Source organism: Mytilus edulis, chromosome 13 (genome assembly GCF_963676685.1).
Source record: "Mytilus edulis chromosome 13, xbMytEdul2.2, whole genome shotgun sequence".
NCBI lineage: Eukaryota > Metazoa > Mollusca > Bivalvia > Mytilida > Mytilidae > Mytilus > Mytilus edulis.
This window is the reverse complement of record NC_092356.1, coordinates 27,159,844-27,304,022: the sequence shown is the minus strand read 5'-3', so window position 1 is coordinate 27,304,022 and position 144,179 is coordinate 27,159,844. Positions and strand designations below refer to the sequence as shown.

General features: G+C 32.4%; 4 protein-coding genes across 8 annotated transcripts; 1 reads left to right on the top strand and 3 right to left on the bottom strand.

The window, feature by feature from the left end:
• Positions 1–9,071: 9,071 nt before the first annotated feature.
• On the bottom strand, positions 9,072–15,146 carry LOC139502081 (interferon alpha-inducible protein 27, mitochondrial-like). Its single transcript, XM_071291429.1, has 3 exons — positions 15,031–15,146; positions 10,658–10,972; positions 9,072–10,282 (listed from the first exon to the last, which is right to left on the bottom strand). Exons 1-3 carry the CDS (start codon positions 15,095–15,097, stop codon positions 10,224–10,226), a joined length of 441 nt encoding a protein of 146 aa, XP_071147530.1. The 5' UTR covers positions 15,098–15,146; the 3' UTR covers positions 9,072–10,223.
• An 8,214-nt stretch (positions 15,147–23,360) lies between these two features.
• LOC139502080 (uncharacterized) lies at positions 23,361–54,338 on the bottom strand. Its single transcript, XM_071291428.1, has 5 exons — positions 54,278–54,338; positions 40,895–40,991; positions 29,394–29,708; positions 27,832–28,308; positions 23,361–23,625 (listed from the first exon to the last, which is right to left on the bottom strand). Exons 2-5 carry the CDS (start codon positions 40,959–40,961, stop codon positions 23,594–23,596), a joined length of 891 nt encoding a protein of 296 aa, XP_071147529.1. The 5' UTR covers positions 40,962–40,991; positions 54,278–54,338; the 3' UTR covers positions 23,361–23,593.
• A 4,055-nt stretch (positions 54,339–58,393) lies between these two features.
• On the bottom strand, positions 58,394–85,793 carry LOC139502079 (uncharacterized). Of its 4 annotated transcripts, XM_071291427.1 has the most exons (5): positions 69,039–69,145; positions 63,573–63,651; positions 60,577–60,798; positions 59,745–60,224; positions 58,394–58,770 (listed from the first exon to the last, which is right to left on the bottom strand). In XM_071291427.1, the coding sequence occupies exons 2-5, from the start codon at positions 63,637–63,639 to the stop codon at positions 58,739–58,741; spliced, it is 801 nt and encodes a 266-aa protein (XP_071147528.1). In that variant the 5' UTR covers positions 63,640–63,651; positions 69,039–69,145; the 3' UTR covers positions 58,394–58,738. The 4 variants fall into 4 exon arrangements, with proteins under 4 accessions (XP_071147528.1, XP_071147526.1, XP_071147527.1 ...); XM_071291425.1 differs by lacking the exons at positions 59,745–60,224; positions 60,577–60,798; positions 63,573–63,651; positions 69,039–69,145 and adding exons at positions 77,026–77,502; positions 80,815–81,129; positions 82,428–82,522 and having other exon boundaries at positions 58,430–58,770; XM_071291426.1 differs by lacking the exons at positions 58,394–58,770; positions 59,745–60,224; positions 60,577–60,798; positions 63,573–63,651; positions 69,039–69,145 and adding exons at positions 75,296–75,567; positions 77,026–77,502; positions 80,815–81,129; positions 85,714–85,793.
• A 23,829-nt stretch (positions 85,794–109,622) lies between these two features.
• LOC139499972 (globin-like) lies at positions 109,623–123,018 on the top strand. 2 transcript variants are annotated; one of them, XM_071288643.1, is made up of 4 exons: positions 109,623–109,743; positions 118,441–118,580; positions 120,310–120,535; positions 121,730–123,018. In XM_071288643.1, the coding sequence occupies exons 2-4, from the start codon at positions 118,447–118,449 to the stop codon at positions 121,865–121,867; spliced, it is 498 nt and encodes a 165-aa protein (XP_071144744.1). In that variant the 5' UTR covers positions 109,623–109,743; positions 118,441–118,446; the 3' UTR covers positions 121,868–123,018. The 2 variants fall into 2 exon arrangements, with proteins under 2 accessions (XP_071144744.1, XP_071144743.1); XM_071288642.1 differs by lacking the exon at positions 109,623–109,743 and adding an exon at positions 114,902–115,212.
• The last annotated feature ends 21,161 nt before the right edge of the window (positions 123,019–144,179 follow it).

Genomic DNA, 144,179 nt, shown 5'->3' with positions numbered 1-144,179 from the left:
AAAATTTGGAAGGAAAGGATTTTTATCATTCGATTAGCACTTGGATTGTTGTGTAATGCAGCAATCATTATAAGTATATGTGTACTGAAAAAAGATGTTTGCATTGCAGGGAATGTTGCAAAGGGATTATTCATAACTATTGTAATATTTACTGTACTTTCGTTCCTAATTATGGAATATATTGCGTGTGGAATAAATCCCAATGATGAATGTACACTAACAATGTTGATAGGACATAGAATATACGAAATACAATATGACATTGTGTTGTGTGTCTACTGTCTTCTGTTATCAAACTGGGTAATGACAAAACTTGCAATCGTTATATGTGTACTTTCAACAATTGATATAACAATTAGTGCCATTTCACTGATAAAGAATGTTTGTGACTTGAAAAATGAAACAAATGTATTGACAGTTTTATTTCCTATTTCTGTCTTTATATTTATTCCTTTTCCAGTTGTGTTTATCTTAATTATGTTAAGTAGTATGTTAAGTAGTGGTGGATCAACAAGTAGTTCTTCACATGGAGGAACATTTGACCAAGTTATATAGCAATATTATCTTTTACGAAATATTTATAGAATAACTAATCGAAGAATTCAAATAGAGAAAAATAGTCAACGAGTGACCGAACAACACATTAATTCACGAATGCGCATAGCTCATGAGTTAATTATCAGTGTTGTTCGGTAACATGTTGAATATTTTTCAGTATTTAAATTCTATAACTAGTCATTGTTTTTATGACATTGGAAAATGGCTTTTTTTTAAAGAAATTAATGTAAAAGACGTAAGCAACTATATATTTTCCCTACGCATTCACAATTTGTTTTGATCCGCCGTTATCGACGTCTTGACAACGCCTATTGTTGTATGACGTCTGAGTGTGAAATAACCACGTTTATTTCACATGTGAAATTATCGGTTTTTATTTAACTGGCAAATCAATGTAATTCATTGCAACTAATGTAATAATAAAACATATTAAACGCAATTAAAACAAGTGTAACAGAGCATTAAGTATATGTATATAACATGAAATTGAATGCAACAAGGCATCAACGAAAAATAAATCAGTTTTATATAAACATTTAGATTAAGCTGTATGAGAGTATTAACCAATTGCCTATCTTGTTAGAGACCCCTTCCCCTCACCCCAAAGCAGCTGTTCTAATTGTACAGCAAAAAACTACAAAAAGCTTTTTATTAATTGTCAATAAATTATAAATTCTCAACTACAAACACATTTTTGTTGGCGTCTTTCTCAAACTCACACAACTTCAAATGTTTTGTTGGCGTCTTTGTAAGATTTATTTGTATGCATGTTTGTTTGAAAATTGAATTCAGATGTAATTATATTTATATTTACAGCATATTGGCTGCTGGATGAAAATTAATGTTACATTTACATGTTATGTGTGTTTGAGTTGCTCACTTATTATGTTAACACAACAGAACTTTTAACAACAACAGAAGGTCACCAAACATTTGTTTGTGTCCTTTGTTTTTTGCCTCTCATTTTATCTTTGATTCGATATTTTGTTATTCTTTTGAAATCAACAGTTAATCAGCTGTGTTAAAATCGATTTTCAGATGAGGAAAGAGTTAACATTGCTACTCGACGCAACTGTTTCGAGTGAAAAATAGCATAAAACTAAACTACAACCGATAAGCAATTAAAGACAATGTACTGGCTTCTCAACAGTAATGCCTATGTCATGTATGTGAACTGGAAAGATCCCCTTGGTTTTTGATAGTGTAATTTTAATAAAAAAAAAGACATTTCCTAAACTAAACTAAACTAAAATCTTGACATTGACAAAGAGGATCGACCGAAAAGCAAATTTCACCAGTGCCTGAAATATATATCCTCCATTAAATACGATTTAAAGGGGCATTAGTTGTCATGTGTCTGTTCATCGATTTGACCAAAATTCACATATTTGATTTATAACATACTATATATCCAAATGGTAAAACTTCCAAAATTAACAGTTTACAAGGCATGGGCTCGATAAAATGTATTGTGTGTATTTTATGCTAGACGCCTTCTTCGTATTATGAACATCAAAAATATGTATTTTGTACAAATATTTCCTTTCTTCAATTAAACTGTACAGGTAGCTATATAGACATAACAACTAATTGATTTTTATTTATCTGTGTTTTTTATAATTGCAAATGGGAATTTTCGTGCAAGCTTATTTTTTTATTTTTCTGAAATTGTTTCACATTTTACAGCGATATAATACATTTACATTAAATACCCATCCCATATTTTATTGATTGTGTATTTACATTGTATATCATAGATCGAATTTCTTCGTTCAGTGTATGTCCACTTTAAATTGATATGTTAGATTGTGTTTTCTATGATGTGATGTTAAACTTTTGTTTCGGATAAGGGTCAGGTTTGGTACCATTAAAACATTTAAACCCGCTGCAATTGTTTGCATCTGTCCTAATAGTTATCAAAAGTACCAGGATTATAATTTTATACGCCAGACGCGCGTTTCGTCTACATAAGACTCATCAGTGACGCTCAGATCAAAATAGTTAAAAAGCCAAACAAATACAAAGTTGAAGAGCATTGAGGACCCAAAATTCCAAAAAGTTGTGCCAAATACGGCTAAGGTAATCTACTCCTGGGGTAAGAAAATCCTTATTTTTTTGAAAAATACAAAGTTTTTTAAACAGAAAATTTATAAAAATGACCATATAATTGATATTCATGTCAACACCGAAGTCAGGAATCTGATGTTCAGAAGTTTCTTGATGTGGTTTACAATTGTTTCTCGTTTGTTGTTTTTATATAGGTTACAACGTTGGTACCCGTTTGTATGGCTTTACACTTTGTCTAATATTTTTTATGCCTTCTGTGTTAGCCAAGGCTCTGTGTTGAAGACCTTTAATGACCTATAATGGTTTACCTTTATAAATTGTGACTTGGATAGAGAGTTGTCTCATTGGCACTCATACCACATCTTATTATATCTATACACGCCAAATCATTAACTATCGATGTTACCTCAAATGATTTAGCTTTGTTTCACTGTCAATGTTGATATTCCTTTCCTATAAATAAATGAAAACGCCTAAGTCATGCAAATCCATTAGCTATAGGATCAACTGCAGGGTCACACGAATACGGTTTCACAGAGGTTGAAATATTCATTTGCAAGTGAATAATTCATCATCGATATTTCTTAGTTTATTTTGACAAAATTGAACCATGCTGGCTGCTAAAAGCGAATTAGTATTTTACCATTTCACTTTTATTAATGATTGAACAATCATATTTTTCTATGTGTCTCTTCGTATATTATGCCCCTTTTAGAGTTTGTTTTCCAGTTAATGGTTTCATTGATAGAAGTCCTGGCTTTAAGTGGAAAGTTTGTCTTTTGAAAATGTTATGGACGCCATCCCGACTTAGTATACTGTCAAGATTATTTGTATGTCTGGTGACTATTCTTATATTCCCGCTCTCGTAACCAGAACTGTTACTTATTATCTGTGTCCACGAGATGTTCAAATATTTGTTCATTTCGTTTAGTAGTGCAAAAGAAAGGTGTGATTGAAATCAAATACTAATGAAAATTTCGAAGTTTAAGTAACGAGGAATTGTAGCAGATACAAAAAAAGGTAACAGTAGTATACCGCTGTTCAAACTCATAAATCCATGGACAAAAAACAAAATCGGGGTAACAAACTAAAACTGAGGGAAACGCATTAAATATAAGAGGAGAACAACGACACAACTACAGTGTAACACACACAGACACGGACCAAGCATCAGACAAAATCCCACGAGAATAACAAATATAACATCAAAACCAAATACATGAATTTGGGATAGACAAGTACCGTGACACGTCTTAACGCAATGTCAATTTACACTCAAAAATAAGAGAAAACAAACGACGCAACGTTAAATTGTAACACACACAGAAACGAACTATAATATAACAATGGCCATATTCCTGACTTGGTACAGGACATTTTTAAAGGAAAAAATGGTGGGTTGAACCTGGTTTTGTGGCATGCCAAACCACCCCTTTTATAGCCATGTGAAATATAAAATTAAAATGATGACGTGCTTCAGTCAATAATACATTTTAAAACAAAATCATTCAATTTACACTTTTAATACTTTAAAAATTTAATGTTAAAAGTGTTATTATAAATTATAACATACACGATAAAATTATGTTCACAGCAAATTAGAAAATCCTTCACGTATGCTGAACATACATGACATATCAGGTTGGGTTTTTCAATATATGTTGTAAAAAACAAAGCCACACACACACATACAAACACAAAATATGATATCTAAAAATTTTAATGAAACTATTTTTTAACGGGAAAAAAATGTCAATTTAAAAAGGTGCATTTAAATGGATTTCTCAAAACATTAAAGAAACAATAAACATGTAATGAATATAAATGTTGCATGGTGAATGTTCAACAAATACCTGCACTGCCATGGAAAATAACATTAAGGCAGAGGTTATCCGTATAATATTTGTTATTTAGGTCTCGGACAGGGTATATGCTGTGACATTCCCGGCTTAGGGCTTAAATGGTACATGTATAAACTCTAAGCCGGGAATGTCACAGTATATACCTTGTCTGAGACCTGAATAACATATAATGCTTTGCTAGTAACATCTTAATCTCTATCTAAAATTAGAATAAGGCAGCGATTTTACTTAAACATATACATATAATTGTTTAAATGTTTGACACTACCTTTTAATGCCATTGATTTATAAATACTTGCTCGTCAATATTTAAAAAATACAATGTTCAAATAAACCAGCAGCTGTTATAGATCGGAAATATATCCTTAAAGTATTATACATTTGGAAGTGTGAATCTTTAAAAATTAAAAAAAAATATGTAAAGGAAAGCAAAACAGCATTCAAAGAAAAGGTACTGGGTACAACCGTGAAGTTTGAAATTACATCAAACATCATTTATATTGAGAAATCAAAACACATTTACATGATCTGGAAAACTGAGTACTTCTCTGTCGTGTTCAGAACTAACTATAAAAAATATAAATTACTTATCAAAAAACAAATCAAAGCTTAATAGTTAAATGAATCTAATAAAGGTACAATCAATTGATTTAATGAAGAGCAAATTCGTGTCATTACTTCCTTCTTTTATTTAAAACTCACTTATAAAGGGAAACAGGAAATAACACTGGTTTGACGTAAATAATGAGTAAAATTTTACAACGATGTGGGTAAAAGAGCTCATGATGTTATTATGAAGCACATTACATAAGTGTAGTTCTGAATATGTATTTTAACGTTATATGGAGTCACATTTAAAAGCCACATTCAAAACTTCACATGCGAAAAAAGTTATACTTCGCTCTCACCCCATATGGAATATACTGACCCCATATATATCGCATAAGGTCACTACCACACTATGTAACAATAATAGTACATCTTCCTTTTGCAGCTCGTAATAATTGAACTTTACAAACTTGCAGCATTGTCATAACAATATATGTAGAATTTAAAAAACATTTTTTTTTATCGAAAAATGTAAAATTGTTAATACAATATATCAGTGAATCAAACAACGTTCATATTTTGCCTCTATAGGTACAACATTTCAGGTAAAACTGTACCTTTTAAGTTAAAAGTAATCGATACACTAGTAGAAGAAACTGATTCGTCTGTATGCAGATTTATTTATATGTTTTGACCTTATCTCATAAATACCTTTGTTCCTTCTTTTCTGATGTCTGGGGGTGTTGTATATATGTAAATAAGTATTTCGGTCAGTACATTCACCTCATAAGTCATAAATCTAAAATAAACTGATAACGCCATGGCTAAAAATGAAAAAAGACTAACAGACAAACAATAGTACGCATGACACAAATAGAAAACTAAAGAATAAACAACACGTACCCCACCGAAAACTAGGGGTGATTTCAGGTGCTCCGGAAGGGTCAGCAGATCCTGCTCCACATGTGGCATGTTGCTTATGTGATAAAAAAAATCCGGTAAATAGTCTAATTTGGTAGGTCCGTTTCTGTGTGTGTTAGTTACATTGTAGTGTTGTGTCGTTGTTCTCCTCTTATATTTATGCGTTTTCCTCAGTTTTAGTTTGTTACCCCGATTTTGTTTTTTGTCCATGGATTTATGAGTTTGAACAGCGGTATACTACTGTTACCTTTATTTATCATTCATGAAAGGGAAGGGGATTGTAGTTACGACGTAAGGAACATATCCGATATCATTTGTGAAAGTTTCTCGTATCAAATATGCAGTTGCTGCAAGTTTCATATTTTGTATAGAACTTTTGATAATGACACAATTGTTCAATTTTAACGTTTTGAGATAACCAATGTTGAATATATTTTCTTATATAATTGTCGGAGCAATACTTCTAGCAATAATAAATAACTACACGTTGAATTACTACCCGTGTTCAAATATTCTCTAGAACTTCGAATAAACACGATATCATACAAGATATTTTTTCTCTTACTGTGCAGTTCGTTTCACCGAATTAGTTCGTTGTTCTCTTACATAAAATCACTGTATAATTCATTAACGAAAACCGTCACAAATCCCTTCGTTTTCAAGGTATCCGGAGTGGCATCCGCAACCATATATCTGTATCTTATTGTTAATTATCATTTGTAAAACTTTGTTAAAAAAGTAGACCATGAAATGATCAAGCATTCAAAGCCAAAATATAGTATAGATAATTAAACTTAAAAACCTCTTACTTTTCAACGGAGTTTAAAAAAAAGAGAATACATGTAATTTATACCAAAACAATTAAACGAAACACGAATATTACAGACATAACCACTCGTCAATAGGCATTTTAGACAGGCACATAAAGAATGCGGTGAGGTTAAACATGTAAACCCTTGACTCGCTCCCTAACTTTGGGCATTGGTGTATTAGCACAATATAAGAACAAACTGTAAAAATCAGTTGCAATTGGCTGAATTCAAAATAATGATACGAGTAAAAAACCCTTTAAAACAATACATAAAGTATCGAAGTAAGAAGAGTACTAAGAGTTACAAAGCCAATTACAACTAAAAGACAAAACATGTTATTTAAGACTAAAGTCTCAATCAGCTACTCCGGATCAAATCTTGTTATAAGACCAACATTTAGTGTTTGTAATAATAAAGTACTTGCATGAAATATTTGCCAAAGGACGAAAGGAAATGAATAATCAATTATATTGCATGTGCATCAGTCAATCCGTTTAGTCAGTTCTGTCCTAATTTTTAAGTTGAAAAAAGATATGCAGGAATCTGAGCTTGCTATTTGAACACTAACAATCTTGTCGTGCTAACAATTTAAAATATTGCAAAGCTTCGTGTGTTTCTAAATGTTTGTAATTGCTGACTTTGTTAACACTCAAGTATTCACCACTATTTGTAGTTCACTTGGAGTAAACAGTTCCGGCTAATAAAAGTAGCAAAAAACACTTCCAATTTCTTGAAATTCAGCTCATAGAAAACAAAGTCCACAACAATGCTAGGTTTATTCGGAGTTCTTCAGATTGGTGCATAATTGTCTAATTTAATGAAGAACAGAGGGTACAACATATAAGGTATCTGAATAAAATTCGTATCTGTGGTATAGATTTTAAATTTCTTATAATAATCAGAACGAATGACAAATCAATTGAATTTTTCTATCACAGTAGCAAAACTGTAATATTATGGAAAATTCAGCTTAACGTTTATATCTTAAAGATAAAGAAAAAATAAGATGAAGAAAGCAAAATATTTTTATTTTAACTTTTGTTTTTTTTATTTCTTACAACATATATATGACATACATACAATATAATAACTATAATGTTATTATTATGAATACATTTTAATTGGAAATATTTTACATTTTCTAATGAAAAAAGCAAAATAAAAAAATATAAAAATTAATAAATAAAGAAGAAGAAAGAAAAAAAAAACATAAAAAGAAAAAAAAAACATAAAAAGAAAAAAAAAACATAAAAAAGGAAACAAATAAAAAACACAAAACCAAATAGTTAATATTGAGAATTATATCTTCATTTTTGTATATCCACATCAAAGGAACCAAACTATTAATTAACGATGGTAAAAGCCTTAAGGAAAATCAATTGTATTTGTAATGTGACTTCCAACCTCTGAATTTGCATCTGATATTCAGGCCAAGAGACTAAATTTCATTCAAGCCATTAGTTGTCCTTGGTTGCTTTCTACAATGTTTTGATTGTTTTTATCTCTGCTGAAGTGTATATAGATAAGTTCTCTTGCTTTCAACTTTTTAAATAATCGTACGTTGTTTCATCCTGTATGGTTATATACGGTGTGGGATTTGTTCATTGCTAAATGTCGTATGGTAAATATCTGAATTAAGCTATCAAACTCGCAGTCGGACGCGTCTATCCGAATTGTAAGAAATCAAAAATGCAATACAAATCAAGAAACGAAAACAAATGTGATATACACCGAGAAGCGAAAACCACTGAATAAAAGGTTCCTGATGTGTGTCAGGTACATACAGAATATGGCGGGATTGAAAAATGTTTGCAAGCGTCAAACCTTTTCTCTAACATGAGACAGTGATGTAACAGTGCGACACAAGTTTACTCTGTGTTATCAATACATTATTCATATATGATCATTCGTTTTTTGTGTGTGATCATTACTTCATAATCTAAAAGCTAGACAACTTTTATACAATCTGAAGATCTGCTCAACTATTGATTGCAGAAATCAATCTTAATTACAATGCATGATCAAACGTTCCTGAAAATCAATCATGCCGTCAAAACTTTTAAACTTCAAGCCTTAGAAAAATGACTGTTAACCGTTGGGTTTATTTCAAACTGTATATATTAGGCTGCCAAAACACTTGGAATGGTGCATTCTAATACAGTGTATCACTAGACTCATGTACATATTCCTGCCTTAAGACAGGCATTTTCTTATGTAGAATGGTTGATTGAACCTGGTTTTGATAGCTAGATAAAAGCCGCATTAAATTCAATTATATTGACAACGATGCTTGAACAGAACAAACAGAACAAAAAATAGGTTTAATAAAATGTCAAAATGTGGTACAGCAGTCGACATTGTGTAATCACTATAAAAGAAACAAATATGTAATAAAGAAGAATAAAAAGGCATACTTCAATTCAACAAACTTATTAATTGTTTTTTTATTATACAATTTTATTTATCTATGTTAAATTCAACCATAAAGAATTGAACGAGTTTAAGTTTTGGGACTAAATCCTTACCTTGATAGGCACATAGCAGGTTAGCATTAACTCTGACTTAGAATCGCAGCTTTCATTTCATTTCACTACATTATCTGAATACAAATATGTGCTTGTGCATTTCGTTTCACAGTAAAAAGAGAGACTTGATAAATTTTCGTCGAGGTTAAAAACACATATCTGTATAAACAACTATATCATGTTTATGTCAATGACTTAACATGAAAGTGAACATGCGTTCTAGTGTAAAGTATGAGTAAGGGGCAGTAAGAGTACGACCTATCATGATCTCGGATACAAATCAACTCCTTTAAGAAGAAAAAAGTACTAGTTTACATTCATTTACACTGTGTAAAACATATATTATGCAAGCATGTTAATCAGTAAACAATAAAACATATATTTTCAATTACTAGTACTACGATAAGTTTTAATCAAAGTACGTGTATAAGTTTTTATCTTTTATATTATCAAACTTTGATATTATAACAATGTAAAATTCATGACCATGACCAAGCATCTTCATACTCTTTTTCCATTATATTCAATTTAATCCGTAAATTGTTCACAGATCTTTCTCGAAAAATCGATGCCTGTTTTCGTATATGGGTTAATTTGATCGGTAAATTTGAAGCATCTTTCTCCGTCGAAATGGACAGCACCGCAGTCGTCTGATTTGATACAATATTTCACACATATTTTTATAGAGGATTCTTTCGTAATTGATTCAATTTCATCATCACGTCCTTTGGCATTCTTTGTGGTTTTCATGTAGCATAAAACGCAACGTTTCACGTAGAACTCGCTTTCACTTACATCGTCTTCAATATGCTGGTTTGAATTGTAAACAAAACAAACCCTATTTTTAGGCAGATATCGGAAGGCCTTGCAATCTTTTTGATCGTTGCATAGCCTTTCACATTTTGCTTTATTGTCTACTATTTCAGCTTTTATAACATTTCATCTAAGCCTTTCGTTCCATTGATTATATGAGTATTACATTTTAGATCTGAATTAGAAAAAAAAATGTATTATATATATTTAGTTAACTTTAAATATCATGATCAAGTAATATATTTAATAATCTCGATTACATACACGTGTAAATAAATGTATTACTATGTTTATAGTGTCTTCTTTACAGCAATTGTATGAAACGAAAACTGTTTTCTGTAAACTGAATCAAGATGGGTCTACCAAATTGTTGGTCAGGTCAATATTCAAATCCAGAGTGTGACATTATTTTGTTTTGCTTTCTATGTGATATTTTTTTTCAAATATTTTCATCACTGTGTTTGCGTCCTATAAGAAAATTTAATATGTATGTCATTTATTTGTAACCATGCCTTTTCACTGATAAGGTTCATTGCACGCTCTTTTATACCTTGTATTTCCTCTGAACTTCCACATATAGCTGCACACATTGGTGAAACTGTCGAGGCTAATACCATTTTACCCGTAGCCCCGACACCAGTAACGCCAACCGACTGAAAAAAGGCAAACCAGCCTCCGGCCTGCACAACTCCTATCATGGACATTACTTTAGCACCTACAGATCCAGCAGCAACCCCTGCGGCTCCAAATCCTGCTGCTGGTATTGCAAAAGGGGTTCCAACAACTGCTCCTGTACCAACTGCTGCCAGACAAGTGGTGTAGCATGTGACATCTTCCACTTTCCAATTCCATGGCCAATCTAAACCTGGGGCCGGTAACAAGAAATTTTATTAAGAGAGGTCGTAAGTATTGAATTAAGGGGAAGATAAGATCATTCTAAGATTATTCAAAGAGTGTAAATCAAAGCTCCCTCAGGTTGTTCGTAGATCGATCTTATTTCCCCCTTAAGTTGCATCGTAATCGTTTTCAAGTTACGAGGTCTTAATAATTTTCTGGCGTCTCCGTTTTTGGTTCCTCGCAAAGAAATTAGAATCACCTTAAATGAATCATAAAAACGTTTAAATGAACGATAAAATGCGCATAACAATCAACTACCCATTTAACCTAAGGAAAACAATACTGGCCTCAGACCACCATTTTCTTCTCCTTTTTTGATAGTCAAAACTCAAATTGAATTAAAAAATTTGCATAGCTTCAAACATGAAATTAATTAAACTGCTTTATAGACCATTACTATTTTAATAAAATATATGCTTGTCTCAGGACAATCCATCAGTGCTCTTTCTTTTGAGTGCCATATTATACACCAGGCCAATGCCATTATGGTATGATTTGAATCTTGTATAAATGACGTAGGCTTATTTTTCTATCCTACTTTCATTTCGGTCAAATCAATACTATTATGGTTTTATAAACTGTTATTTGTATCGAGAGTTGTCTCATTGGCACTCATACCACATCTTCCTGTATTTTTCCACTTTATACAATATTTGTTTTTCACATTTTGAAAGCCTTACTAATATAAAAGTAAAATAAAAATAAAAATACTGAACTTCGAGGAAAATTCAAAACGGAAAGTCCCTAACCAAATGGCAAAATCAAATGATAAAACACATCAAACGAATGGACGACTCGGATCTGCTTACCCTTCCGGAGCACCTGAGATCACCCCTAGTTTTTGGTGGGGTTCGTGTTGTTTATTCTTTAGTTTTCTATGTTGTGTCATGTGTACTATTGTTTTTCTGTTTGTCTTTTTCATTTTTAGCCATGGCGTTGTCAGTTTGTTTTGGATTTGCGAGTTTGACTGTCCCTTTGGTGTCTTTCGTCCCTCTTTTGTCATATTCCTGACTTGTAACAGGTGTTTTCAAAGTGTAAAAAAATGAAGGATTGCATGAACCTGGTTTAAAGAGCTGAACCTCTCATTTGTATGACAGTCTTATCAAATTCCACTATATTGATAACGATGCGTGAACAAAACAGACAAAATAAGCAAAAATGTCAAAATAGGTGTATAATAGCAACACAAAAACCACTAAAAACTGGGGATGATTTCAGATGATTCGGAACGGTAAGCAGATCCTGCTCCACGTGTGGCGCCCATTGTGTTGTTCATTATATTACGAAGCCGGTAAATAGTCTAATTCATTAGGTCACATTCGTGAAAAAAGGAATGGAACTGTAGTTACGACATAATGAACATATCCGATATCATCTGTATATTCCATAACGGTCAACCAACTCATGGTGGCTTCCGTAAAATTTAAGAAGTGATCATGATTTAAACTTCACCATTTGGAACTCTTTGTTTAAGATTGAAAAAGGTCACAAATGTCTCCTTGCTTTATATTTAACACTTCTCTCAACAAGCCATAATTGTAATGATTTACAATAAAGAGAAACTATCATCCTCCACACACATGGCCAAGAAAACACTGATATACAATTTCCTATTCAGATGAATTAATAATTAGAATAAAAAAGTTCTAAGGTTCATGTATTAACCTTTTTTTTAAGCAACTTGTTCTATTATTAACAAGTGAATGTGCTAAGAGTAGTCGGGACCACTCTTACAAAAATATCAAGTGAAGCTATTGCGTATTGTTCTTGGTACACCCCTGAGTTTCTAAGTTTGTTTTAAGAACACTTAATAACTGACCAAAATTTAAGAATAATTTTGTGTTACCGAAATTAGTAAGATCGCTTTAAGGTAGACGTAAGAATCGTTCTTAAATCATGCACTTTTTCAAAACATTAAGGACTGTCAATCATTCTAAGATAGGTCTGAGGTTGGGTATTGTTACATTATTAAATCTTAAGACACCCTTAGACGTTCGTAAGACATAAGAATGCTTCTTGTTACCAGCCCCTGATCAGTAAATCATTAATTAAATTTGAATCACCTGTGCATTAACAACAAAAAGGCAAAAGGTTCATTCTCTTATGTATTTCTCTTGAAATTATGTCTACATTCACAACAAAAGTATACTCATGTCATTTAGAAATGTTGCGCAATGTTGTATGCTGCATAGTGGCATATAACCGCATATACGGACGTCATTTTTAGCTCAACTTGAGTGTCTTCAGCTTTACAGTTATACGATACATCTTTATGGTGTGCTAAAAGTTTTATTGGTTAACCAATTTTGAATAGAAATAGTCATAAAAGACTGAACAATATAATTTACTTTGAATTTTAGTCTAACAGTCAATTTTTAGACTTATCAACAGCGGTTAATTTAACACTGTAAAAATATTTCGCTTGCAGTAAATTCTTTGATATCAGATTGAACATGACTGTTAACTTTATTTTAAGGACTTGTAGATGATGTTAAAATCAAAATGACAAAATTCATCTTACAGTGTCGGTGGCATCGATACATATGTCTCTTGTATTATTTTATTATTAAATCTCCGTATTTCACAGGGTTATATCATTAAATAATTACATTAGACGTATGTTTCATTATAATACCTTATTCTGATTGGCTAACTGCACATAACATGTTATTCCTTAAGCAATTGCATAACTCAATAAAACTTATCATTCATAATAACACGAGGTCCCACAATAAAGTGCACAGGTGAATTAAATAAAAAAATTATAAAATTGGTGTTTTCATGATCCTAGCTAAAAATGTAATTATAAATATTGAATGCTTCTTTTTATAACTTGATAGGGTTGTAAAAGCGTTGACCATGCGCACATTCTGAGAATGAAGCGCTCCGAAATATTGTTTCTGTTGGCTTATTTTTTTTTTTTACTAAACGCAAATCAAAAACGGAGCTAAACGTAGTGTTTAGGGCAAAACTAAGATAGTCGGTGTTTCATTATTTCAGTATTGTACCAAATAAAAAGCTCGACTTAAAACCCTGTTATATTGTAAAGATACATGTATATTGTTAAAAACTGTATGTTTACCTCTACTTTTTGTGTTTTAGTCGTTGAGTTGCTGTTTTGGTTGCATTTAACCTGCAATTTGGATCATTGCACGTCATGTGCACAAACTATCTTCGCATTTTTTTGCAAACATAATTTGTCAAAATAACAGCCTTTAATCTAATCTAATAATGAAAACTATTCATTTTGTTATAAAAAAAAAACATATGCATCATTTTTTTTAATTTGAGGTTTCATATGAATTTAAACATAATAATTGAATTTTGCTAATTTATTTATGAAATTAATTATTCGTTGGATTTTGAATTTATGTGCAATAACCACTAACTTAAAAAAGTAAAAAAAATCGAATACCCATTGGAAATTTATTATAATTACACAAACATCTATTTATTGATGATTTGGAATAATATCCAGATCACTTGCCTCCAATTCTGAAAACAAGGTAAACAAGAGTTGTCTGCCTTTGTCCTTCTCATAATGAGTATGTCAGTATTAGTTATATTCATACACGCAGAAATGTTTGTTATGTAAGTTATATCAAATTTTAAATCCATTCGTAATGTTTAAATTGAAATAGTATTTGCCACCGACTCTAATTATTTCATTGTAAACGTGTTATACATTTATAACATATCCATCAATAGATAAACATCTTTTAAAAGAAGTCAAAATTTCTGTATTGACACGAATTATCAATGATGTGGTCATAATTGTAAATTAACTGTTGATAAAACTTTTTGTAATACTAAGGCTTTCTTGTCAACCTTAGGGATAGATTACCATAGTTGAATTTGGCAAAACCTTTAGGAATTTATTTTTTTTGCTCTTCAACTTCATACTTTATTTGGCATTGATAACTTGATAAATTTAAATTCTGGTATCACTGATAGGTAATTTAAAAACACTTTCTAACAGTCTTTCTTTATATTTCTCAAAGTTATAAATACATATTTATACCTTACCATACACTCCACTGTTGAATGACACAACACTGAATGATATTATAAACACTGCTTTGTCTAGTAACATCCCAAGCTGTTGATAGTTAAAATTCTGTCAAATAAAATTTCAATCGTTGTGGCAAAGACAATAATGCATTTAAGTGTTCGAAACTAATTATTCATATAAATGATAACATATATGTTGAACCATGTTTGTGCAAATACAATTAATCACTAGTCAATATCTAAACAAAGTACACTTAAGCAAGGACGTTTATTTTCTAGTATGAGTCGTAACAAAGCCAGTTATTTAAATATTATAAAGATTTGAAAGACTTTTGTACTGTTCATAAAAATTCAAAGAAAATTCAAGTGAAACTACCAGAAATATTATCATTGGCATAAAAAAGTGAAACAGTAGTAAACTACTGTCCTAAAGTCATGAATCAATTTAGAGAAAAACATCCAGGTTACAAACTAAAACCGGGGGCAATACATCAGCTATACGACGAAAACATTGGAACTTCAGACACAATGAAGTGCATCAAAAACAAACGCCAACATACATAGAAGAGAACTATTTTAAATAATCCTGATAAGGCATAACACATTCTAAAATAAATGGTGTACTCAACCTGGTTTAATGGTTAGCCAAACATCCCGTTCATATGGCAATGATACAAAATATCGCCAAAAAGACAACACTGCGTTACAGGAATATAGTACAAACAAACACAGCAACACTCAGCACAATGAAACGCATAAACACATTAAATAAAAGTCAATACGTTTAAGATGATGTCGTCCTTGTGTGTCAATATTAAGAAAAAGATAAAGGTATGAAGCTAACCTTTTATAGTCAGTAGTATCCTTAATTTTAAGCTCACTTTGACATACCTGATGCAAGAACTGACTGAAATATGGGATTCAGTGATATAGGACATAATTCAAATATCTGGAAGTAAAAATTTGAACTTCGAAAGATGTTTTTTTTTCTTTTTTGTCTATGAGAAGGTTCTGAATGTACTCTGCTTAAAGAGAGTACAAAATAAATTGCCAGAAGGGGTGCACATATTTGAATACTCAAATGTCTAGCTGAACCAATTCTAGATAAATTGTTAATTAAGAGTATTAAGTTGAAACTTTTACTTTTTAACTGCTTTTGCAGAATTGCCAGAGCGAAAGCAACACTACTCCTAAATGCCTTTGTATAGAAGTTTTAAAACTGATATTAATTTGGAATGGTTTTTTTTTAAATAGTCATATATAATCAATTTGTATTGTGTAAATTTGGATGTAGAAGTCCCCAATTACCTATCGAGACAGAAAGCCGGACTAACATATCTAGAAATGATAGGTTGTGTAATCTCGTGAATGAAGAGACAACGGCGATGAATATCATTATATTATGGCATGTAATGCTCTAAATCAAGTCAGAAAGAGGTTGATACCACATTATTGTACTTTTTGTCCAAATATATCTGAATATCAACAATGTATGACCTCTAGTAAGTATGTTGTTCTTAAAAAACTATGTAAATTTATAAGAATTATAAATGTGATGGTCAATCCTTCTGATTAGTTGTAATTCATTGTTTATGTCTGTATTGTTCGCATGTGCTTTATTAATTAAATTAATTGTTTATACATATGTATTCTCTGAATCTATGTAATGTGTAGTTAAAAATAAATATTCATGCATATGCAACACTATATCTGAATTGTCTGTTATTGAACCGTAATATTGTGCCACATCATGAGGTATATTCGATTGCCTCTCTTAGTATAATTAAAAAACTATACGCTTTCAAAAAAGAGTTGTCGTTCTCTATACCTTGAGATATCTTAGTTGTTGTCCATTCGTTTGATGTGTTTCATCATTTTATTTTGCCATTTGATTAAGGACTTTCCGCTTTTAATTTTCCTCAGAGTTCGGTACTTTTGTGATTTTACTTTTTAGTACGATACAATTTTATTGTTGAAGTTACTTAGTACGTACGTTGTTACTTTGGGAATGCAATAACAAGCAAATTTACCGGACTAGAATTATACTCTTGACTAAAGAAATTTATAATAAAAAACTGATGACGTTGACAATCAATTTGATAAAAAAAACTTCTTTAAGAGGAACTAGGTCCTTTACATCATAAATTGGTGCATTTACAAATTCCTTAATGAAATTCCCAGTATAATCTGAAATATTTATCTAGTAACAAAGTTTTACTATGAAATTAAAACATGTTTTGCAGAAATGTATTCTTATTAATGTAATATGTGGAACTGTGAAAGTGGGGTGCTGATTGTTGTGGTTTCCATGGTTGGCTTTATCTAATAATTTAAGTATCAAATGATTAATAACATCTGTTGTCTAAGTCAAGATATGCTTTTAATAGATAGTTCCACATGTAGATTTGAAAACATATCATATAGATTTTACCTTAAACCTCAGCAAAAATTATGAACTATGTATTCAACTTCAGCCCGGTTTTTGACCAATTGATCGAAAACAAAAACTGCACACTGTACAACCTTTAAACTTTTAAATCTCATGAAAAGTTAGTTATAAATGAATAAAGTCAGACTTCTGGTGAATATATGTGATGGTGAAGAGTTTGTTTTATTTTATTTCCTCATATTTCTCATACTCAAAAAAAATATATAATTAGTATATTAGAATATTGTTAAAGTACTTTAAAGTTTTATTCGTGGGGTACCAATTGTGGTGGTTTACATGTTTGGATTTATCCACGAATTTAAGTATCAAACGAATTCTTACATCTGTTTTTTAAATCAATACATGTAGTATTCCCATATAGGTTTGAAAACACGAAGAAGGGCATATCATCTAGAGTTTTCATTGAAAATCAACAGACGCACTATGAACTGTATATTTAACTTCAAACCGGCTTTTTACCATTTTTCTTTAAAAAACAAAACCCACCAAAAACACTATACGACTTTTAATGTTTTTATTTCTCATAAAAATAAATATAAAGTCAGATTTCCGGTGATGATATGTGTCGGTATAGAGTTTATGTTATTTACTTCAATAATTCTCATACGCAAAAAAATTAGAAATTTCAAAATTGACTTTTTTATTTATTTCAGAACAATAAATTCTTCGATTTAAACATTTTGTATTTTTTCGAACCGTTTTTTTATAGCGACATGTTTATGCCCTAATTACTACATTTGAAGATCAATAATTTATTGATCATTTGATATTTAATTACTGTCATAACTTTTGATAACACGCTTGAAACAATAGAAATGTTTAATTTGCAATTTCCGTCAATCAAGGCAAATATTAACACCGTACTTTCCATTATGTAACAAATCATTATAAAATAACAGTGCTATTTTCAAGATGTTTCGTTTCTGAAGGCTACAAATTCTTCTCGAGATTTACCGAAAACTAAATTCACCGAATATACGAACGTTCGCAGTATTTGACTTTTTTAAATGCCTATGCAACTAGACTTATCACTGGTTAAAATATTTGTATTTTGTTAAATGTGTTAACAGATCTTTAGTTTTACTTTGACGTTAAAGTTTTATAAAACATGTCTTATAATATACTATACTTCTGGTTTTTGGAAAAATTATTTGTCTTCAAAACATATTAAGCAGACTTACGTTTATCTCACCATTGTCATACCTACGACAGTAGCTATCGTCTGTTTTATTTTTTATGTAATAAGAGCCTTAAAAAATCCACTATTTTATGTTCGATTGACATACAAACCGTTCATAATCGATAGTTATTGCAATAATGGTCCTCTGAAGTAAAAACAAAAGATATGTTATGATGATGCAAGCCACAGATGTGACGGTTTATGTTTCAAAAATCGATCATATCAAAAGATACATATTTAAAATTTGCATACACTACAATTATAAGTACCAGTTGCGAATTTAGATAGACATGTTTTTCATTACAATCTGAATCAATAAGCATGTTATGTTATAAGTCGACATTTACAGACATTGTGTCACACAAATGTTTTTACTTAATGCAATAACAAACCAAATAAGTTAACAAACGACGGAATTCTAACGGCAACAACAAATATTCAATAATTGTACTATTTTCTCCGTCAAATAACTGTAATTTCTTATATTTATTGTTATTTGTTTACCTCTTGATATTACTAAATGCAAATAGGGGATTTTAAGTATCCAGTCCTAGCAATCTGGTTTCTGGCTATTTCGTCTCAGTCAAATTTGATCAATTCAATGCTAAACGGATGAATTTCGGGTTTGAGGTTGACCTTGTATCACTTTAAATGAGCATCATAATTCACCTTTTCTAATTGTCCCTGTATTTCATATAAAATAATAAGCGGCAGTAATTCATTCACATAATACATCATATCATAATCAGTTGTAAGATATTGTTTATGACATCTCATAAACAAGTTTAACTCCGCCGCATTTTTGCGCCTATCCCATGTCAGAAGCCTCTGGCCTTTGTTAGTCTTGTTTTATTTTTAATTTTAGTTTCTTGTGTACAATTTAGAGTTTAGAGTATGGCGTTCATGATCACTGAACTAGTAAATTTATTTGTTTAGGGGCCAACTGATAAACGCCTCCGGATGCGGGAATTTCTCGCTGCATTGAAAACCTGTTAGTGACCTTCTCCTGTGGTCTGTTCTATGGTCGGGTTGATGTCCCTTTGACACATTCCCCATTTCCATTCTCAATTTTATTTAGTCTGTTATTCACTGTTTTTGGAATATATTTCAGCTGCCAAGACTATGAGATATAGCTCTAAAAAGGCAATATTTTGTTTTTGCCATTTAGAGTACCATTTGCCTAAGAACCACTATGAACCAAACAATGCGCCATAACGGTATATACCAGAGGCATCTGTAAACAAATGTACCTGATCAGATGTTAACCAATGGTCTGATAAAATCAATGACATCCCATTAAAATTCTTCCAAAATATTTTGCCATGTATTTAGATCTTGCTTAACTGATTTTATAATTCGTTTTCTATGAAAGGATGTTTTACCCCAATTGTTGAGTCCATTAGTCTTCTCATGAATGCTCTTTCTGGTTTGACAACTACACAAGCAAAGTTGAGTGTACATGTACCAATCATAGATTGAAGTTTCCTCACTGTATGTTTTACTTTTGTAACACTACGGTTATAAGATTGTGATATTTTGCCAGCTTATCAATGAGAAATCTAACTACCATGAACCTAGTGTCTGTTTCAGAAACAACAAAATTCATGACCTGGAAAAGTTGGAATGTTTTTCCTTAGAAATTGGAATACCCATATCTTTACAAATTGCAAGAAACGTTTTGAATTTTTTTTACATCCATTTTCAGTTTTGTCAAATATCAAAAAATCATCTATAATATGCACGACGTTTGGAATTAGTACTTTATATTTTTCCGATCCATTCAAGTGCTGTGCTAAAATTCTAAAAAAAAATTGATAACTAGTTCTACAACCTAAAACGTTTCTTCCTACGGTCGTCGTCAGTTCTACTGAATCTTGAATGGAAGCATACTGTACGCTACATTTGTCTTGTCGTATGAAGTCATTGATTGATGATTCTTCAGGGAAAGATAAGTGGTGGATCCTTCTATATGTCCCAGGCAATTCCATTTCTGGTAGTCCCAGAAGCGATAATGTCTGTAAAAGGTTTTGAATCAAAGGGGCCAACAAATCTATATTTTGAGGAATATACCGAAAGATTAGAAGAGAATTTCCTTGCAAATGAAATCGACGATGACGATTAGAGAAAGCAATTTTTCTCACCGTCGGTGGAGAAAACACTTATAGTTTATTACGGAACTTATGTGCTCATGTAAAGCCAAACACAAAGACGGATCATTTAAGACCTAAACCGTTGAGAATTGCAGAACGATACAACCTTCATTAACACAAACAGGAACGGCATGAAAAAGTGAGGGATTATTTAGTAAATCTTAGAATAATAGCTGATACTTGTGTATTAAATGCATTTCTCGAGGAAGCGTTAAGAGACAGACTTGTTTGTGGACTGCATAAAAAAAAATGCTGTTGGTATAGAAGCTGCGGAAAAGGAGACCAATGATTTCGAAGCAAAGTTTCAACAACCAATAAGATCAGTAGAATGGTACCGCTGCGGAAAATCTGGACATAATGCGGACAGTTGTATCTAGTTGTATTCAAGATGTCAAAAGTGCAAAGAAATTGGACATATTTGTAAAAAATGCAGAAATCGTTTCTGTAAAACGAAAATCAAGACAAAGTTAACAAACAATATGAAAGGAACACTAAGATTAAAGCTAAACCGTCAAAAGTTCACGAGATTGAGTAAGATTCGGAATCAGAACAAAGGAAAATTCCGGATGGGAAGTGTTCACTGTGAAAACATGTAGGACATCCGATAATGAGAAATTTAAGCTAGATGTCAACATTGAAGGTGTCGATAAATTTATGGAATTAGATACAGGTGCAGCAGTATCAATTATTGGAGACAAACACTACAAAAAGTACTTTTTGCATATTAAGTTACAAAAGAGCAATTTCAAATTGAACACCTCTCCATGAGATCAAATTACGGTAATTGGTGAAAAAACTGTCAATCTGGTTTAAAACAAACACACAGAAATATTGCCGTTAATCGTTGTGAAAGAGGGACCGTCTATTCAAGACCGAACTGGCTGTCAAAACTAACTGTAGATTGGAAGTGTATCAGGTCAGTGATTACATTTTCTTCAGTTAAAGATCAGGTTAATAAACTAATGCACATGGACAATTTAAAGATGTAGTATGTACATTAAAGGGGATGTAGGCGTCTTTGGAGTTACATATAATGTATTTGTGGAGATTTTAAAGTTTTTATTGGCAAATAAAACGGAAATTAGTTTGTGTGTTATTTGACGTCATTTACTTAAATATGATAGAGAGTTGAAAGATACCGAAGGGACATTCAAACTCATCAGTCGAAAATAAACAACGCCATTGCAAAAAACGAACAAAATATATACACAAATAGTAGTTTGTGAACTCAACATAGAAAACTGCAGACTGAGCAACAATAATCATATCAACAACCGAGGATGATTTTAAGTGCACCGGAATGGTACACAGATCCTGTCCCACTAATGGCACCTGAAGTGTTGCTTATCACGGTGAAAACTAATCTGTTGATAAGTCTAATTCGGTTGGGTCTTATATGATGAAAAGAGGAGAAAATTATGCTTAAACATAATGCCTATAACATCAATAAATACTTTCTCGACCAAAACCTTTAACCTGAAGCGGGACAGACAAACGGACGGACGGATTGACGAAGAGACAGATGAATGATCGCAAAAACCAGATAACAAAATACCCATAAATAGAGCATACAAATTAGAATTCTGTATATTTTAAGTACGAGCTAGTTGACCTTTATACCTTTCTGATATTATTTGTCCCAAAAGTAGTACACTACACTGTAAAATTCTTTTTTTGAGATAGAGCAGGTGAGATTTTTTAATTTGAATAATTGTCCAAAGAAATACACTACGAAATAAATGTGTTGTTGGCCACATCGAAGCTCTATCGGCTTAATCAATAAATCGAGCATCGTCAGTTCTGTATGGTAGCCTGTCTGATTTGATCATACCTGTTAATTTAACATAAAGTCTTTTCTCTGCAAACTTTTTTTTGAAAGCCATAGCCGTAACATCCCGCAAAGAGTACACGTTCAGTCACATGATACTTTTTACTCTTAGATGGTTGTTGTCTTCTTGTGACATTTTAAACCTTTGTTGAAAGGTTACCATTGTCGAAGATATGCAATTCACCAAATGTTATTAACCTATAGCTGATATAGTGTGTTCCTCATTGATCATGAAACACCTTACGTTCTTTCTAGATACAAAATACAGCTGACATTTTCTTAAAGTTTTTAAGAGACGTTAAATTAAGAAAATTTAACCTAAATCAGTGATCAATGAAATGAGGTCAAGGTCAAGGTCTTTGAACTCTGTACTTATACATCCCGTCATTTTGTGATTGTACTATGGTAAATTTGTGTAGTCTTGTCTTTAAATTTTGCTAATATGCTATGTCTATATGCCATTTTGTGCTTCTTTGCCTGTTTTTAAAGAATTTAATATTATAACACAATGTTGACTGCTGCACTTCTATTTTTGACATTGTTATCTATTATGTCTATGTTTTTATTCACATGCCGTTTCTACATGAGAAAAAGCCAGTTACAAGTCAGGAATATGACAATTTATATTTGATATGCATGAGTTTTTGATTTTGCCATTTGATTAGAAATTTTCCTTCATGAATTTTCCTCGGAGTTTCGTTTTTTGGTGATTTGACTTTTTTCATAGATTAACAAAAATATAATTATAATAATTATTCTAATCAAAATTTCTGAATCCTTTGGTTAGCATAGTTTCAAACTGAACATCAATACTACGAAAAAGTTCAAATGGGATATCTTGTTCGATATAAAAAAGAAAAAAAAAAGACAAGCATTCATTGAAATACAAAACATCAAATAAATAAATAATATTTAAGTTTTTTTCTCATAACATTTTTCCACATTTGATAGTAGTCACCAATCGCTAGCACTCAACGGTTTCCTTCTTTCTTGTATTTATTATCTAAATGAGAAAAATCAATCATAAATGGTAGTCTTATATAGATATAGGAAGATGTAGTATGAGTGCCAATGAGACAACTCTCCATTCAAGTAACAATTTATAAAAGTAAACCATTATAGGTCACAGTACGGCCTTCAACACATAGCATTTGCTCACATCGAACAGCAAGCTATATATAAAGGGTCCAAAAAAAATAACTATTTTAAAAGCATACACCAGTTCACTTCAAATGTTGGAAATTTCATCGATTAAATAAAAAATGTACATTTAACTTTAATCGTCCTTTTCTTTTTGTCTGTTCTTGTACATTTTTAGCCTTTATTGTTAAGTCCATTTTTGGTAATATACTTTTGGCGTGACTCTTTTACACGTCGCCATTGTTTCATTGTGCTTTAATTAATTTTGTATTCCTGTCTTTCATTTTTGTTTATGTACTCTGTCAATAGAAAGTCTATATGCCATTTTTTCTTTGTTGAAATATGTCTTTGTTTTTACAGTGTTAAAGATTATATTAAAGTGTTGACTGCTCTACCCTTTTATTTTTTTTAACATATTTACCTACTATGTCTATATTTTTTGTTCAAACATTGTTGTCAATATAATGGAATTATATGCGAGTCATACAGGTGAGAGGTTTCGCTAGCTATAAAACCATGTTTAATTCTTCATTTTCTACTTTATGAAATGACTTTACTTGGTTAGGAATATGACAGTGGATTTTCATTCGTTTTGTGTGTTTGAAATTTTGATTTTCTTATTTTATAACGATACTCTATGCTTAAAATTTCCCTTGAGTTTCGGTATGTTTGTTATCTTACTTTTTACTGATGCTGATATGGTGCATTGGGCATAGCAATAAAAGCGTCTCCATTTCCTCACTGATACATGAACAGCTGGAGCTTTCCGTGCTCTTGAACCCGGCGTCATTTATTTTGAAGCTCATGAAATTTCTATATTTTTTATTTACTTTGATTTGTATCTTCGAAATTGACTTATAGTATTTGAACATCGGTATATTACTGATTGTAATAAGTTATGATATTCATAGATTATCGTTGACCATCTCAACGAGATTGATTTTCTCACTTGAGCGGTTTCGTCGAAAGTGAGACTAACAACCGAGTTGAGATGACCAATGATCTGTTTATCGCTAGTTTACTATGACGACGTTGTAAATTTCATAAACAACGGCACGTGCTCCCTTAGTTTCTAGCGGATAATTTTTCATATCACTCGACTACGCTGAGAAAGAAAATTATCAAACAGTAAGAACAAAGGGCATTTTTGTAAAATAGCGATAAAACTAAATACCATTCATAACCATGTTGTTCAGTGTTATACGCAGACTAGGACTAATACAACAGAAACAGTTTATGCTTCCTACCATTTATGTGTTGGCTTCTATATGTTTTTTGAAGTATTCTGTGTAATGGCGAATACACTGATGATTGTATTTTCGCTCTTTTTGTTTGGCTATTATGCTGTTTAGTTTTTTTAATACCGTTTCAACCTCTCAAATAATAAACATTGCCTTGGTCTTGAAGTATATATATAGTTACTAATGTTGTTTATTATATTAATGACGTGTTATTGTTTTCTATTATTGGTGACTTTGTGAGTTATTACTTTTACTGTTTAAACTATATTCGGTAATATCCATTTGGCGTGACTCGGTACTTATACATCCCGCCATTATGCATAGAGACATAACTTTGGAAATTTACCAGCATATATATATATATATAACTCGTCTAAACATCAACCCAACAATGTTAGACCTGTAAATTTGCTTTCGCAAATTTTTTGTTCTTCCCTCGCCGGGATTCGAACCCATGCTACTGAGATATCGTGACACCAAATCGCCTGGACTGTAGCCGTCCCGCTAGACCACATGACCACCTGGGCTTCATAAAAATGAAGCTTTCGGTGGCCATGTGTTACCTTTCCACGTCAGTTTTAATCTAGAGTCGTACTACTGAAGCCGTCCCGCTAGACCACACGACAACCTGGGCTTCATAAAAATGAAGCTTTCGGTGGCCGGGTGTTACCTTTCCACGTCAGTTTCAATCTAGCGTCGTAAATGCCTTATATATCATGTACTGTAGTACGACGCTAGATTAAAACTGACGCGGAAAGGTAACACCCGGCCACCGAAAGCTTCAATTTTATGAAGCCCAGCTGGTCGTGTGGTTTAGCGGGACGGCTACAGTGCAGGCGATTTGGTGTCACGATATCTCAGTAACATGGGTTCGAATCACGGCGAGGGAAGAACAAAATATTTGCGAAAGCAAATTAACAGATCCAACATTGTTGGATTGATGTTTAGACGAGTGGTATATACATAATGTACACAGCCATGTATCACCATCACTGCTGTTGATCCAATGGATAAATCTATATATAAATGTACAGAATTTATGTATAGGTTTTAATTTCTTAGAAGTTCAGGACATTTTTATATTGAAATATATGCCGCACAGTCCTTGTTTTGACCTTTGAATGATATAGTAGATCATGTCAACTTTCTATTCTAGGATATCATTTTTCACGAAATTTCATAGGAAAAGTGGCAGGGCAAAGGGAGTTTCTATGGCAAATTGCATAGTCTATATTTACATAAATGAAACCCATAGAACCCACCTTGATTGGTGACTATTTCAACAAACGATCATTATCAAAATATTTTAATCGATTGATTTCTTTAATTTAGTTAACTAAAAGCTCGACTATGAATATATATTTTTTTAATTTTTGCTTTAAGAATTAATCAAAATTAAGAAAAAAAATCGGCTTTGAAGATAATTTCCTGATAGTTTTTTTATTCAAATGTCTGATAAAGGCGATTTCTTAAATGGGAAGCAATCTGCCCCATTATGTTTGTTGCATTCTTTCAGCCATAATACCACAAACGAATACAAACACATATGCTCTGTCTTAAGTTTGTACAGAGAGCCGTGGTGTAATGGTTAGCGCATCGGACTACTAACACAAAGGTTCCTGATTCGATCCCCGCTCCGGGGAGAACATTTCAGGGACTGAATTTTCGGCTCTCCCTTAACATCATTTTCGAGTATGGACTTGAGGTAATGAAGAAAGTTCGTCGGACGGGGACAATAAATGGCTGACCCGTGTTAAGAGAAATCCATATCTCTTGCACGTAAAAGACACCCTTGTGGATTTTGAAAAAGAGCAGGATAATGCCGCTACAAGGCAGTACTCGAATCCGCAAATTGGAAAAGGATTATATATGAAGATAATGCAAAGGTTTTGCATTTTAATTTTCAAGGTAATTTTTTTTAAATTTTAATATTGACTAATAAGAATAAGGAAGAATATGTCTAATTGGGTGGCAATGTTATTATACCTTACATATATTTCAAACATTGCAATTGCGTAAAACGATATCACTTGACATGGAATAATTCAGTTAATTTTCATTTTATCGAAAGGAAGGACAAATAACCCTATCAATTAATACCAGCAGTGAATAACCCTATTATTCAACGGTGAAAAACCTTTAGAGTTTCTTGATTTGAACACAGGTTATCTCCCATGAAAATGACGACACAGACGTAAATAAACAAAATGGCAACGTTCACGTTGCAGGAAGCCTATTAAATGACTAATAAACAAGACCAAACAAGCGTTGGAAATTCATCTACTGTCGACGATATCTCTTGTGAACGGCCCTGAAAAGATTTCTGACGTTACTTAGTGTTTTGACAATCTCAGTTTACAATATTTTTCTTTTCACTAAAACTGTTCGTTTCTTATGATAAAACAATTATGGCACATTGAGTCGGTGATTATCCAAAATTATCAATCCGAGTAAGAGTTATTCCCCTCGGACAAAAGCCCACGTAGAATAACCTGTTCTCGGCTTGACAATTTTGAATAATCAACTCCTCAGCGGGTCATAATTGTATATTAATAAATGTCATACATTAAATAAGGTACCTACTTAATCATTTGTCAAAAATAAAATATCAGATTTGTTTTCCCAATTTTACTATGAAAAAAAGTTGCATAGCATTCGAGATAATGAAGATATATGGGTGAAAGTAAAACATTAGTCTTTTCTTTACCAGCAAATAAGTATGTATAACAGACACATCAAAATGTTTTACTACTAACTCGTTCATTTTAATTTGTTTTATTTTTTTTATAATGAAAATACAGGGTAAATAGTCATGATTAAATTCTTACCATCATAATCAAGTGCTATATCGCTGAACTCTACGCAAATCTTTGCTGAAAAATCAGTTCCTGTATTCTCCTTTGGTTCTGTTTTGGCGTTAAATTTGAAACATCTTTTTCCACGAAAATGAACAGCAACGCAGTCGTCAGTTTTAATACATCGAATTTCACATTCATTGAACGAAGATGCCTCCCAAACTGTTTGAATTTCATCATGACGTCCTTTAGCATTTTCCGTTGCATTCATGTAACATAAAATACACCTTTTTACATAAAATAGGCTTTCACTAGTATCGTCTTCAATATATTGTTGTAGTTTGTATAAAAAACAAAAGCTATTTCTCGGAAGATACCGATAGGCCCTGCAAGCTGCATCATCGTTGCATTGTTTTTCACACTGCTCAATATTCTTAACCTTTTCAGCTTCTATCAGATAATCGTCCAAGCCCTTCATTCCATCAATTCTATGAGTGTAACATCTTAAATCTGACAAAAAAAAAGTACGAAAGTTTTTGTTAAACAGAGTTTGAAATTTTACTTTCGAGTACAATTTTTTTTATTATTACTGAACTCCAAGGTTAGTTAAAAAAAAGAGTGGGGCGATTAATAAACACTTACAAATTCAAACATTAAACTTTACCAACAAACGGTACGAATGGAAAACAAATGTCAAATTCCTGACTTCGTACAGCTATTTTTCAAGTAGTGTGATAAATGATCACACTCATATTATACAAACTGTTAGCAGATAAGTCTCATAATGCTCGAGTTAATTTCCAATTTTACAGTGTTATGTATACCTTCTTACTGTATATACTAGGGAAAAAAGCACGAGCGCGGCTTAATGACTACTTAGAATGTTTATGGGTTCGTGTTTCTCAAACATTTTATATGAATTGATGCATTATGTATTTAATTTTCGAAAGATGCAAGTCAAGTTCTGTCTCTGTGTGATATGGATGCTACAAGAACGGAGGAAATAAGTGAGAGAAGTAGAAGACAATCTAGAATTCGCTGAATGATTGAAAACATGTCTTCAGGGGTGCGAGTCCGTAGTATTTTTTTCGAATGATGCGAGTTTTGTCTCTGTGTGACATGGGAGCTCAGAGAAAAGAGTATTTACAAAGGAAAGAAGAAAACAATCGGATGATTAAGCTTATTTCTTCGAGTTTGTTATATTTTGTTTTTACTGGTACGAGTTTGATAAAGTGACGCAAGTTGTTATAATTAGTGAGAGTGTTTGAGTGGTGCATGTTAATCGTTAGCCGAGTTGTCGGGCAGTACGTCGACTGAGCATGCAGGAAAGTGCATATAACACTGATCGATAACGGTCTCCGAATTTGGATATTTTTTTCGAAATTTTGTTTTCAGTGGAGGAAAGATTGTTTCAAATACAAATTTAGGATGAACAAAACACTACATTGATACGTCATATTACAAACATATTGACTTTGTATGTTTTCAGAGGATTTGTGGCTCAATGAAATCGGTCTCTTTCTTTAGTTATACAGACCTTGAAAACCTTCATTCTACACACTCTGATTGTACTTTGCATTATCTATAAGAAATACCTTGTCTTTCCTCTGAACTTCCACATATAGCTGCACACAATGATGAAACAGTCGAAGCTAATATCATTTTACCCGTGGTTCCAACACCATAAACACCAGCCGACTGTAAAAAGGCAAACCAGCTACCAGCCTTCACAACTCCAAGCATGGACATTATCTTAGCAGCAAAAGAACCAGCAACAACACCTGCAGCGCTAAATCCTGCTGCTGATATTACCAAAGGGGTTCCAACAACTGCGCCTGTACCAACTGCTGCCAAACATGTGGTGTAACATGTAACATCTTCTTTTGTCCAGTTCCATGGCCAATCTAAACCTGGTGAAAAATGATAAATAAGTGTTCCTAGATGCACATAGATTATTTTTTTTCAAAACATGGTGGAAGAATTTTCAAATTCATATAAGCATTTCTTTTGTAATGTAGCTTTACAGTAATTTCTTGGTCGCAAAACGGGAATAAATTCATATATGTATGATTTTTTTTTGTAACCAGTCACGGCTTATTTCCCGATTGTCCTGCTTAATCAGCACAATCTGATGCACCATTATCTTTACGTACAGAGAGACAAAGATTAATTATAAAATTGAAATCAACTGGCGGTATAACTTTGCTGTCAGTACCAAGCAAGAATAGATCAGGTTGAGGATGTATCGATAATAGTTTTATCATCAGAAATATAATAGAGCAAATAAACGAGTGGCAAAACAAAATATTTCTTAAATTCATCGTCTTTCGTAGAGCCTTTGACAGTTCTTAAAGAAGTTTCTTGTGGGCCATCCTTGGAGCATATGGTGTACCATTAAAAAATAATCAATTTAATACATTCTACAACAACTATGAATGCTGTGTATTACATTACGGTCAACAGTCAAAATAGTTTTCAAGTAACATCTGGAGTACGACAATGATGTATAATATCTCCGATGTTATTCATCATAGCAATAGATTGGTGTATGAGAATAACATTGATAAATGAAATCATAGGCATCAGATGGACTATGAACTCCCTAATAGAGAATTTAGATTTTACTGATGTCACCTGTCTACTTTCAAGTAACAGGAACAACTTGCAGTACAAAACCACTAGACTGAGTAAACAGCTCTAAATATAGGCCTGACTATAAATGAAAAACAGGCCAAGCTTATGAATATCAACAGTAACACAATACACACAGTGCGCTTGGTAAATATAAGAGGTTGAGAACTTTACATATCTTGGAAGCATGCTAAGTAACACAAATTGAACAGCAAAAGATATAAGAGCTAGAAAAAGCAAAGCCATGTATGCATTCTGCCAATTACAGCCCATATGGAAAAGAAGGTCTATCAGTCTGAAAACGAAGATCAGAATATATATAAACAATGTAGAATCCTTCCTAATGGGGGCAGATAGAATGCTGGAGAATTATCCAATCAGACATGAAAAGGCGTTCCTCATTCAATAACATCTGCATGAGGAAAATCTGTAAAATGCTCTGTCCCAATACTATAAACAACAAAGACCTGTATCACAAAACCAATCATTCTTGTATTGAGACGGATATGAAAAAGGAAGAGTTGGCATTGGATTGGTCATTTATTGAGGAAAGGAAATGAGAAAGGAGTCTCATGTAGACGAAACGTACGTATGATGTATAAAATTATAAGCCTGGTAGCTATTAGCATGTCGAAATGTCCTATTTTAAAAGAGGGACGAAAGATATCAAAGGGACAGTCAATGGTTATGGTGAATTCTCTGTCCTTAATGTTCTTGCATTTAGTTTTACTGTAGTCATGTCATGTAATGTTGTCATTTATATGTTATATTAAACACTGCCATAAAAGCGCGAGATTTGGCTAGCCGCAAAACAAGTTTCAACCCACCCATTTTTATCTTAAAATGTCCTGTACCATGTCAGGTAAATGGCAGTTATTATCTTATAGTTCGTTTCTATGTGCGTTGCATTGTCGTTTCAGTTTTTTGTTGCACTTCAGTGTTTCTGTTGTTTCCTTGTTTTCCTCTTATATTTGATGTGTTTCCCTCAGTTTTAGTTTGTAACTCGGATTTGTTTTCCCTCAATCTATTGATGACTTTCGAACAGCAGTATACTACGGTTGCCTTTATTTACCCTTCCGGAGTAACTGAGATCACCCCAAGTTTTTGTTGGGGTTCGTGTTGCGTAATCTTTAGTTTTCTATGTTGTGTCTTGTATATTATTACTGGTCTGTTTGTCGTTTTTCCTTTTAACCATGGCGTTGTCGGTTTATTTTCGATCTATGAGTTTGACTGTTCATCTTGTATATTTCGCACCTCTTTTGTAATAAATGGTAGAAAATTAGAATAATGTAAGTTAACTAGTATGTGTTATCTTTTATATATTGTTACTTTCAACAACGTATTCTAGCCTCTTTTGGATCAAAGTGTCTGTATTACAACATTAAAACTTCAAAACGCTTTCAAAAACTTACTTTACCCTTTTGAATTGGGAGGGTTAGAAAATATTGTTTTTTAAAAAGACTCAAACATTTGTGTTGGATAAAAGGTTTGTCAAGACATTTTGTCTACAATTGGAACATTGAAACATTATGGCAAAAGGCAGAAACTACAACAAAACTCTTGATGACTGTTTGTTTAAGTGGTCTCTTGTATGGCTTCCTGATTTGGATGTTAGTGTTGTACATATTGAAAAAAAAATATATGTAAAATATCTTCACAAAATGTAAACACTTCAGCCAATTAAAAGCTTCTCACAGCGCTTTCATGAGTTGTTTTGTCTAACTAAAATTGTTGACATATTATTTATATTCACCCAAAATCAATATTTATTGCTATTGAAAGTAGCTCCATCATATAGTCTGTCCTTTCGTATACCACATTATTTCGGTTAAAATGTATTAAACGTTTATAAATTTTACCGTTCAATTTTTATTTATTTTAATTTTCTAGTTAACTAAAAAAAATATTGGAATACTTATTCGATGGTTTTTTTTCTAATCCAAAAATCTATTGGTTGTTTATATGCGGTCATAGTCAGATCAATAATTTCCTATGTATAAACCACTGTTATTATTGTGAAGGAAAAAAAAATTGTAAGCTGTATATATGTATTGCTGTAGCCACATTCAGGTATAAGGTAACAACAACAAAAGAATGACGTTACAATAAAAGTTCCTTACCGACGTCCGCAGGACGTCACGCTAAAGTTCGTGGGTTTCTCAACATTCTCCGGGGCCGCAGAAAGTGGCTCAAAATATACTGAATAAATTAAAAAAATTGTCCTAGAACTGAATGAAACTTTACAAAAAAATGAAATGAAATATTTCTTTTTAAAATTAATGTCTCATATTCATTAAAAATAATTTAAATTTACTGTCACTACACTTGAATATAATTTTAAAATGTCACTTTGAACACTTTCTGATTTTCTCAACTGCATCTGTCTTGGCTCTTCGCTGATATCTTTGCGTCTGGGTTTAGAGTTAGATGTTGGGACCGTCGCAGATCGCACAAGGTTATCGTTGCCTAAGGTAAGTTCTTCAATTACACCGAGTTTCCATGTCGTACTTGGAGAATTATCATCATATATCTGAACTACATCTCCTAGTTTTACACTTTGATTGTTATTTCCAGACACTCGGTGAAATTCTCGTAAAGAAGTCAAATATTCGTGTTTCCATCTTGCTAAGAATTATTCATTAGACGGAATCTCCTTTTCGAATGATCATTCATTGTTTCATGATTGTTTGTTAAATCGGCACTATAACAGTCTGTTTCATCTGTATGTAACGGATACGGGAAAGATTTAATTTGTCTTCCATACAATAGATGCGACGGGGTAAGCGGCTCTGGATCGGCAATGTCCGACGATATATAGGTAAGCGGTCTATTGTTAAGGTTAGCTCCAATTTCCACAACTAATGTCTGTAACAGAGGTAAATCTATACATGTGCGTCCAAGAATCTTTTTAGACAATTTTTAATTAGTCCAACCAGTCTGTCCCAAAATCCGCCGTACCATGGGGCACGTTTTGGTATGAATTTCCATGTGGTTCCAAATTTGCATAATTTGTCATGTAAAGATTTAGAGTCCGTTAACTTACGTATTTCCTCCGCGGCGGCAACAAATGTTGTAGCATTTTCTGATATCATAACTTATGCCATGATTTTCTGCTTATGAATCTACGAAACGCTAGCATGAACGATTTTTCAGTCATATCTGGAACTATTTCAAGATGAATAGCTCCAGTATTGGCACATGTAAACAAACTTATATACACTTTACGAAGTAGTCCTTCGTCTTCTTTGATGTTAAGCGCACCACTGAAATCGACGCCTGATATAGTAAATGGTTCTATGGACGATGATCTATCTGTTGGTAGAGGTGGAGGATATGGTGCTTTGTAGGCAACTCCTGTTACTTTTCGACAACTTACGCATTTTCGCATATCCAAAAGAGGGACGAAAGATACCAAAGGGACAGTCAAACTCATAAATCTAAAACAAACTGACAACGCCATGGCTAAAAATGAAAAAGACAAACAGAAAAACAACAGTACACATGACACAACATAGAAAACCAAAGAATAAACAACACGAACCCCACCAAACACTAGGGTGATCTCAGGTGCTCCGGAAGGGTAAGCAGATCCTGCTCCAGATGCGGCACCCGTCGTGTTGCTTATGTGATAACAAATCCGGTAATCACGTGAATTTCACACTTAAATTGTATATCATAAATGTCCAATATAGGGTTATCAATTAAAGTGAACGGGGTACATATATTAAACGGTCATAACTTTTTTATTACACTGTGTATTTTACCTCCCAACCCCGCGTTTTACCGTATACATATTTTTACGATTACAAATGTTTTAAGTTTCAGTTAAGATATATTATTTCGTGCTTCGAAATAAGTTTGAAAATTGAGGTGACATCACAACACAGCCTCCGTTGACTTCTTCGTTAAAACTCGATAAAATTGCAATTGGACCTTTTTGTATTATCAATTTTCTAAACTTTTTTTTTGTTACTTATATCCTCCCAACCCCTAAAAAGATCGACAACATATTTATATAAATGAAATCGAAAACCAATTCAGTTTAAAATGTAGGTATCGAACTTTTTGCTTCAAAATTTGATTGAAAAGTTTATATTTTGGCATTCGTTGGCAATATTTTCAAAATGGCGGCCCCTGTTGGAAGGTTACAACGACACGATATGCCGGTATTCATTTAAGTATAAATAAAAAAGTTTTATTTCAAATATTTATCGGAGTGTGTCTTTTTGTATTTAAGAAATTTCTTTTTTCACTTGTTCTTAAATATATTAATTTGAAACATTCTCTCACACAAAAAATAAAGATTTATATGCCTGAACCATGTAGATTACATTGATAGCTTGGGCCTGAGACTACCATAAGACATGTGTTATAGTAGTCTCAGCTTGGGCCGACATTTGAATATATTTTTTTAAAGATTTGTACGATGAAAATCGAAAAAATGTTAGATGCATGTCTTTTCAATAATTGTCTTACCTTATAGCAGCATATAATTAAACATTGTTTCGCTCTGTTAAAGTGGATACATGCTATTTGTTTTGATAAAATTTCGAAGTTATATAAAACAAAATGGCGACCAAATAATTTTCAAACGTAGACGATGTTCGACACTTATTTTGCCTATGCAAACAATTCAATATAATTTAACTGTTAATTCTGCAATTAAATATGACACGTTATTGTAACTTGTATGATAATAAAAAAATATAGCTAGATTGTGGAGATACTAATTAATTAGTTATCAACGTGACCAAAGAAAACAAACATGGCAACATGGCCTAATCACGATGTTTTGACAAGACCTATATATATATATTAGTATTTTAAAATTGTACGATAGTTTATGAAATCATTTTATGATAATATTTTATATTAACAAAAGAAAAGCTCGAATGGATGGTAACAAAGATGAAATATCTATAGAAAAAAATTAAATCATCACACGGGTAACCAGTATATTTTACATACTCCTAATTAAACCAGTCATATGCAGAGTTATCGAACGTAATTATGACTGGAATAGTTGCATATGGAATTACGCATCCAACTTCTTGCCGTACTGAAGGTATCCAATATTTCTGCCTCAAATAAGTTACGGTAGCTCCTATGCCGGAATGCAAATTTTCAATGTGAATATCATTTATAAGTAATTTTGTTAATCTATGCTTTGTTGGTATTAAATACGGGAATTTTGCATTCTCTGAATCTGGTGTGTTATTAATGCGCGTCCACCACATCGTATTAATCCGTCTTTGTCCAGTTACAAACGTAATTGACGTATCTAACTATGCGTTGACTTTGAACATAAGCTTTCAAAAATATCACTGTATCTTTGGTGTTATCTTCACTGATTCAATTAACTTCATTGTTGCATTATGTATATCATTTGGTGTTAGATATGTTGTGGTCAGTCTACTAGTATTAGGAGCTGTTTTATGGCAGTTATCTAGAAATGTCTGTACGTAATCTAAGATACGCGCAGTTTTGTCGAATTAATGGTATCTATCAACGTTGATTACGTTCAATACGTTGTTTTTCGTCCGTATAAAGTCATCTTGCGTTTCTTGATTTTTATAGTCCCTAGCTGTTAGTTGTGGTCATCACTTTATTGTCGATTTGATATCTATTCGGTCATTGTTTCTTGTCTGTTAACCAGTCCGGACAATGCATCCATAGTTTGTTATTTTTCAATTGTTCATACAATAAGCCACGTGATAATAAATCAGCAGGGTTGTGTTCTGTATGGCAATATTTCCAGGCGCGGATCCAGCGGGGGGTTCCGGGGGTTGGAACCCCCCTTTTTTTTGAACGATCAATGCATTTGAATGGGGACATGTAATTGGAACCCCCCTTTGTCCTGGGTTAGGACCCCCCTTTTTTTTAAATGGCTGGATCCGCCCCTGATTTCCAGCTATGTTCACATGTTAGCTCTTTGATTTCTATAACTCTGTTTGCTCTAAAGGTTTTAAGTTGCTTCCTTGAAGATATCCAGTGTAAAATTATTTGACTGTCGTTCCATAGTACACACTTTTTAACGTTCCGTAAACTTGACATTATATTTGACGACAATCGTCCTCCGACTAATGCTGCCATAAGTTCAAATTGTGGTATAGGCAACTTTTTCAAAGGTGCCACTCGATTTTTTGCCATGACAAAGTTAGATTCTTTCCCTTTTACTAAGTACGCACAAGCGCCGTACGCTACTGCGCTTGAATCGGTGAATACATGTAAGGTAGGTTCATCGGTAGTGTCCGTATTTTCAAAGTAACGTCTCGAAAATTCAATTTCTGTGCATTTATTCAGGTCTTGGTCGATTGAATGCCACTGTGGTCTTATTTCAGAAGGTATTTGTTCGTCCCACCCTAGTTTCTGTGTCCACAATTCTTGCAATAGTATCTGGCTACGCACTGTAACTGTGCTTAGAACTGGGCTTAGAATTCCAAGAGGGTCGTAGATTTTTGACGATCTTCCTAGTATTTCTCGTTTCGTGATTTGATTTTCGGGTAGCATAGACAATGGTTTTAATCCAAAACCAACACGGTCAACTTGTGCGTTCCATCGTTATCCTAAAACTTTAATACAGTTATCTCCATCGTTAACGTTTTGAGATATAGCTAAATCGTTAAGTGCTGTACAATTCGATGCCCATGAGCGTAATTATGTTGTCTACGTATAATCGATCTATGAGTGTTTCAGATGTATGACAAGGCTGATCACGTAAATGTTTCAATAAGGTCGCATTCAATATAAAAGGTGAGCACGTTGCGCCGAATAGGATAGCTTTAAAGCGGTATTAAAGTAACCAACTCTGATGTAGGGCCGGTTGAGTCCTTTAGCCAGAAAAATCTCGTCTAGCGTGATTTGAAAAAAACGCCTTCTCTATTTCGGTGACAGTAGCATATCTATTCTCTCTAAATCGCATCAAAAGTGTTGATATGTTATTTAAGATCGGGGGTTCTTTGCGCAAACAATCATTCAGACTAGACGTGTCTTGTGATAGACGACAGCTACAGTCATAAACAATACGGATGGGTGTCGTCGCTGAATCTTTCTTGACGGTGAGGGATATAATGCGCATGTTTTGTGCTTGTTGTTGGGCTGTCTATGCGTTTAATAAAACCTCTCTTTTCCTGGTCGATTATAATCTCAGCATATTTTCTACGTAAAAACGGATCGTTGCTGAGTCTTCGTACTACATTTTCTGTTCTTCGTCTAGCTATGTCGATGTTTGACGGAAGTGGTTTATGGTCGTCTTTCCATGGAAGTTTCGCTGTGTATTTACAAGTATTGGCATCGTACGATATATTTGTAGATATGAGTTTTCCAAATATTCTGCGTTTGATTTCTCCCTATTCTGAGGCGTTATTCCTAATGACTCGATTTTCCAGAAGTTTTCTAAATCATATTCCTCTTCTTTGTATCCAATTAAAATGTTCATCATTCACGTAGTTCCTTCTGTTGATTTCTGTGTCGGACCTGGATAGCAAATACCCTATTCTTGACTTGACTGCAGTTGGACCGTTGTCTCGTATTATCTTATCTTCAATGCAATCCCAATAATGGTCAGCGCCTATCAATAAATTTACGGAGAAAACTTCAATCATGTCCTGAAAGCGGGTGTGCCAATTTTAATCCACGCAAGTATGGTAAGTTAGTTGTCTCGGTAGTATGTATCCGTATTGGTGAAGCTATTTCAGGAACAATGAGTATATTCAGCTGTATGCGGCTTCCGTCTTCCATGAGTACAAATATGTCAGTTGTTTTCAAATGGCGTACTGATTCGTTACCTCCTCCAAAACCAGAAATTGATAAGGCTTCTGTTCCTTTTGTTTGAATTCTAGCTGCTCCGCTAGACTATCTGTAATAAACGAGCGCTGAGCCCCTTTATCGAACAGTATGTTTGCGTCAATACTGACTTGCGCGTTTGAGTGCATCATAGCTATCGCGGTATTGAGAAGTACTTGTGATGTAGTACAGTTCATTGCTGATGCGGTTTTGGATATATATCTTGCTGATCTGATGAAGCGGGTGTATTATCATTATTGTTATAATTCAAAATACTTTTGCTAGAAAACAAAGACTGACTCTTATTCAAACAATACTGGTATGATGTTTTCGTCCTCATTGTTTACAAGTTCCTTTAGACTTACAATATGTAACTCGGTGGTTGCCAAGACAATTAAAACAAGCTTTCTTTTGCTTAAGAATTTCTAGACAAGCTTTTTGGTCAACAATTTTCATACATGTATTAGGGCTATGAGACTCACCGCAATAAATACATGGTTTCCGCGTGTGAACGGCTACCGCACTTCTCTGTGGCTTTCTGTTATTGTTATTGTTGTTATTTTATGTGTCAGTTTCTGCAAGGTATACTGTGCTATGCAATGTTTCATCTGATTCTAGATTAACTCTTTGTCCGGCTTCTAATATACTTATCTCATTAAATAAGTGTTGTCTGAGTTCATCAAGCGACCACTGTTTTAAACCATGTTCATGGGTAATATTCTCCTTAATTCTACTTGGTAATTTGTTGAGCATAATAGGTATATGTAATGCACCATATGATTCCTGACTTTGGTCTAGTGATTCTAGTCCTCTTATGAGCGTTTCTGACTTGTCATAAAATCTGCCGCATGACTGTACTGTACTGTACTATCGGGTGCTGGTAGAGCTAACAAAGTCTGCATATACGTGTGCGTGATTTTTTTAGTCTGTCCAAATCGCTGGTGTAATAAATCTATTGCTTTACTGTAGTTTAAATTTGTAAGTGTAAAACCCGAAACTGTAGTCAAAGCCTCGTTTCTGAAGTAGTGTTTTCAAATAGTTGAACTTTTGGGCGTCTGTTAATGAGGGATTACTATGAATTGCTGTGTTGTAAGATTCCCAGAATTCTTGCCAATTAAGAATGTTGCCGTCGAATTTAGAAAGTTCTAACTTTGGTAATTTGTGAAATTGGTTGTTGCTGTTTGACATATGAGGAGCGTACATGAGTTGCGAATTGAACGATGCTGTTTGGTTTCTATTGACATCAAAACTCTGAGCTAAGGGGTTAAGTGAACTATCTGTTACTTCGAGTGAACAGCTACGGGCGGTTGGTTCTAGAAATTTACGCATCTTGCGTATTTTCGTCTCTAAAGTTAGAGCATACTCATCTGAATCAGAAATCTCCGCTTCAAGTTCCTCTTCCGATAGTTCACTAATAATCTGAGTGTTCTAGTCTGACAAATATCTTTGCTTATCAATGATCAAATCCAAAATGGGTGAAAGTTCATCTCTGTCGAATTCTTCGTTAGATTTCACATCGTCAAATCTCCGCAAAAGCCTTGTGAGAGCGCTCCTGTGTCCCGAACGTGTTCCTTTTAACTTTGTTGACATTTTCCAGCAGTCACGGCACCATAATATTGTGAAGGGAAAAAAAGTTGTAAGCTGTATATTTGTATTGCTGTAGCTACATTCAGGTATGAAGTAACGACAACAAAAGAATGGCGTGACAATACAAGTTCCTTACCGACGTCCGCAGGACGTCACACTAAAGTTCTTGGGTTTCTCAAAGTTGTCTCACCTTGCATAACACCGATATTCTTGATAATTAATATGTCAGTTGTTGAATTATTTAAAGTTATATTTGATTTTCTTCAGAAAAAAGTATAATATATATAAAAAATTAAAAGGAAATTCCTTTTCATTTGGCAAATTAAAAAACCTTAAACAATTCACACGAATGGAAAACAACTGTCAATCAAATTCCTGACCTGGTATAGGCATTTCTTTATATAGAAAATGGTGGATTATTAATTGTTTTACAGCTAGCTAATCTCATCACTAGTATGATAGTCGAATAGAATTCCATTATATTGACACAATATGAGAGCAAACTAAACAGACATATTAGGTTTGAGGTAATGGGGGAGGGTTATGATCTAAAAAAAACATGTTTACCCCCGCCGCATTTTTGTTCTTGTCCCATGCTGGGAACATCTGTTCTTTGTTAGTCTTTTGTTGTTTTTTTTTTATTTTTGTGTAGGGACCAGTCTGACTCCAGATGCGGGATTGTATCGATTTGTTGAAGACCCATTGGAGGCCTTCTACTGTTTTCTGCTCTTTGGTCAGGTTTTTATCCCTTTGACATATTTGCCATTTCTAGTTTCAATTCTAATATGCCGAAAATTATGGTTTAGCAGTCAGCATTTTGTTATAATCTTTACCACAATAAAAACAAACAACTATAACAACAAAGAAATGCAAAATGTCAATCGATAAATTAGAATACGTTATAAACCATTTTGTAAACATAATAATCTCTTAATGTTTACCACATTAAGCAGTATGTGCCACCGACCTGCAATAAGACATATAAAATTGCAAGACCTCAATGATTCACACCAATAGATACATATTTTAACATCATCTATCTACTTTTTTTTTTATTATTTGTCAACAAAAGTGAATATATAATATACCTTACCATACACTTCACTGGATAGTGACACAAGAGTGAATGCTAAAATCCACAATATTTTCTCTAGTAACATATTTATCTCTTTCAAAAATAAGTACAAAATCTGTAATAAAACAAAAAAAAAAACATATTATCGTGGACTACATACTATTTTCAATAATTGTTTAAATAACTCATAGATTTGATGAAACATGTTTACAAGTTCAAAAATAATCTCTAGCCAATATCTGAACAAAGTACAATATAGCAAGGACGTATATTTTATAAGTATAGGTCCTAACATAACCATTTTATTAATTTTGATAAAGATTTCTTACATTTTTTAAAGGGAACAATAGGGAGTACAACTTAATACCAGGAATATGATATTATGCGGGAATTATAATATATTATTATTGACATCGAACATTTACTTACTACTCACATCAATCTGGACATACATTTTTAGTTGGACGTGTTAAAAATTCCGTGATTATACACTTTCCATTTAAAGAAAAATGTTATTTTGAAAAAAAGAAGCGAACAGCCTAAACAAAATGTATCTATACTTCTTTCATAAAGAAGAAGAGCAACTATATATAATACAGATGACAACAAATGATATATACATATATATGGAACGCCAAAACTGTCTTGTTATGACCATTTTTCATTATCTGATGTGCATTTACCTTTATATGATGTGCACTTGTCATTATATGATGTGCACTTACCTTTATATGATGTGCACTTGTCATTATATGATGTGCAAATATGCTTATATTATGAGCAAGTATCTTTATATGATGTCCAAACATCTTTATATGATGTCCAAACATCTTTATATGATGTCCAAACATCTTTCTATGATATGCAACTACACTTATATGATGTGCATACATACTTATATGATGTGCATACATACTTATATGATGTGCAAATGCACTTATATGATGTGAAAATGTACTTATATGATGTGCAAATGTCCTTATATGATGTGCAAATATACTTATATGATGTGCAAATATCCTTATATGATGTGCATTTTCCCTTTTATTATGTGCAAACTTCTTTATATTATGTGGTTGTGTCATTATATTATGTGCTTGTAATCTTATATCATGTGGTTCGGTTAACTTCATTTTATTATGTGCTTGTAATCTTATATCATGTGGTTCGGTTAACTTCATTATATGATGTCGAAACGTCATTATATGATGTGCTTTCATCGTCGTTATGGTCAATGAACATGATTACGATTAGAATGATTACTGTCTATGTCATAACTGATTCCGATCTGCTTCTGCAGAATTGAGATAAACCCGGATCAATCTGAAGTTACTTAAATATGGTTTGTCCCTCGATTTTCAAGATGAAAAAAAATCACACCGAATATTGATGGAAAATTGTCAAATTATGAATTTTAATCGATGGGTCTACAATAATGAAAATACGGGATTTACAATAATGACCATAAAGTTAACTTATTACGTTTTAGAAATAAATCTTTAATCTTTTAAGCGAAAGTGCATTTTTAAGATAAAGTGAGACAGTGCATTTTAACAAAAATTAACGTTTCAAACATTTTGGCGGAAGATTAAGATCAATTAATGCAGGAACTAGTTGAAGAATTTTCCGGCAGCGGCGCAAATAAGATAAAACAAATTGTATGGCTCTTATTTATAGCTTGCTGTTCAGTTTGAGTAAAAGCTCCGTGTTGAAGGCCGTAATTAAACCTATAATTGTTTACTTTTTACACATTATGGCTTAGATGTAGAGTTGTTTCATTGGCACTCATATCATATCTTCCTATTTCTATTCATTGCCAAAGACACCAATGAACTAAAAGTAAATTTTTTAAATATTTTATAACGATAGCTACAAAATTATCCTCTCTTGCATATATAATATAAATTATACCGGTATGGATGATTGGTTGATTAATTTGTTGATTGATTGCTTTTTAACGCCACTTTCAACACTATCCTGCTAATTCATGGTGGTGAGTTTATATTGATGGAGGAAGCCGAAGTCCCCGGAAAGAAACACCGACTTTCGGTACAAAAAACTAATAATTCTATTCAATAGAGATTGGAGTCGAGCTAACCTGCCACGTGTGGTATTCGAACTCACAACCTACATGTAAGTGTTGACAGGCTAGATATTTTGACCACTCGGTCAGCGAGCACCCTCCCCTCCCCCCCCCCCCAAAAAAAAAAGGAATGAAAGGAGATATGGGACGACCTTCAACTCGGTGCATGACATTTGCTTGCATCTTTTTATTATGTGTTCATTCATTTATTGCACACTTACATGATTATGAATGTATGCTTGACGTCCAGCGGAAAATTGATATAGTTATAAAAGACTATGTGGTATGATTGCCAATGAGACAACTCTCCACAAGACACCAAATGACACAGAAATTAACAACTATAGGTCACTGTACGGCCTTCAACAATGAGCAAAGTCCATACCGCATAATTAGCTATAAAAGGCCCCTAAATGACAAATGTTAAACAATTCAAACGAGAAAACTAACGGCATAATGTATGTACAAAAAATGATCGAAAAACAAATACCGGTATGAAACACATCAATAGACGACAACCACTGAATAACAGGCTCCTGACTTGGGACAGGTGCATATTCGTACGGGAACATATTAATGTGAAATGAATATTAACCCTGTTTTGTAATAGACCGACACCCTGAGTCGGATTTTTAACATGCTTCTTCGCAGAAATCCATTTCACCTTACGGTGTTACCCGGACAGATTATTCTGATTCCGAGCCGAACAAGTCTTTGATTATAATCCTTAATTTAGCAGGGAAGCAGCAAATACCAATTTTAAATTTTTTGGAATTGAACCGGCCGGAATTCGAACCTACGAACATGCTTCCATGAAAGCACCGCCACTAGACAGTTACCCGTAATATAAAAGGAAAGCCGTTCAGGTATACAACTGCGTAAACAGGGATAACATACTGACCATTGATTTTTTTGGGGTGATTGCGGGGGAAATGGGGGCATGTTTTTTTGTAAATGTTTGATTCCAAGTTTCTTGAAAGATATTTTATCTTTTTCAGGAGGGAATCAAAATAATTGTTTCCATTGAAAATGAGAGAAAAAATAAAACAATAATGAAATAAAAAAAAAAAAAAACTATATTACTTTTAAAAAACAGTTTATTCATTAAAGTCGAAAAATATGTTTGTCAAGGAAGTACACATCCTCATACCCAAACTTCATGTTTACATCACGATGACCGTGAGGGCATTCCGATGCATTGTCGCAACAGAGATTTGACTTTCGATTTTGACTGGTACATGTAACCGATCGTATAAAAACGCAAACATAATCGAGTGCAAAATAACATTATTTGTCACTTCAAGTAATACTCATAAAATATTTTTTTTTAGAACATATTAAATTAATAATATGAAAAGTTGCGTCGTTAGACATATATTTATACATTTGTAAGTAATATATATGCACACGTACAGAACGATTGTGTTATCGCATGCGGAAATAATATCTCAAGAACGTGTATGCGGGGAAAATGAATGCCTACATAAATCCAAACTATTAGAAAATCCGAATTATTACAGAAGAGTTTTCACCATGCACTTGCACTGCACTATTATTAGAATAGTAGAATAGAATGCTATAGCATTTGGATCAAATTATGTATACATGTAGCTGTTACATACAAATATTAATTTAATATATAACAACAAACCAGAGTATACTGATTTGTACACTACAATATAATTGTGATTACCGTGAGGTTGAATTCCCTGTCATTTATTCATCATCCAAGCAAGAACTTGTCTCAAAAAAATATATCTCTGTAAGTTAACCTCACTTTCAGGTATTGAGATGTGATTTTCTTTTAGACAAGTGCGTGTGACCATCCATGAGAATTTGCGGTCATCTGATGTTCAGTACTTCAGTCCTTTGATATTGTTTGTTCTAGTAAATATTACATCAGCCAATGAAATTCAGTCTTCACATTTTTGAAGATGTATATAAATCCGACAAAACCGAGAATCCCAATGGTCTTTAAACAGAAAATAGAATGGAGCGTTTTTAGATCCGCGGAAGTGTAACAAAAAATATGTTCTGGCGTGACATTTGTTCCGCTGGAACAAATTTCATAGGAAATATGTTCCATCACTGTAAAATTTGTTCTGGAACTAATTTTTTGACCAAATATGAAATAAGTTCCAGGACAAATATCATAGCTCCATTAATTTTGTTCCAGTTAATATTAAAAGTTTTAAATAAGTTCCTGTGATATTAGTTTAAGACCAACATGTACATATTTCAAAAAAATCAATGAATAAGTTCTTCTCAAACCTATTTTCCCTAAAATAAGTACCTTTGCAACATATTGCACAGCGAAACATTTTCTTGCTACACTTAAATTATAAAGCAAGCTAAATGCTGTACTGAGTGTGCTGGCATGGGATACATGTGCAATTGAAGGCATGACTGTAAAGTTCTACAGGATAAAGCGATGGTAATTTATCATAATTTGTATCTATGTTATATGTGGTATTCCTCCTTGGTTCCTGTTAACTGTCATGGCCCTGTTTCTAGTCATACATGTACATGTACTTGTCATGGAACAGTTTCAAAAGAGTGTGTCTTTTGTTTCTTCGTGTCTTTTGGAATCATTAATCAGTTATTTTGTCCTTTTCAAATTAGTTCATATGTCTATATTCATCTTTGACTTTAATTTTTTCTGAAAGATTTTTCTTATCCTACTCTTTTCTGGCTCAAAATGGGACATTTTGATTTTTTTACGTTTATAATTAAACATTTGCTAAACTCCACAATATTCTTGTTGGATGATTTACATTTTTCAATTGTTATATTATCAGTATATTATACTTATTTTTATAATGCACTTGAATGATAACTTTAAACTCATTGATGACAAATGTTCAGTATATAAGATAACCTGTTTAACTAGTGGAACATATTTCACAGACTAGGAACTTATTTTACCAGGTGAGGAACAAATTTCACAAACCCAGAACTTATTTCACCAGGTATGGAACAAATTTCATAAACCTGGAACCTATTTCACTAGGTAAGGAACAAATTTCACCAACCCGGTACTTATTTCACCAGGTAAAGTGTGGAACTTATTTCATAGAGATGGAACAAATTATATTGAAATTATCTATGAAAAAAGTTCTCCCAGAACATATTTCCTGTGATATTAGTTCCACTGGAACTTTTTTTCACAGGAACCAATTTTGGCTCACATAAGCATAGCTTGGACACACAATATCTGTGATTTAATTAGATTTGTGTCTGAATGAACATAAAAACACTGTATTTATTCTTTGTTTACTGAGGCCTGGTGGTCTCTGACAGATAGAGAGTTGTGTTTTCAATTTTTCTGAGTAAAGATTTACGGCGGTGACTTTTAATATTTTGCGTTTATCTTTAAGGTGGTACCTAACACCTTGACTAAAATTTATTTGGCTCGTTTAATTTTTCATAAAATTTTGAAAAAATATTTACTTTGACCCTTTGAAAAAAGTATAAAAATTTCAAAAAACTTGAACCAATCACTTTCTCGGAATAAATTGGTTGGATATATAGCAGTTTGACATACACTAATTTTGATCATTGAGAAGCTTAATATTTTATTAACAATACAGTGTGATTAAAACGTTTAGTTGATTTTACAGAGTTATCTCCCTGTAGTGTAAGGTACTACTACCTTTAAACTACAATAGATTAAAAAAAAAATAATAGTGCAATGTGTCTGAATATATTCTATGGTAAATGTTAAGGTCCCTTTTTGGGCAATTTGGCTCTTATGAGTTTTGTTGTTTTACTGCCTATTATCTTGATACTTATTTATATGGAAACCTTGTCTTAGCAAAATAGTTTTCTCGTTTGAATTGGTCAAGTTTACATTGCCATCATAGGGCCTTTTATACTGACTATGCGGTATGGACTTTGCTCATTGTTGAAGGACTTATGGTTACCTATAGTTGTTAATTTCTGTGTCATTTTGGTCTCTTGTGGAGAATTGTCTCATTGACAATTATATCACATCTTCTTTTTTTTTATATTATAAGAACAGATTTAAAAATAAGCAAATTATAATTATTGCCATTTTTAATTTTCATCATTGGTGGTGGGGACGGGGTAGGAAAGATGGGAATTCCTCTAATTTTTTACCTTGAAATAGAAAAAAAACCACAATCATTTCAAAGACATAAACTTTACACTAAAAAAAAACCACCAGAGGACAATTACACACACCTTTCTCAATACATTTGTTCGTAATAACGAAAAAAAAAACCAGCACTAAATTCCTTTTGTATTATTACATCAGAGGCCCCTGAGGGGCCTCGAGTGTATTGCCATCGCCTACTTTTCAATTCGCGCAAAGATCAAAGAGATGCATATATAATTAGTTTTGGAATAATAACCGACATTATAGACCCGCGGACCTATATAGTGCAGAATAAAATTCCGTATCACTTCTTTTAAATTCATGTTTTCAATGGATACTCAGTTTTTTTAATTTTTCTAAATGCAAAATTTATAATATGAACATGTTTTGTCGTTAGAAATATTTGTATTTTAATCAAACGATCTTCAATATCAAAAAATTGTTGTTGCGGATGAATACCACGAGTGCGCAAGAGGGCAAGAGCGAGCGTGTAGAAAATCGAGAGGAAACCAATTCACACATTTATACACAGAAAGGTAATTATATTTCAATTATTTGATTTGGAGTAACCTTTTTAAACCGTTTGTAGCATATATTTGTCTATAATATTAACGTAGCAAAACCAGGAAAATTTAATCTGTCATAATATTAAAATAAATTATCAGGTCATGTCCAGCAGAAAATACCAGCAGATTGGGTAGGAGTAACAAGAACCTACAAGGCCTTTAAAGATAAGGTTACTATTTGTGTATTTTTTATAACAACAATTTGTTTTTATAGAGATCTCAACAATTTTTTTGAGTTAAATTTCTTTTCTTCGTAAATAACAAGTAGATTGATCACTTGGACACACACACGGAACTATTTTCTGTTTTTAAGATACTGTTTCGGATTTTCGCTCCTTCTCCGACTTAGTTTGTTGCATTAGTATATGTGAATATGTCCCCTTGACTGGAAAATAGTTAATACGCGGAATTTGTAATGACTTTGACTATGTCTATGTAAGTAATTCTAATATATAATTATTGGTTGAATTTATTGTTTATATAATATTCAGAGAAGACTTTTTCTTCTTCCTATAGAGTTGGACTCTTTTTGAGTGTATAAAGACTCTTGCTCGTAAAATCAAGAGTCTTACTTTACACTGAAATGTTAGTCACATTTACTGAATTACTATAGATATATTGGGAGAAACCTTACAGTTTTGGAGATATAAATATAGATTAACTGTCCTGTTTTTTAAGTCTTCCTCACCTTGTAGTATTGTATTATTTTGACCATACATGACATGTATCGCCAAAATTATATGATAATTTGATGACATACTTGTGCTTATCATTCTCTACAGCATTATTTAATTTAAATGTGTAACTATATCCATGTCAAATTTTAGTAACTTATATTAGACATTTGTTCACACATACATGCATATGTGCATATGAGAACTTGAATTGAGCAAATATGATTAGTTATATCTATGAGAAATACAATCAGTTAACTTTATCTATGAGCACCCATGAGATCTTAAATTGAGCAAATATGATCAGTTATATGTTGAGTAAAATTTGAGCTAAATCTACTCAATTGAGTTAGATATATATCAATATTGAGACTAATCTAAATGGTTATTTGAGCACACATGAGCCTATTTATACTATTGAGAGCAATATTGGGATACTGCATGAGCAAACTAAGCAAATCTTTATTGAGACAAACCTATGAGCGCTATATTTTTAAATTTGTTCTTGACAATTTTTTGTTTATTTTTAAAAAAAATATAGGGACAACAGAGTTGGTGTATGTGGGTTCGATTCCCACCCTAGGCATTCATTTATATTGGCTGGTGCAAAGCGGGCAGTTTAGCTTAGTGGCCCCACACTGACTCTGTTGTTCATATGTTACTTGAAAAAATTAGGCGGCATCGTTCTTTATTTTTCTATTCGAAAATCAGACACAACAAAACCATTAAATAATTGTGAAAATTATACCACAGATAACTATCATGGTAAAACTTTAATTGTTTTTGGCATAATTAAACTTGGCTGCCATCCAAGATCTAAAAAGTTTTTATATTGATGAATTATATATATCAGATTTGGATTCTTTTGGTTATTTGGATTCTTTTGGTTACAAAACATTTTGGATGGTACATGTAGGTAGCGGTCAAATCTTTATTCCTAAATCATATATACATAAATCAGTTAGAAATAGCCATGAAATGTCAAATGTTAAACAATATATACAAGAAAACTAATGGCCACATCAATGTACAATCGGGAAATCAAGATATACATGTACACCAAAAAATTACAAGGCCGGTTTTACAGGTTTCTTACAAAGGACCGACACATTCATATGGTAGTTGTGTTCTATATGTATAGTGCAAAATGTTCTCATTGCTAAACATTTCTAAACCAGTGGTATCCAAAGTATTAAATCCAGAACAAAGTAAAAAAAAACTAACAGTTGAAAAACTATCCAAATGTTGTGATATTCAATTAACAAAAATACCATCATTAGCAAATGGCTATCTACATATAATACATTGTAATATTTACAATGAACCATTTAATAATTAAAAACCAATTGTTCAAAGAACAATTGAAGGTCTTTCCACAAGTGAAGATCTATTTTATTATCAAAATATTAAAAATCAATCTAAAATGTCAGTTCCTATGGCTTTATAATATATAAATATGAATTTAAAGCAAAGGTCAAAATCTAGAACGTGCAAATTACCTATGACCTTGACCTCAATTTCAAGGTCATAAACCAAGGATCTCAAATCAAAAGACCCTAGGTCTTTATTATGTATGGTTAATGAGTTATATGACTTTACGCATAATTCTAAATATAAGATGGGTAAAAACTCCTATTTATTGTTTACACACCCTTTCAACCAAAATTTATAAGTAACGGCATGTCGCAACTAACAATTTAGTGAAAATAAGATGTAGATATGTTATAAGGTTTTGAAAATAAGTAAAAATAAGCCAAAATAAAAAAAATAGAATATGACCTTGACCCTTGACCTTGACATAATTTTCATTTTTTTTGGACCAAGGATCTCAAATTAAAAGACCCTAGGTCTCTATCACTTATGGTTTACCAGTTAGAAATGCAAATCACTTATATCAAATACATAAGGGGGAATAACTCTCGTATGGAGTATCAGGATAGCTTCGGTTAAAACTAAACTCGAATCCTGAAGATGTAACGAGCAATTTGGTAAAATAAATTTGTCGTAATCTTTTACGGTTGCGAAGGAGTAGTGGCCACAAGAAAAACAGTGTTTGGGGAGATAACTCTTACTGCGCGGTTGTCAGTTTTAAAGCGTATAAACTATACGATATCATATTCCAAATATCTAAGCGACATCTTTTGAAACAACAAAATTACGCAAGAAAAAAAAATAGGCGGAAGAAAAAAAAAATAATAATCAGAACAAAATCAATAGGTCTTTCCACGGAAAGGTGGAAAGACCTAATTAGAAAACAGAACCTACAATGTACATGTATAGCTGCTAATATAAAAAAAAATATAATGGATAAATGATTGACTGTGTTACAATAAAACCAAGATACAAATGTAACTCAGTGAAGCTGTTTATGAACATTTAAAGAGTTTGTGTTGACTGCAACAAAAATCTAGAATAAGGGATAATAATCTTGCTGTGTTAACATCCATTTAATTAGCAATTGATCCAAAAGCTAAATGTTTCAGAAAAAAGACCTGGATACTACATGTACAAACATTGTTAATTAATGCCATTTGTAGAGCAGGATCTGCTTACCCATCCGGAGCACCTGAGATCACCTGTTTTGGTGGGGTTCGTGTTGCTCAGTCTTTAGTTTTCTATGTTGTTTCTAGTGTACTTTTATTTGTATGCATGTCTTTTTCAGTTTTAGTCATGGAATTGTAAGTTTATTTTCCATTTATGAGTTTGCTGTTCATCTGGTATCTTTAGAAACAAAGTTTCCCCTGGGTCAATTATTTTTTTCGCCACCTCTTTCGCCAAAACAATATATTTTTCCCCACTTTATATTACAATTTATCTGTTTTGATATGATTGTCTTGAACCTCTTTTTCATAGTTCAGTGAGTGACTATATAGCTACTCGAAGAATTGTTTGCTATGTTGATTCTCTATTATAAGTTATACGCTAACGATTTTTGTATGTGTGCAACTATATGGTCATAATGCCAATCTAACAGTTCTCATTTGACCAAGTAATCATTGATAATTCACAAAGTTAAGTTTCCTAGTTCAAGTCAGTATCTCAGATATGATAGCATATTATATTTAATATTTGTACTATATTGTATGGTGAACATATCTGTCTAGTAGGTATAATATAAACACCTGTCATTTATCAATAATTCAACACAACTTGAGGTCCTCTGATGTTCAGTACTTCAGTACTTTGATATAAGTTTTAAATAGCACGTCAATAGTGGATCTAGAACTTCAAGTGTGGAAGTTGTTTGCAACTTCGAATTTAATTTGGATATGCCGGCTATGGTCTCATTGATATTTATCACACCTTCATTCAATATTACTAGTTTCAGATTAAACATACTCTGCTAGAAGAAATTATTTGTTGAAAAAATAAGAATTTAGATTTTAACAGATGAGGCTAGCGGAGCTAGGCGTAAAATTGACGTCTTTCGAGTCAAAACGATTAATTTTTACTGGGGGATGGGGGTGGGGGGTGGGGGTAAGATGAGGGTCGAACCCTAAACAGTTAAGACAAGTATGGACATAACCATTCCAGCTTTATACAGATCAGAATTTGAATTAATTCATTATTATATATCTGACACATCATAGGTTTGTGACACATTACCTTTTATATTGTCCAATACCCGAAATCTAAATATATTGCCAGATTTAACATATCAAAGAATCCTAAGAATTGGTTGTTTTAAGTGCCGTTTTGGCCCCTTATTTCTAAAAAGTTTTTGTCTGGCAACAAAGTATTTACGGACAACGAACACATCGCAAAAACATTATACTGCGTCAAATCTATAAATATAAACAATTGAATACCACCATTTTATTAAAAAAAAAATAAAGATTAAAGGCTCCCTTAATTTCTTCCTGTCCCCTCTTTCTGGGGTTTGCAAATGATCGGCCCATTATATTGGTCATTACCCCATTTTTGTGTCTTTCTTCAGAATGGTGATATATAAAGACAAACTTCCACAGCTTAAATGATCAGCAAAGCAACCTTTACAAATACAATAATGAACATACTGGAAATTCATGTACTTACTTCTTTAAAAAAAACCCGCTAACGCAAAATATAAAGATATTGCCAAATATAAGCCTAGTATTAACATAGAGCATGGCATAAAAGAATCATTTCTTTAATTTAATAACTTTAACTGTATGCCCATTATTGCAGACCTGGTATGTTCATTAATGTAGACCCATTGACTAAACTTTGCTGTGATTTTTTCATCTTAAATCGAGGAACAAACATGTCAAGGGTTTTTTCTTTTTGCATCTCAAACATTTTCCAAACGATAGCTACAGATTTGATCCGGGTTTATATTAATTCTGCAGAAGCAGATCGGAATCAGTTATGTCGTAGACAGTAATCATTCTAATCGTAATCATGTTCATTGACCATAACGACAATGAAAGCACATCATAGAATGACGTTTCGACATCATATAATGAAGTTAACCGAACCACATGATAGAAGATTACAAGCACATAATATAATGACACAACCACATCATATACAGATGTTTGCACATAATATAAGGGAAAATGCACATCATATAAGGATGTTTGCACATCATATAAGGACATTTGCACATCATATAAGTACATTTGCACATCATATAAGTACATTTGTACATCATATAAGTACATTTGCACATCATATAAGTACATTTGCACATCGTATAAGTATATTAGCACATCATATAAGTACATTTGAACATCATATAAGTGTAGTTGCACATCATATAAAGATGTTTGGACATCATATAAAGATGTTTGGACATCATATAAAGATGTTTGGACATCATATAAAGATGTTTGGACATCATATAAAGATGTTTGGACATCATATAAAGATGTTTGGACATCATATAAAGATACTTGCACATAATATAAGCATATTTGCACGTCATATAAAGGTGTTTGCACATCATATAATGACAATTGCACATCATATAAAGGTAAGTGCACATCATATAATGACAAGTGCACATCATATAATGAAAAATAGTCATAACAAGACAGTTTTGGCGTTCCATACATATAGGAAGATGTTGTCTGAGTGCCAATGAGACAACTCTCCATCCAAGTCACAATTATAAAAGTAAACAATTATAGGTCAAAGTATGGTCTTCAACACGGAGCCTAGGCTCACACCGAACAGCAAGCTATAAAAGGCCCCAAAAATTACTAATATAAAACCATTCAAACGGGAAAACTAACGGTCTTATAACATGTATAATACATAACAACAATAGCCCATCAAAACCATCATCTATTTTCTGCGCACTGTAGTTATGATAAGCTAAGCATTAATATTATCATATACTAATTAACAAATATGCTATTCATGTTTTTCCTAAAGCTTTTTGTTGAAACGATTAAACTTTTTTGTGAATATTATGACTTAGTACAGGCATTTGAAAGATCTTATGACATCTGATAAAATTACCGGCAAACATTTTATCTGTATTATCATCAATTTATTATACAAATTATACAAATTATCTCTATAAATAATATGGTATTTAAACTTTTAATACATTAACAATTCATTCATGTTGCATATGTGTGTACAACAAATTCAGACAATATGTGCATTTAAAATACATGTTCATGCACTCGAGTAATGTGATTCCTTTGTTGACTTTTTATTGTTGATTTGTTTACATCAGTTTTAATTGTAACTAAAATTTGGGTTTTTTTTTAATCGATCTATGACTTTTGAACAGCGGTATACTACTGTTGCCTTTGTTTACATATTTAATATGACGCTTCATGTACTTTTAAGTTCGATTTCCTGAACACCAGTAACAAAATGAAATGGCTTCTATTACACTTAAATACATTTATCGATATATAGTCTTTAGCATATACTAGTACAGTATTGTAGTCGTATTAAGTTGTTTTAAATACAATATATGATAATATGCATAAAATAATGATAAAAATAAAGTGCAGAAATTACCTTTCCTGATAAATATCGAAAATGTACACTGTTGTCAAGCAGGGAATGACAACAAATGCAATACGAGTTGGAAGTTTAAATTTGTTAAATGCGCTCTGATGGTTTTTAGCTATATTTAGGTATATTTAGATGGGAAAACCCCTTCACAGCAATAACATGTTAATGTTTTGTTGATAGTTATAGGTAGTAGTATGGTAAAAAGAATAGTGCAATTTGCTAAATGAAACTCCTATATAATTAGTGAAATTGAGTAAGTGCAAAAAGGTACTGTTCTATAAATTTAGCATGTTTAGTGAACTAGATTTTAATGTTTGAATGCACAATTAAAAATGCAATATAGTATTTTTGGAATTCATAGGTCTTTATCTATAATCAATCTAACTAAACTAATTTTACTTTTCTTTACTTATACTTTAAAATTAATTTGATCACTATACAACTTGTAAGATATGTAAGGTTTTTCTATCTTAAAATCAATTTTTTAATAGAATAAAGAACATGTATAAAATTTAATTTTCGACTTTAGAACAGGCATAAGGCATGCTTTCTTCAAACACCTAAACTTCTATTAAGCAGTATTTACCAATATACTTGTAAACATTTTTCCAATCACTTACAGTTAATAGTATCAGATTTCTTAAGCTTGTATCAAACTAACTCAAACTACCATAGCTGGTGGATGGCATCTTATCTGCTTGAATTATTTGTATTATTTGAAACCTATTAATTGGAACCATACATTTAAAATAATTACCAATTCCATTGCGGACTACGCCCGAGCATGTGCTAAACGGGACACTGCTATAATTGGTCATAACAATCAGGTCTCTGATAAAATGCAGAATTCATAAGTTGAAAAACTGAATGATTGATCAACCAAAGTCCGTTTTCAGAGACAAAGAAACTATAAAATGTCTTTCATTCATTCAAGATAAACATTTTCTTGTTCCTGTAGACACAGCTTCAAATATTATTGTTTTGTATGTAAAACGTACTACTACGAGTGTCTTGTAAACGAATAAGTAATATATGACGACTCAGGTAATCCCAAGTACAAAAATAAATGATTTGACATAGTTGATATTTTGGCGAATAACAAGTTCCCCGTGACTTAAATGAATATTACATGTAACAGCAAATCTGAGTACTTACATTATCTTAGCTCCAAAACAATCCGTTTAAAAACGGTAAATTGCATGCTTATCTGCATGTTCTAATAAGGAATAGTCCATTAGATTTACAAAATTCAAAAAGGGTCTTCAGAAATTCCAGATTTGGTACATGACATCTGAAGAAAAAACGGTAGGTTGAACCTTTTTTTGTTGTTAGCCAAATAATGCACTTTATGGCAAAACGCTCGTGTAGTGTAAAAGATATAGCCTATATATTTTTTATGAGTTTTTACGCTATATATATTGCAAGCAAATGGTTGAGAAACATAGGAAGACATTGGATTATATACTATTTGATATTTTGTTAAACATTGTTTTGACTAGTAAAGATATTATTAAGTCTGTATGTACCTCCAAATAATGAAAAAAATATCAAAGGTCAAGGAATTTAGTCCATATTTTTAGCTTTCTGTAAACCAACTTATTTTCGCGGATATTTTATTTCGCGTTTAGTCCTTTCTATTGCTGAATACTGTGCAATTGAAAATTTCTTGCTATTGCACAATACTTAATATAATAATTTTGGATCCTGATTTTAACCAACTTGAAAACTGGGCCCATAATCAAAAACATAAGTACATGTTCAGAGTCATCATATCAAAAAAGCCCAAGAATTCAATGTTTGTTAAAATCAAACTTAGTTAAATTTTGGACCCTTTGGACTTTAATGTAGACCAATTTGAAAACGGGACTAGAAATTAAGAATCTACATACACAGTAAGATTTGGCATATCGAAGAACCCCAATTATTCAATTTTTCATGAAATCAAACAAAGTTTAATTTTTGAACCCGATTTGGACCAACTTGAAAACTGGGCCAATAATCAAAAATCTAAGTACATTGTTAGATTCAGCATATCAAAGAACCCCAAGGATTCAATTTTTGTTAAAATCAAACTAAGTTTAATTTTGGACCTTTGGACCTTAATGTAGACAAATTTGAAAACGGGACCAAAAATTAAGAATCTACATACACAGTTAGATTCGGCATATCAAAGAACCCCAATTATTTAATTTTTGATAAAATCAAACAAAGTTAAATTTTAGACCCTTTGCTTACTTGGGCCCCTTTTTGGCCCCTAATTCCTAAACTGTTCAGACCTCAACTCCCAAAATCAATCCCAACCTTCCTTTTGTGGTCATAAACCTTGTGTTTTAATGTCATTGATTTCTATTTACTTATACTAAAGTTATTGTGCGAAAACCAAGAATAATGCTTATTTGGGCCCTTTTTTGGCCCCTAATTCCTAAACTATTTGAACTAAAACGCCCAAAATCAATCCAAACCTTCCTTTTGTGGTCATAAACCTTGTGTCAAAATTTCATAGATTTCTATTAACTTATACTAAATCATGGTGCGAAAACCAATAATAATGCTTACTTGGGCCCCTTTTTGGCCCCTAATTCCTAAATTGTTCAGACCTCAACTCCCAAAATCAATCCCAACCTTCCTTTTGTGGTCATAAACCTTGTGTTTAAATTTCATTGATTTCTATTTACTTATACTAAAGTTATTGTGCGAAAACCAAGAATAATGCTTATTTGGGCCCTTTTTTGGCCCCTAATTCCTAAACTATTTGAACTAAAACGCCCAAAATCAATCCAAACCTTCCTTTTGTGGTCATAAACCTTGTGTCAAAATTTCATAGATTTCTATTAACTTATACTAAATTATGGTGCGAAAACCAATAATAATGCTTACTTGGGCCCCTTTTTGGCCCCTAATTCCTAAATTGTTCAGACCTCAACTCCCAAAATCAATCCCAACCTTCCTTTTGTGGTCATAAACCTTGTGTTTAAATTTCATTGATTTCTATTTACTTATACTAAAGTTATTGTGCGAAAACCAAGAATAATGCTTATTTGGGCCCTTTTTTGGCCCCTAATTCCTAAACTGTTTGAATTAAAACGCCCAAAATCAGTCCAAACCTTCCTTTTGTGGCCATAAACCTTGTGTCAAAATTTCATAGATTTCTATTTACTTAAACTAAAGTTATAGTGCCAAAACCAAGAAAATGTTTATTTGGGCCTTTTTTGGCCCCTAATTCGTAAAATGTTGGGACCAAAACTCCCCAAATCATTCCCAACCTTCCTTATGTGGTAATAAACCTTGTGTTAAAAATTCATACCTTTCTATTCACTTTTACTAAAGTTAGAGTGCGAAAACTAAAAGTATTTGGACGACGACGACGAAGACGACGTCATACCAATATACGACCCAAAAAAAAAAATTTTTGCGGTCGTATAAAAACTTTCATAATAAATGATGTCGGTACTTACATTTTTATCATTTCAAAATAGTGTGCTGTGAAAATTTTACCAATATAACAATCCATGCATTGTACAGAAACTTAAATACTTTGATATTTTCTCCCTATTTTTGATCCTTTAGTTATATGATGGATACAACTAAACTAGAGGTTATGCATCATTTTCTTGATCTTTTCGTCGATATTTACACAGATGGACGACTTCATACAATAATCTTTTACAAACGTGATGAATTCAACAGCTTTCTGATTATAAACTACCCATTTCTTAGCAGTAACATACCCTCTATTGTCATGGTATGATGAATACGTAACTGAATCTGAATACAATACGTCTGCTCCTAGATCCCAAACCGATATATTTCACCGTCTCCGATCTTGCAATATATGAACTGTGGTCTGATCTGTCAATTTACCTAAGAACTATTCTGGATTCTGACATTTCGTTGATGTATATGGCGAGAAGTGCTTGGTAGAGCAGGAATAACTTACTCTATCGACGAAACAGTCTTTCTTCTTTTAAAGTTCATGCAATATCCTCATATTCAGATTGTTGCCTTAGTACATGTATGTGTCTTCCTAATCGATTTATGAGATTGAAAGAGCAATACAATACTGTTGTCTAAATTCAAAGACGAAATACAACATTATCTGAATTTCTCAATTATTTTATTTTCGGTGTATACATACTGCAATTTATCAAGGATTTCATGGTTTTACAAAAAAAAAGATTTTTACTACTATAAGAAAAACGAATTAAAACAGAAATGTTTTTAACATTTATCTAACATGTTTTTACAAACCAACAAATACAATTCAATACTAACTAGTCAAAATAGAAAAATTGGTTAACCATGATGCATGATTTGCAGCTAAACTTAATTAAATCACAAAACAGAGAACTAAAATAAATATATTAGCTTGTTGTTTCAACATTTCCCCTTCACAACAAGTTCTAATCATCAATTTAATTTTCAAAATCAAACAATTTTTAACTATTCAACAATGTTCAATTATATTCAGCTATTCCCGGTTTGCTTGTATTTGTCACCTAAAATGAAATAATAGAAACATATATGATAGCCTTAATTCATTAGTTTGCGTTAGTTGCTGTCGGTTATAATTGTTTCATGTGTTTCTCCGTTTATTATTTTGCCATAAATCAGGCCATTTGCTTGCACGTTTGGAATGTTTCACATTTTGTCATGTCCGGGCTTTTAAAGCTAACTATACGGTATGGGTTTTCTAATTGTTAAAGAATGTATGGTGATTCATGTATCCAAGCAATCTTTAGATTGTTGGCTCATTTTCAAACATATGACATCTCTTGATTCATGAATAGTATGTCAGTTTACATGTTTGAGATTTGTCAATTGATGTCACTTTGATTACCCATATATATCATTAAAACTTGTATTGCATCATTCACGCCATGTATGCCTGCAAATCTATACGATATGAGGAGTTTTTTAACAGTCGTCGTATCACACTTAATTTCTTTCAAGTTTTCATAAATTTCAAATAAAGGTTTAGATGCACATCAGTAAGAAAATAGACTTGCACTTGCGCCATATTTGATACCTGATCAATTTAAATTTAGATTTGGTATTGGCGGGTCCTGGTGTCCTCCCACTGCAAGTAAATTATCAAAAGGTTTTGAGATTTAATTTTCAAAGAAAATTTTTTTTTTTTACCAATATTAGAACTGTGGATGTCAATTATCTCCCCCACAAAAGACAAAATTCATATGAAGAATAAGTAGCAAACTCATCATAGATACCAATATTGTGTTTGCGCCAGACGCGCTGTTCATCTACAAAAGACTCATCAGTTCAGCTGTAATAAAACAAAAGTTAAAAAGGCCAAATTAAGTACGAAGTTGAAGAGCATTAAGGACCAAAAGTTCCTAAAAGTTAAAGACAATTGGTCTTGTTGTCGAGATCATTTTTACGTCTAACCCTTATTTTTTTCATAGATTTTATTATTATGCAAATTCAAGGTAACTAATCTTAATTAAAATCTTACCATCATATTCAAGTGCTACATCGCTGAACTCTACACATATCTTTGCTGAAAAGTCAGTACCTATACTTTCCTTTGGTTCCGTTTTTGTGTTAAATTTGAAACATCTTAGCCGGCCATCAAAATGAACAGCACCACAGTCGTCAGTTTTAAAACATCGAATCTCACATTCCTTGAAAGAAGACGCTTCCCAAACTGTTTGAATTTGATCATCGCGTCCTTTGACATTTTTCGTTGCGTTCATGTAGCATAGAATACAACGTTTTACAAAAAATTGGCTTTCACTTATATCGTCTTCAATATATTGTTGACGCTTGTATAAAAAGCAAAAGCTATTTCTTGGAAGATATCGAAAGGCCCAGCAAGCTGCATCATCGTTGCATTGATCTTCACACTGCTTAACATTCTTCACTTGTACTGCTCGTATCAGATATTCATCCAAGCCCTTCATTCCATTAATTCTATGAGTGTAACATTTCAAATCTGTCAAAAAAAATATTTAAAACAATTTTTTTTAATGAACTACAAGGTTAGTTCAAATAGGGAAGTTCATATAAAAACTTGCAAACTCAACCAATGAAAAACAACTGCATGTCAAATTCCTGACTTCGTACAGATATTTGCCAAAGAATGTCATTGATGTTCCATGTATAATCCACAATCATATGACATAATATCTTTGCAGATAAGTCTCGTAAATGTATGCCAGAGTTAAATTTTCATTTTGCAGTGTTAAAGATATGTATGATTTTTATTTGTAAATATGTGCTTTCTCTGATAAACTTCATTTCACACACTGTAATCAGTACTGTAACATACTCTGATAAGAAAATACCTTGTCTTTCCTCTAAACTTCCACACATAGCTGCACACAATGGTGAAACAGACGAAGCTAATTTCATTGCAGCAAAAGGTCCAGCAACAATACCAGCAGCGCCAAATCCTGCTGCTGCTATTGCAAAAGGGGCTGCAACAACTGCACCTGTACCAACTGCTGCCAAACACGTGTTAAAGCATGTGACATCTTTTTTTGTCCAATTCCATGGCCAATCTAAACCTGGTAAAATATGATAAATAAGTATTCCTAGCTGCCCATAGAAATATATTTTTCACAACATATGATCAATAAATTTCGAGTTGTTTTTTGGTGTTTTTTTTTAGTAACCTGCCAATAACCATGAAATCTGTATATTTTTCGGATACAGTGAAACAACGAAGGACCAGGTAAATGCCATACATATTATGTAAAACAAACCTCTTATATCTAGATATGATTTTTGTAAATATACAACTCATTCATAAGCCCGCCTCTTTTTGGAGATATATAATATTCATATATATGTTAATTTTGTACTGGTTCCCAGATATGATCTCTGTGTTTCATCTCACAAAGCATAACTTTAAAATGTTATCAGTATAGAAAACAATGGTAGCGCCTAAAATTTAATTATTAGGAGGTCGAAAGTGCAGGTAGGGGTAGTATAGAATCTTAGTATAAGTTAACACTGTTAGAGGTTCAGGACATATAAATGTTAAAAATATGCGCAGAGCCCTTTATTTTGACCTTTGAATAAAATGGTAGTGCATTAAACTTTCTTTTCTGTAATATAATTTTTCACGAAACTTCCTAGTAAAAGTAGCAAAGTTAAAGCCGCAAAAGGAGTTCCTATGGGTATTAGCATTGTATACATTTACAGAATTGCAACTCTTAGACTCGGAACAATTTAGAGCTTGACAATTAGAATACACATCTGTAAATTGATCAGCTCTTCGTGTTTATTATGTGTTTGAGTCGTTGGATTGCCTTTTCAGTGATTTTGACCAACACGAATGTTCACGTAAAAAGATAATTCTAATGCAATTTGGATGTAACAACTTTTTTTATTGGCAAACGTTGCCGTCAAATCCACAGATGACCAGGCGTTACTAAGGAGGGACCCGCCATTTTGAATTGATTGAATCAACAAATGTTCGATTACTACTATATTATCGAAAATAAAACAACACCTACCTTGAATTCACCGTTTTAATGTAATTTTATCCGAGTTTGAAGTGTATAGGTAACGTAATAACCACCAGTTTGTAAGTTATCGTTTGTATGACGTCACGTTTAGCCATGACGTCTTTATGCCAAAATCAGTCATGAAGTTTTGCGGATTTTTTTCTATTTGTCAAATTTAGACATTTTTTCAAGTTTTATTGTATTTTTTCTTTTTGTAATGCATTATAATCGGAATAACAATACTGTAGTTGAAGAGTTGCCACCGTCAATTTCGAAACGTCCACCAGCAGTGGCATCGACCCAGTGGTGCAAATAGTTATCAAAGGTGCCAGGACTAATAAATCAGAACGCCAGACGCGCGTTTCGTCTTCATAAGACTCATCAGTGACGTTCATATCAAAATATTTATAAAGCCAAACAAGTACAAAGTTGAAGAGCATTGCGGATACAAAATTCAAAAAAGTTGTGCCAAATACGGCTAAGGTATGTCAGTTGCTGCTATATTTATACGTGTTAGATTTATTTTCTTCAGAAAAAAGTAATATAAACGATTGTATGGTAGTAGCATAGAATTTCATTATATTGACACAATGTGAGAGCAAAATAAACAGACATATAAGGTTCGAGGTAAAGGGGGAGGGTTGAGATCTAACAAAGCATGTTTACCGCGCCTCGTGTTTGCGCCTGTCCCGTCAGGTGCCTCTGGCCTTTGTTAGTCCTGTTATTGTTATAACTTTAAAATTGAGAAAGGAAATGGGGAATGTGTCAAAGCGACAACAACCCGACCATAGAGCAGACAACAGCCGAAGGCTACCAATGTGTCTTCAATGTAGCGGGAATTCCCGAACCCCTAGGTGTCCTTCCGCTGGCCCCTAAAAATATGTATACTGGTACAGTGATAATGGACGTCATACTAAACTCCGAATTATACACAAGAAACTAAAATTATAAATCATACAAGACTAACAAAGGCCAGAGGTTCCTGACTTGGGACAGGCGCAATATTTTGGCGGGGTTTAACATGCTTATAAAATCTAAACCCTCCCCCTATACCTCTAGCCAATGTAGAAAAGTAAACGCATAACAATACGCACATTAAAATTCAGTTCAGGAGAAGTCCGAGTCCGATGTTAAAAGATGTAACAAAAGAAAATAAATAAAATGACAATAATACATAAATAACAACAGACTACTAGCAGTGAACTGACATGCCAGGTCCAGACCTCAATTAAACTGATTGAAAGATTATGTCTTCATCATATGAAAATAAGGCACAATCCCTCCCGTTAGTTTAGTTCATTTAAATGTTTTGGAGTTTTATATGATATCCATTTTCATTGAACTAGTTCATATTTTTGTTAAGGGATTTTCTTGCTGTGTTAAAGACCCATTGGTGGCCTTCGGCTGTTTTCTGCTCTTTGGTCGGGTTGTTATCTCTTAGACACATTCGCCATTTCCATTCTCAATTTTAATTTTTTTAAATTGGGTTTAACAGTCAACCTTTTGTTTTAATTTTTATCATGATAAAGAAATATGTTTACAAAGAAAAGCAAATTGGCAAATAAATAAACTCATCATAGATACTAGGACTAAAAGATACTCTATAGACACTCTATTAACAAAATTGCGTTATAAAAAATAACAATCTCTTAATGTTTGCAACTATAAACAGTATATGCCGTCGACCTTCAATAAGACATTTGAATTTGCAAGAGCTCTATGATTCACACCAATATATACATATATTAACATCGTCTATCTTTTTTTTCATAATTTGTCAAAAAAGTTAAAAAAACAAAAAAAACAAAAAAAAACACAATATACCTTACCATACACTTCACTGGTTAGTAACACAACATTGAATGCTAAAATCCACAATGCTTTATCTAGTAACATCTGTATCACTATCTGAAAATAAGTGCAAGATCTGTAAAACACAAAAGTTCACACACTGAATGTCTCGCCTTCTAAACTAACCATTGATCTTATTTTGATAGTCCTAATTAAAAGCTATAACACAACTATCATATTAACTTAACATGATCGAAGAAAATGATGTCAAGGTCATATAAACCAAACGAAAAATACATGTACACCTTGCAATCATTCAATACAACTAATATAGTTGACCTATTGCCTATAGTAATAAAAACAAGAATGTGTCCCCAGTACACGGATGCCCCATCTGCACTATCATTTTCTATATTCAGTGGACCGTGAAAATGGGATAAAATCTCTAATTTGGCATTACAATTAGAATGATTATATCATAGGGAATTTGTTTACTAAGTTTCAAGTCGATTGGACTTCAATTTAATCAAAAACAACCTCGACCAAAAATGTTAACCTGAAGCGGGACAAACGGACGGACGAAGGGACGAACAAACGAACGACGCACTACACAGACTAGAAAACATAATGCCTATAAATGGTGCTTAAAAAAGACCAAAACTAAAAAAAACTTGACTTTTACCACTGACCCATGAAAATGAGTTCGAGTCATATGACACCTGCCAGTTGAACATATACACCTTACAATCATTCCATACACCAAATATAGCAGACCAATGGCATACAGTATAAGACAAACAGTCAAAAGTACAAAATCTTAACTATAACCACGAAACGATTAAAATGAGATCAAGGTCAGATGACACCTGCCCATTGGACATGTACACCTTACAATCCTGCCATACATTAAATTTACTAGATCTATCTGAAATATATGTAACTTGACCATCAAAATTTAACCTTGTTCACTGAACCATGAAATGAGGTCCGAGGTCAGGTGAAAACTGTCTGACGGGCATGCGAACCTTGCAAGGTACGCACATGCGAAATATAGTTATCATATTACTCATAATAAGAGAGAAATTAACATTACACAATAGTAACTATTTTTCATATAATCACTGAACCGTGAAAATGAGACAAAGGACAATGAACATGTGGTAGACGGAAACTCCGTAACATCAGGCATTTATATACAAAGTATGAAAAATCCAGGTCTTCAACCTTCTAAAATATAAAGCTTTTAAGAAGTTAGTTAACGCCAACGCCGCCCCCGGATCATTATCCCTATGTCGAGCTTTCTGCGACAAAAATCGCATGCTCGACAAAAAATGAAATAAGCAAGCATTCATAGCAATACATAGTCCCCTACCGGGTAAAAATTCATTAATATGGAACAAAATTCTAACTAGCTCTATAACTTGTCATGATGTAAACAAAAAGAAAATATCAAGTCAATATATTCAAGCATGACTAAAACAGTGTGGAAAGCTGATTATATGAGTGATTTTTCTAAGTGTAAGAAACATAACTGTGCACAAAATTATCAGCCCGAAACAAACATTTGAATTGATCTGTAATTTGTCATGATAAAACTATGTACCAATTATCAATCAATTTATTCAAGCTTGGTGAAAAGAGTGCCGAAAACACTCTGACATTAGATATGATTCATAGTTCTCTAAAATAAGTTATGATGACAGATGTTACACATTATAGATCAATTTTCTGTTATAGTCAAATAGAATTGATAGTTCCATATATTTTTTCTTTCATTTGTCACAAACTAATATAGGTTTACAGCTTATCTATAAAATGTCCACAAAGGATTTCACTTCATAAAAAAAATATATAGGTAAAGCATTCAGAAAATTAGTTTATATAGAATAACAAATAAACCTGCCACAAAATTCTTTAAACAGTTTACCAAAGAAAATATAAAAAAAATCAAATATAATTTATGATTAATACAATGTCCTTAAAAAGTGATTAATCTCCCTGTGTACAGAAATATGGTTTAACATAGTAATCTAACATAAGATACATACCACAACTTTGGACGAAATAATCATACCGGACCAAAATTGGAGTTTCGTCTATAACTTGTCATGATAAAAGTATTTATCATATACTTAGACTAAATAACATATGAATTTTACTGTATGATAATAGCATTAAATTAACGTAAATTCCATATTTTTCGAATTGGTGCTTAGCGGGCTGATATGAAAAGTTTATCACATGTTTCGATTGTTATCACATGCCTTTCCGTAACGTTATCACATGGCATTCCGGTGATACTCGGCAAATTCCGGAAAATACACCTCAATGCTACGTTTTCAGTGAAAAACATTTCGAAATAGTGTACAAAACAATTATTTAGATACTGAGAAGTAATTTGTGTAAAATAATAACAAAAACAAATAAAAAAAACAAACAAATTATTGAATAAATATATTCTTTATAAGTTTCAAACATAATTTAGAAAGTTACTTTGAAAAGGTTGACTTTTCCAAACAGTGTTAATTATATATATTGTTGGGTTTGTTTGGTTTTTTTTTTGGTTTGTCGAGTCGTCCATATTAAAAATGTTTTCTCCTCTGTTGAGGCATATGGTAGAAAGATTTGAAATCGAATGTACTAAATTTGGGTCCGACGTCCGTAAACTTTTCAATCATTGAACTTCTATTTGGAAACCAAGTAAAAGGATCGATATATGAATCTGTTATTTTTCTCCATTGTTGAAGCATATGATAAAAAGATCATAACTTGTCATTTTTCATATCGCATGTATTATCAGCCCTCGGTCAATATCAGCCCTCGAGCCATGCGGCTCTTGGGCTGATATTGAACCTAGGGCTGATAATACATGCAATATGAAAAATGCCATGTAATAATCTGATAATACCAAATATCAAATCAATATCTAAAACAATATTGTTCAAGAACGACGTAAAAAAAACTGTGGAAAACTGATATGCTAGACTGACGGATGGACAGACGGACAGACAGACAGACAGACAGACAGACAGACAGACAGACCGACAGACAGACAAACATAAAGTCCCCTTCAAGTTCGTCGTTAGGGGACTAAAAAGAAAAGCAAACATTATGGACTTTACACCGTTTTTATCAAATTGTTCAGAACTAATTGTTGATATCATTGATTAAATAACAAATATATTTGATATGACATGTAAGCTCGTTCAAAAATAATTTGTAGTCAACATCTAAACATAGTACAATAAAGCATCTATATAATGCATATTTTAAAGTATAGTTCCTAACAAAACCATGTAACTAATTTTTATAAAGATTTAAAAGATGTTCTTACAAATTTTGTAGGTTGCACTTTGTAAATATAGCTATTTCAAAAACCACGTCTCTTTTGGGGGATATCTAGAATATGCATAGAAATTAATTTTGTTTACATACTGGTTCCCAGCTATGCTCTCTGTGTTCAGTCTCATAGAGACATAACTTGGGAATGTTACCAGTAAATATACATGTGCATATTGTTTACATTTTAATCCGTGGTAACCCTTAATTCGAGGTAGGGCTGGTTCAGGAAATAAGTGTTAGTTAACGATAAAACTCTGAAAAGTTCAGGGCATATACACGTTGAAAATATGCCGAACAGTCCTATATTTTGACCTTTGAAAAAATTGTAGTGCATATGAACTTTTAATTCTAGGAGAAGATTGTTTTTCAAAACTTCATAGTAAAAGTGGTACAGTTTTAGCCGTAAAAGGAGTTCCTATGGGAAATTGCATTGTCAATATTTACAGAAATGCAACATAAATGGACCGAAGGGGGATACAATTTAATACCAGGAATAGGATGTAATACAGGACTTACAATATTTTGTTATTGGTATCGAACACTTACTAAATACTTGCATCAATTTGGACATACATTTTTAGTCAGACGTGTTAAATGTTCCGTGATTATATACTCCCCATTTTGAAAAAAAACATGTTATTTTGAAAATAAGGAGCGAAATTCCTTAACAAAATGTATCTATACTTTTTTTCTAAAAGAAAAAGAGTAACTCTATTTAATAAAAATGACATCAAATGATATATAGATATATGAAGATGTGGTATGAGTGCCAATGCGTCAACTCTCCATCCAAGTCACAATTATAAAAGTTAAGCATTATAGGTAAAGCTGCGGTCTTCTACACGGAGCCTAGGCTCAAACCGAACAGCAAGCTATAAAGTGCCCCAAAAATTACTAGTGTAAAACCATGCAAACAGGAAAACCAACGGTCTTATAACATGTATAATACATAACAGCAATAGCCCATCTCAACCATCATCTATTTTCTGCGCAGTAATTATGATAAGCTAAGCATTAATATCATCATATACTAATTAATCAATATGCTGTTCATGGTTTTCCTCAAGCTTTTTATTGAAACGATTAACTTTTTCAGTGAATATTATAATCAGCAAATCTACAAGAACCAGAGGTTCTCGTCGTGGTCGATTTTTGTTATTGTACTTTTGTTAAAACTGGTTGCAAGTCTTCAGTCAACATGGTCAATATGTATGTAAAAGAGGAGCGAAAGATACCAGAGGGACAGTCAAACTCATAGATCGAAAATAAACTGACAACGCTATGTCTAAAAATTAAAAAAAACAAACAGACAAGTTATAATATACATGATTCAACAAAGAAAACTAAAGACTTAACAACATGAACCTCAACAAATACTGAGGGTGATCTCAGGTGCTCCGGAAGGGTACGCAGAACCTGCTCCACATATGGCACATATAAGGTGTATCATATACGATGACACATTTTAGATTAATTGTACGATGGCAATAAACTTAGAACTCGGAAAGAAATTTCCTTTTACCAATACAGTGAGTTTAATGGATTTCTTGTAAGTTCGTAAATAATTTTAAAAAGTTAATTAACAAAAAATGAAGAACACCGGGGAAAATTCAAAACAGAAAGTCCATTATCAAATGGCAAAACTGAAAAACGCATACACTTTAAACGGCAAAGTACAGGCTTTTGGACGATCTTATGACATCTGATGAAGTTACCGGCAAACATTTCATCAGTATTATCATCAATTACTTTCACAAATTATCTCTATCTATATATAGTATGGTATTTAAACCTAAAATACATTAGCAATGCATGCATGTATCATATGTGTGTGTACAACAAATTCAGACAAAATGTGCATTTAAAATACCTGTTCATGCTCCCGAGTAATGTGATTACTTTGTTGACTTTATATTGTTGATGTGTTTCACTCGGTTTTAATTGTACCCTATTCTGTTATTTACACATTTAATATAACGCTTCGTTTACTTTTAAGTCTGATTTCCAGAACACAAGTATTATATGGCTTCTATTTCAATACATTTATCGATGTCTGGTCTTTAGCAAATACTAGGGCAGTATTTAATTGTATCTAGTTTGTTTTACGTAGGATATATGATAATATGCATAAAATGAAAATAATAACAAAGTGCAGAAATTACCTTTCCTGTTAAATATCGAAAATGTACACTGTTGTCAAGCAGGACATAACAACAAATGCAGTCCGAGACGGAAGTTTAAATTTTCTAAATGCGCTCTGATGTTTTTTTTATTTATATATAAATGGGAAAACCCCTTCACAGAAATAGCATGTTTATGATTTGTTGGTAGTTATATGTAGCAATATGGTAAAATAAATTGCTAAATGAAACTGTTCTATGAAATTAGTGAAACTGAATATTACTGTTTGCATCCACAACTTTTTTTCAAAATCAAAAATGCAGGGCAATATATTATTTTAGGGATTTTATATGTGTTTTCATTTATAATCAATCTAATTTAACTAATTTTACTTTTCTTTTCTTTACTTATACTTTAGTCTATTTGAAAATTAAATTTGATCACTGTACAACTTGAATGTTTGTAAGATTTTTCTATTTTAAAATCCATATTTTAATAAAATAAGGAACATGTATAATATTTAACTTTCATCGTGGAACAGGCGTAAGGCATGTTTTCCTCAGATAAGCATTCAATACCTAAACTTCTATTAAGCAGTATTTACATATATGCTTTGTTAACATTTTTCCAATCACTTACAATTAATAGTATCAAGTATCTTGATTCATACAAAATCAAAGTACCATATATAGGTGGTGGATGGAATCTTATCTACTTGAATTATTTGTATTATTTGAAACCAATTATTTGGAAACATACATTCAAAATAATTATCAATTCCATTGCGGACTACGCCCGAGCATGTGCTAAACTGGACACTGTTATATTGGTCAAAACAATCAGGTCTCTGATAAAATTCAGAATTCATAAGTTGAAAAACTGATTGATTGATTGATCAACCAAAGTCCGTTTTCATAGACAAAATAAACTGTAAAATGTCTATCATTCCCTCACGATTGACATGTTTTGTTCCTGCCGAATCAGCTTCAAATATTACTGTTTTTGTACGTGAATCGTACTACTTCGAGTGTCTTGTAAACATGGTAAACGAATATGGAATATTGACGACTCAGATAATGCCTAATACAAAAATATTTGATTTGACATAGTTGATGTTTTGGCTAGACTTCAATGAACATTACATGGAACAGCAAATCTGAGTACTTACATTGTTTGCTTTTAATATCTTGGCTCCAAACAAATCTGTTCAAAACGGTATACAGCATGCTTTTCTGTATGTTCTTAAAAGGAATTGTCCATTAGATTTACAAAAATGAGGAAAGACGGTCTTTAAAAATTCAAGACTTGGTACATGACATCTAAAGAAAAAAATGTAGGGTTAAACCTGGTTTTATTGCTAGCCAAATTTTGCACTTTATGGCAAAACGCTCGTTTAGTGTAAAAGATATACATGTAAGCGATATATTTTTTATAAGTTTTTACGCTATATATATTGTAAGCAAATGGTTGAAAAACATAAGTTATTTAAGAAATAATTGATGGCAGCTATACTTTATTGTAGTTTTAACATGGGTAGTCATTATATTCGTGATTATTTTTGCCAGAGCGATAGCGAGGGCTAAAATAATACGAATATAATGCCTACTCATGTTAAAACTACAATAAAGTATAGCTGCCATCAATTATTTCGATTCTGATTAGGACAATTACGGTAATTTCTATGTTCGCTGCGTATAAGAGTACGGTATTTGTTTATGCTCTTCCATCAACCTCCCTGTCGATTTTTATCCAACTAGTTCAAACCAGTTTAATTTCACAAAGTTGTATTAATTTTAAAATTCTAAATTGAAACATAAATTAACAAATTTATTAACTAAAACAATATTTGTGTAACAATATAACAGAAAAGTTATAATTCAACGTCTTTTCCTTTGAAATGTTTGAGGTCAATTTTCGACACGCACATTTTCAAGTTAGTTGTCAATGGCGGTGGACGTACAAGGAGAATCGGGTAAGTCTTTATTTACTAAATTGATCGTAAATGTTCCACCGGTTATTGTAGCATTGGTAAATATGCTCATATCTGATAGAGGATTCCTCGATAAAGTTGTGCTGACATTGGAGACTTGACAGGAGGGGCCCTTTGACACAGATTCATTACTGTTACTTGCGGTAGCTACACCCTGTAAAGTTGACACAGATTCATTACTGTTACTTGCGGTAGCTACACCCTGTAAAGTTGATGAAAGGGCACGCCTTTGTGCATCTGACGGTCCAGCAACGTAACTTTCTAACGATTTAATGTTTTTATGACCCGTTACTGACATGATAGTTAAATCATCGACCCCGGCGCGTTTCAGCCCAGTACCAACAGTAGCTTTTATACAATGCTTGGTGTATCTGTAGGAAAGGCCTGCTTCATTTGACATCCTTGGCATCATTTGACTCAATTTGTTTTTCCCCATGGCTTGATTAGCATTCCAGCAATTTGGTTTTGGATAAAGCAATGGCTGTTGAAACAGCGCATTACATTAAGGACTCAATTTAGTTAAATAAAAATCAAAACTTGCCACTGGACAGTTTACATCTCATACATTTGTAGTGTTGCTGGTGAATCTGTGTTAAAAACCCCACTTGAATATAAACGCTGTATGTCTCCTTCAGCTACAGGTTTTTGTGTACCGTAACATCTTTGCCGGCTCTCTTGGGTTTTTTTATCATTCCCGTTATAACATGATTGGATGTCATGAAGGCATTATCTTTCATTAAATTAACATTACGGTTGTATGGTGGAGATGTGAGATGACGGGATATTGCTGCACGTATTTCAACTAATGCTGATTTAGAGTAATCTGTTCCTTTCTTTGTTTGCAGGCTTGGATAGAAAAAGCATAATCTGTCGTTTAATATGGAGCTTTCAAGTTCCTCAAACTTGTCACTGTATTGGTTTTCTGTCAACCATCCTGAAATTTAAATTAATATTTTTAAATTATGTTATCAAGTTTAAGTAATTATTCACTTTTGTAATATATGCAAATTTGGAAATGTATATGTCACAATATGATGTTTTAAGGCCTTTATTCTTTATTTTATTGGTTTACTAATTTGTAAATAGTCTTGTCGCGACTCGCAGTTCATAATACATGTTGTACGTCACACGAAATGCATACCGTATATTTTTTGCTAATGAATTTTGTTTTTCTCATGCATGATGATTAAAATTTAAACTGAGTGACAATCTTGTTGCATTTGTAAATGGATTTGAAACCTTGGTGGTAAATTGGTAATTACGCCTATTTTTTTATAGAATGGGGTTCGATTCCCTGCTAGGGTCAATCCATTTTATCAGAAATATGAAACAATTTTGTCATTTCAGTACAACAGTAATAATAACCTATAATTTATTTTATATTTTATCGTTAGATCATATGTTTCAATGAAATTATTATATACATGCCTTTTCAACAGTAATAATAACTTATAATTTATTTTATATTTTATCGTTAAATAATAGTTAATTGTTGTGATGTGAGTCAGTTTATTTACTTCTGAAAAGGCGCACTCCCAAATCAGTTTGTTGCTTAGTTGTTTCTTCCACTCTGGCCTGAGCCAACATATCTATGTGCTCTCTGCTTGGCATTTCTTTGAACCTTGGTTTCTTTAGGGGTGGTTCTATTTCTAAAGCTGGTTCTGGTTTTAAAGCTAGTTCAGGTTCTAAAGCTTGTGCTGGTTCTAACCTTGGTTGTGGTTCTTCTACTGGGTCAGAAACTCCTTCAGCAAAAGTTGAAAGTTCGTCGTCCGATTGCGAGCTCTCGTGCTCGAACTTGTGTATTGTGGCATCAGTTAGTCTGGCAAGCATTGACTTACTGATGTATCACAAATTTCATGTCTGAATACTCTTTTTGTTTGTCCTGACGAGATACTCCTAATAATATACTGTAGAACAGATTGTTTCTGGTTGTAATGGTCAATAATTGTGTAGTTCTGTCCTTCATGTTCTACCTTAAGTCCAATTTTTAAGGGGATTGTTCTCGCATACTCCATTTTATTTTGTAAACAAGTAGACGATAGATGAAACGTGTTTTTCAGAGGGAGGGGTTTTGAAGTTGGAACAGCCAACATGGACGTTACGGTATCTAGGTTAAATATGTCAATTTCGAATTGTAACACATTGTTGTCATTGTAAAAGTATGTGGAATACATTAAATGCATACCAATTTGATAAAATTCTTTTTTCTGCCGTAGTCAATATACGCATGTGCAAACTAATTTTATTGGATAATAAAGTATGGTTTCTTTACAAAGCTAAAGAAGCACGTCATATTAGAATAGATTATATAATATCTTATATGTTGTTAAACACTGTTTTGACTAGTAACGATATTATTAGATCTATATGTACCTTCAATTAATAAAAATAATATCAAAGGTCAACAAATTTAGTCCATATTTTTCCATTTCCATTATTTGATGTCATTTTAGTACTAAACTGGTAGTATATGCATTGCCAACCCGAAAGAAATTATTTCGATAGTGAATTTTTTCAAAAACTTCCATATTACATGATTTTGAATCATTTTAAAATAAAGTTCACCAACTTAACTTTGCACAGCAAGTCCAAACATTGTACAGAAACTTGAATACTTTAATATTTTCTCCCTACATTTCCCCCTAATTTGAGCTGATGGATACAACTAAAGTAGAGGGTATGCATCATATCTTGATCTTTTCGTCGATATTGACACAGATGAACGACTTCAAACTAGAATCGTGATGATTTCAACAACTTTCTGACTGTTATTACTAGATTTATTTCACTTGATTGGGCGGGGTTTGAGAAGTTCGCTTATTTAAGACGAGTCCATCTATAGACCGGAGTTCCGGGATAAACTCAGCAATGAAGTGTTCAGTTAATCGTCCCATATCATACACTCAGTTCTTTTGTATGTTCGTTTGGTGACACTGATATGTGATAAGAATTCAATAATAAATATAACGGCAATCATCCTTATCACACACATCTTCAAATAGACTGTCCCTATGCAAATCAAACCATAAGCTCGGGCCGATCAGTTGAAATAACATTAGTAATAACTACTCATTTCTTAGCAGTCACATACCCTCTTTTCTCATCAAATGGTGAATACATAGAGTCAATGTGAAATTTAAAGAAATGGATATGGAGTTTTTATGTAATACTGATTTTTCTATTGATAAAAATACAATTAAACAAATTGAACATGAACATTTTTGTAGATATAAAGAGAAGTGGTACTCTGACTTAATGTACAATGAAAGAAGTAAATTGCGAACGTATAGAATGTTTAAGCAAATGAATGTTTAATAGAGAAAAATATTTATGTATTAATATGCCTGGAAAATATAAGAGTGCATATGCTAAATTTAGATGTGGTGTTGCACCTCTGAGAATAGAAACTGGTCGATATGAAGGCATTGTGGTTGACAATAGATTATGTTTTAATGAGCAATGTAAGAAAAATAACATTATTGAAGATGAGAAACATGTGTTAATTAACTGCCCAGTATATGCAGATTTACGAGCTATTTTATTTAGACATGCTAGCTCTTTTAATTGTGATTTTGTTAATTTGTCTGATGATGATAAATTCAAATTTTTATTCACTGATGAAAATGTGTGTTACTTTTTAGCCAAAATCTGCTATGATTTATTATTAAAAAGAAAAGGTATTTTATATAATTGTAGATAATAATGTGTTTTGTAGAAATGTTTTTTTTTATAGTCTCTCATAACTCTTTTTAGAGTGGCTCATGTTGTTTTAAAAATTATTGTTATTTTATTAATGTATAAATGTATGTCAATTTTGAGGTGAGACTCTAATAAAGTATTTGTCTTGTCTTGTCTTGTCTACATAACCGAATCTGAATACGATAGGTCTGCTACTAGATCAAATACAGACATGTTTTAGCCGTCTCCGATTTTTCAATATATGAAGTGTGGTCTGCTCTGTAAATTTACATATAAATTTTTCAGGCTTCTAACATTTCGTTGATTTATATGGCGAGAAGTGCTTGGCGTAGCAGGAATAACTTACTATATCAACGCAACAGTTTCCGTGCTTTTAAAGTTCATGCAATATCCTCATACTTAGTTTGCTACCTTGGTATGTGTCTTCCTTATCGACTTGTGATAATGAAACATCAATACAATACTGTTGTCTAATTTCAAAGACGAATTACAGCATTATCTGAATTTCTCAAATTTCTTTTTTCGTAGTGTATACATAATGTAACTTCATCTAGGATTTCATGATTTTACAAAACCAAGGTTTTCACTACTCTTAGAAAAAAGAATTAAAACATTAATATATTTAATATATATCTAACATGGTTTCATAAACAAATAATAATATTCAATACTAATTAGTCAAAATAGAAAAAATGGTTAACTATAATTAAGGATTTGCATCTAAATTAATTAAATCAGAAAACTAAAATAAATATATCAGCTTGGTTTTTTTAACATTTCTTCTTCTAAACACATTTTACTCCTCAATTAATTTTCAAAATTCAATAATCTTGCACTACTCCATTTTATTCAGCTATTCCCGTTCTGCTTGTATTTGTCACCTAAAAAGAAATAAAAGAAACATGAATGATAGCCTTAATTCATCAGTTTGCATTGGTCGCTTTCGGTTGTAATTGTTTTTCCGTTATATTGTAAACAAGAATGTGTCCCAAGTACACGGATGCCGCACTCGCACTATCATTTTCTATGTTCATTGGACCGTGAAATTGGGGTCAAAACTTTAATTTGGAATTAAAATTAGAAAGATCATATCATAGGGAACATGTGTACAAGTTTCAAGTTGATTAGACTTCAACTTCTTCAAAAACTACCTTGGCCAAAAACTTTAACCTGAAGCGAACGGACGCACAGACGGACGAACGGACGAACGGACGAACGGACGCACGGACGAACGGAGGAACAGACCAGAAAACATAATGCCCCTCTACTGTCGTAGGCGGGGCATAAAAATCAGGCAAAATGTTTTCGCGTTTGAAATTATCTAAATTTTGTCATGTCGTGGCTTTTAAAGCTGACTATACAGTATGGGTTTTCTCATTGTTGAAGACTGCATGGTGACATCCAAGCAATTTGGACTCTATTAGATAGTAGTCTCATTTTCAAACATATCACATCTCTTGATTCATGAATACAGTCTTCACGCTGAACTGCTAAATCTACAGGCCCGCAGCTCAATTTTTGAAATTTTGTAGTTAGATTCTGTTGGCCTGTAAGTCTGATTTTTACAGGCCCGAGAGGAATTTTACCAGCCTGGGCTGCCTGGGCTGCCACTCGTCGTGAAGACTGTGAATAGTATTTCAGTTTACATGTCTGAAATTTGTCAATCGATGTCACTTAAAAGTTTGATTTCCCATATATATATCTCATTAAAACTTGTATTGCGTCATTCACGCTATATATGCCTGTAAATCGATACGGAATGAGGATTTTTTTCCAGACGTCGTATCACATTTTCTTTCAAGATTTAACGAATTTCAAATAAAGGTTGAGATGCACATCAGTGAGAAAATAGACTAGCACTAATCAAGAAGCACCATCTTTGATACCTGATCAATATAAAATTAGTTTTGGTGTCGGCGGCTCCTGGTGTCCTCCCATGGCAAGTAAATTATCTAAAGGTTTTCAGATTTAATTTTTTAAAGAAAAATTTGTTTACTTTTTTTTTTACCAATATAAGAACTGTGGATCTTAATTATCTCTCCAACAAAAGACAAAACTCATATGAAAATTGAGAATTAAACTCATCATAGATACCAATATTGTGTTTGCGCCAGACGCGCTGTTCATCTACAAAAGACTCATCAGTTCAGCTCTAAAAAAACAAAAGTTAAAAAGGCCAAAGAAAGTACGAAGTTGAAGAGCATTAAGGACCAAAAGTTCCTAAAAGTTAAAGACAATTGGCCTTGTTGTCGAGATCATTTTTACTTCTAACCCTAAATTTTTTCATAGATTTCATTATTATTCAAATCCAGGGTAAATAGTCTTAATTCAAATCTTACCATCATATTCAAGTGCTATATCGCTGAACTCGACACATATCTTGGAAGAAAAATCAGTGCCTGTATTCTCCTTTGCTTCTGTTTTGGTGTTAAATTTAAAACATCTCAGTCCATCGAAATAAACAGCACCGCAGTCGTCAGTTTTAATACATCGAATCTCACATTCCTTAAGAGAAGACGCTTCCCAAACTGTTTGAATTTCATCATCACGTCCTTTGGCATTTTTCGTTGCGTTCATGTAACATAGAATACAACGTTTTACATAAAATTGGCTTTCACTTATATCGTCTTCAATATATTGCTGTAGTTTGTATAAAAAGCAAAAGCTATTTCTTGGAAGATATCGAAAGGCCCTGCAAGCTGCATCATCGTTGCACTGATCTTCACACTGCTTTATATTCTTTACTTGTTCAGCTCGTATCAGATATTCATCCAAGCCCTTCATTCCATCAATTCTATGGGTATAACATTTCAAATCTAACGAAAAAAGGAGGCTTTTTGTTACACAGGATTAAAAAAATTTCTACTTCAGTATAATGAATCATTCCGATTAAAACCATGAGGCTCTCGAGAGCCTGAATCGCTCACTTGTTATTTTTGTGCTTCAATCAATTATTCATCAATGATTATTTTTGTTTTTCTGTATATATATTAACAACTGGCATAAAAATACCATTTAAATGTTCTTTGTATCTGTCTTATATACATGTACCTCAAAAGCAAATAAATGCATTTTACCCATACTTTCAATGTTTGGCTTAGTGGCTATGTTTCTTGACGTACAAGGAAATAAAATACTAAATTTATCCTAGATTCATTTGAGAAGATTTTTTAAAGTAAGAAATCATAACCCAAATGTGTAAAATTGTCCTTAAAGGCTTATAACTCCTTATTGGATCAATTGACAATTTTGGTCGAGTTGACTTATTTGTAGATCATACTTTGCTGAACAGGTTTGCTGCTTACAGTTGATCTTAATCTATTATAATATTCAAGATAATAACGTAAAACTGCAAAATTTCCTTTAAATTACCAATTTAGAGGCAGCAACCCAACAATGGGTTGTCTGGTGCGTCTAAAAATTTCAAGGGATTTAGATCTTAACCTGAATGAAGTTTTCTACATCCGTCAGATTTGCTCTAAATGCTTTAAGCCTCGGTCACACCTTAACGAATTATAGCTCGAACGAATGCCTATCAGATAACTTTTTTTCAATCCGTTCATGTCCGTTAGACGTCCGTTCTTATCCGTTACACGTCAGTCAATATCAGTTTCATGTCCATTTAATTAGCGTAAATTTTATCCATCGACGTCCGTTCTGTCCGGTAGAAAATTTTGCAAATGTTCAAAACTTTGAACGGACGTCCAACGGATGAAGTGTCCGTTGAAAGTCTGGTAGGCGTCCGTTTTAAACGGTACACATCCGTTTTGTATCCATTACTTGTCCGTTATACATGCGTTGGAGGTCTGGTAGACAAATTCCCCAACGGACTTCTACCGAACGTTTAAAGGGATAAAACGGATGTTGAACGAATATGAAACGGACTTCTACCGGGCGTATAACGGATACACAGTTGATGAACGGATCTGAAACGGATAAATGCCAAATGAAAACTTCGTGTCAGGAATGCCAATTATCGGTATGTCAGATTTCTTGAGGTTCATAAATTCGTATTATTCATAATCGATCTTAAAGTAAGGACACGTCTTCACTATCAAGCAGTTCTTATTCAGCCAGACACTGCTCTTTGGTGGCATTTTGAAGAACAAACCAAAACAAGTTACACAGAAACATTTTATATATTTATGCGATTTACATGTATTATTATTGTCGCCTTTAATTTTTCCGTATATCTTGTTCATCCGCTTTATCCTTTAAGCTTCCGTTAGGTGTCCGTTTCATGCGGTACTAGTCCGTTGGATGTACGTTCGACATCCGTTCTGTCCGGTATTTTGTCCGTTTCTCGTACGTTACATATCCGGTGTCTGTCCGTTATGCATTCGTTACGCGTCCGTTTTATTTGGTCAGTACATCAAGGGACTCCCAACGGAAAACAATTTTGTCAACGAACAACTTTTATTTGCATCCATAAGCCGTCCGTTCGTGCTATCCGGTAAGGTGATATCGAGGCTTTAGTTTTTGAGATATAAGCCAAAAAATGCATTTTACCCGTATGTTCTTTTTTTGGACATGGTGGCAATGTTTGTTAATAGATCAAAACGTTTCATACAATTTATAAACTATATATACCCTAAGAAACACTCAGTTAAAGTTTGAAGGTATTTGGCACAGTAGTTTCAGAGGAGAAAATTTTTGGAATAGTTTACGACGACAGACGACGCCAAGTGATGGCATAAGCTCACATGGGGCTCTTTGGGCCCCGGTGAGTTAAACATGTATATACAAAGTAATGAGATCAACGGTAATACCGGCGTCACACATCAGCGTATAGCGACGACGAATTTCGGGTGTGGTCAAAAAAACATGTAAGCTGCCAATACGCTAGCAATTTTGTACGTATTCAACTTGTCAATCATATCAGTATCGTGTGCACAACGAGCTTTAAGCGTGATTAGAGCGAACGAAAACATGCGTTTACAGGGCGTTTAAGAAACGTATGTTGGCGTTAGATAACATCGATAAAATGCACGCTACGAAGGAAAAACTTCCCATGAACGTATTTGAGACGCGTCCATGTCGTACCTGTGACGACTATCTGTGCGTTCGGTGTGTCTTGGACAAGTACCTAAAAGTTGTTTCACAATATCAGTACACTTTTAATTATCGCCCCGCTCCGGGTGCAGGATTTTCTCGCTGCAATGAAGACCCGTAGGTGTCCTTCGGTCGTTATCTGCTCTTTGGTCGAGTTGTTGTCTCTTTGACATTTTCATTCTCAATTTTATTGTTTGTTCTACTTCTGAATACACATGGTCTTGTTAATTCACGGACATACGCCATTATATAAGTTTCAGAGCAAGTTTTGTTTATTTTCAGACTACGTTTTTAGTAAGAATAACAAGAACTATCTTTAAAAAAGATATCCGACGTATTTAAATTTGAGTATATGTTTAAAACTATCTTTTCGATAACCTTCAGAAGCACAAAGATACCATTTAAATAACGTTTTCTCTGTTTGTGTTCAGTATTCTCGGTCCTCGTATCTTTCTGTTGTATACGTTCACCAAAACCCCGCGGAAATCTCACATGCGAAGGTGAGTTCTAAGTCATGTACGCTCGTACAACAAAGTTTACATTAAAAATTATATAATTGTCCCGAATAAACAGCTGTCACGGATGCAAAGAGCTATTGGAGAAACAATTATTTTAATAAAAATATAAATCTTTGTAAGATCTAGTTCAAACATTTATAGTTTTTCACTTGCTTTCCATCACGATATGATAAACGAGACGTTTTTTCAAACACAACCAAATCACCCACCATGACAGCATTTTGTCCAATCACAGAAAGGATTTTCGAGCATGCGTATTCTGTTGCCATAGTTAAGCGTCCTTAGGTTCAAAGGACACAAACCGAAACTATAACCGACTACGTCGGATAAAAACAACTGTCAAATTCCTGACTTCCTACAGATATATTCCGAAGAAAGTCATAGATGTTCAATGTGTAACCAACAATCATATCATACAACCTGTTAGTAGATAAGTCTCGTAAATGTGTGCTCGACCTAGTTTCAAATTTGCAATGTTTTAAAATATAATGTATGACTTCTATTTGTAAATATGCTTTTTCGCTGATAAACTTTATTTTGCATACATTAGTTATATACCTTGTCTTTCCTCCGAACTTCCACATATAGCTGCACACAATGGTGAAACAGTCGAGGCCAATATCATTTTACCAGTTGTTCCAACACCATAAACTCCAGCCGACTGTAAAAATGCCAACCAGCTTCCAGCCTTTACAACTCCTACCATGGACATCAATTTAGCAGCCAACGATCCAGCAGCAATACCTGCAGCGCCAAATCCTGCTGCTGATATTGCCAAAGGGGTTGCAACAACTGCGCCTGTGCCAACTGCTGCCAAACACGTGGTGTAACATGTGACATCTTCCCTTTTCCAATTCCATGGCCAATCCAATCCTGGTAAAATATTCGCAAATCATCTTCAGTACATGTCTTCAAATTTTCAAAATAAATAACTTTACTTCTAACTTTGTTGTTTTTGGGTCGGTTGGTTTGTTGGTTTTTTTTTGGTGGTTTGTTTTTTTGTTTTTTTTTTGGGGTGGGGGGGTGGGGGGGGGGGGGGGTAAAATGACATCAGCAAGCTTTTCCTTCAGAATTTCTACAGTTCCACCAGGGATTAGATACAAAACTTTTGGTACAGTTAAAAGCTACTGCTCTGCTAGTACATACATTGTAAAGTGATGTAATTCTCTCTCCTATTATTTTCATGAAATAAAGCATTTAATACAAAAGAAATGTGTCATAAACAAATGTCGGCAGAAAATAGTCTTTGTAAAGAAGACAAAATGGTTACCAAGAGCACGGTCTTCGTTTCTGGAAGCCTCAAATATTAAAACAAGACCATAAAAGCAGTTACACTTACACACCGAGCAATACCATAGTACCAAAACTTGAAAAGCGCCTCATAACAATTAAGGACTACCATATCAATTGTTTTAAATTGGTTAACCTATTCTGATGAATTATTTCGAAGAAAATTTAACAACCTCTCTATTAAGTTACTTCGTAGCAAAAACTTAATAACCTTTCACGTATATTTCACTTTCAGTGGCTGCACAGGTTCTCGAAAAGAATATTTCGACCACGTAACGCACATATTGTCCTGTTTAACGATACTGTATGTGTTTTCTTTATTGTTGAAGGCCGTACGATGACCTACAGATACTAACATCCACGTCTTTGGTTTCTGGTAGATATTATTTTCATTTGGTTATAGATTATCGTTGCTTATCTAAACGAGATTGATTTTCTTGCTTGAGCCAGTAAGGCGAAAGTGAGAAAAGCAAAGTCGAGTTGGGACAACCCATGATAACCAGTTTATCGCTATTTTACCTACGACGACGTTGTTAAATTCATTGACAACAAGCACGTGCGCCCTTTGCTTCTAGCGATAGTTTTTCACATCACTCGACTCCACTAAGAAAGGACATTATCAGTTATCAAGATCAAAGGAGAACTTCGTTAAATAGCGATGAAATTTATTACTCCACATAGAAATAGGAAGATGTGATATGAGTGCCAATGAGACAATCTCCATCAAAGTCACAATTTATAAAAGTAAACCATTATAAGTCATGGTAAAGTCTTCAACACGGAGCCTAGGATCACGCCGAACAGCAAGCTATAATGGGCCCCAAGAATAACTAGCGGGAAAACCAACGGACTTATCTATATAAAAAATGTATATACATTACCATACACTCCGCTGTTGATTGACACAACAATGACCACCAAGATACACAATACTTTGTTCTGATGCATCTTTAGTTAATATATATATATATATATATATATATCTGAAAATAAGATACAACATTGGTAATCAAATGTTAAGTAGGTAATATATAAATAATTGCCAGCTGTAGCTAACAACTAGGTCTTTATTGAATTGAGTGTTTAAAATTATTAGATTAAAATTCATTTTATTTGTGTTACAGTTGTTAGATTACAAATAAACGACCTATAGTTGTTAATGTCTTTGTCATTAGGTATCTTGTGGAGAGTTGTCTCATTGGCAATCATACCCAATCTTCTTTTTTATATATTAAAGAAGATGTGGAACGATTGCCAATAAGACAACTCTTCACAGGAGACTAAATGACACAAAAATTAACAGCTATAAGGTACTGTTTGGCCTTCAACAATAAACAAATTATGCTTTATAACACTGCTTGTTTCAAAGAATTTAATATATCCGATGATTAACTATCAATAATAGTTCAGGCGCGGATCGAGAGCTTCGGAGCGTCAGGTTGGGGTGAGAAGCATTTTTGTACATTTTAAAATTTTCTTTCTTAATTGTTATACTAAACCTTACGCTTTTAATGATTGGCACATTTTTTGTTCATCCGGCATATTGCTATTCAAAATTAACTTTTTAGGTTAGTTTTATTATTTAATTACAGATAAAAATACTTCAATAAAAAGAAAATGGCAAACATTCATGATTGAATGTAAAAAGTTATCCTAAAAAGTCTATTGTTGATATTTTCATCCTGACGTTATAGGTTCTAGCATACTGATCGATCACTGCACTTTTGATAATTTCCGTACTGATTTCATATGTATTAAAGCAAGGCAACTGAGTCTCTCGCATCACCCCTTGTCATGGTAGATCATTAAGAGTTTGAGGGAGCTGAATATCTTGTGCTTTTAATAAGGCTGTTTGGTGGTATTCTAGGGTTGTTTTTGTGGGATTAACATTCACCATTTACGTTTACTCAATTTTGGGCATGTTTCTTAACATAACGCCAGAGGTTGTGGTCAGAAGCGAACAAAACGCAAAACTTTAAGTGAATTCCGTCTGGTGAAGTTGAATAAATAATCCATGTAAAAGTGCAGCCAAGCATATTTGAATAATCTTTGAAAGCCGTACATAACTCGTTTAGGAAAAGGAAAAGGACTAGGTAGATTCCGGTTTAGAATGCGACACATTAAAGCACTAAGAACGGATGTGGAAATAAAGTTTACTATATCATTAGATTCAGAAGGTGTCTCAACAGTTGCAGATTTTATAAAAAAAAACATTTTTTAAAATTATGGATAAAAAAGTATATAAAAGAGTGAAAAGTATTTTTCTTCAAATAGGATAATAGAAAAGGTCGTTTTAATGATAAAACAAACAAAGTAATAAAATATAGGGATAGCTATGATGGCCGGATGTGGCCATTTCCCCTTTTCGTGTTTTAGTGTTTTCTCCTTTCATTTTTCCGATGTAAAATCGGAAACTCGAGAAAGCGAGAAAGCGTAATCGAGAAAATTGACAAATCGGGAAATCGGGAAATCGGGAAATCGGGAAATCGAGAAATCGAGAAATCGGAAAATCGGGAAAAAAAAGAAATCGAGAAAGGTGTGTATTTAACGGAGTGAAGCGACAACGTGTCACTCCATTAAAGTGATCACTGGATATTCAATCTGTAGTATAAAAGATAACATTTAAACAAGAAATGATTCAGTGAGTGTATGTTTTCTGTTCATAAAGAATATTCGACCCCCCTCCCCTTCTTCCCCCTTATTAATAGTGTAGTTTGTTAAAAAAAAAAAAAAAAAAAAAAAAGTTATTGAAATTATTGTTAGACATCAAAATTGGAAAAAAAGAAAAAATATACATATATGAAATCGTGTATTGTGTGGCAATCTAGCAATCACTTGTTTACGTATACATTGTATCTTATATTTGTACCATAAAAGGAGATAAAACTAGATAAAAAGAATTATTACTCGTATGAATGATAACGTTCCAACTTACAAGTATACATTGGATAGACTCATGGACTTACAGTCGGACATCAGTGGCAACAAAATTAAAAGAGATCATGAATAAGGGAATGGTCATTTAACTTCATAAGAGGGGTATGGTTTTTCTCTAAAAATATTCTGGTCCCAATGACTGGAATGCCATTTGGAAATCTTTCAAGAACCATAACTCCAGAACAGGAAAAGCGAGAATCGTCATTATTGAACAATGTTGAACTTGACCTCCTATTTGTCATCAGTTACCATGGTTACTGTAACAACATATTTGAATTTGAAAAGCTTTAGTAGAATGGTTTATTACTAAATGCACAGACACGACAACTCCTGAACGGTAAAATTAAAAATCATCATTATTGAAATTGACCTCCATCTTGTTGTCAGTAACAATATATATTAAAATATTAAAAGCTTTGGTTGAACAGTTCGTTGTTTCAAATGCACGGACACGACTTGAAACGCCATTTAAAATCTTTTGAGAACTATAACTCATGAACGGTAAAGTATTGTCATTATTGAACTTGACCTCTATTTTATAGTCAGTAACAACATACTAAATTTTGAAGAGCTTTGGTTAAACGGTTCATGCGTAAATGCACGGACAACATTTGGCTGCAGTCGCCCGACCGACCACCCGCCCGAAAAAAAAACCAGCCATAATTCTGAAAAAAAAGTTGTTGAACCTTAAATCAGCTTTTTATACTCAAGATGTTTTTGTAGCTAAGCAATTTTTACAGTTGGTGAAAAAAGTAGAAATATATATATGTATTCAAGTATTTCTTATAAATAACTGTTATAATTTTGAAGGTAGAGTTATCCACCTTTGTCAGTCAGTCTTTTATGCAAGTATAAAAAAAGTAACTTTTTTGTCTTTTTCTCGATCTTTCTAGATGAGAAGTCTACAAATACAGTGATATGAAAAAAATATCCCTGACTGTTAAAGTATCTTTCGCCCCTCTTTTAAAAGAAAATATAGAAAACGAGGGAGGTGGCTTCAGAACACATTATAATAATATTCCCCAAATAGAACCTCACGCATTTGTTACTGTGTGTAACCTTCAGATTTCCAGAAAATCACTGATAGTCAACAGTTGAATTAGATCATTTCAGCAAATCTATTTAATAATAGTATTCAACTGTATTTTTTTTACATCAGTGTATCGTGTGATTGAAAGTTCATGTAAATTTATTATCATTTTGAAGACCATTATCATATTCTACAATTACCAATACAATCCAAAGTCATGAAAGTGTAGAAAATCTGCTAGACGTCTTGTGTCAATATCATGAAGTGCTGAATTCTGACCCGGAAGCGAAATGAAAATGTTCAGAACTTTCACTGGATTTGACAACGAGTTTTTGGCATAGAATCAAATAAGACCATTCATGTCAAGAACCCGATAAAGTAATGTGTTTACATTTAAGGCCACCCCCTCCTCATTTAATATTTTACGCGTATAGAAATCAATATATTTAAGTTGGCTTGCATGGGTGTCTTTAACGAGATTTTTAATGAAATTCACAAATTTTGAAAGGTAAATAAATGCATGTGTACATTAAAAAAAAGGGCGAAATATACCAGAGGAACAGTCAAATTCATAAATCGAAAAAAAAAACTGACAACGCCATTATGTGGCTTAAAATTAAAAAGAAAGTAAAACAAACAAATAAAAGTTCACAAGAAACAACATAGAAAACTAATGACCATGATGACTGAGCTACACGAACTCCACCAAAAACTAGGGGTGATCTCACGGGCTCATGAAGGGTAAGCAGATCCTGCTCCACATGTGGCACCGTCGTGTTGATAATGTTATTACAAACCCGATAAAATTCTTATTCGGTAGGTCACATTCATGAAAAGGGAAGAGGATTGTAGTCACGACGTAAGAACATATCCGATATCATCTGTGAAACGGTTCCATAAGGTCAACCAACTCGTGATTGCGTCCGTAAAATTTACGAAGGAATGATTTCAACTTCACCATTAGGAACTCTTGGTTTGATAGCTTACTTGTGGGTATCAACCCTCTATCAAGAAAATCATGATAGGAAATACAAACGCGGGAATATCGTCTGAATACTCCGCATGTAATTTTTCATGTAAAATTAATATAGAAATTAAACAATTATGTTATATCATATTTAAGGCTGTATTTTCTAAAGAAAAAAAAAAGAAAAAATCAAATATTTTGAGTTCATTCAATTTTGTTTTCTTCTTCAACTTTGCTACATATAAGGGGTCCCCGAGATTATTTTTACAATTGAAAGTGTTGCTAATTAACCTATCTTGATATGTAGCAAGAAAATAAGTCCGATGAACCCATTTTTTCTTTTGCTTATCTGAAAGCATGCTATTATAGACCTATATTCTTACATTTTATCTTAAAATTCTATGTAGTAGTTTCCTTTTTATAACATACTATACATTGGATTTAATATATACAAAATCTGACAATTTTGCATAACAAGTAGCGTGAAAACAAGTCTTGTGCCTTTAATAATACATGTATTTTGAAAAAAAGTGATAAAAACTACATTTTTGACAAATAATTAAAAATAAATAAATTAGATAAGAACAAGAGACTAACCCATCAACAAAATTCACCAGCTTATATAAAATACAGTCTGGCAGAAGTAATAATGTTTGGATTAAATCAGAGAGATTAACACGGTTTGGAGGGCCGTGGTCTAGTGATTAGTGTATCGGACTACTAACACAAAGATTCCTGGTTCTATTTCCGTTGCTGGAATAAAATTTCAGGTACTGAATTTTCGGATCTCCCTTGACACCATTTGCGAGTATGGTCTTGAGGAAACGATTATAGACCGTCGAAAGGGGACGATAATTGGCTGACCCGTGTTAAGAGAGAGCTATATCTCTTGCACGTAAAAGTCCCCCTTGTATACTTCGAAAAAGAGCAGGCTAATGCCGCTACAAGGCAGCAATCGCACCCGCAAAGTGGAGAGGGATTAATATAAGTTGCAAGACTTGTTTCACAATCCACTATAAATAAATATGTTTAAACTAAACACGACTAAGTCTCAATGGAACACATCAAATAACTAGAATTAAGCTGATATACCAAGAGAAAAAAAGAAGCGACGGTTCAGTTGTTTTTTTCTTTACATCCAGTAGCAAATATTTCATTAAGTATCATGAGGAGAACAAATTGAACGCACCATATTGAATCACTCAGGTAACTAGTATAGGCTTAAATGCTGAAAAATAGAAAACCGGACTGTTGCCTTGAAAAAAGTTATTCTGTGGCCCTCCAAGAGTAAAAAAATATTTGCAAGTGCACGTGTAGAGACTGTGTCATTTCAAACTCATTGCACAACTCTTTAAGTTAACTTGTGTACCCATTTTGATCGATCGTTTCTGTGTTATTCTGCAAAGACAAATTAAAATATTCTCACTTAAGGTACTACTACCAGACTGGAAACGTCTAGTTGACCATATTAATATACCCCCGATCTACCCCAGGGTAGAAAAATGGTCTACATGCAGTTAAAAAAAAATCTGAGATACCTATTGAAAAATCATTAAAAAAAAATCTAGTACATGTGTGAATGTGAAAAGGCGTGTGGAGTTTCAATTTAGGTTTTATGCATTTGTTTAAATCATCAGAGGTCCTACAATACAAACAGGCATTGTTTCTTTTGTTAGAAAGTCCATTGAGCACCCCATCAGATCTACAACTATTATCTCATTACCTTTTTGGGTGCATTACTAAATATTAAATACTAAAGCGATTCTTAAAGCTAGTTCAAATGATTAAAAATTCGGGAAAATCTACCAGTGTTCTAGGTAGGACTTTAGAGCAGGGGGGCAACATTTTAATTAAGATGAAGGATACAATTGTACGTTCTTGTGAATGATTTTTTATCCACACAATTACCGTTAAAATGTATTATTTCATTCTTGCCAATTCTGAAGTACTGTCTACTGGACGGAACCATCATACTTTAAGAGGGGCAACCTTTTTAAATGATGAAGGATGCATTTGTTCTTGTGAATATATTTTCTTTTACAAATTTACAGTTAAAATGTATTATTTCAATCTAGCCAGTTCTGAAGTACTGTCTACTGGACGGTACCATCATGCTTTAGTAGTCTACCAGCAGCAGCATCGAGCCAATGGTGGTAAAGAGATTTGTGAAACTCTTTCTTTGTGCTTTCGTCACGTGTTTTTGGAACAAATATCACGTGTATTTGGAACAAGTATCACATGTACATCTTATAATGGATTTCTTTCTAACCAAAACCGTAAATTATATTTGAAATTATCTTTGGGTGAGATGGGGAAATAACATACAGTATGGTTTGGTTGTTTTATTTTATCTTATACTTAGATTTTCCAGCATTCTGCATGTTTTGTATATACAGGCTAAATTATTAACCGTCATATGATTTTATTTTTACTTTTTGTACATCATGATTGGCTGTTCTTCATAGAATAATCTTACTTTCAGGAAAAAGATATAAAATTTTTGTACGCTTGCCTAAAATTCAAATATTTCTACATTTTACTGAAATTTATTGACCGCCATTGGATTTTTGTACTTTTTATATTTAAGAATAGTTTTTTCTCATAAATTAAAAGAATACCAGAAAAAGCCTACTAAAATTTTGTTCCCATTGTTTAAAATAATCAAAATTATTCTTCTTTTTATCAAAAATGATACTATTTTATTTGAAATCAGTTATTTTTACCATCTTGAGACAAGTCTTCAAATCAGAATTCAGATATAATGAGAATAAAAATACTTAAACTTTTATTTTTATTTTGATGCATAATATTAACTGTCATATGATTTCAGTACTTTTTGTACATAATGATTGGCTGCTCTTCATCAAATAATTTTACTTTAAGGAAAAAGATATTAAATTTTTGTACGCGTTGCCTAAAATGCAAATATTTCTTCATTTTACTGAAAATTATTGACCGCCATTGGAATTTTGTACTTTTTATAGTTTAGACTAGTTTTTTTTCATAAAATTGAAAGAATATCAGAAAAATCATACTTAAATTTTGTTCGCATTGTTTAAAATAATCAAATTTATTCTTATTTTTATCAAAAATGATACTATTTTATTTGAAATCAGTTATTTTTACCATCTTGAGACAAGTCTTCTAATCAGAATTCAGATATATTGAGAATTAAAATACATAAACTTTTATTTTTGTGGAATAAGAATGTAGTTATTGATTTATTTTGATACAAATTATTAACCGTCATATGATTTCAGTACTTTTTGTACATCAAGATTGGCTGTTCTTCATAAAATATGCTTACTTTTAGGAAAAAGATATAAAATTATTGTACGCGTTTCCTAAAATCCAAATATTGTTTCATTTTACTGAAAATTATTGACCGCCATTGGATTTTTGTACTTTTTATAGTTGCGAATAGTTTTTTATCATAAAATTAAAATAATATCAGAAAAATCCTACTAAAATTTTGTTCGCATTGTTTAAAATAATCAAAATTATTCTTCTTTTTATCAAAAATGATACTATTTTATTTGAAATCAGTTATTTTTACCATCTTGAGACAAGTCTTCTAATCAGAATTGAGATATAATGAAAATTAAAATACTTAAACTTTTGTTTTTGTGGAATAAGAATGTAGTTATTGAATTATTTTGATACAAATAATAACGTCACATGATTTCAGTACTTTTTGTACATCATGATTGGCTGTTCTTCATAAAACATGCTTACTTTAAGGAAAAAAATATTAAATTTTTGTACGCGTTCCCTAAAATGCAAATATTTTTTCATTTTACTGAAAATTATTGACCGCCATTGGAATTTTGTACTTTTTATAGCTTAGAATAGTTTTTTTTCATAAAATTAAAGTAATGTCAAAGAAATCATACTAAAATTTTGTTCGCATTGTTTAAAATAATCAAAATTATTCTTCTTTTTATTAAAGATGATACTATTTTATTTGAAATCAGTTATTTTACCATCTTGAGACAAGTCTGCTAATTAGAATTGAGATGTAATGATGTACTTTTTATTGTTTAGAAGTAGTTATCTTTTTTATTAAAAAAAAGACTATCAGAAAAATATAATGTAATGTTGTTTGCATTGTTTAAAATTATTTCTATTTTTTGTTAAAAAATACAGCAGTTATCTTTGTAATTTGTTATTTTAAATGCTTCGATTGTGACGAGAATATAGAAAGTCCGTGATTATAATAAGTTTTTTTTAAGAATTTTATGATGATAAGGATACAAAAATTTAAAATATTGAAAAAAAATAGACTACATTTTTCAATAACTGATTCTTTCAATTTGTTTTTCCCGAGAATGTTTGGAAAATGATAAAATAAAAACCGCGATGTAGACACCGTTTTAGAACTCGTCGGTTTTGAAAATATATAACCTAAATAAAACGAAAAAGACCATTCTTTAATGATGATATTTTAATTTAGGTTTTATCTGTACATTTCTTTTCATTTCAATTCATTAAACTTTGATAAATAATTAATAAATAAAATGTATAATTGAACGTTCGATTTTCAAGAGTCGCCATTTTAATTAGATTAAACGAAACTAAGATTCCGTAATTTGTATTAGTTTATCATGTGACGTATTAAAGTTCAATCCGTCATCAAGGTCGATCGGTACTATCCGTCCGATCAGTCCAATCAGTCAATTACTTTTACTATAAGTCTGACGGATTGCTGACGTGAGTTTGACGCGAACTTGACTGATCGGTGACTGATCGATGACCGCTGACTGATCGCTGAAATAGTAACGCCTAAGGTTGCAAGTACTGTAAACTAAACTGAAAAAATAAACAAGAAAGGATTATCATGGAGTTGAATGACACACAATCAGTACATGCACAGCAAAAATCAATCACCACATAATGCAAAGGACTTTTTACATTCGTTTGATGTGTATGAGCTTTTGATTTTGCTATTTGATAATGGAACATTCCGGTTTGAATTTCCATCGGATTTTGATATTTTTGTGATTTTACTTTTTAGTTCGTTTTAAAATAAATCCGTATTTTCAATAACTACCGTTTGAGATATTCTGGTTACCAAATAAAGCGGCAAATTGCACATAACCAGAAAAAAAGGGGGTAAGCGCTTTTTAGTTATTTTTCCCTAGTATCGTGCTGAGAGAAACGATTGTATTATTTAGTTACCAATATTTTGTCTGCTCTTGGTACTGTTACGCTTTCTTGTTGAATTTGATCATTAGTATTCAAAACGAAAAAGAGACTATCGTTAATCTACATGTACTGTCAGGTAATTGTTGATGAATCGGTGAAATATGTGTAAAATATGTAGATTAGGGGCAAACTCCGTACAGTGATCGTTTTAGTGCCGGAACTATTTTCTTTTACTCTATAAATTATGTAGATTCTAATATGACGTGCTTCTTTCGCTTTGTGAACAAACCCATGCTCTAAATCCAATAAAATTTGTTTGCACATGCGTATATTGACTTGTTCAGAATAATGAATTTTATCAAATTATCATGCACTTGATATATTTCCTTAACTTCAAAACACCTTCAAACGCTTAAACGGGGCACATGATGTTATTAATTCATTTATTATGACTGTAATATGTTGCATTCCGAAATTAACATATTTGACCTTTAAACGACAACCATTCATGATGGCTGTTCAAACTCCTCCCTCTGAAAAATCACAGTGCCAGCCGTTTGCTTCTTTACAAACAACAAAGGGAGGTTCATGGAAGAGCCTACACAAACGCTTTTACACTTATACTTATCGGACATAGAAATTACCTTAATTGTCCTATTCAGAATCGAACTAATTGATGTAAGCTATACTTTATTGTAGTTTTAACATGGGTAGGCATTATATTCGTATTACTTTGGCCCTCACTATCGCTCGGGCAAAAATAATCACGAATATAACGCCTACCCATGTTAAAACTACAATTAAGTATAGCTTGCATCAATTATTTCTTAAGTAGTATGCGGATAGTAGCTGGAACTGCCGGGGAGTTTGGATAATGAGATGTGGTATGCTTGCCTTTGCGACAAAATAACAACCCAATGTTAGTCTGATTTTCTGTCTATTCTTCGACAGTTGTATAAAAATCAGTTGTAAATGGATACTCTAAGAGGTTTTCACTGTCTTCATATACACTGGTGAAGTCAATCTCGTCTGTGGAAATCTCTCCTAGTGCACAAAATTTCAAAGTGAACATTGAAATAAAACTTTGATTGTAAGGCTTTCCATTTTTTTCAAGAGGGGTTACTCCTCTCATCGCAAGGACTGTGTACGGTCACACATTGAAATGGTAATCCCTTTTGATTAGAATTTTCAAGGTTTTGCAAACAATGATCATTCGAAGTTCTTCATTATTGACACACAAAGCATGAGCATATTCAACAACTTTGATGTCAAATGTAGATACAGGGTAACATTTAGTATGTTCATATTGATTCAGCAGCTGTATAAAAAGTTAATATTTTAGTTGAAACATGTGGCTTTTCTTCATTAACGTCTTTTATAGAAAAACAATTGTTTTTTTTTATCCAACTGGCGTTCTGTTTATTTTATTAACTTATCAACCGTTCAAGAACTTGTGTGTGTTTGTTTCCTTTTACTTATCTTTTCATTATTTGTATATCTATTTTGTTTGTTGAGTAGTTTAATTGATATTTGTTTTTGTGGGTTTGTTTTAGTTGGTCTTACGGCGTGTATGGATAGTACTAGTACTGGAGATCATGCAAGGGACAGCATACTGAAATTTCATGATGTTTCAACTTCATACAACATACATAATCTGCAGACCTTTCAGAATACTGGAAAGTTTAAATGTGAAGAAGAGGGACTTTATCTTGTGTCTGCTTGGATTTGGGCATATCCATCTGCATATTTTGCCATATTAAAAAACAATAACGTAATAGGGAGGGCACATAGTTATGACAATTCGGCTCACAATTCAGCTACGTTTGTTGGGGTTGTTGGCTTGAACGTCAATGATTTTGTTTGGGTACAAACTGATGCAGCAACTAATGTTTATGCAGGTCAATCTAGGACCTCTTGTTTCACGATTATTAAAATAAAGTAATCCTAGCAAATAAACTGGACATAGATACACTTCTCTTAAACTGAGTTTTGCTGTGTGTACTGTTTCACGTTTGTGTTGTTCTACATTGGTTAGAGGTAAAGGGGGAGGATTGTTTAACCCCGCCGCATTTTTGCGCCTGTCCCAAATCATGAGCCTCTAGCCTTTGTTAGTCTTGCATGATTTTTAATTTTAGTTTCTTAATGTATAATTCGGAGTTTAGTATGATTGAACTAGTATGCATATTTGTTTAGGGGGTAGCTGTAGGATGCCTCTTGGTGCAGGAGTGTCACGCTGCATTGAAGACCTATTGGTGGCATTCGGATGTTGTCTGCTCTATGGTCGGGTTGTTGTCTCTTTGCCACATTCCCCATTTCTATTCTCAATTTTATGTATTACCGCTAGTGACCTTACCGACACGAACTAGATATCATTGAGATGGGAGCCATCTCTGTGGGCCCCGCTGTCAATAACGTGGGGTAAATAAGTTGTATGGATAATCTGATATGAAGCATTATTTGAAGTTATTACATAGTCTCATGTGTGATTTTGATCTAAGATTTTAAGTTAAAACTGATAAATATTCTCATCTTACTTTCATAGTATAATAGTGATATGACTGCATGATGTGAACTCATTGTTTACTACTCTAAGGTGACTTCTGGATATATGGATTGATGTTTGAACAATATGTTTAAAGGTGCTGCCCAATTGATATTTGTCACATATTTTTAGAATTATGCCTTCAATATATTATGACCCACCAAGTATAAAGTATGAAATATTAATGGTTCTCGAGAGGTAGAGCGGACACAATTTGTTAAGAACAACGAACGGATGGACAGACCGACAGACTGATCTTAGACCTAGGATGCATACATTATGACACATTCTCTTGTGTTGGTTAATATATATGTTAAGTTGAAAATGTTTGTCAGGTATAAAGTATGAAATAATAACAGCTGTCCTCTCAAAATATAATGTGGATCAAATTTGTTAGCGATGGACAGACCAACAGACAGACAGACCTTTGACCTAGGAAGTGGTACATACATCATGACACACCCTCTGGTGTTGGTTAAAATGGATGTCAAGTATAATATTTGAAATCATAACGGTTCTCAAGATATAGAGCGGACACAATCTTCACCACAGGACACAGGGTTGTCAACTGAAACCAAAGTTTTTTTGACGTTGACCTTTGACCTAGAAAGTTGTACATACATCATGACACGCCCTCTGGTGGTGGTTAAAATGTATGACAAGTATATACTTTGAAATCATAACGATTATCTAGATATGGAGCGGACACGATCTTCACCACATAACACAGGATTGTCAACTCGAAACCAAAGTTTTTGACCTTGACCTTTGACCTAGGAAGTTGTACATACATCATGACACACCCTCTGGTGGTTGTTAAAATGGATGTCAAGTATAAACTTTGAAATCATAATGGTTATCTAGATATGGAGCGGACACGATCTTCACCACAGGCAGACTTGGGGTAATTGTAATTGTAATCGTTAATCAGCTGTAATTGATTACAATTTTTAAAGTAATCATTGTAATCATTAATCAGCCAAAAATCTGATTACATGTAATTTAATTTAATCAATTACTTTTCAAAATACCCTGTAATCCTGATTACTTTTTGATTACATTCTGATTACAATGAAAAAAATCTTAAACTGTGTTTATGGTCAATAAATGAACAATTTTGTTATTTTTATTTAATAAATATTTACATGTTAAGATAGTTTGGTTTACTTTATAGAGCATGTTAATTGATTTGTATACTTCAGTAAAAAAATAAACTGTAACAGTATTGAAAAGTCATCATTTATAGTCTAAGAAGAGACATATAATACAATTAGTAAAATATATTGTACTGGCCTTAGTAAAAGATATTGTACATAATAATAAATTATATTCACAATTTAAAGATGTACATACATATATTTGATAATAACTGTTATATTCAAGTAATATTATACTTTTCTTTAATCCTGAATTATGATCTTTTGTTAATATTGTGATTTTTGTCAACTTTTAATTGACAGGTAGGGAACCAATTAAGGTTTGTTTTTATTGCAATTTCCAATTGAGTATAGCTGTAGGACAATGTATATGATAAAAGATTAATCAGACATGTGAAAATTTATCTAATTAGCACAAACTAAATTAAAAGTTGGACAAATATCTTGTTCAAGATAAGCAAATTTTTGTAAAATTTTTAAACTGGACATGTAAAATGCAATGATTTATAGGACTTGTATTTTGTTTACAATTTGATTAAACAATTCTATTAAAATTTTATATAGTTTTTAACTGGCAACTTTATTTCATCAATATTTTAACTTCCATAAACTGCACCTTGAAATACATACAAAGTCTCAAAGAGGTCAGAAGACAAACAGCAAACTCTTTATAATGCCATATTCAATTGAAGTCAAAATAATTTAGAGATCAATGACGATAAAGTGTAATGGGTCATAACCAGTGACACAATGTTCATGTATGTACAATGTATGTTGTGAACTTTTGTGGTTTATTAAATAGATGAAGTTTGAAGTTATCATTTTCTAATATATAAAACAAATTCTTTCTAAAAAGTGCTTTAGTTGTATATGTTAATTCATTCATATCATTCAAAATGTGTTTTTTTTTTTAAATTCATTGTAATCAGATGTAATCATGATTACTTTGCAAACGTAATCATTAATTCAATCAGACACTTTCAGAAATGATGTAATAATTAATTTAATTTAATCGTACAAATGACAAAGTAATTGTAATTTAATCAATTACATTGAAAGTAGTCGGACCCATCTCTGACCACAGGACACAGGGTTGTCAACTGAAACCAAAGTTTTTGACCTTGACCTTTGACCTAGGAAGTTGTACATACAACATGACACACCCTCTGGTGTTGGTTAATAATCATGTTAAGTATTAAGTATGAAATCATAACGGTTCTCTAGATATGGAGCGGACACGAAAGTGTTACGGACGGACAGACTGATCACTATAGGGCGACCCGCCGTCGGCGGGGCCCTAATAAACATTCATATTCATTATGGTATAAAAGATACAAAAGATACAAAAGATGCAGTTAAGTCTGCGTCATATCTTGGCCTATATATAAACTGACAATGAGGGTCGGATGAAAGAAAACATATTGACAAAAGAGATGATTTTAGCTTCCTAATTGTGAACTTTCTATTTCTATGTACTAACATTCCAGCATCGCCTTCATATGATGTATATGAAAATTATCGCTCTGGTTAATGAGCAGAAAAACAATTTAAAACATATTTAATATGACATACAGCAACAATTGACAACCACTGAATTAGAAGTTCCTGACTTGGGACAGACACATGATAATGTGATGGGGTTTAAAGTGTTTTGAGGCGCAGAACTCTATTCCTTTCTTTCGGCAGTCATGACACAGGACAACACAAGAACATAATAATTGAACTGATTTTTTTCTGCTTTGTATCGGTCACGTTTTTGTGTCATTTTTGTTGTGAGGGATGTATACATTTCCTGCCACCTCCGGTCTGTGTTTTTTCAGCTTTGTGTCGATCTGATGATTTTATCTTCTTTAAACTGATTTTAGCTCACCTGACATAAATGCAAAGTGAGCTTTGTGTACCATATCGCGTTCGTCGAACTTCTACGTTAACTTTAACAAAAATCTTCTCTGTAATACTGGGCCATATTTAACCAAACTTACGCACAATCATCACTATGGTATCTAGTTTAACAAATGTGTCCGATGACCCTACTCACTTTGAACATATTCATTTATAGTGGATAGGGAAACAAGTTGCGGGTGAGAGTGCTGCCTTGTAGCGGCATTAACCTGCTCTTTTTAGAAATCTACAAGGGTGTCTTTTATGCACAAGAGAAATGGCTCTCTCTTAACATGGGTCAGTCATTTATCGTCCCCTTCCGACCCTACTTGCCAATCAACTTCGTCGACAGTGCTTAAAATTGAGCATAAGGGTAAAAATGCAAGTTTGTTCAACCATCTTGTCAACTGCTATGAATGGAGTGAATATGGCAGGGACGTATTCGGCAATGTCAGAGGAATTATTGCCCTTTAAAAGACGAATTTCACCAATTTTTGTCAATATTTTATGTTTTGACTTTCTTGACAACTTTAAAAGATACATAGACACTTTGAATAGTTAAGCTGGCAAGATTTGCAAATAAATTAAATTTTTGCCGAAATTGTTGGATTACAGGAGTGATTCACCATTTGCCTAAATTGACATTTTTTACCGGTTTTTTTTTTTTAGATCTTTGATCTTTTGCCCGTCCCAAGTCAGAACTGTAGTTCAGTAGTTGTCGTTTATTCATGAGTGTCATATTTCTTTTTCGCAAATTGTTTTTTTTTATAAATAAGGCCGTTAGTTTTCTCAATTCAATCATTTCATATTTTTCATGTCGAGACCATGTATAACCAAGTTTAAGGTATAGGTTTTCCTCATTGTTGAAAGCCATAACTGTTGCCTACAATTGCTAACATCCACTTCATTTTATGAATAGTTGACTCATCGGTAGTCATATCACAGCTCATTTGCTCATTTTTTCGGGTCATGTGATCTTTTCCCATAATTTTGGCATCTGTCGTCATTCGCAGTCTTCTATCATCTGTTTAATTTTACAAAGATCATCTCTTCTGAAACTACTTGGCCTCAATCATCATTAGGACAATTACAATCAAAACCAAGGAGTAAACAAAGACTCACAAAACCAAAGGACATTTACATCAACAGTTATGAATAATAAATAAGAAACAACACGAACTCCACTAAAAACCGGGAGTGAAATCAGGTGCTCCGGAAGGATAAGCATTTCCTGCACCGTATACGGCACCCGTCGTGTTATTTCTTGGTCAGTTCGGTAATGATGGAAGGTTATTATGACTGAGGAAGAATATCAGATATGACTTCTAGTTTTAAAGGGGTTCGATTCCCCGGCTACCGATAAACATGGTTGACATAGCTAAAATAGAACAATGGATAAGTTGAAATTCAGCTTGCCTATTATCTAGACATTTCATAAAAGATCCACCGAAACATTTAGCAGCATAAACGATACATAAAGGCAACAGTAGTATATCGCTGTTCGATAGTCATACATCGCTTAGGCGAAAACAAATCCATGTTACAAACTAAAACCGAAAGAACGATATATGTATGTGTGTGCCTGTCCCAAGTCAGGAGCCTGTAACTCAGTTGTTGTCGTTTGTTGATGTGTTACATTAGGCCGTTAGTTTTCTCGTTTGAATTAGTTTACATTTGTCATTTCGGTGCCTTTTATAACTGACTATGCGGTATTGGATTTGCTCATTGTTGAAGGCCGTACGGTGACCTATATTTGTTTATTTCTGTGTCATTTTGGCTCTTGTGGAGAGTTGTCTCATTGGCAATTATATCACATGTTCTTTTTTATAAATCGTATTTAAGAGAAAAACAACGAAACAACAAAAACAAACCCCGACATACTGGTTTTATGGCTAGCCAAACCTCCCGCTTATCTGGCAATGTTGAAAATACCGCATAAAGTTTGACAGGAACAACAGTACAAACAAACGAAAGAACACTCAGCACAGAGATAATTAATAAAATAGTACATACTTGTTGAACGCATCTATACTATCGAACTAGAGATAAAGGATGCAACAGATACAGTTAAGTCTCCCTCTTGCGTCGTGACAGAGGTCCACACAAGGTTGGAGGGGGGATAATTGTTTATGTAAAAAATAATATACACGTTCAACGTCGAATTGACCTCGAAAGCGAAAGCTTGGAAGCAATATGGTTAGAAATTAAATTTAAAGATAGAAAGGCTATGCTCGGAATCTTTTATACACCTCCTAATAGTGGACCAGATATCTGGGAAAAAAATTAATATTCTCTTGATAAGGCGTCTAATGATAATACTATTAATTACATAATGGCCACAGGCGATTTTAATGATAGCCAACTAGCCCCTGTTAATTAAAAAATTACACCTTTGTTACGCCAATTTAGTCTAACTCAAATGATAGATGAACCTACTCATTTTACTGAATCGTCGCCATCGTTGTTAGACCTTTTTATAACAAACGATGCTCACATAATAACTTACTGTGGAGTCGGGCCACCTTTTTTTAGACAAAATACGCTTTCACTGCCCTATAATTAGTCTTTTGAACTTTCCAAAATGTCGTCAAAAAACTTTTAAGCGGAAAATTTGGCTATATGATCGAGGAGATTATGACAGATATCGTAACATTTTATCTGAAAAAAAATGGGATTCCGTAATAAACTTAAATAACGTTGAACAATTTACAACCGAAATAACAAAATCTATCATAGAAGCTGCTAAAAAATGTATTCCAAATAAAATGATAACTGTTCGTAAAAATGATCCTCCATGGTTAATAAATGATGTTAAAAAAAAGATAAGGAAAAAAATAAAATCCACAGAAAGGCTAAAAAATATAATAACCCATCGGATTGGTCAAAATTTAAGAAAATACGAAATGAAGTTACCAGTTTAATAAGAAAATCAAAGGATGATTATAACAACAATTTATTTAAAAAAATCATGAACAGTAACCCGTCCACTACTTATTGGTGGAAAACGGTTAAACAAATATCCGGATTAAAAACAAACGAAGCAAGTGTACCTTCATTAATGGTTTTTAACAACTTAATATTTGATGAAACTGAAAAGGCAAATGAATTTAATCGATTTTTTTTCTTCCCAGTCAAATATTGATGATTCGAGTGCTATGTTACCTGAAGAACTTCCTTAGATGATAAAAAGGCTAGGTATATAATTATTATCATCCTTTCGAAGTAGTCTAGTCCTACAGACAGATAATTTGGTTACTAGTATCTGTCGGACTAGTCTACTCTTGAAGGAGGGTAGTTTACCTAACCTAATAATGACTTCACGGTTCGGCTAACAAGGAAACTAACCAAATATATTACCGTTTACCAACACACTCAACGCAATAGACTGTAGCATGTTTTGTCTATTCATCTTGAAAACTGTATTAGATTTAAAAAAACAAAAAAACTTTAAAAGCGAAAACTATCAGCGGGAGAAGATCCATAAATATGTCAACATGACTATAATTGTCGGTTTGCTCTTAATATAGTTTTGCCCCTAAAATTATTATTTTTACAAAAAATTGGCCATTGATTAATGAGCAGATTATAGCCCTTAATTATCCCAATTTCACGCAAAAACGTTATGTTCAACGTTACATTTTACGTGCAAAAGAGATCGGAGTTTCGTGTCTTTCATAACGTATTTTTTCCCGATCATCGTAAAACTTGACAAATAATATTGCTCTTGTTATTGTAATTTGCATATTAAAGCATAATCAGTATCATAATGATTGTAACTTTAATCGTAAACTGGAACATAAGTATCATGTTTGAAAACGGTTTGAAAAATGTTTAAGGTGAATCATCGGTGTATAATTATGTTTTAGATAGAATTTTCTTAAACTTTACCAAAATGAAGATGTTCCTATGCTTTTTTTCAAAATATAATAAAAAAGTATGGGTCACCGTGCTATTTTTTTAAGCTATTAGACGTTGAAAATTGCCTAAACATGCTTAGATTTTTCATGTAAAAACACATTTGTGTGCATAAAAAGAAATCTATGAGATAGAATTTTTGAAATAAATTGAGTGAAGATAGATTTTATAATATGTTTTAAGAAAATATAAAGAATAAATGGTGTCACCGTACTTGTTATTCGGTTTTTCTTTTTATAATTAATAGTTTAGCTGTCTATAACGTGTTTAAGGAGGTAGATGTTGGTTCAGGGAGATAACTCTTTAAATCAGTGATGCGTTTGTAAAAGTCCAGTTTCTTCAATGTATTTAAAGCATTTATTTGAAACAGATTAGAAATAATCTAGTATGTAACATAGAAGCTTAGAATATATTTATGGAAATGGTTGACACAAACGTACAGTAACTGATGATTTTAAGAGTTATTTTAAAAGTAAAGCCGTGTCGTCATAACGTCCAAAAATGTCTTTTTTTTTATTTGTTTTATTGTTTTGTCATAAATTATCATACGAATACGTGACAAAAAGCGCATTCAAGTCGTTATGGCCTTCAAATAGAAATGACCTCTGAATGGAATTTTATGAAGTAGTGGTATGTACACCAATTAGTAGTCGTATATCCTGGATGTATTAATGGCTAACACAATCCGGTCATTATTAAATTATATTTAAAATGATATATACTAATGATACATCAAAGGAAATGGAAATAGTAATAGGATAAACGTGATTAAATAAAATTAAACAGCTAAAAATAAAATCAATGTACACGATACTGGAAGCATACGGCTAAATGTAGAAAATAGTAGAAGATGGCTTTGCCCTCGAAATCGCGGTACAATTTGGGAAAGCGTTGAACCCATAAGATTTTTAATATTCGCGATCAGTATGTCGACTGAGCATGCGCGAAAGCGTATAAGACACGGGTCGATAATGGTCTCCGAATTTGAATATTCTCAAAAAACGGAGTTTTCTATGAAAAAGAGATTATTTCATAGACAAATTTAGGAAGTGAAAACACTTCATATCAAGAATATTTCCGACTTTGTATAGTTTCAAATGAGTTACGACTCGATGAAATCGGTCTCTTCCTTTAAAGGTAATTAAAAGAATAAATAAAAACTTGTAGGGGTAGATAAGACGTTGTCATTATTATTAAAAGTCCATTTTACTGTTAATGTTAAATCTTATGAGACAAGTTCAAACTTCACCAAAAATAAGGACAAGGATGTATAACTTGAGTTTGCAAATACACTAATGGAACCATGAAGAGTATACCAAAGTTCTATGATACACTTGTGGCACTACACAAAGTACGCCAAAGGAAAAAAATGTTGAAACGACAAAAATTATTATTAGGCAATTTTTAGACGGATGCAAAAAAAAACTATCTTCAATAATTCGACCCGATTTAGAAGAAAAACAACAACATAGAACGTAGCTATATTGGTCGAAAGAAATTAATCGATTTGTCGAAAAGCCAACTACATTTGTACATGGTCATTATAATAGATTGTTTCAAGAATCTTTGTCTAATACAAATATGATAATGGGAAAAAATCGAACAACATTTTAATTTCACATAATAAAATGTCTTTAAAATAAACACTTCAACCTAATTAAACTTGAAATGACCAGCCATTTCAGTGTTATTGCTCAATAGAATTGTAATCGGTTAAAGTACATATTTAACAAGTTGTAACAAAGGGAAGCTACTTTCGGCAGGTGTTAACTTTTTCATAATAAGGTGATAAAGGGTGGATTTTAACTATTTATTGAGATAAAGTGTGGATTTAAACTATTTATTAAGACGTATTATGTGAATTGAAGACTTACGATCTACTATTATGTATTACATTTGAAAAGCAGGACTACCAAAAGGCAGGTAGGTGATACTGATAAGAATAAACACACTGCGTCTAAAAATACTATTTGAATTTTAGAGGCGTTGTCTGAAAATAACTGTATCTGATCTCTAGACATTCGTTTGATTAATAAAAATGTTTTTTTTTTTGTGTTGTTTTTTGTTTGTTTGTTAATTTCACTGGTTCGATAGATCATCTCATTAAATTTTTTTATTTAGTACAAACAGAACCAAGGAAAGTTTACTTTTAATGATCACATAATTTACTTTATAATACAATATGTTTTTGGCTCATTGTTAAAGGCCGTACAATGTCATTTTATAGTATAACTGAAATCCTCTTCATTTTTTTTTTTATTATAAAATATTATCAAGGCATTTAATTTCAATAGCATGTTATTACAGATATAGAATTTGCCATGTCTTCTTCCTCTGTTGTCTGTTGTTCCTTCATTTTCTTGTCTCGCCTTTTATTTATAAACGGGATGTGTTAGAAAAAAAACTACGCTTGTCAAATTATTTGTTTTTAAAATACCACAATGTTGCTAATTTGAATTAGCACCAAAAGAACATCCGCTCAAACAGATAGAGTATTAAACATGTGGAGTTCATAAAACAAAATAAGACAATTCAATCCATCACACAATGACATTTTGTATATGTTAGAACAAAAACAAAATGGTCCATGTAGTTGTCTTTAATTGTTAATCACCATGAACTATATAGCTTTTGTTATTTCAAACCAAATTAAATGAAATAAGAAAACATTAAACGCTGTAAAACAAATATGTAATGCCGTTTTGGATTTCAAAGAAAGTAAAATATGTATTTTAACTGTTAAACTATGTAGTATCGATCCTATTTTTTTCTGTAATGTTGTTAATGGAACCCGTAAATTTGGATAACATCCATGTTAACTTATTGATACTTGGGGAAAATGAAATGTTAAAAATTTAACACTGAGGGTGATTAGTGTATCATTAGAAACTGCAAGTCCAGCAGGTGCGGAACCAATCATTTTTATTAATGTTAACATTATATATCAGTCCAAATGATATACTTTAGCCTATATAAATCTGACAGCTTTGCAAACGTATTTCGTATGAGAAAGAGTGAAGAAAATCCAAAGCGTTCAGGAGCCTGTAATTCAGTGGTTGTCTTTTGTTTATGTGTTACATATTTGTTTTTCGTTCATTTTTTTACATAAATAAGGCCGTTAGTTTTCTCGTTTGAATTGTTTTACATTGTCTTATCGGGGCCTATTACAGCTGACTATGCGGTATGGGCTTTGCTCATTGTTGAAGGCCGTACGGTGACCTATAGTTGTTAATGTCTGTGTCATTTGGGTCTTTTGTGGATACTAAGTTGTCTCATTGGCAATCATACCATATCTTTTTTTTATATTTAACAAAAAATTTAAGAACCAACATATTCAACTCCCCCTAAAAATAACTAGTTATATCACTACAACAAGCAGTCAGTCATATCATATTTGATCTAATTTGATACATCTTTATCTTGACTGTGATAATGCATATTTCAGGAACACCTAATCAATAATGTAGAACTTCAACACCTGTAGACTATGATTGCATAAAAGATTTGATATTTTATAACAGTTTGAACAGGTGAATTATCCATATATTCAACAAAAATGAAACGGTGTTTTTGTCAATGACATGCAATTTAAGATAATAATACAACCCCTTGCTTTCTATGTTAAATTCTTCAATTTCCAACATACATGGTGATTTTGTCCTAATTTACATAAAGTGACAGTCATTTTATATCAGAACAATAATACCGTAGTTTGCGCGTGTTTTTAATTATTCATTATCAAATTGTATGTAAGAGCGCACTGGTTCCTGGACGTTTTGCGAATACAAATATACATGTAGGTTCCTACTTCTGAACGGTTAAACAGGCAAAATGTGCCGTACTATTTTATTATCTTACTCAAGTTTTCTCATCAAAACAAACTTTCAACAAAGATGCAAAATTGATCATAGGTTCTGAAGCTTTCATTTCATATCAAAATCATTCAAATATTTCAAAGTTTTGCTATGAAACTATTTTGTTTGAAAAATGTACTAGTTTCGGACAGGGTCCGAAAAGTGGTTCTATAAATGTATACCATTTAAGGTTAAGTCAAATGATTTTTATCAATACGATAACACAAACGGTAGTTTTGTCTGATATTACATTAATGAAAGATAAACAGTGAAAATAACCCACAACACGAAGTACGTTATCTCGAATTCAAGTAAGAACAATGAAGAGGATTAAATATTTATCCATTAACTAGGTCATTACACTGAGCAACCTAAAACCGGTATACAATTCCGAGTGCACCTAAAACATAAACTAGCTGGTACATCTACATCTTCTTCAATTTTGGTCTCTGGTGGCCATTTGTTTCATTGGCAATCATACCACATATGATCTCTTTGCGTTTATTTAGCAGCAGGGGAGCTCCTGTGTCTACTGATGATAATGTAAATAACAGATGTGGGGTATGATACTGCAATTAATTGATAAAGCAAACAAACGATACAAAAACCATAAGTTCATCTGGAGATTGGGGATATACATCAATGAGACAAAGGAATTGTATATTTAAAATATACAACTCCTTGATGAGACAACAACCGAGAGACAAAAAAAAAACATCACAAATATACATGCCTGTCGATTCGAGATTTCTCGCTGTGTTGAAGACCCATTGCTGGCCTTTTGTTGTTTTCTGCTTTTGAGTCGGATGGTTGTTTGTTTGACACATTCCCGATTCCATTCCTAATTATATCTTATATAAGGATTGCATTTGAGGAGGTGTAGGGTATACATCGACGAAACAGCAACCCAGCAACACTTAAAACCAAAAGACATACATTTAATGATTGAAATAAAGGAGATGCGGTATGCATCAATTCAACAAAACTAAAAACACCAGAGATATCTGAAAAAAATGACTTAAGGAGATGAAGGGTATACTTCGATGCCTCAAAGACACAAAAAAAAAAAGACTAAATGAAGAAACTGATGAATTGAGATGCAGGGTATGATAAAGTAAATGCAGGTGTACATCAATGAAACAGCAAAACCATGAAAACCAAATAATATTTGATAATTGAATTGTTGGAGAAGTACAAATGTAGGATATCAGTCAATGAAACAACAATCCAAATGATTAAAAGCAAGAGACGGTTCACATATAATTGTAAACAACCTGACGTTCAGTGGTTGTCGTTTGTTGATGTGGTTCATTAGTGGTTCTCGTTTTAAAATATAAATTAGACTGTTGGTTTTCCTGTTTGAATGGTTTAACACTAGTATTTTTTTTTTATTTATTTTTTTTTTTGGGGGGGGGTCCTTTATAACTTGCTGTTCGGTGTAAGACAATTTGAAGGCTCCGTGTAAAAGACCGTACTTTGTCCTATAAAGTTAAAACTACTTTTACTAATTGTGACTAAGATGGAGAGTTGTCCATTGACACTCATACCATGTCTTCTTATATCTAAATACACAAGTTTCTGCACCATCTCCAAACCGTCCAACCGTTCTTAGAATAGTGTTTGTAAATTTCTTTTTACGTTATGGGTTTTTTACATAACATTTTTTTTTGGACGTTTTTCCAATATATACATGACCTAGGTCAATATATCTGATTAGGTACTCTCGTAACGGTATGTAAACCAATTTCATTGATTGTTCAATCATAACTTTAATAGTTATTTATCTGTAAATTGGTCTAACTAAATACCTAATTGCTGTTATCTGGTGGCATCATGTTGTGTGTTTCATATACGCTGATAGACAGCGAGTCTAACAAACATAACAGTTAAGGGCATACGATACAGACGTGTTGATCCCACGGTTATTTTTTTAACGAAAATTTCCATACAAGTTTTTTTCCATCTGGGAATTTCAAAAATGTAACAAAAATATAAATCCATTTGCTTTCAGACATATGTGGGGTCGATTTTTTTTAATATTCCTTTATCAAATTTTCATGATTTAAGGAAAAAGTAAAAACGCCATTGTTTGTTATAATCGACGTATATTTATCTAATTTAAAACGGATTTATCGTCAAATTATATAATTTTTTTTAGTGCAATCATGTTTGTCTCGTAAACAAATGGTTGCATGCGCCAGATACTTTTTTCCAGATATATATCGACAAAACAGGTGACATTTACAGATTTTGAAATATGAAATACATATCAATAGCAAAAATAATATTTGACAATCAAATTATGATTTGAATGAGATATAATTAAGCATTTTAGATGTTATCATGCTATAATAATCGTTGATCTTTTAATAAATCTGCTGCCTTCCATTTTCATCGAAGTATATTGATATCGACATGGTGTCTCAAATGTTTTTTTCTTAAATTACACTCATTCGTCCTTTTCATCACTGAAACAAGTGTGTTACAATATTTATGTACATATGTCGTAAATAAAAAAAAAAAGCAGCCTATATATATTTCCGTGAAAATTCAATTCAGATTTTGTTTATGCAAAATAAATGAGCATAGATATAAGTAAACATTTTAAGCTCATTCGACGCGAAATGACCAGCAATTTAATAAGTGCTATTATTGTCACAGGGCAAATTGGGATAGAGTGTATACAATTTTATCAATTGTGATAACCATTGTATTAAACCTAGTGAATTATATCATTGAGGGTGATAAAACGTAGATTTAATCTATTCTATTAAGCGTGTGATGTGTATTAGACAAAATTCACCGACCGAATTACTCATATGTTATAGTAACACTCGAATCGCACTTTGACCAATCGGTATATGTTGAACAAGGAGAATAAATATTGTTGATAAATTTTGTTATGTTTACGTCCAGTGACAAATACTACATGCATGTATAGAGAACTAAACTAGTCTGCATGGTGCTGTAATTTGTCAAATATAAAAAGATAAAGCAGTGAAGGTCCCAGGTTGACTCTCTAGCTTGACAATAACAAATCAAATACATGTTGGGCACTTTGTTTCTTTTCATACCATACACATGCTTGGATCTTTAAACGGTAGGGTGCAGATAGCTGAAAATTCAGAATTTTTGTTTTTTGATACAGATTTATACAGTATCTTTACAGTTGATGGCAACTGTATTGTAGTCCGTGATGTACATATCTCAAGAGTACCTTATTAGGGTAGTGAATAAACAAGCGGCATTTTAATTAGAACCTAGTGTGCCCCTTTTCTTGCCGATTTGTTCTTTTATTCATATGAGGCTGCTTTCAGACGTGGAATTCTTAGGAAGAAAGAAACTTTCCGCTGTATTGATAATGTTCTCCTCGTAAATTTTGAGGATGCCATCAAGAGTTAGTTGACCGTTATGGAATATCCGTTTCACAGATGATGGCGGATATTTTCCTAATGTCGTAACAGCAATCCCGTCCTCTTTTCTCGAATGTTCCCTTCTGAATAAGACTTTCAATGTATTGCCGGGTTTGTACTAACATGGGCAACACGACGGGTGCCACATGTGGAGCAGGATCTGCTCACCCTTCCGGAGCATCTGAGCTCACCCCAAGTTTTGGTGGGGTTTTGGTGCTCAGTCTTTAGATTTCTATGACGTGTTTAGTGTACTTTTATTAGCCTGTTGATTTTTTTTTTATTGTTTAGTCATGGCGCTGATAGTTTATTTTCGACTGATGAGTTTGAATGTCCCTTTGGCATGTACTTTTCACCTCTCTTTCTTGTTAAAGAGATGACGATCTATATAATATTCGCACACTGTCTTTACACGGTAAAGTGCTGATGGTTGATGTGTTTATATCTTTACACATTGTATTTATACGCGCGGTATAGTGGTGATGGTTGGTATTCTGTAGACTTTATTTTATGTATTCACAGAGTATATGTTCTTAGTATGCTAATGACGATAGCTGGTAAATGTATTTATATATTCACAAAGTGTATTTTTTATCATTTATGGAAAGTGTTGATGGTCTTCGTTTTCAATATTTACAGTGTCTTTTTTACGATTTTAGGTTGATGGCTGGCTGTAGTTATAGGCTTTGAAGTTTGTTTATTCTATAAGAATGTCTCGATAAATGATTTTTAGCTTTGAATTATGCCTTGAACAATTGACTATTAAATTTCAAGATTTACTATACATTGTAGCACAATTTTAAATGACCTCCTTACTTCAAGAGACTCTCTACGGAGAAAATTAAGTGACAGATTTCAATTTCCTGATTTTGATAGGTTTTTCACTTTTGAAGCAGTTTTATATCTTACTTTGTAATTACGTTACCCATAAAACTCATTAGTAGGCAAGAATTATTAAGAAAATTGTCACTTAATATTAAAAAAATGATAGATTAATATGCAAGAATTATCATGAAAATTGTCACTTAATTTCGAAAGAAAAACTAACCAGATTTTGATTATGCAAAATAATTGAAGAGATTAGAAAGCAATGATAGTAAGTTAACTAATTTAACATGAAATAGCCAGCAATTTAATAAGTGTTATTAATGTCAGTGGCCTCTTTGGAGGGTTAAAGTGTATACAAGTTTATCAATTGTGATAACCCATTGTATTATACGCAGTGAATTATTTCATTAAGGGTGATAAAACGAAGATATAATCTATTTTATGAAGCGTGTGATGTGTATTCGACAAAAATCTACAAACCGAATTACTCATAAACCGAACCACCTGGTAAATCTGTGAACGACAAGACAGGTAGGTGATAATACATTTTAGATTTGATATTCGTAATAAGTATACTATCATTATTTTCGGATTATGATTGCTCGGTTGTATCTTTTGTTTTACTTTTTTCTGTAATAAAGCAGCATTGTAATTCACAAATGATTTGTTATTCGTAATAGGAACTTAGTCTAGCTTTATTATTGTATCATGATTGCTTAGTTGTATCGTTTTTAACATTTCTTTTCTGTAACAAAGCAACATTGTAAATCACAGAGGACTTTTAGCGAATGATTTGTTATTCGTAATAAGTATACTAGCTTTATTGTTGTATCATGATTTCTCGGTTGTAGCTTTTTTAACATTTTTTTCTGTTACAAAGGATAATTGTAAATCGCAGAGGACATGTAGCGAATGATAAACGGACAAGTAAGAATGTAATAATTGTATAAGCTTATGAAAATAACACCTTATTACTTTCGTGCTTTCGAAGCGTTATCTGGATTTGCCTCCACCCGGAACTTTCAATGCGATGTAGCAATACGTTATAACGTAAAAAGAGAACTTAAAATTTATCAAAAGTCAACTTATGACTTCGCCTGAAAGGTTAGAACCCTTGACATTAGCCATTTTTATAATTGTTCACGCTGCAATTGATAGTGTTTCCAGTTTAAATTAGTAAAAATTAATGGTTGCTGAAGATAGTCAATTCATTTCTTTAATTTATTTAAAAACTGCGTTTGACTAGTATGACACGCAAACATTTGTTACATGAACATACTTTGATAGAATGTTCAATCATACAGGTTAATTTTTTGTTAAGATCATAGAAACTATTTTTTCTCTCATGACAAATGCAGCTGATGTATTGCCATCTTCTTTGTTCCAATCTCGTCCCACTAAAAAATAGAATCACAAAAATACTGAACTCCGAAGTAAACCCAAAACGGAAATTACCTAATCAAATTGCAAAATCAAAAGCTTAAACACATCAAACGAATGAATAACAACTGTTATATTCCTGATTGGAAGGACATGTCCTATATAGAAAATGGTGGATTAAACCTGGTTTTATAGTTAGCTAAACCTCTCACTTGTATGCTAGTCTCATAAAATTCCAATATATTAATAGCAATGTGTGAACAAAACAAACAGACGCATACACATTATTTTTTATTCAAAGAGATACTCATTTATTGCTGCAGAATTACTAACAATGTACATGATGAAATTATCACGATATAAATTTCGTGATAGCGATGTAAATTTCTTGATTATTATTCTCATAAGAACGCTCAAGTTGAAATATTTGAAAACCAAAGAACGTATATACACTAAGAATCGTTTGAAGCAAAATAATCAAAATGGACCTTCAAGAAATACCCAAAGGGACCTTAAACGAACACAGCCAAGTTGCTCTACGTTTAGAGATAATTTCCTACTACTTGCAGAGTAAAAAATTGGTTGGCGTGCTTGCTTTGTTTGTATTAAGCTATTTATTTAAGATTGACATCTTCTAACAATAATATACTAGTAATTAAACCTGTAAATATATATTTAAATTTTAATTAGACGTTATCCCAATTACAATTGTACAACATACAAACAAAGCAAGCAAGCAAAGTCTTGCTCTACAAGCATTTGCAAATTTGACTAAACTTTGACCGAGTAAGTTGGAATCTAAGTTGTTAATAATTTCATATTTTTCAAGGGGAATTTTAGAAAAAATAAGTTATAAGTCATGTCAGCATTAACAACTTTATTCACTTGTGAAAACTTATACATGCATAAACAAAAATGACGATAAATTTAACAAATACTATATTTAACACATAACAGATATAGTGTAATATCTAATTTTATCAAGTATGATTTAACAAATAGCTGTATGTATTGGCGCATATCTACTATTTCATTGAAGAAAGATAAGCTGTCAATACAATCTATTGAATGAAACATGTTGTGTAAACTGAAGTGAAATTTGAAGGATTAAACTTTAATCCGTTTCTTGGTCAATGACCTGGACAGCTGTAGTTTAGAACAAACTGTTAGGTAAAGCGTTATTACCACTAAATCTCCATTACTTCAAAATATCCACAGATTTTTTTTTTTGGTAGTTTGAGAACTCGTGATATTGCTTAGTAACAAGTATATACACATTTTAATCATAGGTACATTGTACTGGGGACAGGACATTTTTTACCCTCCCCCTTTTTTTCAAAATACTTTTTTTTCTATTAATTTCAATTATTTTAACATTTTTCTGTATACTTTGAATATACATATAAATTACTTTAAATAAAGTGTATTTGCTATTTACTATCAATTCCAAGTTTTCTATCCACGGCGGTCACTTATATAATATTTTTCTATCCACGGCGGTCACTTATATAATATATAAAATGAGTGTCTATGGTTTTCATTAATAAAACCATTTTCTTTATAACATGTGATATTTTATGAAAACTTTTCTTGTCTTTCAATTATTTCTTTTCTATTGTCACTTTTCTTAACAGATTTAATATAGCATTGGATAATAAAATCTACACAGTAAGACTTCCTCCGGGTTCGGGAATTTATCGTTGCATGGAAGACCTGTTGGTGACCTTCTGCTGTTGTCTGCTCTGTGGTCGGGTTGTTGTCTCTTTGGCACATTCCCCATATCCATTCTCAATTTTATTCCGTATATTTGATACGTTTCTTGTTTTGCTATAAAATTTAAATCCTTTCTCTCTAACTTGCCGCGGGTGTAGATACAAATAATTCTTTCCTTTCAAAAGCAGGGTTGAATCAATAATGGATTTACCATCACTATTACCATACAATCAGTATAACTGACCGACCCCTAGATAGCCAATGGCGGTTGAGTAATTGTTCACGTGTGTAATGGTCATCATTGTTGTCCTAGCAACATTCATGATTTCAGTTTCTTATCTTAGACTTAGGCGTTTGACTAAACAAAGACTAATGAGAAAAAGACAATCGAAAGAACACCTATTCAAACAAGATCTTTTTAAAAGATTGCATATCGAACATGTATGAACATCCTGTTTTAATGGTTTTACACTAGGCATTTTTCCTAGTTTTATAGTTTGCAGTTCTGTTCGGTGTAGGCAGAGGCTCCGTGTTGAAGACCGTACTTTGACCTATATTGATTAACTTTTACAAATTGTGACTTGGAGATGGGGAGAGTAGTCTCATCAGCACTCATACCACATCTTCTTATATCTATATACTCACGGCATGTGTATAATGTCAATTTGCATAATGTGCTACATACAGCCGATTGCATTATGTAATCACATTGTTTGAGATTGAGAAAAATAAATGAATAATGGTTGTTGTTTGCCATACGTCCAGAGACAAATAGTTCATGCATTTTCAGGACGAGGACACATTAACAACAAATACAATTGTTTAGTCCTGTAAGGGGGGGCGACTGGTTGAGATGAAATTAACATTCACATACTAATTTTTGTATGGCCTGAATGACTTGATATAAACAATGATTATGCTTTTTGTATTACCCGTATTGCATTACTCAAAACGTAGACAAATACTATAAGCATTTGGAGATATATGGTTGCCAATTAGACAAGTGTCCATAGACTAAAGGACAAAGTTGTGAACAATTACAGCTCATCGTACAGTTGAGAAAGCCGAAAATATTAACCTTTGAAGCTTAGCAAAATATCACAACTTATAAAAAACCAAAACATTTTTCTAAAATTCAATAAAAGATCTTCTTACACTTATTATGCTCTATCTCACTTTTGTGTTTGGACATATTGTCACCTGTCCTATTCCTTTTCAGTATAATTTCCGTTGCGCCTTATTATTTTCTTTTGAAAATTCATCAACTATTTTGACAGATTTAGGTCTAGTCTAACCAAGGTTTAACATATTGTATTCGAGTTAAGATTTTCATAGTGCCCTTATTATTTTCCTACTTCTCTGTTCAGTACCTTCAAGTACTGGGTTTTCCATATATGGATGAGATATTTTCATTAACATACCTGCCGTTAATAAAGTTGTTCTATATAATGTTTAAAATTAAAAATAAGCATTGAAATAACTAACAAACAAAATATTAGCCCTCTGATAGAATTTAGGCAAACTGAATCTTTTCATCTTTATAATAGCTCAGACCTTACGTCTTTTACTTTGGATCTCTAAAATAATGTTAATATGCTTAATGGCGAAATGAAATGCATAGGTGGATTCGTATGTCTTTTAATATGTCCTTGACCTTTTTAACCCTAAAATAATGTTATGATTAATGGCGAAATGATATGCACAGGTGAATACCGAGTTATTAATTTAGTTGTAAATATAACAAGTTTCTGCCTATACTAACAATATGATCTATTTCATCTTTCATACATAAACAATACACGGTTACATAGTATACTGAGCAACTATCGAAAAATGACAATAAACTAACGTAAACTATCTTTTATTTTTGGCAATGCGTGTTTTAGCGTTGTTTCATAAATTTGGACTAGGCATTCATATTTTATTGTTCGTTTGAAAAATCGAAATTTTTAATTAGTTTTATTGTTATAGAAATTATGCCGATAGTTTAGGGTAATATTACATTTATAATTGGGTTCTCTAAACAACAAATAAATTCAAATTAAGCAATGTTAGGTCACCGCATGACCTTCAACAATGTGCTAAACCTATACCGTTTACTGATTAATCAGCTATAAACAGATAAATAAATGGAAAGAAATACTAAAAGTAACTCAAAACACCATATTGTGTAAGCCGTGCCGATTTTTCCGTACCCTGCTATCGGGTCACATACCATCATTGTTAGTTTTTAAGCAAATAAACTTGCCTGATGCTTCATACAGATTAGAAACTTCCAAAGAAATGGTATTTTGGAGTGTTTTTTCTTCATTTTTTGCGCTCTAGTAATATAACTTGACTCATTGTGACTACTTGTAATTATAAGTGCAAATTCACCTTTAAAGGTCTCATTGTGATTACTTGTAATTATGAGTGCAAATTCATCCTTAAACGTCAATCAAATGCAACAATTAAGGTGCATTCATTCAGCGTTTCTTGTGAAATTGAATTTCAAATCAGAAGAGAATAATAGACTTAACTTTCAAGATCAGATAACATATGTTTACGTGTTTTTTCACCTACTTAGTATACTACATGTGATAGGTATGACTATATATAATTATATAGTATACTATGTTAATATATCAATTTTCTCACCAACATTTCATTGCAATTTAGTGGGTAATTTGTGGTGGCTTGTGAATATAACCCTTCACATCCATTCTATTCTGACGTGCCTGACAAATTGTATCTCTTTACAAAAGATCTCCCAAACATTGCGGTGCGATCAGATTACAGTCAAAGCTACCTGTCCATAGGCTATTTAGTTTTACTGATACGTATAAGAGGGTAGTTAACCTGAGAAATATTGTACATTTGGATTAACTATCACATTGTATATATACCTAAAAGATTATTTTTAATCGGGTAAGTCTCAATTTATTGTTTTTACTTTTTCTTTTTTCAATTTTCCTTTTGTTTATTTTACATGCATGGTTGAGGTAATATTGTTTTATATATATGTGTATTTGACTAGATGTAAGATAGTATTTGTGAAAGTTTTAATGATTGATGTATTCAAGGTTTTTACCGTCCTTGAAATATGCATGTTTAAAAGGCCATTTTTTTAATTAAAGATTGTATTTAAAATGCGATTTTGCAATTTATTTATTTTTTAAAAATCATTTTGTAATGAAAAAAAAGAGTTTTCTTCACTTAGAAAACAGTAAATGTTCAAACCACCCCAACCCAAAACCCCACCCAACCCAACCCAAACATACACACAAGCAACCCTCACACTTTCCAATAAAACCAACTTTTAAAATATCTTGATCCTTTGTTAGGATTCTTTTTACATAAAACAAATAAAACCCAACTTGTTATCATTATAATTGACGTATAAAGAATGTGATACTTCCTCAATGACATTGCTCATTCCATACCTTTGGTACTATCATCTAGCATACGCATTTTATAGTACAGTTGTACTACAATACTTATTAGTATTTTTTGTATTTTTTCCCCCATTGATTGATCGTCGGTAAAGACTTTAAATCATACCAGATACTATCTTAGACATACATGTGTGCCGTTTCCAAATCTTGAATCTTTTGTTTAAACTTTATACATATATATTACAGTTGGACTTAACGCCAGGTGACTTTTTAAATCGAATTTCAATATTATTTACCTAACATGTACTCTTAAATATGGAATGGTTGAAATATAGCTATGATCAGATTGCATGCACATTGTTTTCGTATAAAATAATTGAGAATTGTGATCTACGTGCGCTGCACAGACTGGTGTGTGAATTATGGAACACTTATAAATACATGTACAATCGTTCCATCAATTATCTTGTACACCATCAGTCAACACACTTTATTTGATATTTCACGTCTGGTGGTCTTCTTACATTTTGAAGGATTTCTTTAATGTACGAGTTCATGAATGTGTACTGGAATTTAACTATAAGGGAGATATTCATTTGACGTGGCTCTGTACTTATACATCTTGTCATTATGTTATTGTGCTATGATAAATCTTTGTATTCTTGTCTTTCATTTGTGTTTTTGTGCTTTAATTTGTCTATATGCCCTTTTGAGTTTTTTTGTTACATATTTGTTTGGTTTTTGTAAAGTGATTTTAAGATTATACCACACTGGAATTTTCTGCGACTGTCATACAAGTGAAAGGTTTATCTAGCTATAATATATTAATACCAGGTTTAATCCACCATTTTCTATATACATTTGAAAATGACTGTACCAAGTCAGGAATATGACAGTTAAACGTTGTTGTCCATTAATGCCATGAGCATTTGATTTTGTCATTTTATTACTTTTCGTTTTGAATTTTCCTCTCTGAGTATTTTTGTGATGTTACTTTTTTCTTGAACATGTGTTCAAGTCAAATGCTGCTAATTCGATAAATCATAAACTATAAGCATTTCCTAAAATAACATATTGGGAGTTTTTATTAATAAAATGTGAAAAACGTTGTTTGTACAAATACCTTGTTTTCATTTTTGTGTTGCTTAAGTTCTTGCCAATGTTCCATCTAAAAGCGTATTAAAAATATTGTTACTACGTATTGACGGTTTGTCAGTTTTGGTAATCGTCTATAACTTATTTCAAACAACAAGTAAGATTTCTTATATCATAGGTATAAAAACTTATTATAGACCACTTCTTGTAAAATCGTCAACTATTTTAAGCGCACACAACACAGAGCATTCATAATCGAATAAGAATGTTTTTCTGATTATTGAAACTCATTTTTTATTTATATTTTTTCATCAAAATATTGCTAGGACGTGTATATACTACAACTAGAATTCTATTCTTTAGTTATAATGATAAATGTATGCCAAAATTTATTCAAATTTGATGATTTTATCTATGTCAGATCTCGTTTTGATATATGTCATGATAATGAGGTATAAAGATGAAAACGAATTTCAAATTATTTCAATTAGCTTTGTTAGTAAAAGGATGTCTAAAATAACATTACTTTAAATAACTTAAAATGACACTTAAACCCCAACATGATAATAGGATATTACGTTGTTCGTATATATATATATTGGACAGTTGTAGAGGTCTCTTTCTTTATGTATATAACCTTGCATTCTATTCTATGAGAAAACATTGCTTTCAACCCGCATTTAAAAAGACCATTGAAAATTCATTAATCATTGATGAAGTAATTTAAACTAGATAAAATAAAAAATCTGAAATGTTCTCCGGCTTCTTCCACCAGTTATATCTGACCGCCACGAAATGGCTCAGTCATATTGAACGTGGCATTAAACATCAATCAATCAATCAAATTAGCACAAAATAGCTTAATTCGGTTTCATTAAAATGATTAGATATCTAGATGTGGAACAAAAGCGACACTGATATTAAAGATTTATCACCATTTGTACAAGTCGATCCCTTTAAATGACCAAACGCTAACTAATTTGATACCTGTAGATAGCCAACTGTTGTAGCTATTTCGTTGTGTTCCTTTATAATAGAAGTAAGGTATCATAATGCTTTGAATCCAATAAATTAAAAAATCTTCATATAAACATTAAAAAGAACAGAAGTGAAATTAGTCTTTCAACTAGCTTCCAGTAACTTCGAGTACTCTAAGATCTGTACTGTGGGCTTGAAGTTTTTTTGTTATTTGTTTTTGATTGACTGTTTTTGATTGGAACCTTTCTGATGAGTATAATTATGTCTTTCCCACTGATTTATGTAATGTTGTTACACAACTATCTCAGCTTAGGGGTGATTCGATTCCTATACAATGTACATGAAACAATCATGTTCACACCAGTGAGCAGAGCATTTTTCCATGGCAGAAACTTGCGTTAAGTTGTCGTCATTGGTTTCTCTCTGACACGATTGTGTACTGTTGCTGCATAAATTAGGTTATCGATTTAGATTTTTTTTCACATTGTTTCGTTTCGAGGCCTTTAAAAGGTATGGGTTTTTCTCATTGCTAAAGTCAGTACGGTGATCTGAATTTACTGAAATCGTTGACCTTTGGTCATTTATTGACGGTTAACTTATTGACACACGAAGTCCTTATTCTTATACAGAAATTAACATAATTTAAACATAACTGTTAGCAATAAGTGTACTTAATTCTATTTTTCAGATCGACATGACAGAGAACGGGTCAACAAATGGATCTGATTCCGGTTCGCCTCTGACTAAAGAAGAAGTTGATGCCATTCATGAAACTTGGGCACTGGTTTGGAGTGACAAGAAAAATAATGGAATAGAATTTTTTGTAAAGTAAGATTTCAGAATAAATTGTACTTTGACTTATTTTATGTAATCGGACAATGAGAGTGGTTACATGTCTCCATTTCACAAAATTCTAGAGGCCTATTGCGGGAGCTAAAAGGTTCTAACCCCTGTCGGTTCATACCAACGACTCTAAAATTGGCATTTGCTACTTCTCCCCTTAGTATAGGATTATACGAGTAAGAGCAAAGATTGATCGTCTCGGAGCCAGAATAGTGTGTTCGGTTAGGGTGACATATCTTTCCCCGTACTACAACCTTGTGAACAATTACGCTAAAAATTCGACTCAGCCCTCGACTCAGCCAGTCGGTTTAATACACAACTGGATTGATATTGACGTATTCATATCTCATTAACACGTTTTTGTCCTGAATATGCATTTAATTTGCCGCTGGATATAAAAAAAAAAAACATCCATCACCATTCCAATCATCAACATTGTTGTTGTAATTACTTCTTTAGCAAAACGCGTTCTAATTTTAAAGACGAGGGTTCTGTAAGACACTTTTCGCCGTTTTATCATAGTACGTTCGTTTGATCAGTTGTCCTTTTCTGTAATAGTAAGCCTTTAGTTGCATATGTGTTGGAGCCTTATCCGACCATGTAGAAATAATTATGTAATACAAATGTTTTGACAAAACCAAATTAAACCAACACCCAATATCGCATTTCTGAATAACTATAAAATATTTCCGTCTCGTTATCTTCATAGGGTTTGACCTAACTGTCTAGAATAATTTTTCAAAAGTGATATACACCAATTAAAAAGATCTACAATGAATTAAAAATAATAAAAGATCGAGATGGTAATGGCACAAGAAAGTAACGGGAGACTTTTTTATGAGAGAGGTCTTTGTTAGCGTAATGTAATCCTTTTCACATTGAACCACAGCCCAATATATCAAAATATATACAGATAGATATAAACAATGCTGATATTTTAAAAACCACATTTATTTAAATACACCTTGTTCGTGCCTAGATTATAGTTACAGAAATATGCATTGGAAAAACAGATTTACTTTTAAAGTTTTGAATGACACTGAAAAGGAGGTGTTTGATTAGAAAAGTCTAGCTAAACTCTTACTTCTTCGGGTAAATTGGCCTCTTATGTTATGACTTTGTTTGGTTCGTATGCTCTAAAACGTTCTACCTATAACAAAAAAATATATGTATTAGTTTGGTTGATATAAAGAACTTCGATAGATAAAAATATAGAACATGCACATAATGATTTTTGACTGTAAAACAATGTAAAAGAATAAGGACGAACGAACGAAGCAAACTTCGCAACAGCAATAATAGGCTTTTTAATCTAGAAGATGATTTGTTTTGAAAGAAATATCGTTACTTGGTGCACTACTATCCTTAACCCAAAACTTGTTATATATTATTATGAAATTTGAGTACAACAAAAGCAAACGTATGTTAGAATATGGACGTGATAGAGCCGCAATATATAGAGCAATTATTGAAATACGTTTCGGAAATCATATGATAGAGGCGGTACGGAATAATTTTAGAACATAACTTCATCAGTCAGAGAATTTCGTACTATTAGTTGCTGTTTTTTTTTTTTGGGGGGGGGGGGGGGGGTCATAACGTTTAATGACACTTAGACATACAATTCATCATCTTATATGCGACGGTCAATACTACAACAATGGTATAAAAAGTTCTGTTGCATAATCAGTTACAAATTTCTTTATTTTTTCAGATTTTTTACTCATTTTCCTGAAGCACAAGATAAATTCAAAGACTTCAAAGGATTGTCAATTGAAGAAGTGAGAGCACACAAAAAGTTACGTGCGCATGCGTTGTCGGTTTTCTACGCTATAAAATCATATATTGACCATCTAGACGATCTTGAAACGCTAACAGAATTAATTCGGAAGAATGCACGGAATCATGTAGATAGAAAGGTTGGCGGGAAAGAAGTAAAGGTGAGTATATGTACAATTTTGGAAATTATTTAAATACTTTGTACGAGCTTAAGAAAGAGGACCAACAGCGAGACTCGTCGAGCTTATCTCCTATTTTGTGTATTAGTTCATATAAAATTAATACATGTAATGTTTTATCATGTAATTTATTCTGGTACTTTAATATTTATTTTGAATTACCTGGTTTTTGATATTTAAAAATATTTACATGGCTTCAACGCGAACCACGAAGAGGTCCCTTAATTAAGTTAACTGTGAAATAAACAGAATTTGTTAACATAACGGTTCGTTTAACATGCAACATACAACGAATAAAATGAAAACTTATAGTCAGCAATTGAAGTTTTACTAGAATGACTATTCTCTTTAGTGTGCAAGTGCTTGGTAAACTCTATTCGTTTCTTAACGTGTATTAAAGATTTATTGTGTGTTTGAAGAACAATAATAACTGCAATTGCATTTATTCAGAAAGAAAACAACGACAACGTTGTAGCATTGTTTTAAAACTGATCATTATCCAAAATTTTAATAAAATATTGTGTGTTCACTCAAATGTTTAAGAAACAAATGGTGACTCAACATTTACTCAATACTTCACTTTTGTAAAATACAAGCAAATAATGCTAAACAAATCCAGGAATTCACATTATAAAAGTATGCAACAATGGTAACGACAATCACAACACTTTAAAAGATCAAACATGAAAGGATAAAGATACCAAGGGCCATAGAAAGTTTTAACTCAAAATTAAACAATCATGGCTAAAAGAATGACTAAGCGAACAACAACAACACACAAAACACTACACAGAAAAGTAGAGATGGAGTAAATTGTTGTATATTTCAGTAAAAGAGCAGTTTTTAGCATTTAATTACAAGTGGGTTAAATATATTTCCATGTATGTTGATACCAATTGTGTGTTTGATACCATTTTATTGTCGATTTACTTTTGTATATAGAATCTATCGATTTATATGCAAATTTATCGATTTTTACACAAATTTATCGATTTATATGCAAATTTATCGATTTTTATACAAATTTATCGATTTATATGCAAATTTATCGATTGATATTCAAATTTATCGATTTATATGCAAACGTATCGATTTACGTGAAAAGTATCGATAATTCATATAAAATTATTCAAATTTATTACGAAAATATCGATTTATTGCTATATATTTTTTCAGTGGCTTGTTCCTCCATTCGTTGAACTCCTTGAAGAAAAGACGAATGGAAAAGTGACAGAGTTACATAAAACTGCATGGACAAAAGTGTTTGATGTTATTGCTTCAATATCAGATGAAGAGATTGAAAAAGCAAAATAAACGGATATATATTATCTACATTTATATGTGGTGAAACACGTTTTTCAGGTTTTTAGACAATAATCGATAACGATAATTGACACTGAAGACGTTTGAGCTACTCCAGTAATTTATTCAGGGTTAAACGGTGAAGTTTATAGTAAATCAATTATGTTAATCGATGAAAAATCTACTGAAGAGATTTCACTTAAAAGTACGAAATGATGAGGATCGCATGTGAATCAGTATAATCATATTATCCATAGCTATCGATACATGTGTTCTCTGTTCGTGTTTGTTTGTTTTGTTTGTTTATGATTAATTATGTGCGTCGTTGTTCTATTGGCCTCTTCCATTTTTCTTTTATTGTATTGGAATTATAAGTAATAAGGCTAAGATATCTTTCAGAAGTTTATCAATTTCCAAATTCGGCAGACTCACTCACACCCGAATGAAATTTATCTATGTTAAGCTTGTGAGTGAAAGTTATCTCATCAATAAACTCTTAAAGATAAATGTATTACTTATATCCAAAAATGCTCTAAAAGTATGCCAAGCTCAAATATTTCGTGAACAATTACAGAACCATTTTTAGAATAAAAATGCATACACGTGCTATAATAGCATCGGTATGGACGTGTATAATGGACGTGTATAAACTTTGTTGATGCCGTAACAACCACCAAGGAAGTAAGACCTAACATACATTCGTCACAACTCGGAGAGTAGCGGAATCGCCCGAGGATTGCCGACTAACCTAAAACATATGACATCGGAGGTGTTTCTTTTAACGCAGCTGGTGTTGTTCATCTGTTACAAAACTCACCAGGGACAATCATAGTCAAAGTCAATCAATGTCATAATGAGAAAATAACAAAAATTCTCAAACGTTGTATTTCTACAATTAATTCTACAAACAAAGGTTGCGATAACAAATGATCAAAATATACATGTAATAATTATTGTCATATGAAAAACAGACAGTCAATATACTATTGAACTTGCCATTATGAAAACGGGCATATTTAATATTTTTACTATTACCTCTTGTATATATAATGTGTAAATGAGATATGTTTTTATATGAATTTTATATGATGTATTTGTTATTGATATGTTGTATTAACAATATTTTAAAGAACTTTGAAAATAAATAAATATTTTATCGTTAATTTGTTTTCATAAATAAAGATAGTGCTAATATCTACAATTCAAGATAATATAAAGTGTTAATGAACAGATTTTGAAATGAAATGTCCAAGAACATCCATATATGAAAACCGTTTTCGTTTACCAACTTTTATCGACAGGTTACCTACTCTGTGGTAGACCATTATGTTACTCGGTCAATTACGAGCAGTCAAAAAAAGTAAAATCAAATATATGATTTGTGCAATTTAGAGTGAAATTTACTAGTTTTCTATAAAAGAGGGACAAAAGATACCAAATGGACAGTCAAACTCATAAATCTAAAACAAACTGACAACGCCATGGCTAAAAATGAAAAAGACAAACAAACAACAGCACACACAACACAACATAGAAAACTAAAGAATAAACAACACGAACTCCACCAAAAAACTAGGGGTGATCTCAGGTGCTCCGGAAGGGTAAGCAGATCCTGCTCCACATGCGGCACCCGTCGTGTTGCTTATGTGATAACAAATCCGGTAAATAGTCTAATTCGGTAGGTCACATTAGTCATGTATAGAAAGCATTTATTAATAAACAGTTAACTTTCATTCAAAATTGTACAGATTAAAATCTCGAATTTACTTATTTACTTTGCCCTTGCTTGACCGAGTACCAGGATGTCCTTCCACAGAGTATGTAACCAGTCAAAACATTCTAATTCCGGAGTCAAAAGTCAATAATATGAAAAAAAGACTGTTCCGGGTTCACAATCCGGATGAACGGGTGAATGAATGAATTAAAGGACGAAAACCAAACACGTTAAATCTCGTCACTGTTATGTTGAGCAGCTAATCATCTTATATATGAAGTAATCTTGTTCATTAGTATTGGATAAATGTTTGACGAAAATTTACGTTCATATAACATATTGAAAAGTTCAAAGATTTTAGATGTTTTGTAGAGACATGTGGAATTGAGATCAATAGAACATGTGGCCATTTGTATTAACGACCAATCGAAGCAAGTCTAAGTTACAAAGAGAGCAGGTCGCAATAATACTAACTCGAATGATTCAGCGCCCTGTATTGGGCAATGTCTTCTTAATGTAGTGATCTATAGCGAGTCGCAACATAACGACTGGATTAATCAGGATACATAAATATAAATACAATGAACGTCCGCTGCATTGTGGTTAACTTAGATAATCGAAACTTTCAATAGTATTTCTAAACGCTGTGTATAATTAAGACTTTATCTTGTTCTTAAATTTTCCATTGAATTTCCGTTATTCATCTTTCTCCTTATATGTATATATGTTACAGTAAATAGGTGAAATTAGGAATTACATGTAATTACTAAAATTTAGGAATTACAGGTAATTCCCGATGCACTTAGTTAATACAAGTAATTCCTTAAACGGCCCAGTTATTACCAGTAATTACTAATTTTAAAATGAATTTTTACACCTATTTACTGACTGCTAAAACAATGTTGTATTATGGTTAAATGATCAAAAGTTATGGTAATACTAACTAGTAGATCAGTTAGTACTCTTAAAATTTTGAATGGTTGATTTGTATGAAAAAATATATTGAATAAATATGGACTTTCAAATATTTGGTTAAATCAGAGTAACTTTAGTTTTAATCCAAAATGGTTAAAGTTGACCATTATACAGATAATTTTTGACCAATTTCAGCAGACATGGAAATCAGAAATGAAAAATTCTCCAAAAGCATTATGTTTTAACTTTTAAAGAAAACTTTGAATTTGAAGAATATTTAGACTTATTACCTTAATATAAGATAAAGTTATGTCATTAGCTTCTAGATATAAAAAGAATAAATGTATTTTTTTGTTGTTTAAAAATCATTAATAAAAATGATATAGTGAAATTAGAATTCACTGTTAGCAGCCAATCTGGTTCTATTTTGTTAAATTAGCTGAGAAACAAAGTTGATGAGTTGTGCACTTGCGAGTGAATATTTGGACCTCATTGAATACCTTCAATTCAACCCCTAGCTGTAGATGGGTTATTGATGTATTAAGCTATTAAAATTGTAAGGGTATTACAGAACAAATAGTCTCGCCTTCTTTTGCTGTTATTCGCAGGCTCAACAAAAATGAGGAAAAAATATTAAAATTTTCCTCTAGATACTATCTTTTGACTAGTACTGTAAGAAGCTTCTGTCAAAATTGGGTAAAAATACAGGATGGTTTATAAAATCTAATGTTTTAAAAACCTTAACTGCAGAGTGTATGTAATGTTAACTGGGGAAAAACTAGTCCTTTTATAAGTAATATACGAAAAAAAGGATTTTTTTTCAAACTTTACTTTTGGATATTATCTTATGATCATAAGCATTAAGCTTCTGTCCAAGTTTGGTAGAAATCCAGGATATTTAGAGAAAATGATTTTAAAGTTTTAAACCACAGTGCACGATGGTTATTTTAGGTTAACAAAATTATGAAAATCAATTTTGAATTGATATCATTGTCTTGCATGCATATATTTACGGAGTTTCAAAACCTATAAAACAACCATTTTCCAGTTTCAATTCATAAAACACTAAAGAGTATGCACTTTTGATGTGTCTTATATTCCAACATCCCTAAGTAAGCTCCCTTAAAATACCCTACCCTTTACTTTTTTATTTGGTATCTTGAATTATGTTTTTGATTTTAAAACAAAAACATCAAGTTAGTAAATAGCTGTAAAAATGACATTAAAAATCAGTGATTACCAGTAATCACTGAAACAACTAGTAAATACATGTAATTACTAAATTGGCTAGTAATTACAGGTATTTACTGAAATGTTTAGTAATTACATGTAATTCCTAATTTCACCTATTTACTGTAACATATACATAATCAAACCAGAAATTAAAAATACACCATGAATTTATTATGAGTATATCTATCTCCTATTTCAAGCTTTCTACTAATGCTTTAAAATGTAAATTACATACATTAGCATAATTACAAACAACAAAACTTTCATCCTTTAGCTAGTTTTTAATTTGTATATTTAATGTGTACCTTTTAAAAAATGCATAATTTTTTTTAGTCTATAATACTAAAGTTTAATATTCACCTAAAAGTATAAAGTTGTATCCTAGGAAGTCATAGATTACTTTTGTGTCGTTCCCAAATAGTAGTTTTAGGTTGTATTTGTTTTAGTTAAATAGATAGATTTTCGGCTTGAATTTTTATGAAATTTTTGCAACTGAAAGTTAAGTACACATCGTGCAATCAACGATCCTTTGTAATATGATTGGAATCAGTTTATGTTCACGTCCAGATTGTTTATTTGTGGTATTGGTTTTGCTCATTGTTAAAGGCCGTATACTGGCAAAATAGTTTGTCTATGTCTTTTGGTATCTGGTGGAAAGTTGTCTAAATGCCAATCATACCATATCTTCGTATTTTTTTCTGACCGAATACTTAAATATAAATTGTAAAAGCATATGCGACCTGAAAATTATCGCCAACAAATTTTCGATAAAAAAAAACCACTCCAAGTCCAGAATGGTAGAAACAGAAGTATCACCAAGATAATGATATTCAAGTTAGTTGCGGTTGCAACGTTGGGATGGAGGGATTCCGGTGGTTGGAACCCACTTTTTATGAGGATCAATATGCTTTTGAATGGGGAAATGCAGTTGGAACATCCCCCATATTTATCCTCGGTTGGAACCCCTCTTTTAAAAATGGCTGGATCAGCTCCTGCAAGCGGTTGTTGTATGAAAGAAAGTGCATCCATGTTGAATTATTGTTTTAAATACTAACAGACTTAACATTTATCAAATGTTAGTGCGACAACTCCTCAATATGAGTTTAAATTACACTAACATGACCGACACTTTGACAGATGTTCTATCTCTTTTACTCTTTTACTGATTAAAAATAGGATGTGTGCCTACATTAAGTATGAAGTGGAAGGAAAGAAGTGCACAATACCCATACAATGCTAGTTCTAACCCCCACATAAGTTACTGGTGTAAAGAAAGATACCTCAACCTGTCTCATCCTACAGTAAAGTCGATGATGAAGAGGTTCCGTTGTAATGTGCGGGATGTACAAATACGTATCCACGTCCAACTGAAATGGGGAAGTTACATTATAGACTCCACATGTTGAGGATGCCAAGCTCAATTCACATTTATTAACTATTGTATTAGATCTTTAAGGGGTTGCCTGTACGTATGCTGCATGGTCAATTTTCTGTCACTTTCCAAAATTCCCTCTTTTTAAGAGTCAGACACAATTTCAATTCCTCAATCCCGGTAGACCCTTTTCATCGGACCTTTTTACAATGTATTCAATGTACATATTCGTTTGATATTGTCTCCAATATTATAGACATATTTGCCACTGGACGTAAGGCATTCACCAATTAAATAATCAAATTACAAGTTGGTAAACTAATCAATGGAAAAAATGAAAACGAAAAATTATACAATGTTTCAATTTTTGGGGAAGGGAATTTGAAGGGGGGTCAAGGATTGATTGGCATTTGCTATAGATTTCTTTTTATTTAATCAAATTCCTACATGCAAATTTTTGTTATAGAATGCAAACCGATTAGAATACATGTTTACGATTAATATGGTAGCTCGTAGGTCTGCATGGATGGGGTATACAGAATAATGAGCCAAAGAGAGAGCGCTGGATAAAAGAGAAAAATATACCAAAAAATAACAAACAGAAAATACTGGTTACTAGATATAAAGAAAGGAGAAACAGGCTTAAAAATTAATTAAGAATACTGTTCCGGAATTGGAGGACTCTGTTAAAGTAATATAAAAAAGATGTGGTATGAGACATGTGTCCACAAGAGACCAAATTGACACAGACATTAACAAATATAGGTATTCAACAATGAGCAAAGCCCATACCGCATAGTCAGCTAAAAGGCCCCAATAAGACAATGTAAAACAATTTAAACGAGAACACTAACGGCCTTATTTTTATAAAAAAAAAACAAAACGAAAAACATAAAAAACATACATGTAACACATAAACAAACGACAACCACTGAATTACAGGCTCCATACTTGGGACAGGCACATACATAAATAATGTAAGGGGGGGGGGGGGTAAACATGTTAGCGGGATCCTAACCTTCCCTTAACCTGAGACAGTGGTATAATAGTACAACATAAGAACGAACTATAAAAATCAGTTGGAAACGCTGTTCATTCTGAACACTGCATTCCTTTACATGAAGTTTTGACAACATTCTTACACAAGTGACATAAATCTGATGTATTATTTGTGAAATTCTTCTCCCACCAAACAGCTATTTCATTCCACTTTTGTTAAATAAAGAATCACTTAACGCAATTATATGCAAATAAAGCAATTAACCTTATTATTAGACATATTTAGATATCGTCTCATTTTTCATCTTGACAAACACGATTACTATTGGTCATTCAGGTACAATGTAGATAAAAAATAGTTTATCCCTGATCTCTGAAATGATAAAAATACAATGTAAATAAAAACGTACATATGCGTCTTGTCATGTTTTGATATAAAATTAATTCTAACAAGATACACCGTCAAAACAGTCAACTTGGGATGATAAAGCAAAATTGTTGACATTCGCTGAATATTTAACAATTGCTGTGTCAGATCTGTATCTAAATATGATAACCCCGTGTTTGTCATTGTACAGCTGCATATTTTCATTTTTAAAATCATGTAAAGAAAGTAGTACTCCCTCGAAAAAGCAACACGCAACTGCTGTGTCAGATCTGTACACTAATCTGATAATCCCATGTTCGCCACTGGAAAGCAGAAAACTTTCATACTAGTTAAGTATTTCTTTCAGCAACTGTTTTGGACTTTGGACAGTGACAGATTCGTGCATGTTCAGGACAAGAACAAATTAAACAACATCGAATAAGTAGGTCGGACGAGCAGTATTAAGGCGAGTTATTTTCGGTCTGCCACTAGTGAATTAGAGACAACTGTACTGGATAAAAAAAACATAACTATGCAACAGCCAATTTCGGGATCATAAGAGTTCTCTTTAAAAAGTAAACGTAGAGAGAGAGCGACACTTTCTCAACACCAAATACGAATTTAAAATCCCTATTCGAACCTGACGCGACTTCGTATTTACATAATACATATCCTACACAGCCAATCTGGAACCATTCCCTTTTCCGTAAAATGAATTGGAAAGTCAGACCTCAGTGGGGAGAATGAAAATCGAATAAAAAGAGATAAAAGAAAACGCATGTGATATAAATGATTCTGCGATCCTTGTTAAAGAAAACTTCATACCGGTTATTCTGAATTATTCTCAGTTGAGGTATACTCGATACACTCACGGAGAAATTACAGCTTTTGTGTAATCGAAATCTAGAACTGACTCTTCCACTTAAAAAAAAGGAAATTACCCCCACAAATGTTTATTCTACAGAAATTACCCCCACAAACAGTCTCCTTGGCGACATCATTGAACTTATTTTAGAAGTAGAAAGTGCACGTATTAAATTATCTTCACAGCAGTTTTTTAATTGACCTCTTTTTGCTAAGCACTGACATGAATATATCTGATTTGAAATTGTTTCAATTATAGTATTGAATATGATGTTTATGATTAAATCTAAATGAACGTGTCAAAAAACATGTATATTATACAATGTAAAATTCTTTATAGGGACCAACAAAACTACAATTATGAGTCCTTTAAGTGGAACTGAATTAAGAGGATATTGTAAAATCTACACGTATTTGAATGAGCATTTGGTTATTGGTATAGAACTGACATTTTACTCTAGTAGAGAAAAAAACATTATGTATATTTTTGACGAATCTTGTTTGAATGGATTAAAAGTTCATTGTTTAACGTCCAGTGATATATATTTCATGCATGTTCAAGAAGAAAAAACACATCGAACAAGTAAGTAAAGCAGAGTGGATCGACCGGTATTTCTGACTGCCATTTGTAAAAATGGGAATACTTCAACATGACCATAAATCAGGCTGCATATAAATCCTCGGAGTTATTCGAAATGTGCAGAGAGGCTGACACTTTCTCAACAATAGGAATCGGATTTAAAACCCTCATCGGAATTAGATTTTGACATCCGTCACAGCTAATTAAATAATGTCTCCTTCCCCGCAGCATGGGTTTCACTGTCGAACGGGGAAAGTGCAGTAACCTTATTTTGTATGAGGAAGCAGTGGAAAGAGTTGTTTTTTTTTGCAGAAAGACAACTTTATATCCTGAATTATTATCAGATGCAACAAAAATCCATAAATATTTTAATATTTGGGCCAATTTTGATATATAATAATTATTCATGGAGAAGTGACAGTTTGAGTGTGTTTGAGACAAAGAACTAACGCTTAACCTAAAAAAGAAAATTTTAAAAATAACTATGTTTGATTACCTAGGGTTCATATACTAGCACTACGAAATGTTCCCAACAAGCAACTTTTCAGATAACCTAAGGCACATTTAAGTAGTAACCTTACAGTAGTCCTTCTTATTCATTTTTTTCTTTACCGCAGTTTAAGTAAACCTGTTTTGAAAAACCCACTATTAAACATGCAAATTATTCTAACATGTATAATTTCACTTACTTTGATTAATTTTAGTTCAGAATTTGATATTTATGTTTAAATATACACGAACTTTTCAAAAACATATGTATTACACAATATATCATTCTTTATAGAGACTTATTATTACCTATACTGAACTAAGAGGAAAATCAATTCGGAAAGTCCATAATCACATGGCAAAATCAAATAACAAAACGCATCAAAAACGAATGGACAAGAACTGTTATATTCCTTACTTGGTACAGGCATTTTCAAATTTAGAAAAAAAATGACTTAAAAAAAATTAAAAAAAATTGCAAAACATTTTTGACTTTTATCATTTCTATACAACGGAAATTTCCTCCATCAAACAACTTTCCAGTCAACCTAAGGCATATTTTAGTAGTAACATTACATGCATTAGTCTTTCTTATTCATGTTTATCTTAAACGCAGTTTAAATCAAGCTCTTTTGAAAAATACACTGACATGAAGATTAATCTAACATATTTAATTTCACATGCTTTGCATAAATGTACAGAATTTGATATTTATGTTGAAATCCACATGAGCGTGTCAAAAACATATATATTACACATTATATCATTCTTTATATTGATAAAATAACAATTACAAGTCCAAATAGCTTTGGTTATGTATACTGAAAAGTGCTATGATTGCTACCATAAAAATATTTCCGTCTTTTTTCTCGTTTGTATACACAAATAAATGTTGTTGCCACATTGTCAACAGACATATATATCCCGCCGTTTTTTAACAATAAAAGAATAGTTTGACATTATTTTTGTCTTATTTTTTTCTCCTTTACTGTAGTTAAGTTTTTATTGTTGAAGTTATGTTTTGTATATTTTTTTCTAAATTACAGTAGCTTAATATACAGAACAAAGACTGAGCAGAGAGCACATGAATTTTCCGTAGTGGACATGTTCCAGTCTTAAAACAATAATTGTTACTGGTGTTGCGCTCAACAACGTATCTGATATTTATATGTTTGTTTTGTTCCAACATCGTTTACAATATTATGGAATTTTATGCGACTGTCAAGTGAGAGGTTTAGCTAGCTATAAAACCAGATTTAATCCAATCTAATTAAAAAACGATCTCTCATCGCTCCCGTTTTCTGTTATGTCGCGTAGGAGATCTAACGAAACCGGCTTTGAGGTCACATGTGAGTAAACTAAAAGTTATGAATTTATAATGATATGCAAATGAGTTGACGACCTATTAGTAAGCCAATCAAAAAAGTTTATGAATTATTTTGACTGACGATTTCGTCGTAAATAAAATGAGTTACATCCCTTCACCTTACGTTACACTTTCAAGATCGTGAAAGACTAAATTGCATTGGTCGAAAAGGACACACCTACGAGGTCACTCACATGTGACCTCAAAGCGGGTTTCGTTAGATCTCCCACGCGACATATCATAAACAGGAGCGATGAGAGATCGGTTTTTAATTAGATTGGATTTAATTCACCATTTTCTACTTGAGAAGAAGTAAAGCCTGTACGAAGTCAGAATATGACAATTGTTATCTATTCGTTTTATGTGTTTGAGCTTTTGATTTTGTCATTTGATTAAGGAGATTCCGTTTGGAATTTTCCTCGGAGTTCAGTTTTTTTGTGATTTTCTTTTTTACGTTCTCAATCAGACTTTGTTTGACTGCGTAGTAAAACATCCTGCAAAGTAAAACTAGATAAGAAATCTTTCATTGCAAATCTGCTATTTGAGGTCTGTTTGTTATATCCTCGTTATCTTTAAAATAATATTTAAATAGAATATATAATTTTTATATAGGTTTAATTGTATTCAAATTAATTCAGATCATACCTTAAAGATATGAACATCACATATATGATTATATACAATTGTCTGTGATCTTTCAAGCGTATTTCAAAATTGTTTTCGTGTTTATTTTTTGTGCAGTTATATATGCTATTGTATAAGTTAAAAAAAAACAACAATAAACATAATAATAGCATCACCAAAAAGTTACACTACCTAAATGAGTTCGAAATATTTCATTCTACTTACAAAAAGTCCTGATATAGTTGAAGGACTCTTTACGAAATGCAAATTTTCTCCCAGTTATATTTATTAGTTTAAGATTTGGTTATTTGGTCATTGTGTAACACAAATATTGACCATGTCCTTATTTAAAAATTGCTTTACTTTGGACATAATTGTACACTATACTATTTAGGAAGAGACCTTATTGCAAGTTATAAGAATCTATTACAAACGAGACGATTTTAATTTTAAAACTATCAATTTCCCCTACCTAAGTAGCAATATACCAACTTCACCTGCATATGGGATAATACATTTCCTAACTTAATCGGTATTCAAAAGCTCCTACTCAGACTTTGTGACTCTTTTGTTTGTCTCTATGAATATTACTTTTATTTATTGTTTATTCTGTTTTTGGTGATATCCATTTGAAGTGACTCTGTTCTTTCATTTTTGCTAAAGTGCTTTGTCTATATGCCTTTATGTGATTCTTAGATACATATGACGTGGCTCTGTACTTATACATCCCGTCATTGTGTTATTGTGCTATTATAAATTTTTGTATTCCTGTCTTTCATTTTTGCTAATGTGCTTTCTCTGTATATGCCTGATGAAGATTATAACACATTGTTAACGGCTGTGTCCATATTTTGACATTTTTACATATTATGTCTGTTTAATTTGTTCAGACATCGTTGTCAATATAATGGAATTTGGTGCCACTGTCATACAACTGTGAGGTTTAGTTAGCTATAAAACCTGATTAAATCCACTATTTTCTACATAAGAAAACGCCTGTACCAAGTCAGGAACATGACAGTTGTTATACATTCGTTTGATGTGTTTGAGCTTTTGAATTTGCCATTTGATTAGGGACTTTCCGTTTTGAATTTTCTTCGGAGTTCAGTATTTTTGTGATTTTACTTATTGTCTTTACTGTACGTGTATATCAGCGTCATTTTGGCTCTGGTAGATAGCTATCGTATTGGCAATCATACCACATCTCCTTACTTTATATAAAGTTAAGTAGGTTCTTCAAAGGTTTAAGTGAGTCATTAATATTTAAGATGATTTGGAAAACCTTAACGATGTATTGTTGGAGTTTATACTTGACAAAAACTGTCACTCATAATCGTAAGGCATCGAACCTAACTTTAAAACTCTAACTTGTTATGAACGTTTCATGATAACAAATATCATAATATCAAAATATTCAAAATATTATATTGGCTTTCAATTCAGAGACGATAATTTCTGCCCTTGAATTGCGGTCTTTATCTTGATTAAACACAAGGGAATTTATATAGACCGGCAAACGCTTTGGTTTCAGCTTTCTAGATTTCAGCTACCTTTTGTAGTAGTGATATGATATAAACTAGACCTCTCTGTGTTTTCGTTAGATGAGTAAAACCATTTTCAACTAGTTTTTATAGTTCGTTCTAACTTATGTTGTTCTACTACATCACTGCACCCAGCCTTTTATAGCTGACTATGTGATATGGGCTTTGCTCATTGGTGAAGGCCGTACGGTGACCTATAATTGTTAATTTCTGTGTCATTTGGCCGGTCACTTGTAGAGAGAAGGCTCATTGGCAATCATACCACATCTTCTTTTTTAAAAGAACCTTTGCTATATACATATTTCAATTGATGCTTTGTGCCAGAGCATAGTCTCATTTATGGCAAATAAACAAACAGGTTTTTATTTTAGTAGGCTAAAGACATTCAAATGGAGCAAAGGAAGGACGACGCTTCATAGTTTCTAGTTGAAACGGTCAATATCACAATTTGAAAGTGCACCCTTGTAGTCTCATTGTAGCGTGTTTCCTCTCCACATTTGTAAAAGTAATATTCTAACAATAAGCTAGTTGGCTCGGAGTCAGAATATTGTGCCTTGTTATCGAAGATTATTAAAGATCCGGCCAGTGTGTCTGTCTTGTACGATTAAGCAAGGTTACCATAGATATTTTTAAACTGATTGAGTTCTCGCCCTAAATACAAATAAAATGGCTGTCGCTGGACGTAAAATAACTTTCCATCACAAAATCGTTGATCATTTTAGTCATTCAAAAAACTCAAAAGTTGGACAAAAGAATATAGAAATGAAGATAGATATAGGAAGATGTGGTATGAGTGCCAATGAGACAACTATCCATCCATGTCACAATTTTAAAAGTAAACCATTATAGGTCAAGGTACGGTCTTCAAAAAATAGTTACCTTTACTTCCCCACCCCGATTACGACCTTTCATGGTACTTTACGCACTAATTTTATATCCGGTTATAATTGTGCATTCAATAGTATTTTAAAACTTGGTATATATGAACAGCTACAGGACAAGTCTTCATACTAAAACTGAATACTTGTACAAATTTAATTGCTACACCGTTGAGTAGACGAATTAGTTCAATTTAAATTTTCAATTGGTATTTGAAGTATTTAATTTTGATAATGCACTCAAGATCCCTTTGAGCAGATGTGTGTAAATGTATTTTATCAATTTACATAATAAATGAGCATTGTGTACACAAGTGCACCATAAGTGAATACGAAAGAAAACCTTTACAAGGGCACTGTTTCAAGGCCAAAGTTTGAAATGCCAAATGAAAGCCACGAAAATCTCAAATGAAAATAAAATTGTATTGAAATCGTCTCTTTTTTCTTTTTTGGTATTTTAAATGATCAAATCTTTTATACGCATGTTATTTGAAATATCTTTTGGCGACCTTTTCATGTAAAGAAACTAAAATGATGGCAGTAAGATCTGAATATATACATTTCACATTTTGTTAAGAAAGCATATAGAATGCATGTTTCTGATAGTTATTTTGATTTTGATTTTAAATTTCTTACTGAATTATTTGGTAAAACAACCCTCTTGTAGTTCTTGAAATATGAATGGTTACTCCTAGGCACCGTATGTATGTTAATAGAAAAATATTATAATACATTCCCTAAATAGATATGGATGTAAAATATCAACCGTAAAATAAATATCTATTATATATAAAAACAATAAAACCCAAGAGGTCCAAGAAAAACAGACCGTGAAACATACAGAAAAACTAACAATACATGCACTATGGTCAAAAAGAACATTATTAGAATATTGACATAACACAACACGGAATGTTAAAGATTGAGCATCATGAATCTCATGAAGTATGGTCGCTCCACTTTTTTAGTTTTTCGCCAGAGATTCGGAATCCTTTAATCCATGTAGTGCCATTAAAAAAATTTGCTCATTAACTTCTACTTTTCTTTTCATTATTTCATTACATATAGTTTAAAATGTCATCTTTGAAAATCTTATAAAGTTCTTGTTAATATTTTATTATTTTTGTAAGAAAATCCAGGACGAACTCGGAAGCTCCAGGAGTCTGAGTATAGTATGTTCCACATAGTGACACCATTATACAACATAATACTATTAAAGTGCAACAGAAACTATCAATTTCTTAAAATTTGATGTGTTAAAAATGTGACTCTTTTTGCTTGGTCCAATTTTTGTCTGTTCCTGAAAACAAAGGAGTAGGTCCGGTAAGGACTCATTTTGGCCTCAAATTTCAGTTTAATGTGACGAAATATTTTGCCCACTTTTTAAAGACTTAAGTGTCCATTTCACTTGATTTAATTAGTATGAGTGAAAGATTTTAACTGATTTAGTCATTAAAAACGATCCGATCCAAGCTCAAATATGAAAAATCTCTCAAATATGCCAAAAACGTCACTTTTGAGATGGTTTTTGTCAAAAATGAAAGTGGCCGCATCCGTGTTCATCCACAACCTTTATATATGTTATGTATTATCATAAAATACAACTTACATTTCAATATTAAGGATGAACACGAATGCGGCCACTTTCGTTTTACAAGGAAACCGTCTAAAATTTAACTAAAATGATAGAATTTTGAAGATTTCAGTAATTTAGCATGACTTAATGGTGCTACAACCCGATATATGTGCATTGTATTGTCAAAAACAGCCCATATTTATGTAGCAGAAGCATTCAACTGTCCAATAAATAACTAAAAGTTTACATTTTAATAATTTTGTAAAACTGTTATATTTTGGGGCCAAAAAGGGGTCTTACCGGACCTACTCCTTTATGCTTTTTTTTTTGGTTGAGATATATTTTATCTACTGTTAGTGTCAACAATTATTTTTTAATACATCCGAATATACAAAATTCATTTCTCTCAAGGGATTGTTAAACAAGTAGCTTAACACTTATATAAATTCCGTTCCCAGGACTATTGAAATGTTTCATTATCTGTTTATATAATATCATATTAAACTCTTTACCCTGGAAAACACATGTAATTGTTTACATTTTTATATCACACGCAGCTTTGTATGAGGGAGTTAAAGCCTTTAAGTTAGTTTTTAAATTATTTCTTAATCTTTCAACGGAGAATTTAATAATAGAATGTCACCAATCTAGTCGGTACAGACGCACTAATAACTAAGATGGTGACAATACTGCAGAAGCCCTGGAGTACCATGCAAAAAAATGTACAACATGTGCGAACAAGTTACTATCTTGTGCGCACGAGTTACTATTTTGTGCGCACAAGTTATTCAATACCCTCAGGGACTAAAAGTTGAATCACCAAAATACCGAGCTTCGAGGAAAATTCAAAACGGAAAGTCCCTTCAAAAGCTCAAACACATCAAACGAGTCGATAACAACTGTCATATTCCTGACTTGGTACAGGCAATTTCTCATGTAGAAAATGGTGGATTAAACCTGGTTTTATAGCTAGCTAAACTTCTCACTTGTGTGACTGTCGCATAAAATGTCATTATATTGACAACGGTGTGTAAAAAAAACTAAAAAGCCAAATAGTAACCTGAATTATTCAGTCGTTTTATTCCGCTGATCTACGATGGCTATATTATCAAGCCCTCGCATGGAAGAAAACCGGACACGGAGAGGGGTTAAATTATTCGAGTTAACACAATAGGTAATGTCAACATTTCCTATGTTGAAAAATACCTCGGAGATCAGTATTTTTGTGATTTAATTTTTACTTCTCTATGTAAATAATATATGCATGTGGTTGAACATGTAGCTACCCAGATATACTGAGAAGGCGTTTGCTTATATTGATATCAAGATTCAAAATTGTCAAATCTGATGAAATCTTGCATATAAATACAAATTTATTGAATTTTTACAATATGGTTTCAAGTGAAAATTCGCTTGACATGCAACACAGGTGATATGCAATATAAATTGCTAATTCCAAAGGCATGTCGACTTGAACAACGCTTTTGATTTACAGCGCAGGTAATATTATATATGCAAAAAAGAAAACTACTAATCCCAGAGGCATGTCTACATAGGGGTGTAAGGGTCAACAGGTTGAATTGATATTAGATAACAAACAATCTTTCACTCGGTTTTATTGAAGAATTTCACATAATGTTTTTTAAAAAGTATTAAAAGGACAAGAAGATTTATAAATGTTCACATGTGAAAATAGGGGATGTCATTACAACCTTGTCTACGGGTACTAACGTGGAAGGAAAGAAGGGTGGCCGAAGTACAAGAAAGACAGACAATACAAATAAACACATCATAGATACCAGGATTAAAATTTTATATTTACGCCAGACGCGCGTTTCGTCTACAAAGGTCTCATCAGTGACGCTCGAATCAAAAAATGTTTAAAAGGCCAAATAGAGTACGAAGTTGAAGAGCATTGACGATCGAAAATTCCTAAAAGTTTTGCCAAATACAGCTAAGGTTATCTATTCCTGGGGTAGAAAAGCCTTAGTTTTACAAAAAAGTCAAATGTCAAAAGCAGAAGAACGACGCCGGAAACAAGGACGCCGGAGACAACGACGAACCCAACAAAAAGTTTAAGCAGTTCCTGGTTAACAGGCTCGATACAAACGGGTTCATTTGTTGCCTATTGAGTATCCACACAAATGACATTTCTGTCCTTATTTATGTAATACATAATTTTATTCAGTGCAAATTTCACTTCTCTACCCGGTCTACCAAGATTTTCACATCGGTCTGAATATGCACGAAATATAAGTGATAGAACGCAAAGTTGATCCGGTATGATAATTTCTTTTCTTGGAAATAGATTTTTGTGGTTATAAATATAGTGAATAGTTAAGTTCCCAAGGTTGGAAGACCGACATTTATTGATTATAAAAAGTACTTATCTGTACCCGTCAGGGTATTGTTTTATACATCTATAATACAGTCAAATTGACATTGTGGGCTTAGCGATTTAAAAGGAAGGACACAAGACAACAAAACAAAGTCAAAAGAAAACCTTGTCCTAATTTTTTTATATTTTTATTTTCTAAATCATTTTGTGTCAGAGACAAATTTAGGGGCGCAAGTTGTTCCCCTCCTACATTTATGGTTAATGCAGACTGTTAGTTTCCCGATGGTATCATCAATTAGGTCAGTGCATCTGTACTGAAAATTTTTAACAAACTATTCTTTAATTCTCCGTTGATAAATTCCGAAATTGTTAAGAAAGTTAGGTTCCAACTCCTTCAGAAAAATTTGGGATTGGAAGATTTTAGCTGGTTTTAGCTCTTTTTGGTCATATAACTCTTCACTTGTTAAAGTCTTATACATTCTTGGCTATTACATGATTGGGTTTGGGTTTTTTGATGGAGTTTAATCCAGAAAAGCCTTCCGGAAGCACGATATAATAAGTCTTATTTTCATTTGAATTATTATCGACAAGGATTACATACATTCTATACCTTTATCTTTAATTTCTGCAGAAAATTTTCTAAAATATTACAAAGATGACAGATTTTATTATATTGAAATATTATTTAAGAATTGAATGCTTCTTTTTGTAAAATAGGGTTGTAAAAGCGTTTACCGTCACCGAATACATTTTTCCGCGCTTTATTCTAAAAATGTGCGCACGGTCAACGCTTTTACAACCCTATGTTACTATAAGAAGCATTCAATACTTATAATAACATTATTTTAATGGGATAATAAAAACACGATTTTTATCAAGTTTTTCTGTCATTTACATATGCACTTCATATTGGAAACTCGTGTCATCGTTCAAAGGTTAATTTCAAAATGACGCAAGATTGCTGTTAGCCAATCAAAATAACGTATTGTAATGAAACATACATGTTATGTAATTGTATTAAGATGACATTCGATATTTTTAGATGCATGCAAAATTTCATAATAATCAAATTCATACATAATCTTTAAGTTACCTTTAATACTAAGAGTAAAACGTCCTTGTATTTTATTTTTTTTCTCTCAATATTTACTAACTCCAGTTTCTATTTCATTTGATTTATACATTCTACAAAATTGAAAAAAAAAAACGTAATCTCTTTTTGATATTTTCAAACACGAACCTAAGATTCAGTCCCAGGTTTGTACCTTTGAAGGTGCAAAAAACTTTGGTTTTTCAAGTATTTTCCCTTCTACTTAATTATTCAAATAATTTATCCCATGCAATTTCGATACCATTCTTTTCGTTAAAATTCTTTCACAAAGAACCCGTATGATAAAAGCTATGTAGATTTAACAAATGATGTTATTTACTTTTATTTTTTTTTGAATTTTGAAATACCAATAGACTCAAATTGATCAACGAGACATAAAATTTATTGAATATTAAATGTTATATGTTTTCAAACTACAAATGTACATATTAAGTAGTTTTATATGTTGGTTTTCTTATGTTATTAGATAATATATACGAACTATACATTGTTTAGTCTAGATAAATAAAATGTGTTGATATTACCGATCAAAGTTCACATGCAACAAAACAATTTGTGCATTTATCTGCGGACGTAATTTTTCCGGGACATCATTGATTCGACCCTTGACCTTCACAGATTTACGTACATTGCGAAATGGACCCCAGCGTAGTAAAAATCTCAACAACTGGAGGGATCAAAACGTTCACCCTGTCATAACTATCATCGTGATATTCACTAGATGAGAGGTATATTTGATATAGGATCGTTAAATGATAACCTGGATAAAGTTAGTTGACATAGTAGATAAAAAGTAGTATACCAACAAAAAGGTACGGACATTTTTAAATTTTACTCTTCAAATTTCTTATGTTAACTTTAGAACGTTTTAATTCAAGTTTGTATTGTAATTGATACTGTTTATTTTCTACTCGTAGAGATTTGTGTTAAAAGAAATACAATTTTTACGTCTCTGTAGGTATATTATGTATTTTAATTTGTTTAAAAAATGTTGGTCAAATTCTAATATTACGTTGACTTATTCTTGGTATACGAGAAGAAATATATAAACAATGTATATCTATTTAAATTTTTAACAAACAATAACTACATGTATTTCAAATGCATCCATGCAGATCAGTGGCAGATCCAGCCATTTTAGAAAGGGGGGTTCCCAACCCAGAGTAAAAGGGGGGGGGGGGGGTCCAACTATATATGCTCCCATTCAAATGAATTGATCGGCCCAAATAAAGGGGGGTTCCAACCCCCGGAACCCCCCCCCCCTGATCCGCCACTGCAGATTAAACAAAGATTATTGTCACTAGTTTATACTGTAAGGCCAACACTAACGTATGGCATGTACTAAAACTAAAGCCTATATCTTCAAAATGACTTGAAATATATTGTAACTCTGTGTTTTGTTGCTAACTAAAATGCTCTTCTTTTCTTTACTGCATTTGAATGAAATTTTATGCAGTAGTATAAAGAATTGGGTCATTGTCAGACTACAGATATACCGCACTTAAAAAGACCATTTAAGGAGGTAGACCTAGGTTAAGGGAGATAACTCTTTAAATCAGTCAAGCGTTTGTAAAAGTCAAGTTCACCAATATATTTTAAGCATTTACCTGAAACAGATTGAAAATAATCTATGTAACCTAGAAGCTTAGAATATGTTTTTGAAAATGGTTGAAACAAACGTACTGATGATTTTAAGAGTTATTTCCCTTAACCTAGGTCTACCTCCTTAAAGTATATTTTCTGAATCTTTGTTGTGTCTTTTAATACAAAAGTTGCAAACACCTCCGTGAAGAGAATAATTATAATTGATTAGCCTTTTATGCAAACTGCAACTAAAAACTTTGTTTTGTTTCGAGACCTTATCATTATTTTTCTTGAATCTATGGAAATAATTAATGAATGTGCAATCATAACCTTTTTTGTCTGAAATTTCAGTCTTATTGTAGTTTTTCTGTCTTATGAATTTCTTCAATTTTTCTACCGAATTTCCTCTGTAACCCAATGTCTTGATGTGGGTATATATATAAATATATATACTCTCCCAGATTTTACCAAATATTTCCAATGGTGCTTTTTAGCCTGTGTTCAGTATACTAAATGTTTATTACGTGGCCACAATTTAACAGGTTAAAGTTTAATGTACGTCCAATTTCTCACCATCAATTTTATTACAATTATGAAGTAATGTGTGCCCCTAAACATTAGGGTTGACATTTATCGACAATATTTGGGACACTTAAATATCTACATCGTAGTAAACCCCAGAGTAGATCGGGTTACTTTAAATTTACATAGGATATACACTTTATTTTCATATAAGTGGTTGACTTCGTATATTATTGTAAAATTTGGGAATAAGTGTTTTATTATAGTTTTTGTTACGACATATTCTTACCATATTTCAGGTAAGAAGTGTTAGTTTATTTACATATTTGTATATGCATGTACATTTGTAGGTAATTAAAGTAGATGATTTCCTTGTTTGTGGGTTTCAGTTGAGAATTATTATAAATTAAAGAGTATTTTTAACGTATGTTAAAATAACACTGTAATTTTCAACACCATAAGTACGGAATAATGCACCATAAAAACAATGTTTTGTAATCATTAAAATTATATCTATTTTTTTTCTCACGAAAATCTACTACAGAAAAACAAGGCTTGTTCTAAATTTTGTCTAAAATATGTCAAATCTAAATTTTTTAAATTTCCAAAAGTTATAAAAAAAAACCCAGTTTACACCAACATGACGAAATGCATTGTTACTTCTTTGGAATGATTGTCGAGAAACCAAACGGTCGACTGGATTATAAAATTACGGTAACCAGGATATCTCTCATCTGGAAGCATATCTAATGCTAAGGAGGGTGTAAGTTTGTCTGTGTTGGATGTATAAAGACGCAAACATATCTGGTCATGGGCAGTGCAAAAACCCTCATGAATGTCTCGTTCAAGGAGAGTGCCACGCTCTCTAGATCTGCACATTAAAGAACCCAGTGGCGGATCCAGAACTTTTCCTAAAAAAGGGGGGGGCGCTGACTGACCTAAGGGGGGGCTCACTCCAGTCATGCTTCAATGATTCCCTATATAATCAACCAAATTTTTCCCACGAAAGGGGGCCCCGGGCCCCCCAGGGCCCCCTGGATCCGCCTATGGAACTGTTACAACCATCAATTTGGAGAGCTTAAGGTGGCATGTTGCAGACAAATCTGCCCTAATCCAAGATGTATTTATCTCATATTCAGTAGCATTCCGCATCATTACTGGTCAACCCATTTTGTACAGCTTATTTACTTTGTTAGATATATTGTTATTTTGTTCCTGAATATGTCTAAACTGTGCAATGAAATATTAGCAAGCATCAAACAATGGCAGTCAAACATTAATTTTTCTAACAATTACACCATGATTGCTCTTTCTTTTGAATGTTGATATCTAAAAAAAGACTTACTTTTACATGATTAAGACTTACTTTTACATGATTAAGACTTACTTTTACATGATAAAGACTTACTTTTACACTTACTTTTACCTGATTACTTTTACATGATTAAGACTTACTTTTACATGATTAAGACTTACTTTTAAATAATTAAGACTTACTTTTACATGATTAAGACTTACTTTTACATGATTTATTTATAAATTGCATGGCATTGCCTTTTTATTTTTATGAAAAAGGTTTAACTCTAAAATTTGGTGTTATCGCACATCATGTGTTTCCAAATACATGTAACTTTTTTTTTTAAAAGAGGAAAGCAAAATAAAACCGATGCGACATGTCAACAAACGCACGCGTTTTCCCGAGGTCACGAGAAACATATTGCCCTTTTGTTTCAAAGGATGATCTATCTTTTTTTATTGAACCTGCGCAATGAAGATATCGCGTACATCACAGAAACAACAAAGATTTTGTAGATCAGAAGAAAGTTTTTGTTTAATCTCTCAGAGATTTATATTAAGTCAGTTTTCTTGTTGACGTACGATCATATCTGGTTTAAACCACTTCAAGATTGTATTGTAAAGCTAGTAGAATGACGAGTACTGTGTGTAATTTTATAGCCTTTAAATCAGAATTTCTTCTTGTTTGAGTGACAATTTTTAAACGTTGGACTGAAAAAGAAGCAGGTTTTTAAATTTATTTATTGGGGGTTGAGAGACACTAACGTAATGGCATGGTTGCTTTTCCCTGAGTCAACGAGTGCATTAAGATTTTTGTACTAGAAGTGTAAATGACTATTATTCACTAAAGAAAGTTTAGACTACCTACATAGTGGGATAATACAATGGTACAGTTTATTTCCAGTATAACAATTTTAACATACAAGTGACCCATTATGGTTTTCTTTTTATAAAC

Excerpts from the sequence above, each read along its gene's own strand:
- LOC139502080 (XM_071291428.1), bottom strand. The coding sequence starts at position 40,961 with ATGTTACTAGAGAAAATATTGTGGATTTTAGCATTCACTCTTGTGTCA. Across the intron at positions 29,709-40,894 it reads ACTATCCAGTGAAGTGTATG|GTTTAGATTGGCCATGGAAC; the intron begins GTAAGGTATATT and ends ATTTTTCACCAG. Across the intron at positions 23,626-27,831 it reads TATAGCACTTGATTATGATG|ATAATAAATACAAGAAAGAA; the intron begins GTAAGAATTTAA and ends TTTCTCATTTAG.
- LOC139502079 (XM_071291425.1), bottom strand. The coding sequence starts at position 82,494 with ATGCATCAGAACAAAGTATTGTGTATCTTGGTGGTCATTGTTGTGTCA. Across the intron at positions 81,130-82,427 it reads AATCAACAGCGGAGTGTATG|GATTGGATTGGCCATGGAAT; the intron begins GTAATGTATATA and ends ATATTTTACCAG. Across the intron at positions 58,771-77,025 it reads TATAGCACTTGAATATGATG|GTGACAAATACAAGCAAACC; the intron begins GTAAGATTTGAA and ends ATTTCATTTTAG.
- LOC139502081 (XM_071291429.1), bottom strand. The coding sequence starts at position 15,097 with ATGTTACTAGACAAAGCAGTGTTTATAATATCATTCAGTGTTGTGTCA. Across the intron at positions 10,973-15,030 it reads ATTCAACAGTGGAGTGTATG|GTTTAGATTGGCCATGGAAT; the intron begins GTAAGGTATAAA and ends TACCGGCCCCAG. Across the intron at positions 10,283-10,657 it reads AAGTTCAGAGGAAATACAAG|ATCTAAAATGTAATACTCAT; the intron begins GTATAAAAGAGC and ends TTTCTAATTCAG.
- LOC139499972 (XM_071288643.1), top strand. The coding sequence starts at position 118,447 with ATGACAGAGAACGGGTCAACAAATGGATCTGATTCCGGTTCGCCTCTG. Across the intron at positions 118,581-120,309 it reads GGAATAGAATTTTTTGTAAA|ATTTTTTACTCATTTTCCTG; the intron begins GTAAGATTTCAG and ends TTATTTTTTCAG. Across the intron at positions 120,536-121,729 it reads TTGGCGGGAAAGAAGTAAAG|TGGCTTGTTCCTCCATTCGT; the intron begins GTGAGTATATGT and ends ATATTTTTTCAG.